The sequence below is a fragment of the Lygodium microphyllum genome, chromosome 18 (assembly GCF_053477565.2).
Source record: "Lygodium microphyllum isolate KBCC chromosome 18, Lygodium_microphyllum_v1.1.10, whole genome shotgun sequence".
In the NCBI taxonomy this organism is placed as follows: domain Eukaryota; kingdom Viridiplantae; phylum Streptophyta; class Polypodiopsida; order Schizaeales; family Lygodiaceae; genus Lygodium; species Lygodium microphyllum.
The window spans coordinates 117,914,285-118,058,463 of record NC_141152.1 but is presented as its reverse complement, the minus strand read 5'-3'; the positions used below and the strand labels follow the sequence as shown (position 1 = coordinate 118,058,463).

At 41.1% G+C, this 144,179-nt stretch overlaps 2 protein-coding genes across 4 annotated transcripts in view; both read left to right on the top strand.

The window, feature by feature from the left end:
• Positions 1-10,167, top strand: part of LOC148021296 (uncharacterized) — a 12,875-nt gene extending 2,708 nt beyond the window's left edge. Inside the window, exons 1-15 of one of the 3 annotated variants that reach the window (XM_087699164.1) lie at positions 1-256; positions 531-691; positions 780-894; positions 983-1,094; positions 1,177-1,228; positions 1,393-2,092; positions 2,217-2,546; positions 2,642-2,845; positions 7,045-7,203; positions 7,277-7,349; positions 7,480-7,565; positions 8,279-8,398; positions 8,616-8,681; positions 8,784-9,327; positions 9,522-10,167. The exon at positions 1-256 is cut by the window's left edge and continues 2,708 nt beyond it. In XM_087699164.1, the coding sequence (XP_087555290.1) occupies positions 1-256; positions 531-691; positions 780-894; positions 983-1,094; positions 1,177-1,228; positions 1,393-2,092; positions 2,217-2,546; positions 2,642-2,845; positions 7,045-7,203; positions 7,277-7,349; positions 7,480-7,565; positions 8,279-8,398; positions 8,616-8,681; positions 8,784-8,786 (2,437 nt within the window). In that variant the 3' untranslated portion in view covers positions 8,787-9,327; positions 9,522-10,167. Of the gene's footprint in view, positions 257-530; positions 692-779; positions 895-982; positions 1,095-1,176; positions 1,229-1,392; positions 2,093-2,216; positions 2,547-2,641; positions 2,846-7,044; positions 7,204-7,276; positions 7,350-7,479; positions 7,566-8,278; positions 8,399-8,615 lie in introns of all 3 variants that reach the window. The other 2 variants (XM_087699161.1, XM_087699163.1) reach the window with 2 other exon arrangements.
• A 52,688-nt stretch (positions 10,168-62,855) lies between these two features.
• On the top strand, positions 62,856-121,841 carry LOC148021295 (uncharacterized). Its single transcript, XM_087699160.1, has 4 exons — positions 62,856-63,133; positions 120,716-120,835; positions 120,992-121,094; positions 121,356-121,841. Exons 1-4 carry the CDS (start codon positions 63,036-63,038, stop codon positions 121,605-121,607), a joined length of 573 nt encoding a protein of 190 aa, XP_087555286.1. The 5' UTR covers positions 62,856-63,035; the 3' UTR covers positions 121,608-121,841.
• The last annotated feature ends 22,338 nt before the right edge of the window (positions 121,842-144,179 follow it).

Sequence of the window (144,179 nt, the reverse complement as noted above, 5' to 3'; positions counted from 1 at the left end):
CGAACAGGGAAAAGGAGTTGTCCAAACTAACGAGACACAGAAAATGAGGGGACCAGCTGAGCTTTTGGGCAAAATTTCTAGGAGGTCACCCAAGTTGTCACATGCTACTCTTTCTGTCCGGAGCGATGATGAGCTCCCTACCACTCCAGGCAAGAACTACACAGAACTTAGAGATGCCACGGGGAGTGGGAATCCAGTTAGAGATGATGATTGTGATCTCGGTACACCGGAGACTCCAGGCAGGGGTTTCTTAGAGGTGCTTGTTTTCTAATTTTAAGTTCAGAAAAGAGCACTTCATGTACTGCAAATGTCTGGTCTTTGCGTGCAGAGGATTATGCCCTAAGTAGCACCTGGCCATGGCATGTGTATGTGGTTGCATTAAGTTTTCACCACAGATAGTAGTACTTTTTTCATGATGACAAAAGGCTCCAAATGTTACTTGTCTCCTGCATGAAACTTTCAATTGCGTTTTGTAGGAGATTTCAAGTGCAGTGTTTCTTTTAGAGGCTTGAAAGAATGTTATCTTGCAGGATGAGGTGGTGGAACCCACAATTGCACGAATTGAGCCCAGAGTGGCACAAAAACAAATGGAAATTAAATGCCATCATTGTAGAAATGTTTTTAGGCCAGAAATTATTGGTTGTGGAAAGTGCAGGCAAAAGTGGTTTTGTACAGCTTGCATCTACAGATGGTAAACATACTCAGGCTGCTGCACCATGGCTTTCTGTTAACTTCTTGGGGGGCTGCACTGGTCATGGACAAATTTCACAAATTTGCAGGTATGCTGAGATGGACACTGAAGATTTTGTTGCAGCCTGTGCTTACTGCCGAGAAAAGTGCAACTGCAATACTTGCATGTGGGTGGAGCTACCTATGCACAGTAATACTGTGGAGGTATTTGTTTCAAATTATCCACTTTAGCCATAATAGGAGCTTTGAGAATTTGGTAGCTGACCGCTGTAAAAATTTCATCGCTTTACAGCATCGTAGAAAGATTCAGCTTCTCCAGTACATGCTCATCTTTATCCAGCCTTGTTTACGAATGCTGTTTGAAGAGCAGCACGAAGAACTTGAATTAAATGCAAATATGGAAGGTTGGCTTTTCAGCTACTTTACTTTGAACTGTTGGGATTGTCCATTATTCTTATCTGTTGTTTATTTGAAATCTCGTCCTAGATGTAAAGCTGCCCAAGGAAGCCAGCCTCGATAAGGAGGAACGCTTATTCTGGTTAGCTGCACTATGCTTTTCAATTTTGAAGGCTTTTTTCATTGAGAGGTTGAATTACAATTATTGCAGTTCAGAGCTGAGCTTTCAGGCAGTAACAATCTGTAATTCACCCTAACAAAATCTTTTTGGTTGTGCCTGTTTGCTTATTTTTGGCATGCCTTCAGTAACAATTGCAAGACCTCAATTTTCAATCTTCACAGAAACTGTCCTTCCTGCGGTTATGATTTGTGCCTAAAATGTTGTCGGGCAGTTCGGTGTTGTCACAAATCTGAAGTAAGAAATCGAGTAGCACCAGTGAGAATGAAGAATATAAACATAGGGTCCCATGATGAAAGCCTCCAAGCTGCATCATCCTGGGTTGCAAATGCAGATGAGAGTGTTCCTTGTCCACCATCAGAGCTGGGTGGATGTGGTCACAACAGGCTGGTTTTGAAGAGGCTCTTAAAGCCTAAATGCATAGAGAGACTCTTAACGGACATTGATCACATTCTGACAAATAGCAAGAAGTTGCCTGAGTTGTCAGATCAGTCTCATTGCTCCATCTGCTCTGGTAGGCGATGCCACAGTTCCAATGAGATTAATACTTGTGCACGTCAGGCTGCTTTTAGACATGCTAGCAATGACAACTATATCTATTGCCCAACTGTTCAAATGGTAAAAGAAGAAGGCTTAAGCCATTTTCAATGGCATTGGCGCAAAGGGGAGCCCATTGTTGTCAGAGGTGTTTTTACACCAAGTAGATGGTCCTGCTGGAAACCCAACAATCTGTGCCAAACTATTCAGGAAAGTATGAGGCAGGCAATTCTTGATAGAAAGGGCAGCACAGAAAAGCTGAAGGTTTTGGACTGTTTGGATCGTCAAGAGGTAGTCTTAAGTGCAATTTCAGTTTTTGCTTAGTGACATATTAGTCTCAGTTAGTACACATAATGATCTGCTAACTGGCTTTTGGTTACTTTAACATCATTTTGTTCAAATTTTCTTATTTTAGGTGGAAATATCTATATCTTCATTTTTCGAGGGGTATCAACAAGGTAGAAGGCACAAGGATGGTTGGCCTCAGATGTTGAAGCTGAAAGACTGGCCTCCTTTTGAGGATTTGGAGAGCAAACTTCCAGAGCTTTGGAACGATTTTATAAGTTGTTTGCCTATTCCAGAATATACACATCCAAAATCTGGAGTTATGAATTTGGTTTCCAAAGTTCCAGCAGATGTCAAGAAACCAGACCTTGGTCCTAAGTTTTACATTGCATATGGCATGAAAGAAGAGATTGGATGGGGAGATTCTGTGACCAACTTGCACTGTGATATGGCAGATGCTGTATGTCACATGTTTTTAAAATATTCAAGTTTCAGATGCTTCCCACTTAAAAGCTTTCCATGTGTCCTGAACTTCTTCTTGTAACATATGCCAAGGTGAATGTGCTTGTGGATGCAAGGGAGTGCAAACTTGACGCAGATCAGGCAAACAAAATTGCCAGATTTCAAGAGTTGTACAAGACATTGTGTGCTTCCCAAAAAGACCCAGTAGATCAGGACGTGCATAGTATTGGGGCAAGAGCATATGAAATGGTTCACCAAGAAGATGGTTCAGTTGGTCCTGCCTCACGAGGAGACCATGTAGGTTGTTCTTACACCTGTTTATTTGATGTATTCATGCCTGCACGCTTGACTGTGGATATATGCATACGTTGTATGAAGCAAAAGTCGTTGGACATCTTCATCCTTAGAATTTGGGGTCCTTTGTCTTTTAATATAATATAGAATTTAAAGAACCTTTGGAGATGCGGCTTTTTAAGAGAGACTTGCATCCAAGTAACAAACTGTCAACATTTCTATACAGTATGCATAATTTACATATTCATCATTCTTCTTGAGGCTTATTGCATAGAGCTTTTAAATGCTCATCTGAGCAAAACACAAATATCCATATCTTTCCCATGAACTGGTAGATGCATTTTGTACCATAATCCACACCTGGTAAGGAGTTGGAGTTGGTGGGGAGGATGGCCTTCTTTAGATCTTAGTTTGTAGAACGTGTGCCTTGTAGTTGTACAGCAAAGATGCCTGATGCAAAGAGTTAGGTTACTTGTTAAAGTGAAACGGTTAAGCCACATATGCTTGGATGAGTCTCAGTTTAACCTAAAGGCTTTGCCACTTACCAAGAGGCTATAAAGCTGAGGACAGCTGCAGTTGTAGTGGGAAACAGTGTGACCCAACCTGGATGCGCAGGCATCTTGCAGAGATAAAGATCACCAAGGTATATGCTAAAGCGAAGGTGGCACTACTTATCAGTTTGACTCAACTTATCAGTGATACCAGTGAGGGTGGCATGCCAGCTGGCACATGCAGGTCAGACCAGCAAGTCAGGTCAGGCAATTGAATTTACCCAGTTGGACCAGCTGTAGGCCCGCTGCCCTATTAACGGGCTCTTGTTCTGTGACCAGAATATGAGCATTCCCTCTCTAGACCCAGAACAGGACAACCACCAAGCTCTGAAGAGATCCCATAAAATATAGGTATAACACCTCATATCACATCCATAGGAGGCAACCTCTCGGCTGACCCATATTATTATTTTTAGCATTTCGCATTTGCTGCTTGGCCACATTTAGCTTCCTGATATGTATACCGACAAGTCAGATTGTAAAGAGAGAAAAAAAAACTGTTCAGGTTTATTCCCACATTCTCTCAGCTGCTGTGTACATATACGACCAATCAGTGAGCACCTCCATTACAACCGATGTGGCTGGTAGCTCAGCTCTGATGATCTCCTTTGCATCTGATCATTCTGGAAATCATGGATACAAGTGGCCTCTCCATTGATCTCCATCCATTATATGTGCGACCCAATCGGCTCCAATGATCCAAACTGGGGCCCCATACCTATACTCCATAAAACAGTGTGCACATGACTAGTGTATCAAAGAGCCACATCTTGTTGCGAGGTTCCTAAAATTGCACCTGTGAACACATCCTCTCCAAGCCGCCTAGTCCTGCATATCCTCGGTTCAGTCTAGTATTTGCTGCCTGTAGAGTTGAAGCGGAAGCAGATAGAGAAAGAGAGCTGAGAGCAGGCACATTAATCGAGGAGCTCAATGACCCAAAACTGAACAGTATTGAACAGTGAGATAGAGTGAGAGTGAGTCGACGGATAGGTGTGTACCAGTGTGGTACACACAAAGAATAAAAGAATGTATTTATACTTACGGTATGGTACACTTACACCCGCTAGGGTGAGTTTACATGTGTGAAGTAATATATACACGGGAGAGCGCATAAAGGGCCTTTACACCCAACACTGCCTCCTCCATAGCAAAAGTGGGACCTAAGAATAACACTCTTAAATATGTATATGAATTCACATACTGCAACTCCTATCCATATGTGAGTTTCGGTGTTGATCTGTTAACCCACTATGGAGTGTAGTGCATCAAGATGTCTCTATAGTTTGTGTGGTGAATCAGCTATATCAGTACAATACCATCTGCATATAGTAGCTGAGGTATCCTGGTGCTAGCTAGTGGAGCTTCTCTATCCCCTCCCTAGGATATGTAGTCGGTAACTCCATCAATGTATAGACCAAATAATGTCAAAGAGAGGGGGCCTTCTTGCTTCACCCCAATCGTGGAATGTATAGGAGCTGAAAGGCTCTCTAGATTTATACTCTACCAATGACCCTCTCATACAGTGTAAGAATCCCCCAACTAAGCTCCATAGGCACTCCCATAGCATATAACCTGTGTGTCAATGTGTCTCTTAGTACTGTGTCAAAGGCTTTGTAGAAATTCACGAAGCAACAATAGATCCCTCGGTCGTGAGGCTTGGCCCCAATGATCGCTTAGTGTGAGGATGTAATCCAATGGAGAGTAGCCTCTCCTAAAACCAGCTTATCCCTATGCTTTGAGCCCCCATATCTCCGCCCATCTACTCAACTCTTGCTCAAGGATGGAGGCATATAACTTAGCTAATGTGTGTCCAACCCTAATATTCTAGTAGTTACTAAGTAGGGTGGGATCTCTTGATTTGAAGATAGGTACAATGGTGTTAGTGTTGTAGGTCTGTTGCAAGCCTTCACACATGGCTTTGTTAAACATGTAAGCTAGGAACTTTGCCACCAAATCCCTAGCATGGATTGAGTGCTCGGCTACTCATCATGGTCCTGTGCCTCACTTGTGTTGAGTTTGTCAATAGTCTCACAAACTTTGCTCTTTGGAAAGAAGGTGGTGGTTTGTGGGCAAGGCTTTGGTGGATCAGAGAGAGGAGGCTGGCCTGCTACTGTGTAGAGACTAGTTGCATAGTGTTCCCATGTGCAGGGTGACATGATGGGTGTGGTTGGTCAATGCTCTTTGAAGAGCCGCCAAGCCTCTCTTGGATCTTGACTGAGGAATAGCTGGTATAGGTCTCTCTCCAATTGGGCTGGGAATGCTCTCTTTTTCTGTCGTATGAGGCGTATGGTGATCAGTTATGCCTGCTTGTGGGTAGTGGATCCCAATGCTCTTCTCTCTGTAGGCGAGGTCTAGTCTAGCGGCACTCATATCATACCAGCAGTTCTGGGATATTGCCTTAGTGGAGGCTTTCTATGTAGGACTGAAGTGTGGAAAGGCTGCCCCTGTTGCTATGTGTAGAGCTTCACTAAATTGCTGGGTGAGCTCTCGTAATGGGTTGGGAGAGAGAGAGAGAGAGAGAGAAGGAAAAGGGACAAACTGATTTGATAAAGGCCTGCATGCAAAGGAGAAGCTTTGTATGTGTGGACAATCCAAGTCAGTGAGAGCATTGAACTATGATAGGATGAGGAGACAATAAGGGATGATGATGATGACAAAGAATGATGGCAAAACTATGAGAATGCAATGTTGGCGGACTGCCTTAATAGGCATGCAATCCAACAACTGGCCACAGGCCTCTTGCCTGCATTGGCTATAGAGTGAAGGCAACAGCTGTTTAGGATGGTTCACTAGATGCTGGGCGGCCTGAATCAGCAGCAAGGTGTCTAATGACAAACAGCAGCTGAGTGAATCCAGAGCGCTGGCAGCAGTGAAGGATGCTGAAAATGCAGAGGATTGATCCAGAATAGTGAAGGATGTTGCAAATGCAGCAATGAAGGATGCTGAAAACGTAGTTGACTGATCAAAACAGGTTGCCTAGCTGGAAGTAGGTATAAAACAGCACAAGTAACGTATTTCTAGCAATCAAGATGCGATGGAAGCATTCCAGATCAGGTTGCCTGGCTGGTGGACTGCCCAACCAGCTGGGACAGCACGAACTGAGGTATCAGTTAGTGGAGAGATGTAGACAGCAGTGTGAGCTGAAGTCTAATAATAGCTGGCTGGAATAATAGAAGTGGGATGGGGATGCACTCATATAAACTCCTATTTATAGAGGATTGAGGTGCATTTGACATATTGCCAAAAAAAGGCATTTAATTTGAGTAATTGAGCATTAGTGTGCTTTTGGAGCTGGTTTAAAGAGACTCAATTGTGGGTCAATAAAAACCCTACATTTAATGGCTAAACGTGGGACCATGATTTATTTTTCTCCTATATCTCTGAGGAAATGTTATGTCTTGGTGTTCCCCTACTTTGTTTGGAACCACATTCTTGTTCAATATTTTCCATCTGCAATAACAAACACTAACATATGCATTTGGCCCGACACAAAAAGGCAGAATATGAACCTTCTTAATATTACTTGTCGATTACTATAGAAATTTCTACCTAGGCTCAAAATCATGTGCAATTTCCTTGTAAAAATATTTGGGTGTTTGGATAATTGTTATTAATAAATCATTTGATGGAATTTGCTTTCATGATAATTAGACTTATTCAACTACTACAAATAGCCTGAGAGCAAAGAATATGGAAATTGGAGCAGCACTATGGGACATTTACCGTCGAGAAGATGTTCCTAAGTTACGGCAATATTTACAAACTCATGTACATGAGTTTCCTGGTTTTGGAGGGAAAAACCTTGAGGCGGTAAGGATATTATTGATTCAGTAGCCAATTTTCGTTGGCATTGTGTCTCAAAGCTTTCAATTTGATTGTGCAGGTTATTGACCCTATACATGATCAGTATATTTATCTTAACAAGGAGCATAAAAGAAAGCTGAAAGATGAATTTGGTGAGTTGAATTCGATTTTGCAGAATCTATTAGCTTTATTTTTCTGGGTTTCTTTAGGGCCATGAAGGCTTTGTTTGAGAGTCTTTTGAGGCTGTTCTAGGTAAGCGCAGAAGTTCATTTGCATTTGCAGGGGTTGAAGCTTGGACATTTCACCAATCTGTTGGAGAAGCTGTGTTGGTTCCAGCAGGTTGTCCCCATCAAGTGAGAAATTTGAAGGCATGTTGCCTCACCTATATATAATTATCAACAATCAAGTTAGAAATGTGCCCTTTAGAATAAAGGGATGCTTGTGACTCCTGAGCCAAATTAAAACCAGAAATATAAATCTTGTACATATATACTCTTTTTCAACCAGTTATATAACCCAAAGTAAGTTTCTCATACTACAGCCAAATCAAGTTTGTGGTATAGATAAAATTGACAATTAGCAGCATTGATGAGGCTAATTAAGAGTAATTCTTGAAAGTCCACAGAGGGCATTTTTTAGTTGTCAGGAACAATTTGTATGTGTTCAATCTGTAGCTACCCTTTTTGTGCATCAAAATCTTATGCCAGATGAAATTGAGAGATTGTAGCATGTAGCCTATTGACTTGGTAGTACCTTGCTAATAACCTTGAAAACAGCATATTAGTTGCATTTTTGTTTAGGTGAAAGTTACAAGAGCATGTCCATGACCTGGAGTCAGGTGAAAGAATATCTTATTATTTTCTGCATTCAAGATCTTGTGAGAAGAGAGTTTACATTAAAATCTGTTTTCCATTGGCAAGCATATTCTATCAGGATGCCTTTACTTCTAAGGGCCGGTGATTGAAACTCTTGTGCCTCCAGCTTTAAGAGACTGGCTAAATGAACTTATGTCATTTTTATTGGTAATGGATGCTTCTCTAGAGGAGATTCAACTAGTACTAACGCCAGTTTGCTTTTGCAGTCTTGTACCAAGGTAGCATTGGACTTTGTATCACCTGAGAGTCTGCGGCAGTGTATAGGGTTGACTGAGGAGTTCCGTTCACTTCCACGAGAACACTTCTCAAGCGAGGATAAGCTTGAGGTACATCATGCACATCCTCTTCAGAGCACCTTCTTAAGATATACTAGTTTTCATGGCCTGCCATCAGTCTTTTAAGTGCTCAAGTATGTATTGAAATCACAACGGATCTAGAATTTGAGAGATTTATATAAATGTCCCTATTCTTTTCCTGACTTCTAAAATTCCAGAAGAACTATTGCAGAGAACTGATGCATCAAGCATTCTTTTCACTTTTCAGGTGAAAAAGATGATTATTTGTGCTGTAAGGGAAGTGGTATCCGAGTTGAAGGGATATCTGCAACCAGTAGGACAACTCACTTGGAAGTGACAACATTGAACTGTTTTTGTTGATCTACATACAAGCTTATGGGTGCTCATTAATCTGGCTCTCTGGTTTTGTGGACAGTGAAGATGCTGACTAAACTGTAAGATACTAAACATGTTGTATAATTGAGTCATGGCTCTCTGCAAAAACCATGCACTATAATACCCAGGGTTCCTCAGCAAGGAAGGTACTCATTCTGTAGTTGCAGATACGATTTGAAATGGCTTCACAACTTGCAGTGGACGATAAACATCAGGGAGTAAAAGGATGTTTTCTTTCTCCTGCCTCCTGTAGCTCAAGAGTTCTAACCTTTTTTTAAAGCTAACTGGAAAGAAAACCATTCCATCTCTTAACTCTCTTCTTTTTGTAGCTAAGTGAAATGAAATCCATTTTATTTACTTGATTGTCTCTGCTTAAGACAATAAAAAGAAAATAACTGTTACGCTAGTCATTTCCTTGATCTGCAAGATCATGAAGTTATGTTGGCATGTCAAACAAAAAGGCACCCATTTCTATTGTGTGTTTTGTGTACTGATATTTTGTGTGTGAGAATGAAGACAGAGATTGGTGTCACTGATCACTATGATACCTTAACCACCCTGATGCTGGAGAATTCAGATACAAGGTGTATGAAATCTTTCTTTTTTGGTTATCAAAACCTCTGTTTTCAGTTCTCAAAGATCTACCACTTATTATCCAGTTCTGTAGCTACTGATTTTCTTCTTCATATAAAGTTTTCATTCCAAAGTGTTTGCAAGGGTTCATGGATGAAAACCAGGACAAAGCAATACTGATATTAGCTTGTATTGTTCCACTCAGGTATTATGTGCTTCTATGCAGCTGGAAATCAGCAATATATGCAATATACTCTCATTTTCTTCTGATGAATAAGCACATGCTGCAGCTGGAAATTACTGATATATGCAATATCCTTCTGAAGAATAAGCACATAGTCTTCTGGTTCAATGCAAAATTTCCTGACCTTTAGGCATTTTGTCTAAGATCATCTGCAAACTGCAATAAAATTAGAAAAGTTGCAACCTTCATTTACAGCAGCTCCACGTAAGTTAGTAGACTCGTTATCATGATGAACCTTGTGCTGAATGTTGTGCTATTGTAGTTTAAAGGAGAAGCTCTAGGCATCGATTGTTTATTGTTTACGGTTGAGAATATAAAATGTAAACTATGCTATTTATTACTGTCTCGTGCCCCTCCAAGATTTGTAAAAAAGACATCTGCATGCATGCATTTGCACACACACACATGCACACACACATTGCTCACCCAAATGGTAGGAGAGCCAGGAGCAATTACACATTGATGACATTGTCTTTGTTTCTACAGTACTTATTTTTCTGTGTTTACCCATGAAAAACATATCATGGATCAGTTGCACTCACTACTTTGGTCTCATAGGCCTCTACTAGACACCTCAGAGAGATCTTGTAATCATGTACTTTTTTTCATAATTAATACAATTACCTGTTATGAAAAAAAAGAGTATTTTTACACATGGAGCTCTGCTGATATGTATGCTGTATAACAAGTCTGTGAGCTGCTTCTGAGAAACCAGGTGTGCGTTTTCTCTGTGGCCTTTGATCCTCAACAAGAGCTATGTCCTTGTTTTGAAGGACCCGTGATTCTAAGAACAGCCTGTAATGTGATGAACCAAGAACCCAGGTGACCATAAGAGGACTTCTGGAATGGGTAATGTGCACATGCACTGGAAACAATACCAGAAGATACATAGGTGTCCCTAACCATGACGCTGTAGCCCTATTCATTGGGCACGTATTCTTGAATAATTTTGTTTATTTAATTTAATGGTGTTCCAATTCTTGAGGATTTGTCAGGTTTTGCCTGTTATCCACTGTTTTCAAGGGGTGATATGCAACTGATTTACTGTCCGGCAGCAACTACATTTACAGACAAGAAAGATTAAAAGAAGGCATATAAGATTAGAACTTGCTAAAAGACAAGGAACAATGTTGGGAGAGAAGAACTAAAACCATCTATGAAAATGGTAGTATTTCTTTGTTGCCAAATTGACCAGCAGGAGTAGGTTATGACCAACTGCAGAAAAATCATTCTATTTGAGAAGGATTAATGATTCCCATTATGAAAGTAGGAAGTTATACCTGTATAAAGCCATACTCAAAACAAAGTGTCCATGATTGGAGTGTTCATAAAGAAAGTTATCCCCTCATCTGCTGCTTTGTTGATGCAATAATTTTAACAATGAGCAGCGATGGCTCAAGACAATGAGCCTTCAGTGGCTCATGATCCTTAGGATCTTTTTAAGGCCAGCCAATCTCATCTTCTTGCAGAAGAGGCCACAGAGGGCCTGTGTTGGAATCCATGAACTGTCAATTGTGTCTTTTAGGAGCCCCCATGCAAAGAAAAGACACAAACGGGCTTTGAAAGGGGCAAAAAGGAAGAAAACATGGCAGCATGGCACATGCAGAAGCAATAGTGCAATTGTGAGAGGAAAGGACAAAGAGAGAACACAATGCTTAAGACGATAGACTGGGCCCCTGCACGAGTGTTGACTCAGGCAGGATGTGTTGATTAATCCTCTAATACCAAGCTCTAGGAGCTTGCTTCAGGTCATAGAGGGCCCTTCGCAATTTGTAGACATGGTCCTGCTTCCTCTGCACAAGAAAACCTGGAGGTTGTGAAACATAAATCTCCTCCTCCAAGATGCTATTCAAAAAGGTAGATTTGGTGTCCATGTGATAAATAGGCCAGCGGTGGTGGGCTGTAAGAGCCAAGATACTTCAAATAGTAAACATCTGAGCTGTAGGTGCAAAGTCTCAAAATAGTCCAAACCTGCCCTTTGTGCAAAACCCTTGGCAACAAGCCTAGCTTTGTGCTCATCCAAGGAACCATTTACAAGGTACCTGGTCTTATAGATACACTTCACACCTATCACCTTCCACTTTCATGGATGCAGAACCAACTCCCAAGTTTGATTTCACTCCATAGAATCGAGCTTCTCTTGCATAGCCCGACGCCAAATATGCTATGCAAGAGCCTTCTCAACTATAGTAGGCTCTCGATCCTGAAGAATTTGTGACATAAGAGCATACACACACTAAACTATCTTGTTAGGCCTATAAGTGAGAGCTGATTTGCATGGACCTGTAGGAGAAGCAAGAAAGTGAAAAACACTTGAGTCTTGCATGAGTCACCTATACCAAAGAGGAATCCGAATAGGCTCATCCTAAACAAGAGAGACTGAGTAGCCTTCGAGACTTGCAATGCACCTGTCTATGGAAGAAACTTCCCCTCACTAAGGGAAGGTAAATCCTCCTCATTTGAAAAAGGCCCCTCCCCTTGACAGTTGAGCATCCATAGAAGACTCTAGAGGGGAGGCCGAAGGGGTGGAAGTACAAGTGATGACGAAGGAGTTGCATCTGTCAAAGGTGGTAGAGAAGCCGGTGTAGAAGGTAAAGGAGGAGATGGAGCTAAAGACAAAGAAGAGGTGCTAAGAGACAATTGAGAAGGGAGGAGAGGAACTCAAGGTGGGGAAGGGTCAATCCATGACAAAGAATCACGTGTAATAAAACCATCAACAAGATCCTTGGAGGTTGCAAACTTATCAAAGATCACATCCTTGCTCACCTTAATCTACTGTGTCGTCAAGTCATAGAGCCGATAGTCCTTCGTGGTAGTGTTGTAGCCCACAAAGATGAGCTTCATGGACTTCGAGTCAAGCTTCGTCTTCCTCTTATCTTATCCACATGGACAAATGCATCACATCCAAAGTGCGAAAAGTGAGACATAAAAGACTTCTTGCCAAAGAAAGCCTCGTATGGAGTCATGTCCTATAATGCATAAGTCGGGGAGTAGTTGCAGATGTGAAAACATCCATTAGCGGGCCATCTCTAGCATGATCCGATTTGCATGCTCCACCACATCATTCTTCGATGGTGTATTCATATGGAAATACTCCACTCGATCCATCAAACTCTTAACAAAAGCTTACAACCAAGAGATGACAAACCAACATGACTAGCATAGGCAAGCTAATAGAGGATGGGGCTTGAGACACATGAGTAGGATATCTATATGTATAGGTTCCAATGAATGGGTGAGTTGGAGGGATAAACCCCTGCTGCCAATGCACCTCCACCTTGTTAGCAGATATTAGTCAGCTCATGGTGTGAGTCTGTGTGCAGAGGCTGGGCATTTTATGTAGCATTTTATGCAGTATTTTATGGCACATTTTTGTGGCCATTTATGATGTACTTTTAGCATTTATTGCTGGCCGACCAGCATTAAATGCTGGCCGACCTGCATTTTATGCTCCCCACTTTTGTGGCTATTTATAGGGCTCCTCCTCCACAATCTTTGGTACTTCAGCCATCAGTGGAGATCCTTCTGGGAGAGAGGAGCCAGTGCTGAGGAGCCCACGCAGCCAGTGACTCACCGTTGTATGCTGCTGTCTCGTGTTCGATATGGATTCCATTTCCCGAGCATACATCTGAGTTCTCATCTGTCTACTGTGTTCATTCTTTCTTTCTTTCTTCTGTCTTGTGTTTCAGCATTTATTTCAGCATATTCTTTACGCTTCCATTGCTGCACCACTTCTGACATGGTATCAGATTTCAGGCTGCAACCTATTTGTGCTGTGTTTTCTTGCTGTTTTCAGGATTTACACCCTTCTTGCTGATCAGGCGGCTGTCCTTCCTGCTGGCGACTGCTGATTTGCTGCTGGCGACAGTGTTTCAGCATTTGCGTTTTGCGTTTTTCTGGACAGATTTGCGTTTACTGCTGTTCCACTCTTTGCTGCCCGTGTTTTCTTCATCAACCTGCTGGCAACAGTCTTTAGCCCCTGTTTATTCAGTTTGCAGCCTGCGTTTTGCTGTTTACAGCATTATTTTTGCCTGTTTTTCTGATTATTCAGGCCGTTTTTGCTGTTTTTGGCAGTTTTTGACTGATTTTTTTTCACTTTGTGCAGCAGCTTTTGGCTTATTTTGGTCAGCCTTTGGGTTATATTGCATGTGAACTCACTATTTTTGGTGTTTTTGGTTGCGTTTTGGCTGTGCTCACTCTCCAAACGACCTTCTTTTCTTCTACTTCTCTTCTTATCCTCTCCATATGGCTCCTCCGTGCACTTCCTACACGCTCCCCCCGGAGTTTGATGGAGTGGCCAATGCTTTGCGGGCGAAGACATCATCGTCTCCTGTCAGTTTTACACATATGACCTCGATGCTTCTTGAGCATGAGGCATCCTTGCGATTACAGGGGCGGCTTCCGGCACATTATGGAGGTGAGGCTTATGTAGCTTTAGAGAGGGGTGACGGGAAGAAGAAGTCGAAGGCCCAGTGTTACCACTGTGGCAAGAAGGGACATTTGCGGAAGGACTGCAAGAAGTTAGCGGCTTCCAGGAAGAAGGAGCAGAAGACGAAGCGGGATGCTGACTCTACCGATGAGTCCTCTCCTTCATCAGACTCCGACTCCGATCCTCCGCCAAAGGAGAACTCCAAGGCGCGGAAGGGATCCTCTTCTTCGGATCGCGGGAAGGGCTTGGTGGCCCCTTCCTCGGCTGCTTTCTAGTGGTGGTGATGCGGTCATCCCTCACGACTCCTCGGTGCCAGAGAGGGAGTGTGAGCGGGTGTTGGTGGGGCTGCAGTGCCTCATCTATATTTTGATATAGATGCACAGGATCCAGAGAGGGATGTCCCTGACGCATCGACGGTATCTGGCAGTGAAATCCTAGAGACTGGAGTTGATTTCTGGGTTCATGATGAGCTGTTCTTCTTGACAGAGAGCGAGAGGCTTTCGTCTGGAGCTCACATGAGGGGACACTTTGGTGGTATGGCCAAAGGCGGGGAATCCATGGTCACATGTTCAGAGGCATGTTTGGCAGCTTGGCTTTGTATGTCCTGAGTGACATAGGTGACATTACACAGAGAGCTGCTATGAGTCTTCTCTATTTTCAGGTGTTGTTGGTATGATCGACATCGACATCAGATACTCTCCGAGGCTTCTTGGTGGTGGGCTGGCCACTCACCGCTTGGACATCCATGGTCCTTCTGGTGTTTCTTTGTTGTGTAGTTTATGATTCTCCATCATTGTACTATTTTATTGTATCAGATCACACATGATCTGAGAGAGGGTGTTAGCAGATATTAGTCAGCTCATGGTGTGAGTCTGTGTGCAGAGGCTGGGCATTTTATGTAGCATTTTATGCAGTATTTTATGGCACATTTTTGTGGCCATTTATGATGTACTTTTAGCATTTATTGCTGGCCGACCAGCATTAAATGCTGGCCGACCTGCATTTTATGCTCCCCACTTTTGTGGCTATTTATAGGGCTCCTCCTCCACAGTCTTTGGTACTTCAGCCATCAGTGGAGATCCTTCTGGGAGAGAGGAGCCAGTGCTGAGGAGCCCACGCAGCCAGTGACTCACCGTTGTATGCTGCTGTCTCGTGTTCGATATGGATTCCATTTCCCGAGCATACATCTGAGTTCTCATCTGTCTACTGTGTTCATTCTTTCTTTCTTTCTTCTGTCTTGTGTTTCAGCATTTATTTCAGCATATTCTTTACGCTTCCATTGCTGCACCACTTCTGACATGGTATCAGATTTCAGGCTGCAACCTATTTGTGCTGTGTTTTCTTGCTGTTTTCAGGATTTACACCCTTCTTGCTGATCAGGCGGCTGTCCTTCCTGCTGGCGACTGCTGATTTGCTGCTGGCGACAGTGTTTCAGCATTTGCGTTTTGCGTTTTTCTGGACAGATTTGCGTTTACTGCTGTTCCACTCTTTGCTGCCCGTGTTTTCTTCATCAACCTGCTGGCAACAGTCTTTAGCCCCTGTTTATTCAGTTTGCAGCCTGCGTTTTGCTGTTTACAGCATTATTTTTGCCTGTTTTTCTGATTATTCAGGCCGTTTTTGCTGTTTTTGGCAGTTTTTGACTGATTTTTTTTCACTTTGTGCAGCAGCTTTTGGCTTATTTTGGTCAGCCTTTGGGTTATATTGCATGTGAACTCACTATTTTTGGTGTTTTTGGTTGCGTTTTGGCTGTGCTCACTCTCCAAACGACCTTCTTTTCTTCTACTTCTCTTCTTATCCTCTCCATATGGCTCCTCCGTGCACTTCCTACACGCTCCCCCCGGAGTTTGATGGAGTGGCCAATGCTTTGCGGGCGAAGACATCATCGTCTCCTGTCAGTTTTACACATATGACCTCGATGCTTCTTGAGCATGAGGCATCCTTGCGATTACAGGGGCGGCTTCCGGCACATTATGGAGGTGAGGCTTATGTAGCTTTAGAGAGGGGTGACGGGAAGAAGAAGTCGAAGGCCCAGTGTTACCACTGTGGCAAGAAGGGACATTTGCGGAAGGACTGCAAGAAGTTAGCGGCTTCCAGGAAGAAGGAGCAGAAGACGAAGCGGGATGCTGACTCTACCGATGAGTCCTCTCCTTCATCAGACTCCGACTCCGATCCTCCGCCAAAGGAGAACTCCAAGGCGCGGAAGGGATCCTCTTCTTCGGATCGCGGGAAGGGCTTGGTGGCCCCTTCCTCGGCTGCTTTCTAGTGGTGGTGATGCGGTCATCCCTCACGACTCCTCGGTGCCAGAGAGGGAGTGTGAGCGGGTGTTGGTGGGGCTGCAGTGCCTCATCTATATTTTGATATAGATGCACAGGATCCAGAGAGGGATGTCCCTGACGCATCGACGGTATCTGGCAGTGAAATCCTAGAGACTGGAGTTGATTTCTGGGTTCATGATGAGCTGTTCTTCTTGACAGAGAGCGAGAGGCTTTCGTCTGGAGCTCACATGAGGGGACACTTTGGTGGTATGGCCAAAGGCGGGGAATCCATGGTCACATGTTCAGAGGCATGTTTGGCAGCTTGGCTTTGTATGTCCTGAGTGACATAGGTGACATTACACAGAGAGCTGCTATGAGTCTTCTCTATTTTCAGGTGTTGTTGGTATGATCGACATCGACATCAGATACTCTCCGAGGCTTCTTGGTGGTGGGCTGGCCACTCACCGCTTGGACATCCATGGTCCTTCTGGTGTTTCTTTGTTGTGTAGTTTATGATTCTCCATCATTGTACTATTTTATTGTATCAGATCACACATGATCTGAGAGAGGGTGTTAGCAGATATTAGTCAGCTCATGGTGTGAGTCTGTGTGCAGAGGCTGGGCATTTTATGTAGCATTTTATGCAGTATTTTATGGCACATTTTTGTGGCCATTTATGATGTACTTTTAGCATTTATTGCTGGCCGACCAGCATTAAATGCTGGCCGACCTGCATTTTATGCTCCCCACTTTTGTGGCTATTTATAGGGCTCCTCCTCCACAGTCTTTGGTACTTCAGCCATCAGTGGAGATCCTTCTGGGAGAGAGGAGCCAGTGCTGAGGAGCCCACGCAGCCAGTGACTCACCGTTGTATGCTGCTGTCTCGTGTTCGATATGGATTCCATTTCCCGAGCATACATCTGAGTTCTCATCTGTCTACTGTGTTCATTCTTTCTTTCTTTCTTCTGTCTTGTGTTTCAGCATTTATTTCAGCATATTCTTTACGCTTCCATTGCTGCACCACTTCTGACATGGTATCAGATTTCAGGCTGCAACCTATTTGTGCTGTGTTTTCTTGCTGTTTTCAGGATTTACACCCTTCTTGCTGATCAGGCGGCTGTCCTTCCTGCTGGCGACTGCTGATTTGCTGCTGGCGACAGTGTTTCAGCATTTGCGTTTTGCGTTTTTCTGGACAGATTTGCGTTTACTGCTGTTCCACTCTTTGCTGCCCGTGTTTTCTTCATCAACCTGCTGGCAACAGTCTTTAGCCCCTGTTTATTCAGTTTGCAGCCTGCGTTTTGCTGTTTACAGCATTATTTTTGCCTGTTTTTCTGATTATTCAGGCCGTTTTTGCTGTTTTTGGCAGTTTTTGACTGATTTTTTTTCACTTTGTGCAGCAGCTTTTGGCTTATTTTGGTCAGCCTTTGGGTTATATTGCATGTGAACTCACTATTTTTGGTGTTTTTGGTTGCGTTTTGGCTGTGCTCACTCTCCAAACGACCTTCTTTTCTTCTACTTCTCTTCTTATCCTCTCCATATGGCTCCTCCGTGCACTTCCTACACGCTCCCCCCGGAGTTTGATGGAGTGGCCAATGCTTTGCGGGCGAAGACATCATCGTCTCCTGTCAGTTTTACACATATGACCTCGATGCTTCTTGAGCATGAGGCATCCTTGCGATTACAGGGGCGGCTTCCGGCACATTATGGAGGTGAGGCTTATGTAGCTTTAGAGAGGGGTGACGGGAAGAAGAAGTCGAAGGCCCAGTGTTACCACTGTGGCAAGAAGGGACATTTGCGGAAGGACTGCAAGAAGTTAGCGGCTTCCAGGAAGAAGGAGCAGAAGACGAAGCGGGATGCTGACTCTACCGATGAGTCCTCTCCTTCATCAGACTCCGACTCCGATCCTCCGCCAAAGGAGAACTCCAAGGCGCGGAAGGGATCCTCTTCTTCGGATCGCGGGAAGGGCTTGGTGGCCCCTTCCTCGGCTGCTTTCTAGTGGTGGTGATGCGGTCATCCCTCACGACTCCTCGGTGCCAGAGAGGGAGTGTGAGCGGGTGTTGGTGGGGCTGCAGTGCCTCATCTATATTTTGATATAGATGCACAGGATCCAGAGAGGGATGTCCCTGACGCATCGACGGTATCTGGCAGTGAAATCCTAGAGACTGGAGTTGATTTCTGGGTTCATGATGAGCTGTTCTTCTTGACAGAGAGCGAGAGGCTTTCGTCTGGAGCTCACATGAGGGGACACTTTGGTGGTATGGCCAAAGGCGGGGAATCCATGGTCACATGTTCAGAGGCATGTTTGGCAGCTTGGCTTTGTATGTCCTGAGTGACATAGGTGACATTACACAGAGAGCTGCTATGAGTCTTCTCTATTTTCAGGTGTTGTTGGTATGATCGACATCGACATCAGATACTCTCCGAGGCTTCTTGGTGGTGGGCTGGCCACTCACCGCTTGGACATCCATGGTCCTTCTGGTGTTTCTTTGTTGTGTAGTTTATGATTCTCCATCATTGTACTATTTTATTGTATCAGATCACACATGATCTGAGAGAGGGTGTTAGCAGATATTAGTCAGCTCATGGTGTGAGTCTGTGTGCAGAGGCTGGGCATTTTATGTAGCATTTTATGCAGTATTTTATGGCACATTTTTGTGGCCATTTATGATGTACTTTTAGCATTTATTGCTGGCCGACCAGCATTAAATGCTGGCCGACCTGCATTTTATGCTCCCCACTTTTGTGGCTATTTATAGGGCTCCTCCTCCACAGTCTTTGGTACTTCAGCCATCAGTGGAGATCCTTCTGGGAGAGAGGAGCCAGTGCTGAGGAGCCCACGCAGCCAGTGACTCACCGTTGTATGCTGCTGTCTCGTGTTCGATATGGATTCCATTTCCCGAGCATACATCTGAGTTCTCATCTGTCTACTGTGTTCATTCTTTCTTTCTTTCTTCTGTCTTGTGTTTCAGCATTTATTTCAGCATATTCTTTACGCTTCCATTGCTGCACCACTTCTGACACACCTAGCTATGCAAAAGCAAAGAACCGAAAGGGATAGGATGTAAGCTATCTTTGAAGATCCCTCCTAGTGTGGTGTGGTTAGACAGGTGGAGTTTGAAAGGGAAAAGTGAAACCAGCTTTCCTCCTCGAATACTGTGGTAAATAACCTGATTAAGCACTGATTACAGCAAGCATAAAATTCACGTAAATTGAAAATGCATATTTTACCACTTTAGTCTTGGACATTAGCACCCTGGTTAGCCCTAAAACTGGCAACCCTTGGGGAATTTACTTATCTTATAGTGCAATGGAAGGAGTACAACTAAGATCCTTTAATCTCCTCCGCTAATCCAAGTGCCTCTTGCTGTTAAAATTGACCAGTAAGCCTTCAAACCAATTTGCCCCTCAATTTGCTTGGGGATTGGCCTTCACTCTGCTCCTTGAAAAACAAATTCAACCCGAGATGAGAGAGTGTACTCTAGTTGTACTTGAGCAACTTACTAAGTAAGATCTTTTTCTTGTACTTCAGCTCTCTTCTCCCTCTTATGCACACATTTCCATGTTGCTACTCTAATATTTCAACATGGTATCAAAGCTTCCTCTAACTCCATCTTGACCTAAGTGCACATGAGTGTGTGGTTTCTCACTTTAACCTCTCAACCTCCATAGCCAAAACTAGACCAACAGTTAGTGGAGGACTTGGTGAGGGCAAAGGAGGCCATTTCAACCTACAAGTCCTTTTAGAGCTCTCTTTCTCAGCTCAAGGTGCAGCACCTTGGCACTTTAGAGCTCGACATTGGGCAGCTAGGAGCGCGTTTCGTCAATTGCTACGACTTGTGGTCAGCGCAATTTCAGGCAGGAGCGCATTTCGTTAGCTGCCATGACCTGTGGGAGGCGCAATGTTAGCAACCTCCATGGGGCATTGGAAGCTCCCCAAGTGGCTTTCTAACCCTAAAAGGGTTTATCTAATTCTCTCTACTGCTCACACAGAGCAAAACCCTAATTGTGGGTCCTAGCAACCATGAAAGCTTCATTGCAAGCTTTAGAGTTTTCTTAAATCCAATCATCATTTCAACTCTATCAATGATTCTAATCATTGTTAAACAATCTTATGTTCCCATTGTAAGTCTGAAGACTCATCCTTGGAAGGTCCTTCTTAAGTGACAAGGAGCACAAACGGTTTTACTTAAGCTTCCATCACCGAGTATCTCATAAGCTTAGTTGAGTGGTGCTTCTAAGCATCACGAATGTGATTACACATTAAGTCACCACCAGTTGAACAACTATTCAAATCAGTGCTTTTTAGCACTTGGATATGCTCTTAAAGCAACACAAGTGAACAAACGTTTGTTTCAAATCTATAGTCAACACCTAAACCTACATCTTGTCATTTCTTCTACACCATTGTAAAAGCTATACAAAAGTATAAGCATAGGGTAATCCAAAGCTATTGGGAATAAAGGCCCTTGTGCCTTCTAATGTGCTCAGGTGTGAACACACCCTTAGCACTTGTACTTACACATATATATCTAAAAAACCTAACGAGGTACACTCGTCATTGTACCCACTAATCGTGCACACTCTCTACTCTGCTCTCTCTCTCTCTCTTTGTCTCGCTGTGCGTAACGAACACTGACTGCCTCGATCTTCGTGTCTCCCGATCACTACAAACTGGTATCAGAGTCATCAGGTTTTGCACGCTTCCCGAGATCTGACGAGACCAGCTAACAGTGCTGGAGACTAGCAAACAACTGGAGTTCTTGACGACCTGTGTGTGTCAGGTTGAGGCAAAAGACCACGTGCGCAGAGGGTGACCAATGTGGTGACAAGACAGCTCACAGGCGAGCAAGAGTTGTCACAAGCAAGCAAGTCGTGAGTTCATGGGCTGTAGAAGGCGGTCTGTTGGAGAGTGCACGACAGGGCAGTTGACTAGGCGGCATGAGACAAGCCGCAAGCATCGTGGACAGTCGACACGCGCTACGTGAGGCTCCAGGGAGGAGAGAGACCAACAGGGCATCGGTCGAAAAACGGGCTGGTGGTGGATAGGCAGAGGGTGACCAATGTGGTGACAAGACAGCTCACAGGCGAGCAAGAGTTGTCACAAGCAAGCAAGTCGTGAGTTCATGGGCTGTAGAAGGCGGTCTGTTGGAGAGTGCACGACAGGGCAGTTGACTAGGCGGCATGAGACAAGCCGCAAGCATCGTGGACAGTCGACACGCGCTACGTGAGGCTCCAGGGAGGAGAGAGACCAACAGGGCATCGGTCGCATAACGGGCTGGTGGTGGATAGGCGGAGATAACGACCTCCACGGGCGCGTGGCAACTGTACGGTAGGGTCAACGAAACCCCCGTCACACCTTTCAAAATCAGTTTTTTTTTCTTTTTTAAAAAAAATCTATTTATCCCCTTTTCCCTCTAACGGGGTTTCACGCATGGAGGCACAGCTTTCAGATCTGTGCAATCTTGATCCGAAAATTTGGGGCTTTTCCCAGATTTGGAGATTGTGATGTAGGACAAGACAATTTGTCTCAGAAATTGCAAGAATTTTGTGATATCTTACCTTCGACATTTGGGTTTTTTCACGTACATGCAAAATTGGGCTGAAATTTATCCAATTTCTTAACATTGATGCACATTGGACCCCGTGCAATTTGGGGCTTTTGCAGTTTGGGAAAATTTTGTGCGCCATTTGGTCATTTTATGTACATGCAGGTTCAATTCCATGCAATTTGGACATCCAACACTTGAAAATTTTGGGGGTTTTGCTAAAATTGCTCTATTTTGGCAAAATTGACATGTTCTATGCATGACAAAGAAAATGCAAATGTGTGGTTGATGCTTTGAGCACAAAAATTTTGGGGCTTTTGACCGTGCGTGTCAAATTTTATGCCCGTGGGTACATGTACGACAGAAATCGCAGCTAAAATTTGGGATTTCTCATGTAATGTGATGTATATGCCCTTGGAACAACTGTAATTACTTGTGAAATTCTGTATTCCACAACTGTAATCAATTGTGGAATTCTATAGCACATGGTTTCGTGCTTCTGAAAATTTAATTACAAATCTGAAATCTTTGCTTCTACGTGGTCATTTATTGCTGGTTGGTACTTGTTTGTACCTTGGTCACTTGTGTGACAGCTTGGGCTTGCATTTTGCTGAATTTTTTGGTCACATTTGGGCTGAAAATCATGGCTGGCAGCAATGACAGTAGTAATTGCATGCACATAAAGAAGCGAAGGAGCACATAGCTTTGCAGTTTGGCAAAAACAGTGTTACGATATCCTATTGTAAAAGAAGCAAGCAAAGCCCGCAGACATGGAATAGGACGATTGGGATGAGTTAAATGAGCTTGCACGCTCAACCATCGAGCTATCGATCTCTGATGCCTTGTTGTTCCAACATTGAAGGTTTGGATTCTGCATATGCTATATGGACTTGACTGGAAGAATTGTATGCACAAAAGAGTGCCGCAAGCAAAGTGTATTGGCTGAAAAAGCTTATGGATTTGCGTATGAAAGAGGATGCAGCAATATCTACTCACTTGAGTGAGTTTAACTTCATTTTCAGCCAGCTAGTTGCCTTGAAATTCTCGATTGATGAAGAATTTAAGGCTACGTTTTTGCTTTGCACTCTTCCAGAGAGTTGGGATACATTCAGGACTACTATGAGCAATTCTAATGCAATTCTTTTGTATGCTAATGTAGAGAGTGCTCTACTCATGGAAAAAATGAATCGGCAGAACAATGCATCCAGTAAGTCTTCTAGTGATTTGCATACTAGGGACAAATCACAGCAGAAAGGCAACTCTGATAGCAAGGGACACAGTAAATCACGTGGCAAAGATGTTGAATGCCACCATTGTGGTAAGAAGGGTCACTTTAAACGTGATTGCTACAAATGGAAGAAAGAGAAAGGAAAGGGCAAGAAGACATATGATAGCAAGGAAGAGAAGAAAGAGGGTCAACCCAAGAAAAGCAGCGTCAAAATTGAAGAGATGAATGTAGTCACTCATGACAGTGACAGTGGGAATGACGTCCTTTTGGTCTCTTCATACTTTAGTACACATGCTTTACTTGCAGATACAGATGATGGGATGCATACCTAGATTCTCGATTCAAGCCCTTCCTTTCATATCACCCCTCATCATGAGTGGTTCTCTGCCTATACATAGGGTTGACATGGTGTTGTCCATCTTGGAGACAACTATGCATGTGACATTGCAGGTATTGGCAATGTGCAATTGCAGTTTCAACATGGCTCTATCTTCACACTTCAGCATGTACGGCATGTACCTCAGCTCAAGAAAAACTTGATTAGCACAGGATAGCTAGATGATGATGGTTTCCATACCACCTTTAGTGATGGAAAATGGAAGTTTTGTAAGGAATCTAGAGTGATTGCCATAGGTTGTAAAAGTGATACTTTGTATCCTCTCCATGTATCTAGTGTGAGTGATCATGTTGTTGTTGCGACCAAGCAGCCAAGTGTTTCTTTGTGGCATGGACGATTGGGACACACGAGTCAAACATGAATGAAAGTGCTTTTTCGTTTGGGTTACTTGCCTTGTCTTCATTATGCTGATTTTGAGCATTGTGATCGTTGTGATCGTTGTGTTTATGTATGGTGTCACAATTATCTTTAAGGGGAAAGAAATATTTTGTCACCTTTGTCGAGCCACATGAAATGTATGGGTTTATCCTATTCGTAGCAAGGATGAAGTGCTTGATAAGTTTAAAAAATTCTTGGCATCGGTTGAAAATCAAACTGATAAGACACTCAAGTGTCTTCGTTCTGATAATGGTGGGGAATATGTGTCCAAGGCCTTTTAGGCATTTTGTGACAACAAAGGGATAAAGAGGGAGCTCAATGCCCATCATAATTCACCCCAAAATGGAGTTGCAGAGCGTATGAATCAGACCATACAAGATAAGGTTTGTACAATGTTATCTCATGCTGCATTACCCCACGGCCCATGTTTTTTGGGCAAAGACTGTTATGACAGCCATACACTTAATTAATCGGTCACCAAACATGTCTTTGGAAGGGGGGGTTCCCCAAGAAGCATGATCGGGCAAGCCACCTTCATATGCTCACCTGAAAGTGTTTGGCTGCGAGGCTTTTGTGCACATTTGTAAAGAAAAATGCAGCAAACTTGAGCCAAAGTCTTGTAAATGCATTTTCCTAGGATATGGTGACGAGGGTGAAATGGAATATAGATTATGGGATCCTGAGAAAAGGAAAGTAGTACGCAACAATGATGTTATTATCTTCCAGGAAGATAGCATGCATGAACAGCCCAAAAAGACTGAGGAGGTCCGTAGGGTTGTATTCCGAGAAGAAATACCTTTCGGATAGCAAAATGTGCCCGCTGTACAGCAGCAAATACTTGCTGTAAATGAACTTGTAAATGCAGAAAATAATGTTGGAAATGATCAGCCAGCTATTACCCATGATAATGAGCCACTACATGTGCAGGAACAACCAGCACAGCAAGTTGTTAATGCTAATTTGCAAGCTGAAATACCAGGACAGCATGCTGAAAATGGACAAAGCAAGATTGGTTGCAAAGGGGTACAAGCACGAACATGGAATTGAATTTGATGAGATTTTCTCTCTTGTAGTCAAGATTACTACATTGAGAACCATTTTGGGCTTGGTTGCAGCTAAAGATATGGAGCTCATACAGATGGATATAAAGACTGCGTTCTTACATGGTGATCTACATGAAGACATATATATGCAATAGCCTGAAGGGTTTGTTGAAAAAGGGAAAGAAAAGATGGTATGTAAACTCAAAAGGAGTTTGTATGGGCTGAAACAAGCACCAAGAAAATGGTATCATAAATTTGATACATATATGCAATCTCAAGGTTTCCATAGAAGTCAAGTGGATCACTGCTTGTACACTAAGAAGGTAGCGGATGGCAGCTTGATTATCTTGGTTCTGTATGTTGATGATATGCTAATTGCTAGCAGGGATACTCATGCCTTGGACACACTAAAGCAAAGTCTTCATGGCAGCTTTGACATGAAGGATCTTGGTGATGCAAATCACATTCTTGGTATACGAATACTCAAAGATAGGTCCAAAGGATTGCTCTATCTATCTCAACAGGAGTATATCTCCAAGATTTTGTAGCGTTTAAATATGGAGGGGAGGGAAACAATTGGGGTTCCATTGCCTCCATATGTGAAACTCAATGCACAGGACAGCCCTATATCTGATAATGAGAAGACTGAAATGGCCAAGATACCATATGCTTCAGCTGTTGGCAGTTTGATATATGCTATGGTTGCTACACGTCCTGACATTGCCTTTGCAGTGAGAGTGGTTAGCAAATACATGGTAAACCTAGGCAAAAAGCATTGGGAAGCAGTGAAAGATATTATGAGATATCTCAAAGGCACAAAGGAGTTGTGCATCTGCTTTGGAAAGCAAAAGGCATCTGTTGTTGGCTTTACGGGTGCACACTATGTTGGTCATGCGGATTGCAAAAAGTCCACTTCTGGGTATGTGTTTACTTTCACAAGAGGAGCAGTCTCTTGGATCTCCAGGCTACAAAAGTGTGTTGCATTGTCTACTACAGAGGCAGAGTATATGGCTCTCAATGAGGCATGCAAGGAGGCTTTATGGCTTTCACATCTGGTAGGAGAGCTTGGCATCACAAAGTTACCTATTCTCCATTGTGATAGTCAGAGTGCTATTATGTTAGCATGGAATCTTGTCTTTCATGCAAAGACGAAGCACATACAGGTAAAGTACTACTTCATTAGAGATGTACTTGACACCAAGAGCATTGAGCTTGTCAAAGTGCATACAAATAATAATCCTGCAGACCTTCTCACAAAGGGTCTTCCAGCAGAGGGGTTTACTCATTCCCGACACATGATGAAAGTTGGATAGATATATCTATTTCAACTTTGTACATACCTAGACTTAGCTTATTCTTTTCTCCTCTTAAGATACATTGCCTTTAGGTGAAAGGTTGTTAGGAATAAAGACCCTCGTGCCTTTTAATATGCTCGGGTGTGAACACACCCTTAGCACTTGTACTCTCTCTCACTCTCTGTCTCGCTGCGCGTAGCGAACACTGACTGCCTCGATCTTCGTGCCTCTTGGTCACTACAAAAGCATCATTTGCTTGCTAGTTATTTAAAAATCTAAAGGTCCTTTTAGCCCTCAAGTACATTCACTAAGTGCTTGACTAAAGCATTATCTTTCTTGGTGTAAGGTTGTGTAGGCCACTTCATCATTTTCGACCTAATATTTGTTGGCTTAAGCATCAATTTGCTTTCGATTTTCTTACCTACCTTGCCATTGCCCTGTGAAATCGATAAGACATTCCTATCATGGCCTATGTTGAAATAAAACCTCAAATTCGCAAGTTTGATGGCAACCTTCATCAAAGGGACCAAGGCCATTGACCATCCAACCCTATAGATGTAGAAGATCATGAAATAGCCCAAGCCATAATAATGTTGCACCTAGATGAATCCTTAATCCACCATATTGATCAACTTGCAACTACAAGGAGAAGTGGAATGAGCTTGAGAAATTGTATGGTGCAAGAGAAAAGAACTCCAAAACCTTCCTCAAAGTAGAGTGTTTCAACTTGGAATACAAACAAGGAGAAGACTCCGAAAATTTCATTTCCCACATGAAGGGATTGATGACCCAATTAGCTTCAATCCAAGCTCCAATTGGTGAAGAAGATGCCATTGCATTACTTTTAAAAGCTGTAAGGAAAGTCTTTTCAACTCTTGTAACTACCCTAACAAATGTACCAAATCCTACACTTGGAGGTGTCATTCAGTCTTGTCTGGATGAGGAGAAAATATTAAGAGTCATTCCTTGGACTAGCAAGCACAGCCATGCATGCAGGTGCCACGTGGCTGGCAGTCAGCCAGCTGCCACGTGGCAGCACTCGGACTGCATCCATCGGCTACAATTGAACTGATCATTTTCAGGCATTATTTTCAGCACGACACAAGGCTGTGTTTTCAGCGTTCAAGTGTGAGCAGGTGGGCTGCGCATTAGAACAAGGCTGAGGCGATCGTGGGCATGTGAGAAAAGATAAGATTTGCTGAAGCTGCTGCTGTTTTTTGCTGTTAGAGAAGGAAGAAGGCTGCATTTTGGGCCTTCAAGCGCAGATTTTACCTTTTCATCGCCTCCAACAGGTGAAGAAGGAGCGGGATGAGCAAGCCAAAGCCCTAGCAGGCACATTGGGATAAACTCAATGCTCTCATTCGCTCGTTTTTATTTCTCTCATGTACTACAATTTTTCTCTCTCATATAGGGCATTTGATGGTGGCTAGAGAGATATGACCGGAGTTGGATCAAATGTATAGTCAGATGACCATCATGAAGCGAGTCTCTTTAGAAATGCAAACGCAAACCATGAGTGTCAACAAGTCATCATCTATGCGGGAGCATATCAACAAGCTAAGGCAGCTTCAAATGCAAGTTAAAACCACAAGGAAGGTGATCACTTCTGAAGACATGGCGATAACTCTCCTTTCACAATTACCGCCTCGCTTTAGCGGGTTTTATTCTACCTTGATTGCTTCAAGGCGGTATGAGACTCTTCAATGGAAAGAGTTGATTCCTATGGTCTTGGACCAAGAGGAATAACTGAAAGGAACCAATGCTTTGAAATATGAGGCTTTGGTTGGTCAATCCTCTCAAAAGAAGGGGAAGGACCAAAAGGAGGAGGACAAATCTAAGAAGGACAAAGACAAGGAGTCTACTTGTCACATTTGTGGCAAAACAGGTCACTGGAAGAAGGATTGCCCCGACAAGGAGAAGAAAGAAAAATCTTCAAAGGATTCCGGAGCGGTGGCTGCTCCCTCATCAGCTGCTTTCCTCCATTCGAAGGTGGTTGAGGATTCGACCCTGCCACTTTTGATGCTACATTGACGGCCCCATTTACTCGGGAGTGGATTATTGACAATAGTATCTCTCAGCACATGACTCCTTCCGCCAGTGTTACTCATTTGCGGCCTTCTCATGGTCAAATTCTCACTGGAGATAGTTCAACTGTTCCTATTCAGGGACGGGGCAACATGCATCTTATTCCAGATGGGCGTGGTGGTGCCTATACATCCAAGGTACTTTATGTGCCGTCTTTGGGGTATCAACTTCTCTTGGTGCACAAGATTTGTGCCTTGGGTTAAAATTCAGTAGAGTTGTTACTTACATGTAGCACCCACTCTTTGAGAGTAGTTGGACTAATTCACCAGTTCATCCCAGCTCTGCAAATGAGCTTCAAAACTGGTGAAGGTTTCATTAATTAAGAAAACTAGAGGCCAGAGAGACTGATTCAAAAGCTCCATAGCTGTATCCACATGCCTTAGAGTCATCAAGAAGGCAGTGACTGCCATATACAATTTTTGAACTCCATAGAAAACCAGACATATATCACACGTGGTATCCCAGGACTAAATCCTAACCTTTGTATAACCTCATTGATAGAATCCAATTTTGGAAGAAAGCTTTTGCCAGATCTCATTGCACAAGCACAGTACTTTGATTGATGTTGGCAGCAATTTCAACTTACCATCCCAACATAAAGAACAGCATTGCATATCGATCTTCATCTAAAGATACAGTCAAAATGTATCATACTAAACATCTTGATAGTCATAGATCCCCATACAGAGGAGTCTATGTAACCTCCCTGAACTCCATTGCATGAAGCAGATAGTTAATTTACTGAAAGAATAGACTATTCAAGATTTCAATAACATTCATCAAAAGAAAGAGCCTAGTTTCTCATGGTAGAACCAGTCCTGTAATCCTCACCTCTGTTGATCCACTTTAAGTTCATAGTATGTTTCTGATCAGTCGTGACTCTGAAACTCCATTCAGCTGTAATCACCTCCTATGCATTATCGTAAGTGTCTTTTAGAAATCAGAATCACAGCAACTATTCACCAACTACTTCTAGCGAGTTACCCCTCTCAAAATGCCGTCTTGACTCAACTCCATAAACTAGGTCTGGTGATGGTTCTTCCTTTTACATTGGAGAATCTCGATCCCAAGACAAATACATGAGAAGCTCTCCACTTGGCTTTATTCTCACACCAACTGCCTATTAGCAACTAAAGAAGTTCCCTATTACAGAGATATGAGGAACTATTTATGGACTAAATCCACGAGAGAGAGGCAGAGCTGATTGTTGTAAAACTATCTTAGCCAAAACTTTTATCTAGTAACTATTGTGACCATTGATTGTGCTCTGCATTTCAAAACCTGTACAGCCCAAGCTTCTTCTTGTAGGCAGGTTCCAGTTTGTGAAACATGAATGCACAGAACTTTTGCCTGTCGAATACATGCATTTCGACCAAATGAATGGTATCAAGTAGAGCTGACATTACCAACACAAGTTGAATCTCAATGTTTCGTTGCGTTACATTCTGAGGGTCAAGACTGAACTGTAAGCACTTCGCTTCGCGTCTAGGGCGTCCTTGTGTGTCCGCGCACGCTCCTCAGTGCCCAGTGCTAAGGATGTGGCCGCGTTGGACGGAAAACGTGTCCATGTGCGTGGGTGCGTGTATGTATCTTATGTTTTTGCAGGGGATTTTGAATATGCCTCCTTTAAATTTTGAAGGTTCCATAAAATATTTTGCAATATGCCTCAAGGTTATATCCAAGATTTATAACTCGCCTCGGTTTTTCGAGAAGACTAAAATGTATTGTGCCTCCCAAGAGAGGTAGAACGTCTTATGCTTGCCAAAAGAGGAACTTCATCCTGGTTCAGCATGTTGTCACCAATCATCAATGTGACCTCTTCATTGTCCAATGATCTTGCAGATGTGAAAAGTTGTGTAATTCACACTTGTTAGTACATAAGCACATCCCATCTCTTGCACCACATTTTAGTTTCAACCCTTATGAATGAACTTGTTCCCACCAAGGTGTGAATCACAAGCAAGGTGGGTGTTAGTAATATCTTGCGCTCATGAGGTGGTCCAATGTATTTGTTAATAATAACACCAAACAATGTCTCGAATGGCGTCTTTGGAATATCTTTTTGGAGCAATTCGAATATGGTGATAACTGGACTTCAAATTTAGCTTGATGAAATTTGTAGAGCTTGCTAGCTGACTTGATAACTCATCTATCTATAAGCAAGGGAAACTTGTTTTTTATGGTGAGCTTATTGAGTATATCTTGTAATCCACACCTATTAATGTGTTGAGGAAAAATTGTATTTACATGCACACAACTTATTGAAAAATACGTCTTGTTTTTTACTTCAAGATTTTTACCTCACAAAACTTGTTACAGATAGACACGCATGTAACCACCTCCAAAGAACATGTTGCGTATGATTAGAGTTTTAGGTTTTCATGGCTTTTGGGTTCACAATCAATTTCAAACTTTGTGCAACTATAATGGGTCATGGGAGATGCATGGCCTAGACAAGTTGGTCAAACCAATACATTGAATGGTAAAAGTCATTGCTTTTGAAGATATGGCTATTGTTGGCTAGTGATAATGATACATTGAGTCTCATTAATCATTTTGTCTCTTAAAAAATGAATATGTTTAAAAAAGAAAACTCCAAGTTGTATTAAAAAAGAAAAAAGAAGATATGGTTACATCCACTTTGTCTTGTTTTCCAATCCCAGCTAGTTCAATTGAGTGAAGAAGATGTTTTATATATCGTTTATATCATTTTCTTTTACACAAGGTACAAAAATTTCTCAAGCTTTAAGTGCCCAGACCTTGTCATAGAGTTGAGGGGTATCTTAGATTTGTTCTTTGAGGGAGTAGAATGATTGCCACTTCATGCCTAGATACTATCATAGAGTTGGGCGGTTTTTTAGATTTGTTCTTTGAGCGAGAGTAGAATGGCTTTCACTTCATGCTCTTTTACTTTTACAATTGCTTATTTTTCTGTTTTTTAGAGAGATTTAAGGGGTTATGCCAATTTGTTTGCTTCCTCCTTTATGCTCTTGTGCTTGTGCTTCAACACTTGCAAAAGAAAACCATGAATCAACATGACTCTATCATTGGGTTTTTTGCCTAGGAAAACCATGTTATTCTTGGGCACCCATCCCATTTATGGATAGACACTTGTAATGTTATTCCATAGTATGCGAGGACGTTTATGAGCTTCTCCTAGCAATGGTTCCTTCCATGAGAATTTTGGGCGGCAGATTAGAAACAAAATTCTATAATGTGCTTAGTGGATTTTCCTACTGAGATATGCATTCTATGGGTTTTCGGCAAAAGTTTTGGATTCTTTAGGAATCCTATGTTTTATTTATGTCAGGTAGAAGCTTTTAGCAAGTATTTGGTATTAATATGGTTAAGTAACATTAGTCAATATTATTTTTACTATAATATATTTTAGAAAATTCCAGTGTAGCATATTTTGATTTGCCACATTACTGTGCTACTGAAGTTAATTACAAGGATTTTAAGGGTGATATGTATTACAAGGATGTGAAATTTTAATACTTTGCTTAGCATTTTCTTAAAGAGTTAATCAAATGTACAAATATGACTTATGAGATGCAAGTTAGTTATTCCACAATTTGGAACCTAGGACCACAAGATATTAATTGATATCAAAGGTAAAAGCTATAATAAGGTATGCATGATAGTTACTAGGTGGTATATGGTGTCAAATTTTAGCTGACTACATTAATTAATTAATTAATAAAAGGTAGAGCTCAACTGGAAGCGCACAAGCGGAAGTGAATAAAGTAAGAATATGGTGAATAGAGCAAGAGAGCACAAATGAGAAAGACACCATCTATGGAAACCCTTAACAATCATAATGTGTGACTAGCCTTCCTTTATTCAATAGTCATTGAAAGAATAAAGAATAAAGAATAAAGTGACATTGATGGGTATCCATCACTTGCAAAGTACAAGTGTATAGTCACGATGTGTGAAGTAAATACATGGCGGTGTAGGCACAAGTGCCTTTATCCATAACAACCTTCCACTTAAAGGTGAATGTGTCTTTAGTGAAGGGAGAAACAATAAAAATACACAAATTACAAATATGCATCCATAACAACCTTCCAACTAAAGGCAAATGTGTCTTTAGTGAAGAGAGAAACAAGAAAAAGTGACAAAGTATAAATATACATAAATTACAATAGGATGAGAAATAGATGTCATCTCATCCTGCGCCCAATAGATGTCTACTAAGAGATTTTTAGTGAGCAGATATGCAAGACTCATCAATTGAGATTTTGACAAGCTCAATAAACTTATCCTCTACCATCTCCCTAAGTGCATCTCAATGTGCTTTGTCTTCACATGGAAGACCAAATTCTTGGCCAATTGAATAACACTCGTAGAATTTGAATGCAGTGTGGGAGTAACAGTAAAACCAAAGTCTACCACCAAATAGCCTAATCATAGGCCCTCCTTGCAAGCTTAAGTGGTTGTAACATGCTTTGCCTTAGTAGTAGATAGGGCCGCATATTTTTGCACGTTGGACATCTAAGAAACACCTCCAACAAGAGTGAAGATATATCTAGAGGTGGATTTCCTACTATTTGCATATCCTGCATAGTCAAAGTTAGTATAATCCACAACTTTAGCATCTTGTGATCACCATAGTAAATGCTCATATATGTAATGTCTTTTAGGCACCTCATGATATTATTCATAGGGTCCCAACGTTGCCGACCGGGTGTAGCTATATAGCATGCTACCACAACTCTCGTTACAAATGTTATGTCAAGGCAAATGGCTATCATGGCATATATCAAACTGCCCATTTCCAGATGCATAAGAGATCTTGGCCATCTTGACCTTCTATTTATGTGATCTGGAACAACCTTCTTAATTGACCTTCACATGGGAAGGTAAAGGATAGCCAATAATCTTAATATCTTGTATATGGAACCGCTCAATGAGCTTTTGTATGTACTTCTTTTGTCATAAGTAAAGAAGCCCCTCAAAGAGATCGTGTGTGATGCACATCCCAAGAATATGTGAGGCTTGTCCCATGTCCTTTGTCTCAAAGCTATTCTTGAGCTAAGTTTTCAAAGCATCTAGCTCATTATAAGCTCTCCTAGTAATCAACATATTATCCACATAAAGTATCAAGTTAATAAGGCTACCATCACAAGCCTTCTTCGTGTAGAGACACGGATCCGTATCATTGCAAAAGTAAGACTACGACCACCTAAATGCATCAAACTTATGATACCATTTCTTGGGTGTTTGCTTAAGATTATAAAGGCTCTTTATCAACTTATACGTTAGGTGTTCTTTACTCTCTTTTTGAAAGCCCTTAGACTACTGCATATAAATCTCATCATGCAAGTCCCTATGTAAGAAAGTCGTCTTAATATCCATCTAATAGATATCCAAATCTAAGTGAGCAACCAAGGCCAACATCAATTGTAGGATAATCATCTTGAATACATGAAAAAAAATCTCATCAAAGCTAACACCATGCTCTTGCCTAAAATTCTCAATAACCAATTTGGCCTTATATGCTAGCTTGGGGTGTCTAGGGGTACTCTTCAACTTGTACACCCACTTGTACAACAATGCATGTTTCCCGTTGGGCATAGGAACCAAATTTCATGTATGGTTTTTCTACAATTAGTTATACTTTGACTGTATGGCCCGCTTCCAAGAGTAACTATCACCTTTGCATATGGCCTTCTCATAAGGAACTCACCAAAATTTGTCACCATAACATAGTTCACGTAGGGCTCAAATCAATCAGCCTGATGTCTATCTTTTGTAGACTATCTCAAATGGGTTGTGAAGCCTATACATCTCGTCCAATATTATGATCATAGGCCACTTGAGCATCAACATAGGCTATCTAGTTGGCAGTACAACAATAGGAGGCTCCTCCTGAAAGATCACCCTACACACCTCAACTACCTACTCAGGCTCCTTATGCATCTTCTCCTCGTGTAAAATAACATAATGGGCTATGGATAACCTTTCAAGCTTGCGGATCCTATAGGCGATAGCCTAACTCACCAACATTCTTGTAACCAAGAATGATGCATTTCATTGACTTGGGATCCAACTTATTGCATTTGTCATTGGGCACATGGTAGAAAGCGTCACATCTAAAGACTTTAAGATGCGTATATAAGGGAGTTTTTAAGATCATACCTTCTCTACAACCTGGCAATCAATAGTAGTGCATGAAATCAGTTTATGAAATGTACAACAGTAGTAATTGTCTCAGCCCAAAAATGCTATGATAAGCTTGCTTGGCTAAGCAATGAGCATACTACAAACTCTTCGTTGAATCATTATATTCATGCGCTTTGTAACAAGGGGATTTGGTTCCTATGCCCAATGGGATGAAAGATACTGCAAAATGAGAAAGCATTTTCATTCCCTTTAAGGATGTTCCCAAGGCGACGATGCCATAAAGATACATGTGATATATTAGCCATAGCCAAAATATAGTTAAGAGACCTATATGAATAAATAATAGAAATTGCTAGCCTTTGCACTTTGACCAAAGACAATATTCCCATGGGTAATCATCCATATAAAATCACTAAAAGATACATAATAGCTTGTATTATCCACTTGTCCAGCAAATAGAAGGCTTTTGATTAAAGTTGGAATATAATACATATCATATAAAACAAAAGTGATGCTTAAAGCAAATTGTAGTCTAACATCACCAATGCCAATAATATCCAATGCTAAGTCATGTCCTAGTCTTAGAGAACTTGTTATGCTATGATAGGAATGAAATCAATCCCTATGTTGTGGGTAACTTGGAAAGAAGCCCTCAAATCAAGCAACCAACACTGAGAAAAAATAGACAAGGCATCAACCAACTAACTAGCATTAGGAGAAGAAACTACCAAGATGTAATCATAATCTAAGTCAAGCCTCACTACATTTATTTTTTCAATCTATATACACTTTTCCTAGGGACGATGGTGCGATCATTAGACTTTTCCTACACTTTGCACTTACCTTTCTCTTTACACTTATCATTGTGCATCTTATGGCATTGCAGTCAAATATGACCCTACTTTGCACAGTAATGGCATTTAACAGAGGCCTAATGACCATGAGACTTACTACAAGATTCTCCACGAGACTCAGACCTTTGTGAGTCTCTATCATGGTGGTCATTATCACTCTTACCATCATGTCTATCCCTAAAAATCAATACATAAGAAGTATGGGTTGTATCCACATTCTTTCTGTTTGTCTGCTCTACGAATGAGGCACCCTCAACATCTTAGAGTTTCAAACCATCCTTAGAAATATTAGCACACATGGAAGTACAAAAAGTCTCCCATGACTTAAGAAGTGCCATGCAAGAACAAGGAAGGGAGATTATCCTTGAACTTTATAGAGCCTGAATGGAAGCATATAAGTAGAAGTAAGAGTGAAGCAAGAGCTATGGTGGATGGAGCAAGAGAGCAAGAGAGACACCATATGTGGAAACTCCAATGGTCACAATGTGTTACTAGCCTTCCCTTATTCAATAGTCACACTGAAATAAATAAAGAATAGTGACATTGATGGGAACTTGCCAGCTACACTATACATGCGTGTGGTCATTGTGTAAAGTAAAGATAAAACTCTAAAATCTCTCTCTACAACATTCTCTCTCATCCTCTAGCAATTTCTTAAGTTTCCTCAGAAAATTCAACCATTTGAACCATTACAAATAGAGATTTAAACTAATCTCTATTGTAAACCCTAATTTACAACAAAAAGTATGGTTTGATATAGCTGCCTTGAGACACATGCGTAGAATTAAAGGCCTAGTATTTGAATTCGAGCAATTGAAATAGAAGGATTTTAGGGAGATTCAAGAAGCTAGTGAGTCAATATTGAATTTGGGATTGAATTTATTTCTTAAGGAGTAGGATGAAGGCCAATCCTCAAGCAAACCAAGGGGTAAATTGATTTGAAGGCTTGTTGGTCATTTGTGATAGCAAGTGGAAATTGGAGAGTAAAGGAGATTCAAGGAATCTCATTGTATTTCATCCAAATTGTAATAAAAGATAAATAGTACGATAAGGGGCATCAATTTTGGGGCTAATAGACTATCCATTATTTGATTAAAGTGATAAAATGTGCATTTTAATTTATGTGATTTAATTAATTATAATTATTAATTAATTAGGTTATTTTCACCCTTTTCATGAAGGAAGGCTAGTTCCATTGCCAAGATACTATCAATTTCCTTGACTTGCTAGACCCAAGGCACATGATTGAAGGTCACGCTTTGCTCTCGTGTTGAAATTGTGTTTAAGAGTACATTGTAGCTATTGAGGCTTGTAAGGAGGCCCTATGGTTAGGTCGTTTGTTGGTAGACCTTGGTATTATGGTTATTCTTGCATCGCGTTCAAATTCTATGAGTGCTATTCACTTAGCCAAGGAATCTGGACTTCCATGTGAAGACAATTGCACTATCAGTTTATCAAGGAGGTATTAGAGAACAAGTTTGTTGAGCTTGTCAACACTAATGAGAATTCTATAGATCTACTCACTAAAAGTGTCTCAATGAAACATTTTTCTTCCTTAGGAAGATGATGTCTATTCCTTATTCTATTGTACTTTATGTATATTTGTAATTTCTCACATTTTTTATTGTTTCCTTCTCACTAGTGGCAAATTCATCTTTAAGTGAGAGGTAATTGGGGGTAATGGAATGTTGTATGCTTGTGATCGTAGAATGAGTGGTAGAAGAATAGCTAGCATTATTACTATAGATGTTGACTAGTGGACAATGAGATATTCATGTGATAATGTGTTTTATCTATCACTAGTCCTCATTACTCATGCTAGTAGAGCATGGGGTTATAAAGTACTCCCCATGCATTTGGTGGTGCTTTCCAAGGAAAGTGACCTTTTGAAATGCCATAATGCCTCGAGCTAAAATCTTGGATTGACCTGTATTTGTCATGCTCAAATTAGAAGGCCATGTGTGTGATTCCACACAAGAAGATCTAGCTTTAGCATGTGTGCTATGGTGGCTAGCTACTAGTTCTCAACCAAGAGGATAATGGCAAAGCAATTTGGGATAGGGGACTCAATAAAAAGGAAATATGTTGAAATAGTTGTGAACATATTATGCACTCCACATATGTTTGCTAGAACCTTAATCACATCTCCAATGTGCAAACATTTGCCGACCATCATGGTTCAGTTTGAGGAGCTAACATAACTCCCGAACATGTCTCAAGCAATCAATGGCACACACATATGCCTATAGAAAAAACTAGAGTAAAGACACTTTCTAGCATAGTATGTATGCAAGCATGGGTTCCACTCCTTACTATTAGAAGGAGTGATTTTCTCTAGAAAGTGTTTTTGGAATGTAGTATGTGCTACTACTAATAGGACACATGACTCCACGGACTTCAAGGGCTTGAAAGTGTTTCAGCAAATGAAGTAATATGTGTTGCTCCTAATGGGACACATGACTCCACAAACTTCAAGCCTTAGGGCTTGAAAGTGTTTTAGTAAATGAAGTCTTGTGAGGTTCTCAGTGAACCAATTATACAAGCGTAGAACCAAGAAATTAGGGTGTATCTTGTTGGTGGAGACTTAGCATGTAAGCCCACAAGTTTTTTACTTAAGGCATTTAAGTGGGCAAGACCTTAGACAAAAAAACATGTTTGACAAGAAAATAGCTAAGGGACGAGTGAAGGTAGAAAATGTGTTTTGGATTTTAAAGAATAGATGAAGAATTTCAAGGGAACTAAATATATCCATGCCATTTGAATTGAAGGTTATGCTACATGTTGTATTTTGCATAATTACAGTAGTTGGAGCCTTTAGAACAAGAAGATCTGCATTTGAATGGAAACATATGACTTAGGTGGAGAACAATGAGTAGCAAGAGAGCAATGGGGCTTTGCATGAGAATGGCATTATGTGAAATCTTTGTTCAAAAAGTTAGTAAGGGAACAATTCTCTTTGTATGTTGGTTTTTTGGGCATGCTAGAAGTGTTTGTTTTAGTTTGGAAAATCTTGATAAGCACACACATGTTGACACTTTATCAATTGTTTACATGTAGGATGATTGATGCGAAGGACAGTTTGTTTGCGAGTATGCGTTTTCAGTTTTGTAGAGTTTTATTATGCTTGTAATTTTGTTGTTTTGCATTGCATGTACTTAGATAACTACATGTATGGTGATATGCATTGGACCAAGGGTCATTTGAGGGTTTGGGAATGGGGGAAGGGGTATGGGGGTGTGGGGGGAGTGGGTAAGAGGCAAAAGGGGAGCGCATACTCATTTTCTTCCTAGGATGCATACATATTTTCTTTGTCTACAAAAAGGAGTGAGAAATTGGGTGAGAGGGGGGGGGGGGGGAGCTTCTTAGATGATAGTAGCAAGTGTTTGCTATTGCGCAAGGCTCAAGTCCTTGAGAGCTTGGATGTCAATGTAAGTTGCAACTTCAATTTTATTTAGAGCGTGTTGTGCCCTTGAGGAAGCAAATAATCACAACTTGAGTGTCATTCACTGTCGTAATTATTATGTAGCTACTCAATCAACACTTTCTTAAATATATATTTTTACTTTGAAATAGTGGCAAGTATCAGGTCACAAGATTTGAGTTGAAGAAGTAGGTCAATGTGTTTAAGCCTAAGAAAGCATGATATGTTTGGGTTTAAATAACTAGATGGAAAGTGAGGGATTTATGCATGCATGATTAGTTGTTCTATAAGTATGTAGTTGAAGTGGGAGCTCACGCTCGACCACTAAGACCCATGGACCACTTATTGCTTTAAGTGTTTCAAGCGAGCAACTAGTGGCTATCTCTCACCTAGTCGTGGGCGCTCTCGATCCTACGAATGTAGTGAGCTTACCTTGATGCCCTATAGAATAGCCTCCTTCCTCAAGCTCTCTGGTAGCTCCATGATTCGAGATGCGAGCTCAAGCAAGCTCAACCCTCTACCTTCAAGCTCCATCCTCCATAGCCGTGTGCACAAGAGAAGAGAAGAGAAAAGAGAGGAGAAGATGGAGAGCTTCTCCACCATGGTCCCTCACCCTCATTCACTCCCTCATACTCTCACACTCCCTCTCTCATACACAAGCATAAGCACAAGCAAGGAGAAGAGAAGAAGAGAACCACTTTAGCCACACACCAAGAATGAGCTTCTCCATTCAATTTTTGACTTTTATACATGCTCTCATCCCTTTGGGCACCTATCCCTTTTTTTACATGACTGGCCATCTTAGCCAAGGTCTTCTTTCCCATGTCTTTCCTCTTTTCACAGTTCTTTTTCTCTTGCACTTCTTTGCATAGGAGGGAGCTTGGCACTATTTTATAAAATGAATTACATTGCGCCTTGTGCTTTCCTTGCTAGAATATTCGGTGCACTCCTACAACTATTAGTTAGCTAGTGATGTGAAAAAATGCTATCACTTGGGTTGATGGCAATGTATAAACTCCCATAATTACATTTTTGTGTGTGCAAGTAGAGGAATTCATCCACTACTTGCATTTGAAGTTCACACATTAATACACTTGCCTTGATCTAAAGATCTATGGAGAGAGCACATTCGATTGAAGGCACCCTTCAAATAGTGCATTTGCAAGTGATAGATATATAATCATGCATTATATGTTGAGATATTGGCAATCACACTCAGCTTAGCCTCTTTGTATGGAGTAGTCTCACTGGGCTCGGGATGCAGAATCCCATATGCATAGTGGTGGAAAGTGCAGCCTAGTCTATTCCTATAAAGCATTGTACTTGCTCTATTTGTGAATGCAATGGCATAGTACTTTTGTACTTCCAGCAAAGTGTCTGTGTCATTGTCAGTCCACTACACAAGATTGTGTTTATGAGTCCAAGCTTCTATCTTGGAACCTAATTCACTTGTATTACATTTGGTCTCGATGCCTGTTACCTCATGAGCTCACTCTTCCTCTTTCAACCTCCATAGCCATGCTCTAGATCCGACATTTTCTACATGATATCAGAGCCCAGCCAAGCATGGCTCAGCTCTACAATCACTCCTTCAGCTCCTCTCAATATTTGGTTAGCTCAGCTTGACATAGACCGTTCATCTTCCACCTCCATCTTCACCATAGACAGCACCTACCTACCTCTGTTGGAGCAGCCATATCTCTTCAATCATGCCATATCTCTTCAAGATTTCTTCTCAAGTTTTTTTCCTTAGGTCAGGGCGCATCTTTCCAACCCAAAATTTTCATGACATTATGCAAGATACAACCTAACATTGTTGGAAAACACATATCTAGCGTAAAATTCATTGTTGTAAATTGGACCTATTCTCTCTCCCTATTGTGAGAATTATTCCATAAGTTATCATAGGGAATTTTTTGTTCATATAGGTGACTTACTTCAACTAAGAGGACTTGAGAAAATTCCACTACAACAGAGAGTTATTAGCAAATTACTCAGAGGTGGTATTGCAGGAAGCCATAGCCAGCCTGTTGCTATTCAACTGATGGCACCATCATCACACCTCACAACCTCAAGGACTACCATAGGGTTTTTGAATTTTATCATATGGGCTACCTCTTGAGAAAATTTCAACTCAAATGGTCCATTGGGTGAGCTGGTATAGCCAAAATATCAGGTTGTTGTCCTAAAACCGTAACTGGCAATATAGCCACTTACCTTCAAGCTCATTTTCCTTCATTTTCTCTCTCTTGCCACTTGAACCAAACCTTTGCCACTCTGATCCATTGAGAATTTAAGTTTTCAGCAAGATTTCAGTATCCAACAAGCAAGCCTTGGAAATCTTTCGAAGATTTGAAGCTTTCATCACTAAAGTACAAGCATCAAGCATAGTGAATTTTTATGCTACCATTGCTTGTATTTTTCAACACACTACAAGTCAACTTGGTTATTGATCAACCTCAATCAAGTGAAGCCATTTTGAAGCTGTTTCAACAAGCATTTCCCATCAAATCAGCAAGGAGGGGAGAAATCCAAGCATCAAAGCATCAAACTCAAGTGCCTAAAACCATAGTATCTATTGATACTTATCACAAGTGTTATTTGACACTACCTTCATTGTGTCTCTTGACACAATTAAATCTTTTGCTGCTCAAATCTAAGTATTTTGGTTCTGATTTTCTACTCCAGCATGTGCAAAGACTCTCCAACTGTTTGGTTCAAAGGGGTTGGGTTTCACATCTGGCAAACCCGCATTAAGCTTATTTTGATGAAGAAGGGTCTTTGGGCCATTACCAATGGCAAGGAGAAGAAGCCTCGGGATGTGAACCTTGCAGTTACTTGGCAAAAGAATGGTGACAAAGCACAACCCATCATTAAGCTAGAATTAGATGATAGCTACATCCACCATGTGGATACCTGTGAAACCTCTAATGATACATGGAAGAGATTAGATACTTTGTCATCTAAGTATGGATTACTAATTGAAATTTTTAGGCTAGATATGATATCAAACGCATCTCTTGCAACTCACTTAAACTACATGGAAAGTCTCTTAACTCAACTTGCAGGAATTGATCCCAAGATAGATGAAGATATTTGTATTGGTGTGTTGTTAAAAAGCCTACCTCTCTTGACTATAATAATGTGTCAACTACATTGATCAACATGCCTAGTCCTAAACTGGTTGACATTAAGGCCTCCTTGCTAGAAGAAAAAAAGAAGGTAAAATCCAAAGAAGAACCAAGCACATCTAAAGATGAACAAACGTGATATGTAGGTACTAGGTACAAGGGCAAGAAAGATCAATTGGTATGTGACTTCTGCAAAAGGATCAGGCACACAAAGAAATTCTGTCATGCCAGAAAGAGGTCCCAAAAGGCCTATCTAGTTTCTATTAAAGAAGAAGAAGACCATGGAGCAAAAGAAGAAGAAGAAGAAGAAGAAGAAGACAACCAAGAGAAGGGCAAACCTCATCAGTCCTTCTATTCTGATAGACTTTTTTAGCCTTGTATTGCCTAGCCCTAATGCTTCTGACATAAGCTTGTAAACTCCTCATGTAACCTTGTACTACAGCTTCTATATACTTTGTGAGGCCCTTCTTACAGCCTCTGAATGTCCACCACATTTTTGGTACCCACACTTAGCCTTTTCTACGACAGTTTTTGGTGTTTACCATGTTTGTGGTGTGCCCACACTTTCCAGGTGGTTTCTCACTAAAGACTCTACACACTTTGTACTTCTCTGGTTGTGATTGAGGAGGAGTGTTGAGATATTAGCAATCACACTTAGCTTAGCCTCTTTGTATGGAGTAGTGTGAGCTCATGATGCAGAATTCCATATGCACAGTGGTGGAAAGTGCAGCCTAGTCTATTCCTATAAAGCATTGTACTTGCTCTCTTTTTGAATGCAATGCCATAGTACTTTTGTACTTCCAGCAAAATGTCTGTGTCATTGTCAATCCACTACACAAGATTGTGCTTATGAGTCCAAGCTTCCATCTTGGAACCTAATTCACTTGTGTGACATTTGGTTTTGATGCTTGTTACCTCATAATCTCACTCTTCCTCTTTCAACCTCCATAGCCATGCTCTAGATCCGACATTTTCTACATTATAATCCTTCAATTGCCTCACAACAATGGCTTCAAGGACTTGAAACATCAAACTCATATTTTTCAATCTATATCATTAGGGGGAATATGGGCACTAGGCTAAATTCAACTTTCAATTCCACTTCGTTATTGCTCACTTTTGTTGGGGATGGTGAAAAATATCTATTAGATTATTGCAAACACTTAGGTAGAAATATTCATATGCATTAACATTATCAATCAATAATGTATAACACTCATCAATCTTTGTCACAATCCCGAGGTTCTTTAAATGTGTTGCAAGCCCTACAAGATCAAGAAATCAAAATCCAAAAGCTTGAAGAAGAATTGTAGTTCAAAGATTAGGAACAGGAGATGATAGAGGACACATAAAGAAATTCAACCTTGGAGGAGGAGAATACTTCATTAAAATCACTTTTAGAGAAAACGGAGGAGGATAAGAACATTATAGAAGAAAAGTTGCAAAGGTGCAAGCAAACTCCCATGGGTTATAAGAAAAGGAAATGTCGAATACTACCAATTCTATCACTATTCTTGAATGGTGCAACATGAAAAATATGTGTCAAGATTAAGTTCGTCATTTCATATTGAAAGAATCTAATATTACTACATTCCCTGAAAATGTCTCTTTTTTAAAGAAACTTTTTCGATCATGCTAAAGGCCAAGGTGGGGGTTAGAAAATGGAGCTTTTAAAGGCATTCTTAATATCCAAGCATCTCGTTGAAATTATGAGAGACCCTCAACATTGAGCACTCTACATTGTTGCTTTAAATTACATTTTTATATATGTTCCTAATAGTTTATCAATGGAAGAAGTTCAAATAGCATGTATACAAGCGAGGTTAGTCAATAAGGCTACAAGGCCATATATAGTATGATAAAAAAATGTATCGACTTGTAGCAAAATAATGCACATGATTTTGTATCATCTATTTCAACTTAGAGCTATAAGACAAGGGAGAAACACATACATTGTTGATTCTATATGAGAATATTTTTTTTATCAACACTAACAAAATGGAAGTGAAGGAAACCAAAGCTAAAAATATAACTTCTTATGACTATGGTAACTTCAATAATATTCTTATTGACTTGGTTAAGTTGCAATGCACCATGGCTCATGTCTATAAGATGTAATACTCAAAAGATATTGACTTGTTGTAATATAGCATTAAGGATTCAATATAGTACACTTGATTCACAAGTTTATGCAAACTATAATTGCTAGATTTTGTTTCAACCTTAGAGTTTTTTTAATCAAGCTTGACAAATGCCAATTTGTAAAGAGATGCAAGTTGGAGAGAATGGGTCTTACATTGATGAATTATGCCATGGCCTATGCAAAAAAAAAAACATACTTTTCCAACAATTCAGTATGTAGTCGAAAAAGGAAGTTTGATAGCTAGCAATAGGTGGTGTCCAAGGAGACTCATAATATTGTCTCTTGGATACTCCAATGTACTCCATATCCATATATAATTTCCAGGCAAACAAGTGGTGAGAAGCTCTATATGGAAGAAGCCAGAGATTTCTTTATTACTTGGCACTTGGGCGGTGATCTCAAGACATTGAAGTATATGTTCAATTGTCATAGTAAGTCATCACTATCATTGCCTTGTCCATTTTTCATGAAAACAAACAACTATTTTGTGGCCGTGTGGATAATGTTACATGGAACAAAGGAGCACTAAGTGGTGAGAAGCTCTATGTGGAAGAAGCCAGAGATTTCTTTATTACTTGGCACTTGGGCGGTGATCTCAAGACATTGAAGTATATGTTCAATTGTCATAGTAAGGCATCACTATCATTGCCTTGTCCATTTTTCATGAAAACAAACAACTATTGTGTGGCCGTGTGGATAATGTTACATGGAACAAAGGAGCACTAGCCTGCAATAGAAAGGCCCCATTGAACATGTCACATTTTTACAAGAATTGGAAAGCCATATTTTCCATTAACATTGGCAATGTTCGTTTCTACACTTTGCATTGCCTCATGTACATATTTGACAAGTTGTTGAAGTTGCACGTCAAGTATCCATACACAATGAAGCATTCCTTCAAACATGAAGTAGGTACTCAGAAAGTCGAGGATCTATTAAGTTCATTAGGTGTATATGGAGGCAAGATAAAGGTTTAAAAGGACCAAAAAACATAATTCCTAACTTATAACATAGCATAGAAAATATTAATGAGTGAGACAAAAGCAAAGAGATTCCTGAGTAATATGGTTGGCAAGGCATCAAAGTTAAACTTGCAACTATGGAAATATTTGTGCAAATGTAGTATAGATTTGGAAAGAGACACTGATCTTAAGAATGTTTGGGCCAAATTTTGGCATTCCTTTCATAAGCTAGTGTGTATAGTGCTAAAATCATTCAAAGATTATTCCACTCAAGCTCAATTTCATAAAGTAGTCAATGATTTTACAAAGCTAGTTGTCAATGCATGGGGAGAAACCAACATCACCCACCACATGGTACATCTTCAACTTTACTACTTACATATTCTTTTATATTTGTATAATTTGACATTCCAAATCTAATGTCAATGTTCCATAACTTTGAAGCACATATTATATGCTCATGGAACTTATTTTTTGGAGAAATATGGGTCTTTGGAAATGTGGAGTATCCAAGGTATCAAGAAGTCTTATTACTGGGCTCATGGTTCATATCTCAAGAACACTTGCCATGGAGGTGGTTGTGTCAAGAAAATCTACATTGTAGAAGTGTTCAATTGGTTTTATACATGTATATTTGATCGCTTCATCACATTAGGGAATGCTAAGGCTACTACATTGGCCAAATCTAAGGTAAAGAATTCAAGCACCTAACAAAAAAAGGTGGCCAAACACATCTATAGTACATAGACATATAGCATGGTGCATGACATGGTGAAGGGAAGGGTCAAAAAGGACACATATGTAAAATCGTATGTGAACCCCCCCTTAAACCCTAATACTAGGTTTCATATAAATAAGATCTTTTAGCTTTTTATTTTATACTTCTATTTTTTGTCTTTTCTTCTTCTCTTCTAATCCATCTCATGGCTATACCAAGCAAACCATGCAACAACATCCACTACCATGCAAAGTCTAAGGACGAGTATTCACTTGTCCACCATAGCAAGGGAAAGAGATCTCCAACTTTAACTAGCAGGATGACTCTGATAACATAACCTCATCATCTTGTAATCCCCCTCCCCCCAATCCATCCAAAGGCTTGAAGACCTTTCCTAGATTGGCCTTGGAGACATTGAAAAGAGCTTGTGAGCAAGAAGACCATTTGGAAAATAAAGAAGCAAGCAGGAGAACAACTAGCTAGAGGATAATGAGAGTAACACTTTTAAAAATGAAGAAGGTGGCAACCAATGATGCTAAGGGCAACATTGACAATGACATCAATAGGTCCTAAAGCAAGATGGCTCAAGCCTATTGTAGATGCAACTGAGGGGCACTCAAGAGGGGACAAGGGTCCCATACAACACCCCAAGCTACCAACCAAGTGGCCATTCCCCTTGATAGAATCTTCGTAGCCAATGCTGAACTCTTGAAGGTATATATTCATATACTCAATAGGGTTTTGAAGTCTTGGACCATGCCACAATAACATATCATAATATTTGATATTGGCATGAAGCTAGCAAAACTATAATCCATCAATGGAGAAGGGGTGTAGGAGCCAAGTGCAAGGATGCTTAGGAGAGGAGAAGTAGCTGGAGAGTTAGAAAATGAAAATGAGGCCTAGTTAATTGTCTTTATAGGTAATTGACTTAAAAATTTAGTTTTAAAGAATCCATTAAGTTTTTCAAGATTTTTGAAAAGCATAAAAATAAAATTACAAAACAACCCAAAATATACATAGTTAGTAAATTAAAATAAAAAATAAAATCTCTCAATCTATTGATCATGAATTTTTTTTATATAGTATGTCTCCACACAAATTTTGACTTCATAATTCTTCTCCATTATTTTGTTGATCTAAAAGAAAAACATTTAATAAATTTCAAAATATAAGTGTCCCAACTAGGATAAAATAATTCATACAAATGCCTCCTATCAATACAAGATGCTCCCAAAGATTTAGAAAACTCCAATAATCACTCACTATGGCTAACTCAATCATTCTACTTGGCATATGAATTTGACTATCAAATGCTTGTCCCGCATCTTTAGTGGATTGCAAGGGAATCCATTGGCCTGCTTTCTTCATCCAACGTCAATAATAGAAGCACATGTACAATGATAAACATGCAATCAAGTAACAAAAGGTAACAGTAGGGACTACCACTCTACATGAAAAGATGTCATCTTTGTACACCTCACCTATCTCATTCCATCCTTCTTCAAAATTGGAATTAAGAAATTTCTCACTTATGTTCTTGCAAATAAACATGGAGGAACAATGATCCATATTATTGGTTTTGAATATATAAGCAAAAACATGAATTGACACAAACCATAAAAGACCCATTGATCTTGAAACTCTCTTGAATTTCAACAAGCTATGAATGTCATGTGTGATCTTCAAATTTTAATGTCTAAAGCATCCACTCATCCAAAATGGGCCATTTCAAAGAATTTGAGGGATGGACAAGAAAGTAATTTAAAAGAACCATATGAATTAGATAACATAGACACTACATGAACTTATAGAAGAAAATTTACAATTTAGAAGATAGTGTGATGACTTTTTGATCATCATTGTCTCACCAACATCCACATATAGAGCATTTGGAGTTTCAAACAAGCTTCTCAAAGGCTAATCCTCAACAAGATTCAAAGGGAAAATGTTTGATAGAAAATAAAAAGTAAAAACCTCAATATGAAAAGTTAATAAGATAAAAGTAGTGACATACAATTCAAGGGCAAGAATTGTTGAGTAGTGCCATGAGGTAGTGTCAAGTCCTTCACATTGTACACATGTTGAATTAATGCAACAAGTCGATCATCGCAAGCCTCCCAAAACCCAAGCACTCTACCCTCCAATAATTTTTTAGTCTTGAGCAAGATTAGAAAGTTAAAGCTAAAACTAGTTATGCCTCTTGTGCCTCTCCAATATTGATTACAACATTTTATGTGCCTAAGGTCATGCCCTTAATTTTTTACCTACTCAAAAGTCTTCACCCTTGCTTGTTTTCTTGTGTAGATGGTAGCCGAAGCACCTCCTCAAGGATTTAAAGGCATCAACGATGCCAAGAATGAACAAGAACAATGTCTTCACCCTCAAGCAAAAACAATAATTTGACCTTCCTCCACAACATGGAAGGTTGGGGATCCAAATTTCTACCTCTTGGTAACTCAGAGAAGATAATAGAAAGCAGTAGCATGGCCAAGAAACTCATCTTGGATTGCAAACTTGCTACTTATGTCAAGGCCATGTGTGAACCAATGCAAATATTTGGATGTGTGACCTTCATCCAAACATTTGGGGCACATGCCAAAACTGGCACTATCATCGTGGAGAAGAAGCTAGAAGAAGATTCTATTGGGTTGCCCTTACACTTGAGTTAGTTGGACTTAGCTTGGCTTTGAAAGTAAGAGAAGAAAAATATGAATCAAAAAAGAAATCAACAATGGTAGCAGCCAAGTGGAATGAACAAACAATGTTAAACAATGATGGGGTATTGTTCAATGAGATTCAAGATGAAAAACTAAAGTTATGGCCCAAGTGTTCCACACTATCTTCAGTTATAATAAGCTAGGTTCATCATCTAATAAAATATCGAGGGGCCTTATGGATGACATCTTGATCAAAAACATCACCCAACATCTAAACAAAATTTTGATTGATATAATCATGGGTGATAGACCAAGGGAGTACTACAAAAGGCCCCATGAACATTGTCGAGCAAAGAAGCAACACAAGTATGGGTTTGCACACACTCGAGTGGTATGTACTAGCTTGGGAGCATCAATTGCAAGAATTTCATAGTTGGATTAAGAATAAGTGTAAAACATAACCCTCTCAAAAGAAGTGCTACATTACTACTACAATAGACAATGTTGTGCATAGTAGGGAACATGACATAAGAGGGCAAAGCTCAGGAGGGCAATGTGCACTAAAATGAAGGATAAGATGCAAGGAAGTAAAAGCTGAGGCTCATGTAGGAATAGAGGACATGATAGAAGAAGAAAGAAGGGAGAAGGGGCCAATGCATGATGGTCTAAGTGACAAGATCTTGACCTCACATAGACCATAAAGGAGGCTTTGTAATAGCTATATGCAAGAATTAGTGGCATGCTTGAAAGAACATGAATATGTTCTCATAAGGATGCATCTATCTTACTATGAAGACCTGCATTAGGGGAGATTTGTCTTGAAAATGCCCTATAAGCGATCCTAGAGAGAAAAAATATTTTAGGAAATAAAATTATTTTAAATTTTTAAAACTTTTATACTTTGGTAAATAAATATATAAAAATTTATTAATAAGTCATTATCATGATATTCTCGTGTTCAGATCAAACCTAGAAATCTAGGCCGCCATAAAGGTGACAAAGATTGTCATAATGAAGATCTTACTTATACTCATTAAAGTGAAAACTAATATTCAATTTGAATTTTTTTGGACGTTTGATTACTTCCCTCCATTCTCACTCTCTTCTTTCTTTCCCATCCTTACTAGTTTTTTCTTCATTTTCCTTCTTGTTTCTAATTCTCATAGTTTTTCAAACCAATCTTCTAATCACATTCTTAGCTATGGATCAATCATCCAATGATATCTATGGCTCTAGTAAAATGCCTCTCTATCATCTTCATATTGAGTTTGATAGTGAGTATGAACTAATAAGGAAGAGAACATAACCCATTACTATTACAGAGTCTACAAAACATATACTCAGATTTGAAGGAAAGAAGAATCCTGATCTTTGGTTAGATGGCAGGCTTTATCCCAAAGATCCTAGCAAAAATAGCACTCCGCCTTTCTATAATAGCTTTTCATTGTTGAGGTTCATTAGTGATAGTTATAATGGGTTTCTAGGTTATATACTTAACTTGGTTTTGCAGAAAAGTATGTCCACATATTGGAGAACCATCTTTTATTAAAACATAACAATGAGTTGCTACAGAAGCTAGAGGGTTGTATCAAAACTTATCAACAAAAGTAAACTATTTTAGGCCTTTGAAATAATCGACAAAAGGCTCTTAAAAATATTAAGAGTCTCAGACAAGGAGGAGGTAATAAAAGAATCCAAGCATGAAGATATAATTTTTTTCACTTTAAAAATATTAAATATGGCTATGTTTATAATTAATCATATTGATTTGTGATGTTGATTTTATTTAGGTCTCTTTTTCAATCGAATGTAAGTAAAAGAGATTCTTTAAAGCATCTCAGATCTTCTTCTTTTAGTAGTTTCAAAAGATATTTTGGAGAATAAGAAATTTAAAAAGACAAAGAAATAATGCTTAGAGTCATGTATAAAGGATCATTCTTTGGATATTGAGTTAGTGTAAAAGACACTAATTAATATTGGTATTAGTCGAGATGCTTATATACAAATTTTTCAGTTTTTACAATCAAATATGAAGCAAGGACAAGTACATAATTGCATACTTCCACGGCCATTTGTGGTTAGAACTATCAGATAGAGAGTGAATAACAACGTGATGGAGATTCTGGGTGAGTCTTTTCATATCAAGGCTAGCTTCAAGGGCAAGAAAAAAGAAGTTATATTCAATGAATTTAACAATATTTTCCTTGACTTGCCCACCCTATAATGTTTAATGATTAGATTCTATGACTTGTCACTAAAAGAGGCACAAGGAGTGGCTATATTTGTGGTTAAACTTGATGAAAGTGAGATTTTGAAATGCACAAAACTAGAGAGGGTCTCTATTACCTTGATGAATAGAGAACTTTCATCAAATCATTGCAATCACTCAATGTCATTTAGTGTTTAATAAGAACACATCTAGTGGCTAGGAGCATTTGAAGTAGATACAAAGGATTTTGATATATTGTATTGGGTTTTTCATCAAACACCAATACTTGATGTTATTAAGAGACAACAAGTAGGAGAAGAGCTATTTGTTAAAGGATTTGGAAATTATAAGACTGAGTGGAACATAGTTGGTGACTTAAAGACGCTTAAATGTATGTACAATGTATTAAAGGGAGCCAACTCCAGATCTCCTTGCCTATATTACATGTCCCTAGCCATAGAGTTGAACTCAAGCAATTGGAATAGAGCTCTCTCTACGTACAACAAGGATCCTTCATTTAAGCCAATCCTAGATATTCCTTTAGTGAATGCCCATATCTGTACACTTCATGCACTTTGCAAGATAATTAAAAAGCTTGTTCATCTTTATATAAGATTTGCATGGAAGTTGAAACCAGTATCAGCTAGAACAAATGCTATAACAAATATTGAAAAAGTCTTATCTGCAATTGGTTTGCATGGTGGTAATGTTGTTATTGAACCAAATCTTTAAAAGTATAAGGATAGCAATTGTGTCCCCAAAAAGCCATCTATTGGTGGAGTGAAGGCTAGAAGGTTCCTAGGCTTCCATGGGAGACTTGGTAAGATAAACTCTAGGAATGGTGGCTCAACTATTAGATACAATTAGTAGAAGTCCCTACATAATGTAGTTAAGGATCATGTTGATAATGGACAAGCTCAAAATAGAAAAGCCAATGTTTGGGAAACACTAGACAAAGTATTCTTTTATTGTGATAAAATTGAGTGGAATGATAATGATCTCAAAGACTTCAAAGACCAAATAAACCTTTTTAAAAAGGCAATGACAAAAGCTTGGGGTAATCAACACTTCACTCACTATATGGCAGGAAAAATAACAAATTTAATCATCTTTAATGCCTCGAAATTCAGGATTGCAGAGAAAAAGTGACAAGAAAAAGTTTGATACTTGAGAAGTGGATTTTCTGCTAAGAATAAATGGGTTTTTGTAAAAATACACCTAGCTTAGCCTTGTAATATACACGAGATAAATGGTTTGTGGAAGACAAAACAAAATGCGTGGAAGAAAAATTAACATAAACCCGACCTTGAGTTGTTGTATATATATGCCAACGGTCATCGCGCATTTGTTCGAGAAGTATTGTGCACTCATTAGGAAGAGTTGTGTTTAAAATGAAAAAGAAGATTATCTTTTACCTTTAAAAAGTGAAGCTATAAAGGTACTATCATGTCAAAAATGTGAGTGACATGTGGCACAAGTTTCGAGGCAAAAATAGTCTACTCATGGCACGTGTCAAGTTAACTACGTATTACATCAACCACACATATAAAGAAGCATCATTTTAAACCCGATTTCTGAACCGTAAAAGAGTTTTTCGAAGACAAAGCTCTTTCTATGGTTCACCCAATATATGTGCTAAGGCCCCAAAAATGTAAGTTTTTTGACAAATCTAAGCTAGCTCTGTATCAGTGTAATGAATCACGCTATATGTTTGCAAAAAATAGCATGATGTATAAAACGCAATTAGTCATGGCTCTCCCCATGGATAGTAGTCATTTCACCTTTCATATGTTATCACACATAAGGATAATTTTGCTTACATTGATGTTGATAATAATTATGAGTGCATCAACTATATGAGTAATTGATTATTTTGCTTGAGGTTTAGATATTAATGTTGGCATTCAATTTGAAATTTTCACAAGGTTTGTTTTCATTGTGAATAAGATTGAAATATTATTGATGTGAACATTTTGATAGGTTTTTTCTCAAGGGTTGCACTCATTGAGAATAAGATTTGAGATTTACTAAATGACTGTTGTTATATCGTGAGACTTGTAAAACTTCATAGCATAAATGGTCTTCGATGAAATATGTATATAAAAAAAAGGTGTCATGTGAAACGCGAGAAGGTATAGGCTTCTCTTGTCCAGAAGACCCAGTTCGCATTTCATATGTCTTGGGCCTGCATTGTTTGATTGAAATTTGAGGTAGACTATGCAAGTAGTGTTTTTTTACTATTAAGTAATCGTAGATGACATTATTTTAGAGATTTGGAGATCTGTCCTAATTTTGAGGTATTTTTAATTTTGTCTAGATGCTTCAGATGGCTAAAACTAAGGCTACTACAAGGAAGCAAAAAGTTGATCCTAGAGGTTTTGCTTCAAAGATTTATCAGTCCTCCAAGCCTTCCAAACTTACGAGGAAATTAAAGCCAAGGAGAAGGTTTTCACAACATGTTAGATGCCTACAGGAGATTAGAGTGCAATAAAGACTCTGGATAATGCGATTTCAAAACTCCATTTTCAAAGGCTTGTTAGAGAAATTTGTGGCAAGCATAGTCTTGATAGTTTTAGATGGAGTAGGGCAGCTCTCAATTGTTTTCAGGAGGTTGCATAAGATGTTTTGATTGAGTTTTTCCAAGATTCTTATATCTATGCTGCTCATGCACATAGGCTTACACTTATGGATAAAGACATAATAATTCTCAGGAGGCTAAAATACATGTTTCAAAGGTCCTTGAGCCAGTCTCCCTTTTTTATGTGAAGGCTTTCAATATTCTAAATGTGCATTCATATAGAAAAAAGAAAGGTGATCTAGGTCCTAAGGTTGAAGATGTCACCCATGAAAAGGACACAAGACTACATGAGAAAGAGCAAAAGGCTGCAGAAAAGCAAGCAAATAAATGGAGGGAGTATAAAAGAAAGGAAGAAGAAAAGGAAGCAGAGCAACTCCCATCGTTTGAGATATGGTATTTTTTGACTTTGACTGTGTTCAAATTCTCAAGAATAAAATGAGAGAAGTAAATGACTCTATTCTTCTTGTTGGGATGAGGTATAGTATACCAAAATTTGTTTTTACTCACTATATTTTTCTAGCAAAGACTTTCATGTTGATGCTTACTATCTTCATTCCTTTGCTAGGAGTGTAAGTATGAGTTTTCCTTTGATATACAGTAAAAATTTGAGGTTCTTGATCCATCTATCTCATACTATATGAGGAGTGAGCTTGATGCAAGTGCATTTGATCATTGGTTCAATTCAATTGACTTTGAAACTTTGGAGGTTCTTCTAATTTCATATAATGAAAACTAAGTAATTTGATATTTTGTTAGATTTTATGAGATATTGGTTTGCTAGATTATTGAAATATGATTGTTTTTAGTTCTCATTGGAAGCTAATTGGAATAGTGGAGAGGCAATGTTTCCTCATCAATTCTATGAAAGGAAGCCATGAAAATACTAAGTTGTAAGCTATATAATCTAGGGTCTCCTTGATATTTTGATATTTTTTTTGCAATTACACTAAATTTTATTGCCTTTTTGATATAGAGTTGTAAAAAGATTGATTGAAGTGGCAGAGAAAAAGCCGCACATGCCTTCTGATTTACTTGCAATAATGCAATATAAACAAGTTGTGGTAAGTTCTTGACTAATATGGTTGGAACATAATGAGAAAATTTATTCTATAAACTACCTTAAACAAGTTTCATAGTTTTACTTTATATTGTTGATTGTAATGTCCTCATCAGGATGATAATACTCTTGTGGCTGGAGAGTAATTGCAAATGCCAAAAGATTGGTTAAGTTTATCCACTAGCATCAGTGACTACTAGGAAGAATGATCTATTAAAGTCAGGTAGTTGCAATACAGGGGCATGTGTTAAGGCATGTTTTAGTAAATCAAAGGACTTTTGTTGATTTTCAGACCAATGATACAGAATACCTTTCTTTAATAATTTTGTCAAAGGCAATGCAAGCAATGAAAATTTTTTGACAAATTTTCTGTAAAAGCTAGCAAGACTTAAGAAAGAATGTAATTCATGCACACTTTTAGGTATCAGCCAATTCAAAATTGCTTCTATCTTTTTAGGATCAACTTTAATACCATCAGATGAAACAATATGTCCTAAGTATTCAATGCGGGTTTGAAAAAAATCACTCTTTTCAGGATTAGCATATAATTGATTTTCTTTCAATAATTTGAAAAACAAAGATCATTTGTACATAATGCTCGTTCTCATTCTTGCTGAAAACCAATATGTCATCAAAGAAAACAATTACACAATGCTGATGCTTCAAAAATATGCCATTCATCATACAACTGAATGTGGTTGGTACATTAGTTAAACCAAATGGCATAACAAGGAATTCATAATGTCCAAATTGAGTCCTAAATGCAATTTTGAAAATATTAGATGTGTCCAGTCGTACTTGATGGTATCCAGATTTAAGATCTATCTTGCTAAATATTGTGGCCCCTTCTTGTAGCTTATCCATAAGATCGTCTATCCTAGGGATCAGATATCTATTCTTGACAGTAATCTTGTTTAAGGCATGATAATCAATGCACATCCTATAGGTGTTATTTTTCTTTTTAACTAATAGGACAGGTGCACCAAAAGGAGAACTATTGGGTCTAATGAGTCCTTGGGTTAACAATTCTTCAACTTGGGTTTGAATTTCTTTATGTTCAATTTGATTATGTCGATAAGGTGCTTTATGTGGTGGTTGAGAACCTGGAATTAAGTCTATTTTATGATCTTCAAGACATGTAGGTGGTAAGCCAGGTGGTAAGTCTGCAAACAAAACAATCTTTAAATTGTGAAAGAAATTGTGTGTGCCTAGGATGCATCTAATTTTCCTTAGCTTCAATTTCATTCACACATATTAAATAGGATTCGCTACCTTTTCTTAATGTATGTTTAGCCTGTGTGTGACTAAGCAATGGAAAAGTATCTAAGGTATGCGTACCATGTAATGTGATTGGTTTTCTATTAGAATGAATCTTCATTGAATGCATAGAATAATCTATATCGGGATTATATTAATGACACCAATGCATTCCTAAAATAATGTCACTAGATTGCAAAGGCACAACTAAGAAATTTATGCGCTCAACATAATCACCAATTTTAATTTCTAAATCATGAACTTCTTGTGTTCTATTGTATCTAATATCTAAGGATGCAGCCTTGATGCGATAATGAGTTGAAACAGTATGTAAATTTAATTCTTTGACCAATTTTATAGAAATAAAATCGTGTGTGCTCTCGTCATCATGTAAAACAATCTTTTCTCTACCATGCACAAGACATTTCATGTCAATAAAGAATGAGGATTTGGCATACTTGGTAAAGTATTTGAAGTAGTACCGATATTGTCATCGTCTTCCATGAAATCTGGCGTTTATTCATGGTCTTCATCTTCAATTGCTCCCAAGTAGTTGATGTGAATGATTGGCTTTTTAGATTGGCAATTCACCGCTAGATATCCAGGTTGCTAGCACTTGTAGCAGACTATAGGTTTGGCTTTGGAAACATTATTGGTAATAGCTGGGAGTTTAGGTATGTTGGGATTTGGCTAGAAAGATGGCTTAGGATTTGGATTTATGTTTGATGGTAAAGTAGGGGGTTGTGTCCAAGATTTACGGAAAGAAGATGGAACAAAGCGATTTTGATTGAATATTCAAAAGTTAGAATTGAATTGCTTTGTACTGAAGTTACCATTAGTTGGGAATTGTTATGGTCACTTCTCTCGTCCTCGAATTTTGTCTTCAGCATCATGGGCCAAAGAAATGGCATCCTTGAGGGTCATTGGCTTGAACATGTTCACCTCCGCATAAAAGTGACCAAGCAAACTAGATATAAACTTGCACTTACGGATCGCCTCAGGTACATCTTCGAGCATTCGAAGTTGCAATAAGGCATTCAAGAAATGCTTGGTATATTGTGAAATAGGCTCAGATCTCTTTGTTACAGAAGATCCCACTGTTTGATTGCTTTTCCATGGAATTGAGGTGGAAGAAAATTCTGCAAACATTTGTTTTGAAAAGCCTCCCAAGTAGTAGGACAATCATTTTTTCACTAAACATAGAGCTATCAACAACCCCTTCCCAACTAAAGAAATTCAATAAGTCCCCTTAGAGATAAAGGCAACTTGTGAATTTTTTTCGCTAAGAAGGGATTGCTGGCAACCCCTGTCTGGTGACAAAAAATTTCATGTCCCCTTAGAGAGATGATGGAGGGGAGTTGTGATTTAAAGCTTGCTTGCTCTCTCTCTCTCTCTCTCTCTCTCTCTCTCTCTCTCTCTCTCTCTCTCTCTCTCTCTCTCTCGTTTTTAATGAGGAAACTACTACAATATTCAATTAGACAAAGATTTGTTCTTCTCATTCACATAGAAGATAAATAGAATTTCAAACTAGATCATGATATTGAGTCTCAAAAGTCATGCAAGTTAGCAGCATGGAGACTTCTCTACAAACATAACTTGGTATCCTTCTATAGAAGTATATTTGCAATGGTATCTCGTCAATGTATTCTCTATATGTAATATAACTATGAATGATAGGTTCATGTGTGGGTAATTAGAGAATGCGATATTGCAAACTTTGCCAAGAAATGCACAAATTATGTGCATTTGAAGGAGGAGTAGCTCATATATAAGGATCACTAGATTGAGCAATGGCGGAATGAGGAGGTGTACCGGAGATGTCCTATCTTCCTTGACCACCTAAAGGTGAATTCCCCTCCAACAAGAAGGCATTATACCAAGCATACTTGAAGGAAAAAATATGCAAGAGACATAAGGATCCAGATTTTGGTAAGTAATTTCACATGTATTCTTTATAATATGTCACACTTTTATGTCTTCTTCTAAAGAGAATATGGTTGATTGTAGGAAAGTGATACCTCCAGTGCATTTCTTTTCATAACTCATTCTTCGGTAAGGAGTTAGGGTGAAGCCACAATTTCTAAAATGTTTTGACGATATTGATTGGCCGCACTTTAGCCCTACAATAATACTATTTGTGGATGATACCATAAAGAAGATACATCGTAACCCACCTAACTCCTTTACATATCCATTTACATTTCAAGAATATCCCATGGATACCATTCTCGTCAAACACATGCTTCCATACTTGACCGAGGAAAATTCCTTCAATAGTATTGTCTTGAAATTCATGTTTATACACATGGAAGTGGTTTATACATCTAAAAAAGTACAAGCAAGGAGTATTTGACATCTGAGAACTAAAATAAAGCTGTTGCTTCTTGAGCTAGGTGTTACTCCTAACCCATCAAGATTGAAGCAATGAGAGTCACACTATTTCTTTCTATTACTTTTGTCAAGTAGCTACTTAATTAGGAGTTCTAAGCTTGTGAGATCTACATTTGGCAGTCCAATATGCTATGCTTCCACCTCATGTTTAGGTCCAAGATTCATTGGATTTTCTCTATCTTTGTCTCCTTTCTAAGTGCATTGAATCTTTGTGCTTGTGTGGACATATTCAATTGTTACAAGAGATCCCTAGCTAATCTTCATTTTGTTGCCATGTTTGCCATTGTGTCTTTCTTTGGGCTCTCTACATGCTTCATTCTACCCTATTGTTCATCTTGCATGAGGAGTTGTTGTATATCTAGTGAAAATCCTAAAAGGTTAAACCCTAGATTTCCAACATTTGAGCTTGTCATAGGCATTGTGTTCAACTCTTTTTTAGCTATTAAGGCCTCAATCAAACTTATTAGGTCAGACAAGGGATGTAAGTCATGATTCTCTCTCTTAGGAAGATGCTCATATTTAAATATGGTTGTGATAGTGAGGCCTTTAGTAGTCATAGTGCTAGGGTGTGTGTGTGTTGCTTTCACAAGCCACACAAACAACTCAGACTTAATGGATGTTTATTATTTCAAGCATTTCGAGCAACATAGCTACAGTTACCTCTCACATAACCATTGCAAACTCACCAAATGAATATAGTGAACTCACTGATTTATCTTCTCGTTGTAGTCTATTTGAAAAAGGATTGTTGATGGCTCCATGATCCTTGCAATACACCTCAAGCAAGCTCCACCTGTGTTGCCTCAATTGCCACTCAAGCTCCAAGAAGAAGAGGAGGAGGACGAGGAGGACGAGGACGAGGACGACAACGACTATGACCGAGGAAGAAGAAGAAGAAGCAGCAGCAGAAGCAACAAGAGCTTCTCCACATTGATGGTCCTTTCAGGGAATAGTAATCCTCAGTGGCTTTGAACACTTCATTCGCCAAGGTAATCACATGTACTAACCTACATTCTCTTGATAAAAGTATGAGAGTATATGTTATTGAAATGCTTCAAACTCCATTATTGGGGCTATGTTAGAATAAGTACCACTTACATGAGTCCAGTTGTGTTAACCCTAGTTCTCATTACCTCTACTTGATAGTCATTTCTTGTAGGGTGTACAAGGTTTCTCCTATTTAGTTTGATCTATACATAATTATAGAAACCATGTTTGATTTATGTGCACTTTACAATTTATGAATCTGTGTCACTCCGAGATGCTAAAAGCCAATTGTGGAACTCATCATTATGCTCTAGTGTAGCATAAGCATCAAGGAGTAGTGGGAAATTTACTAGGAACAATAAGTATTGTGTGATGCTGAGTAGGACCATTCTTGTCCTAGTTTGCTAGCAACATGCAACTCCTCTTCTATTAGAATTTTGTCAAGCAAGGGATAGTATAGGGTGGGTCTTGCTAAGGCCATACCATTGATAGTATCAAGTACACAAAAGGTAGTAGGGGCTATATAGGTTGGGTCTCTTTGAGACTACTAAATGGTCTGTCACTCCTCCATGATAGTCATGAGTTGGCCTCTCAGTTTAGCCCCATCGAAGCTCAATGATTGAACCAATGTTTCTTGAATTGGCTTCGCCCCTCATCTTGTTGTTCTAACTCCTCTATCCCAAAAAAATCATGATAACAAAGTGCTTCATTAAATGTAATTGTTAAGCAACGCTCTTTAGCTTCCTCATATTAGATGTGGCATAGAAGTTAGTCTAGAAGCTTAGTGTAGTGCATGCCAAGATCTTCTTGCTCGTCCCATGTTAACAAATATTCTAGGTATTCCTCATGTTCTTTAGTTAAGGTATCCATGTTTGTGTGGATGTAGGTGCATGCAAGCAACTTCAACCTAGCATCCAATTATGCGAGACACTTGATGGCATTCCTATTTTCTAAGTGATATTTCTAGGGTTCTAAGGATTGATTTGGGCTTTAGCATGGTAGGAAGTTCATGATAAGGCATGCAATATTGAAGGAGCATAGAATTGCTTATGCTTTCAAGGTTCATATGGTTATCTTGAGGCTCCATGGCTACCATATCATGCTCCTTGTCAAATGTGACAAGTATAATCACAACTCTTGATTGGAAGTCATGCACCATGTTATTGGTGGATTGAGTTTTATTTGCAACTATTGGTAGCACTTGTTGCTTGGAATCCTTGGAACTTTTGAAAGCATTCATGGGTTTAGTGCTTTTGGGAGAAGTGGGAATGAAGATGTCTATGGATCAATTGTGTATTGAGGCTAGCGGCTTCTCACTCTTCTCCTTAGACTCCATTTTGTGGCTTTTGTAGAGCTACTTGCTATTGTTGTTGTTTTCTTTGTTTCATTTTCTTTCTCTTGGATAATGAAGGTGTGGCCTTAGGATATTTTGCACTTCAATTAGTTTGGCAAATACGTCATTAGGCTGCACATCAGGAATCTCTTTTCCTTTAGAGTTGAGCCTTTCAACTATCTTTTTTTCACTAGGCATATTAACCATGGATCTTTGCAATTGTTCTTACATAATTACTATTTTTGGGGCTTTATCTAGTCCCATCATGAACGGCTTGTCCTTGAGCATCTCGATTAGTATTGCTTCCCTTGACTACTCATTTTCAAGCTTTATTTTATATTTACATTTGTTTTTCTTCCATTGAGGAGGCATTTGAGTGCCATACAATGTAGCATAGTTTGTTTTCCTTTCCCCTTGTTTCTTTTTGAGCTATTGCTTGAATGTGTTTTCTTGTTAGATAAGTAGTGCATATGCTTCTCTTTTCAAAAGATTGAGATAAGTGTATATGCAAAATTGTAGTCACCTATTTCAACCCCAAACCTATTCCGAATGTATAGTAGGACTGAATTGCCTCATACAGGATAGAGTAAACTACATTAGGTAGTGTAGAAAATACCTAATACCTCATCAAGCAACCAATAAAAAACTTGGAAATAATTACATACAGACATAGAGCTACACTCTACAACACTCATAATGGCAAATTAGAGATAGAAATTAGAGTATAGGCTGAAAATAAGACAAAAATACATATATGAATCATGGCACCCACTATCATATTGCCTTGATTCAAGAAAATCCATCATACAACTAGCCGTGATCAAGAATGATGATCGATACATGAGAAAGATACACAATACCTCTTCAGGTCACATTTTTCAACTACCTACAAACTACACTTCACGAGACATACAACTTCATGAGGCATTTAAAGACCGCTTTACACAGGAAATAGTAAAGGCTAAGGCTCTAAACTATGCGAATGAAAACATAGTGTGTCAGGCCAATGGCTAACATCACCTTCTTTACACAATGTGTTCAATTACAATTTATATGACTTCTATGCTTCTTGTGCTCCTTCATGCTTTAGACTCTCGAATTAGCAATTATGTTAATGTCACATGACTTCCCCTATGCTAGTGATGTTCAAATAAATTGTTTGCTTTCTAACCCCTTTGTGACATATTTCTCAGCTTGTTTTCTTCAATCACCATTCCCACCCTTGCTTAGTGGGCTTTCTCTTGTTAATGACAATGTAGGTTCTCTTTTTCTTTTAGTTTGGCCCTTCTCAAGAGTTATGTTGGGTCAATTTGTGTGGGCTTTAGCATTGCAAAGCTTAAAGAGGTTCTTCAACATGACCCTATGTGCAACCAAGGTAATTGATCTAGTGACATCATGGAGTCTCGATAGTGTACTATCCTAATTATGGATGTGGCACTCAAAGAGGCTACATAGGGTGCTTCAAGGGATACCACATATGAATGTGCAAGCAAATATCCTTGGAATGCTCACAATATAAAGCAAATGGGAAGTCCCAAATCTTTATTCCAATTTTCACCTTGGTGCTCAATAAGAGTTTTCAAGTATTTTTGGGTTTCTTTCTATTGACACGTAGACTAAAAGGTTTATATTTTTTTATTTTTAAAAAACATTTGAACCTTAACCTTCACGCTTTTACCTTGCTAAAAATCAAATCTTCATTCAATTCAAAAATCCAAATAGACAAGCAACGAATCGGCTGATTCTCAACTTGCTTATCTTAGGCTAATCCCTGCAACGTTTCAGAGTGCAAGCTCCTATCTTGCTACTTGGCATAGAGAGTATGCGCCTAGTTGCTCGATTCGATGGCTCCATGATCCTTGCAATAATTCTCAAGCAAACTCCACCTCCATTCCCTCAAATTGCCTTGCAAGCTCTAAGAAGAAGAAGAAGAAGAATAAGCAAGAGCTTCTCCACATCAGTCTCTCACTTTGCCTCACACACACTCCCTCTCACAAGCAAGAAGCCAGAAGAGAGCTTATAATATTACACACTACAAGAATGAGATTATCCATTCACTTTTTAGTATTTATACATGGGATTTTGAGTTTGGGCTTTCACTGAAGTTGGGTGCTTGTCTCTCCTATTTGGCTCTTTGCCAATCCTTTCTAGTTTATACATACATATTTAGACTACATTGACCATCACAAAAGTGAATGAAAGCTAGTGCTTGCACCTATGGGTCTTTTTGTCTAGTAGAAAATATTACAATGTATATGGGTGTTATGCCCGGGACACTCAAATTAATATTACAATTAATTGTATGACTGTGGATATTGACAAAAAAATATACATTGTGTCTTTTTCTTGATTTACACTTCTCTTCGCTTTTGCTGCCTTTGTCCATCTTTGCCGATTTGCTCTATCATTTTGCTATTAATAGTGTGTTGCCTTTTGCCGTCAATGTCAGTTAGGCATGTGTAGTTGTGAGACTTTTTCTCCTCTACCTATGTGATGGAATCTGTTTGTGATCCTAGCTCTCGGTGTTTCTTTCCTATTTTGCTCCTCCTTGGCTAGTGTATCTAAAGTCGCTCTATTGTAGCAACTTGTGTGTTAAGTTCTTTTAGTGCTCCATCATTGGTAGTCTTTTAAGTGGTCGATTTTCTGATTACCCTTGGTTAATGTGCAAACATGTTGCTTATTTGATAACTCGGACCAAAGTTTTATTGATGTAAAGCAACAATGCTTTGAAAAGCTTGAGAATATCACTTAGCAACTATTGATCAATGAGGTGAAATATAAATCACTTGTGTTACAAGGTGAAATGTTCTTTTTCTCGATTGTCGATTGTGGTAGCCAGGATGATTGCCATTGCAAGGGTGGGGCAGGTTACAAAAATTAACCACTAATCCCTAATTTGGCGAGTTTTACTTCTGTTTCTGACAAGGACGAGAAGGATGACGCGTGCGAGTTACAAGATCCCTTCGTAACTGACGCGCGAGCTACAGACATGGCCAGCAGAAGGGTGAAGCTGGTTTATCTGACAGACAAGCTCCTCAAGGCAAAGCTGCTGAGTAAGAAACCAGTGTGGTTCGAACCAATCATCAAGTAACGCTCGCAATCTTTCGCTTTCCAACTCGTCTTGCCCTTGTTAATCTATCATGGTTGTGCTTGCATGAGAGGTTAACATTTTGAGTCTTTTATGGTTGTGCTTGCATGAAAGGTTAACATTTTGAGTCTTTTATGTTAGAAATGCTGAATTCATAGGTCCCTTGTACCTTATCCTTTTGGAACTCTCTGGGTGTACCATCTGGGCCTGAATTCAGGTCTTTGTAGATCTGATGCACGATGCATTTGTCTGAAAATCCTGTAGCCAGGGTACTTGGCGTCTAAAGGACCGTGATTAGATGTATGTAGTCATCTGTAGAAAGTAATAGTAACAAGAGTGCTTATGGTACGAACGATGTACAGAGGAAGGAAGTGAAGCCAGGCAAGACTGTTTGCATCTACTGGCTGGCTGACCTGATTTAATCATTGAATTATCAGATGGTGGCTTACGAGATTGCCATCTACTTGCTTTCTTTCATAGCCAAAATTTCAACAGACACGAGCTTTTCACTGAGCAGGAAATCTTACAAATAGCCCAACATTCTTGCTAAAGAAGCATTAGGAAAAGTCCCTTTGCATTGTGTAGGGATGAAACTACCAACAATGCTGTGTACAATTGTACGATGGGTGTGTGGGAGATGACATCGGAAGAGGAACACTCCAGCAAGAAGAAATGATGAAGGCTATGAAGAGAGAACTCAGCTGAATAGTAGATGAAAGCTGAATACAATGATCAGCCCCTCCACATGCTACAATGTGTAGCTGCAGTGAGGAAAGTGTGAAGGCATGTGCCATGAAGTGATGCTGACCAACTAACAAGTGTGCCTATAAATAGGCAAAAAATCCTGAAAATACTATTGTGTGGTGTAACCGTGAAGAAACCCTCAAAATATTTGTGGGTGGCCGTCAGGGCCAAAAAGATGGACGAGGCCCAAAAATATGAACAACAAATAACAAATCACAAGTGAACAAAATAAGTGGATTGAGATAGAGCTTAATATGCCCCTTGTTGACTCAATGTAGGACCCACAAGCAAGGGACACCGTCTTGATTATTTCCAAAATGCTACATAGAAGTAGGAGCAATAGAAGTGGAAACAAAAGTATGGACTTGTGTACTTTGCGCCGAAGTAGAACGAGGGGTTGTGAAGGATGGTATGTACATTGGTGGGCCTATGCAAATCAGCTAGGCTATAGGCCAAGCACGGTCATTCACTTTGTGTAAACTATGTCCTATGCCATAGATTTTAGAGGATCGAGAGCCTACTGCAATTGAGGAGGTTTTGACATAGGATGTTGGACAGCACGCTATGTAAGAGAAGCTCAAGGCCATCAAGGGTAATGGGACTTGGAAGTTGGTTTTGCTTCCAGGCAAGCATAAGGTGATATGTGGTCTATAGGACCAAATACTTGGCTGATGGCACGTTGGACAAGCATAAAGCTAGGCTTGTTACTAGGGCATTTGCACTACAAGCAAGATTGCATTATTCAATACGAGGAGCTTTGACATTCAGTCTGTCATGTGTTTTGATAGAGGAGATAGCTCTAGTTAGAGCATGCATATTTTTTTCAGTTGGATTTGGGAGTGTTTACACTAGTTAGTTATTTTCTAGCTTAGTACGTCTCTTTTTTAGTGGGTATAGATTGCGTTTGCACTCGCTGACATGGTACAAACAACATTTATGATGATGATCAACATTTTCTTGATTGCAGCTCATCAACATATTTATAGTAGGAGCAGGTCGGCGAGATTTGGTTGTTTTTGGCCATCTATAGCTAGCCTCCACACTTGACTAGTCATTCACAGGTTCTTCCTTTGCAGGTTTTAATACATTATGATGTACAAGAACTCTTCTACATCTTTTAGTGCTGCGTTCTGTCATCAACTTGATCCGGTCCCCTCATTGATATCTTGGGCTGCGTGCACGGACTTATTAGTCCTCTTTTGTATTCAACTTTCATTCAATTCAATGCAGATTTTCTCCTTCAATTCTCTTCCTTTGTTGCAATCTTTCTCTTCCCTCATCTCTCCATGTTCGTGTTTCCTCTTCGATTGTGCACTCTCATATACTATTCGGGCTATCTTGGCTCTTGCAGTTTATTGTCATTGCCGTGTTTACTTGATGGACGTGAAGTTTGCATTCTTTAATGGTGTCCTGGAGGAGGAGAGATATGGATCAGCCTTCGCGCTTTTGTACGCTTGGAAAGAAGGACCACGTTTGTGAAAGACTCTTAGTATCTTCCTTGAGAGTGGGATAATACTATGAAGTGGCATTTTGGGCCCCTTGAAACGAGATGGGAAAACAACGTTTTGGCATTCTCTGAGTGGATGGCTAGTTTCACGCTTGTCTTCTTTGCAATCATTTTCTCCTTTTGCTCAAGTCTCAGTACCTTCTCCAGCATCCCTCCCCTCCTGCATCCCTCCCCTCCCGCATCCCTACGCTCCCCCCTCTCCTCTCCTCCTCCTCCTCCTTTCTTCTTCTCCTTTCTTCTTTCCTTCTTTTTTTCTTCCCTCCTACTTTCCTTCTAAGTTCTTCTATCCATCCTTCTCCTCCTCCTCCTCCTAAGTTCTTAATTTCTTTCCCATTACCTAAGCTCTTAACCTTAAGACTTAGCCTTAAAGCTCTTTCAACTTTCATTCTTTTTCTTCTTCCACATTTAAAGTTCCGACCTTGGAGTTTCTAAGTTTTAATCATTGTGCCAAATCCATTTTGGAGGCACCTCACTTCAATTAAGGGATATAAGGGCTACGTGTGAAGAAAGTACCCTAACACAAAAACACAAATAACGCCGTACGACAAAGTATAGATCGATAGAAGAACACAGTTAGGGTTAGGGTAAATCAGAGACAATGAACATAGAGAATGGATGAAATGATATCACTATTGAATATACAATGCTCATGTAGTAAACATACTATGCAGTGAATGAATACTGTACCTCAAACTCCTGTATCTCAAGGATCAAGGCATGGGTAATGAGTTGGGGAGTGTATTGTACTCCGAACGGATCCCGAATCGTAGTAAGGCGGCTTCCGTGTGTCAAATACTGGCAAACACAGCAAAGGAAGGTTGGGTATGATGCAAACGGTAGTGTAGGAGAGAGAAAGACTAAAAACGTTGGCTGCAAGAGAGAGAAAACAGCAAACGTAGACTGTAGGAGAGAGAGAGAGACTAAAAACTGCAGGAAAAACCAGCAGCAATAGTCAGCATGCTGAATCAGCTTCGAATAGTGTGTGCTAGGTTGGAAACAAGCACTGTGAAGAAAACTGCTAGGGTTTGCTTTGAGAATACACAAAGTGTATGACCACGACAGAAACACAAAGAGACAGATACAGACACAGAGGGCAAAACTCAAACCCTAAACGCAAAACTCAAAACTCAAACACAGAAACTCAAACACAAATAGAAAAAGTGAGAGAGAGAGAACACAACTCTGAAGTGAATGAATGCTGTAAATGAATGTAAGAGTGTACAGTGTGCTCAAGGGCAGAGCAATGTCCGAGTGTGAGGTCCACCGGAGACGGATCCCAAATTTGTGACTACCAGTCGGAGTGCAGGAGTGCTGAATAGTGAATGGCAGTAGGTTGGTCGCTAAAACGTAGCTGTCTCGAGGCTGGAAACTGGTAAACGTAGCAATGTACCACCGATCGGAGGCTGAAAACTGTGCAAAGGCGGTTGTAAAAGCAGGCTAAAATAGTGTTTGATGTGACTGGCGATGACTGGATGATTAGATCGCAGCAGATGATGATGTCGCCAACAGCTGACGTCAACATGGATGAAAGCGCCAGTAGCAAGAGCAAACATGGATGGAGTGCCATCAATCTCGAGGACTGGACAACCACATGGGAGGAGGTTGATGGCTGAAATGTACACGTGGAGTGAGAAAACTTGCACAAACAGAATTAGGCTGAATGGGATAGCTTGTCTATTTATAGATGTGTAAGGGTGCCCCAAAAATTAGGGTTTTCACTAAACTCTCTCGAACCGCTCTCCGTTTTAGGGTTTCAATTGAACTCTCTTGAACCACTCTCCGTTTTAGGGTTTTACTCTAAAAAGCATTTTTTAAGTGTATTTTGGGGCTGTTTAAGAGGCTAATCAGCAAGTAATGCATGTTTTAGCTCAACATCCTCTCTCAGGCCTAAAATTGAGCCGAAAGGTTAGGCCAACCACTATGATGTTTATTGATCGCAAGGCGTCTCATCCCAAAGCAGCCAGGGCATCGGACAAAGGGTACATGTTGGCTGCCCAATGGCCTACCAAGACTACAGAGGCGATGGCTATCTTACCAAGGGAATCCAAGTAGTCACCCCAGAGAGGACAGGGCATTGGACAAAGGATGCACGTCGGCTGCCCAGTGGCCTACCAAGCTCTACAAAGGCAGATGGAACTACATGGAACTTTTTTAAAATTATAAGTGAAGTGAAATTTTATGGGATGCAGCCGATTGAGTAATAGTGACCTAGAAGACGGGAGTAGGGAGGGTACACCCAACACATGACAAAACAGTACAAGCTTACCCATCCACTTAGGGTGTCAATGACGAGGAAAAAATAGGGGATGAGGTATCCATGTGATGAAGGAGTATGGTGGTGTGGTGACAACAGTCGTCGGTGGAAACAACTTAGGATCCGCTCAAGTGGTGCTTTGCACAATGAGATGCAAAGTATGCTACATGCTGAAGAATGCTCATGCAGCAGGTGCCACTTTGACAGTGTCCCTCGTGGGGAAATTGTTAACTTGCCCAAGCGCCCTAGTACAAAGATAATGAAATCATGCAATGCAAAGGGTAAGGTACAACAGGGGGAAGAAGTTGATGTCGAAGACAAAGTGCTGAAGCCTGTAGAATACCAAGAAGGGTAGGAACCCCCTCTCAACCTGGATGTAGATGCCAAAGAAGGAAGAGGAGTTTGATGTCGGTCTTCATATGGTGCCGAGAACCATAAGAAATGAAAGAAGATGAAGTGGATGAAGCACCTTGCTAGAAGAGCAAGGTAGAAGTCATTGCCAGGATAGCATCGAGAGAGTTGCTGCATGGTCCGCCTTGGGAGGGGAAACCGCCATGCTGGAAGAAGAGCAAGTACTCCTAGGATGATGAAACCATGAAAGGAACAATGCGCATCCCCATGTCTCTAGCTCAGGTAGGACCAAAGCAATTTGCAAGTTAGCCCTGTTAGCCAGTCATTTCCTGGATAGTGAGTACGACAGTGCCATGTCAGCAGGCGCCACATCAGCACCTACAGTCGGACAGTTTTTACTGCAATCGGCTGCATTAAATGTAGCCGACCTGGTGTAGTTATTTTCTATTTTTTGGCTATTTATAGCCAGTTCGTGGCACACTCGAGCATTCATTATTTCAGATTCTGATCTTGAGATTTGTTGGCTGAGACAGACTGTGCTCGGGCTGACGGAGATTGAGGTCATTAAGTCGGAGACATACGCATATATTTTCTATGCCCCCTTGTGTATTTCTGCACTCTTATACAGCATACTACACCGCAGATTTTCTGCGTTTACACTGTCTCCTTTTCTCTCTCTTCTCTTTGTGTTCACTCTCTCTCAGTCTTTGTCCTACTCTTCCGTATCATTGCACTCTGACATGGTATCAGAGCGGTGAAGATGGACTGAGTGAGGGCTGAACCTATTTGAAGAGGAGATTTCAGCGCGACACAAGGCTGCGTTTCCAAGATTCGAGGGCGAGTGGGAGGGCTGCGCATTGGATCAAGGCTGAAGCGAGCGTGGGCGTGCTTGAAAGGAGTCTAATCAGTGAATTTGCTGCAGGTTATTGCTGTTCGAAGGGGAGGAAGGCTGTGTTTGAGGCCTTCCATTGCAGATTTTACCTTTTCATCGTCTCCGGCGGGTAAAGCAAATTTGGGCAGCGGAGGAATCAACCCTAGAAGGCTGCGTTTTCATAGTCAGAGGGGGCTGATTTTGCGTTATGCAGGTATTGCAGGTTAACATGTCTACAGAGACTAATTTGGAGTTCCAGGCGATCATGGACAGGAAGGTGCTTGTCCTACCAGCTCTTCCATCGGATCAAAAGTTTGATGGTGACAATTACCGCATCTGGCGGGTGATGATGTTGGCCATTTTGGAGTCTTATGATTTGGCGGAACTGGTGATGGAGGAGATTAACAAGCCCTCGGTGAGGGATGAGTCCAAACTCTCTTCTAATGCTCGTGGGGAGTTGACCAAGGCCCAGTCTCATTGGGACAAATTGAATGCCAGGATTCGATCTTTTTTGTTTCTATCTTGCACCACAGCCGTGATCGCTCACATTGAGCACTTGATGGTGGCTCGAGAGATATGGTTGGAGTTCGATTAGATGTACAACCGGATGACCTTGATGAAGAGGGTTTCTTTGGAGGTGCAGATGTGGACTTTGTCCGTGACTAAGTTTTCTTCTCTTCGGAAAGACATCAACAAGTTTCGGCAGCTTCAGATGCAGGTTCAAAATGCGGGAAAGCCTATTTCCTTTGAAGACATGGCGATCACTTTACTATCCTAGTTGCCGCCACGATTCGGTACTTTTTATTCTGCTCTTATTGCATCAGGGCGGGAGTCGACTCTTCGGTGGGAAGAGTTGGCTCCTATGCTCTTGGACCAGGAGGAACAATTGAAGGGATAGAATGCTTTCAAATCCGAGGCATTGGTTGGTCAAGCCTCTCAGAAGAAGGGGAAGGACCAAAAGAAGGAGGAGGAGGACAACAAATCCAAGAAGGACAAGGAGAAGGAACCGACTTGCCATTTTTGTGGAAAGACCGGTCACTGGAAGAAGGATTGCCCCGACAAAGACAAGAAGGATACCAAGAAGAAGGACACGAAGGATTCTGGAGCGGTGGTTGCACCCTCATCAGCTGCTTTTCTACACTTAGCAGTCATTGAGGACTCTATGTCAAAGACTTCTGATGTTGCGATGACAGCTCCCCAGGCTCAAGAGTGGATTGTGGATAGTGGTGCCTTACGGCACATGACTCCTTCTTCCATTGGTGTTGTCCATTTGCGACCTTCGCGTGGGCAGATTCTCATTGGAGACAGCTCTTCTGTGTCTATTGTTGCGCGGGGTGAGATGCAGCTTATTCCAAATGGACATGGTGGTACCCACACCTCTGAGGTGTTGCATGTGCCAGGTTTGGGGTATCATTTCCTTTCGGTCCATAAGATTTGTGCTCTTGGCCTCTTGGTGGAGTTTGACAGTGATACTGTTCGAGTCCTTGATCGTGGATCGAGGAAGGTTCTCTCTGTAGGGTATAAGGAGAATGGCGTCTACAAATTGAAGTCTTCTTCAGCTCTTACTTCTCTTCTTCTTACTTCTCAGACACAGTCCGAGTTATAGCATGCTTGGTTTGGCCACCTGAACTACGAGTACCTTCGGAAGGTGTCGCGAGGGTTGTTTGTCCGAGGATTGCCGGACATTGTGGTGAGCCATCAGCCATGTGTCTCTTGCATTCGTGGGAAACTGCATTGGGATGCGATTCCCAACAAAGCTTCTAGGTGGTCTACTTTACCCATGGAGCTTGTATCTACAGATCTTTGTGGCTCGATGAGAGTCAAGTCCCTGAAGGGGAGCTTGTACTTCGTGTTGATCTTAGATGACTACATTAGAATGACTTGGGCCTATTTCTTGACTTTGAAGTCGGAGGCGTTCTCTTACTTCAAGGATTGGTTTCTCTTTAAAGAGAACCGTTCTGGCTGGCGGACTGAAGACCTTGTCTTCAGACAAGGGAGATGAATTTATGTCTAATAAGTTTGCTCATTTTTGTGTAGATAGGGGCATTCACCAGGAGTTTGCTAACACCAACACTCCCCAAGAGAATGGCATTTTGGAGCGGAAGAACCGAAGTGTGATCAAGATGGCACGCACCATGATGGAGCATTGACAGACACCTCAGTATCTGTGGGCCGAGGCAGTGGCTACCGCAGTTTACATCCTCAATCGATCTCCCACTTCGGTTGTTGACAAGATGACACCTTTTGAGGCTTAGTTCGGGACTAAGCCTGATGTCTCTTATTTCAGGATCTTTGGGTGTGACGCTTATGTGCACATTCCGAAGACGCAGCGTGATAAGTTCGAGGTAGCTTCCCGACGATAGGTTTTTGTTGGCTACAGCTCTCAGTCCCAAGGTTATCGTTTGTTTGATCCCGTCAAGCGGGATGTCTACACAAGCCGAGATGTGCAGTTCGTGGAAGTACCGGCCACAGAAGGGAGTGAGGAGCACCCCGTCGTTGGAGATCCAGGGGAGAATTGGGCTCCCGAGACAGTTCCTTTGAAGCTAGAGCCTCTTGATGGAGATTCTTTTTCTGATTCAGAGTCTTCTCTTCCACCGGTAACCCCCGAGGAGCTTCCGCCGGTGGATGTTTCTAAGTCTTCAGTAGATGGAGAGCGATGGGGAGAGGTTTGTCCTCCTTGTTGGGCCGGTGACACACTCCGAGATTCAGGGATCGAGGGGGTCCCCGAGGAGTGGGAACCGCAGGATGGACCGTAGAGGTCACGGAGGAGCCAGACACATTCTTCGGAGTTTGTTTGCTCCAACTATTGTTTGCTGACTCGTGTTATGCAGGATCGAGAGCCCACTTCAGTGAAGGAGGCTTTGCAGTTTGATCATTGGCGGAAGGCCATGGAAGCCGAGTTGGAGGCTATTGAGAGGAATGGCACTTGGTCTCTTGTGCCTTGTCTCTCTCACAAGAAGGTGATTGGTGTCAAGTGGGTCTTCAAGACCAAGCACCTTAGGGATGGTTCTTTGGACAAGCACAAGGCTCGCCTTGTTACTAAAGGTTTTGCTCAATGCCTAGGCATTGATTTCCATGATACTTTTGCCCCCCACTACTCGTATGGCGACTATTCGAGCTGTTCTTGCCTTGGCTGGCCATAGGAGATGGCCTATTTATCAGTTGGATGTGAAGTCGGCCTTTCTTAATGGTGACTTACAGAAGGAGATCTATGTTGAGCAGCCTCTGGCTTTGGATCCTCGGATGGGAAAGTTTACAGGTTGAAGAAGGCCTTGTATGGCCTCAAGCAAGCTCCGCGTGTATGGAACGAGAAGATTGACTCCTTTCTTCAGTCGAAGTTGGGATATCGGCGCTCCAAGGCCGATCCGCAGCTTTATGTACACACTTTCGAGGTTGGTCGTGTGTTGTTTATGTTATATGTTGATGATTTGATTCTGATAGGGGATTATGTACAGAAGGTCCGAGAGACCAAGATAGCTTTACATCAGGCATTCGAGATGACAGATTTGGGGCTTCTTCATTTCTTCTTGGGTCACGAGATTTATCAGTCTCAGAGGGGGATTTTCATCTCTCAGCAGAGGTACATTGAGGAGCTCTTGCTGACTTTTGATATGGAGACTTGTCGGCCCATTACTACTCCTATGGATCCGAATTGGAAGGCCACTTCACACTCAGATTCTCCCGTGATGGATGCTTCACGCTACCGTCAGTTGATTGGATCCTTGATTTGGCTTCTCAACACTCGCGTTGATCTTTGTTTTGTTGTGGGTCTTTTGGCAGGGTTCATGACTGAACCCAACAGGTGCATTGGCAGGCTGCCCTGAGAATTCTTTGGTATTTGAGGGAGACCTCTGACTTAGGGATTTCTTATCCCGCAGGTATAGATGCTTCTTTGATCTTGTTCTTGCAGGTTGGAGTGACTCGGATTGGGCTGGCGATGTGGACCACCAACGGTCTACTACAAGCTACTGTTTTACCTTGGGTACATGTGTTATCTCTTGGAGTAGCAAGAAGCAGCCCATGGTAGCCCTTTCTTCTACTGAGGCGGAGTATCGAGCTGGGTCTTCCACCACATGTGAGGTTGTGTGGCTTCGGAGATTGTTGGAGGAGCTTGGCTTCCCCTAGATTCGTCCTACTCTTCTACGGTGCGACAATGAGAGTTGCATTGTCTTGGTACAGAATCCTGTATTCCATGCCCGGACGAAGCACATTGAGATCCAGTATCACTTCATTCGGGAGAAGCTTCTAGATGGGACCATTGATGTGAAGTATTGCAAGACGGAGGATAATCTTGCAGATTTGTTTACGAAGGCGCTTCCCCAGGCTCTTCTTTGGCAGCATTCCAGATCCCTCAGTCTTTTGACCTGTCTAGTATCTGAGAGGCATGTTAGCCAGTCATTTTTTAGACAGTGAGTACGGCAGTGCCATGTTAGTAGGTGCCATGTCAGCACCTGCAGTCGGAGAGTTTTTTTACTGCAGTCGACTGCATTTAATGCAGCCGACATGATGCAGTTATTTCCTATTTTTTGGCTATTTATAGCCAGTTCGTGGCACACTCCAGCATTCATTATTTCAGATTCTGATCTTGAGATCTGTTGGCTGAGATAGACTGTGCTCGGGCTGACGGAGATCGAGGACATCAAGTCGGAGACATACGTAGATATTTCCTCTGCCCCCTTGTGTATTTCTACACTCTTATACAGCATACTACACCGCAGATTTTCTGCGTTTACACTATCTCCTTCTCTCTCTCTTTCTCTTCTCTCTGTGTTCACTCTCTCTCAGTCTTTGTCCTACGCTTCCGCATCGCTGCACTTTGACAAGCCCTACATTGAAAGACAAAACCTTGCAAAAGAGATGAGAATATGCAAACATAGAGGTTAGTGGTGAGATGCTCCAAAGCAAAATAGAACAGAAAGAAAATCTAACTCAAAATAAATGCAATGAATGTGTATGTGTGAGTAAATGCAGCGGAAGACAAAATAATGGAAAAGCTAAGAACAATGAATCCTATGGGCCCGACTCTAAGAGTGAAAAATGAATGCTAGACGGACCTAGGGTATTCGAAAGGACGTAGAGACATGCTACTCTAAGAAGGTGGTTACCATCGCGTACGTCCAGTAGCAAGGCTTCGCCAAGGGAACGCCTGATGAGGTGGGGAGGAATGTGAGATAGATGCATGAAGTGCAACAGGATCGAAACCTGCAGACCGATCAGCCAGTCCCTTAGGGGTAGTGAAAGAGATGGGCTGTTGAGGCTGTACTTGAGCCACATGTCCAGCAGCAACGGTGGGTGTTGAAGGAGCAGATGAAGCAGGAGCGGAAGGTGTAGCCCCACTGGATTGTGCAGTCGCAACGGTCTGCTGAGGCTTTTTAGGTGAAAGACCTTGGGCCTTGGAGCGACACTCCTCGTCCACATGGCCTGCTCTCTGGCAGTGTGTGCAAAACCGGTTTCTCTTAGGGAGTTGTTGCCAGATAAGTCTAGATTCTTTGGTTCCATTTGAGGAAGAGGAGTCACCCTTTGATTGGCTTACCTTCGCATCTTGCGAGTTCTTGCCATTGGTGGTTTTCCCTCTCGAAGAAGAGGCAACCAACCCCCTCTGCTTTGAATAAGGCTTTGATGAGGATTTCTTGTGGACTTGATCATGCGGCCCTGCGTAACGCAAGAATTGGCACTCAAACTTGTAGAAAGTTGGCAAATGAGGTTGAGAGATGATGTGTTGAATGAAATTAAAGTATTTTTCGGGCAACTTTTTCAAGAAGAATGCAACCTGATTGTCATCTGACTTTGGAGAGCCAGTAGTGGCGAACTCGGCAAGTAACCGCCTATATTCAGCCAGCTTGACTTTCAGATTATCCCCTTCCTTAATAGAGAACTCTTGAAGCTCAAAGTTGAGATTGATGTGCCGAGTATGATCATCTGCAGCATAGTGGTCGAGAAGGTGACTCCAACACTCTGATGCGAGTGGGAAGAGCTGCAGCTGAGAGTGAAACTTAGGAAGCAATCCTTGCATCAGCTCAACATTGGCTGTGGTATTGCGGGCTCTCCATTGACAAATGTAATCAGGGTGAGCTAGTCGAGGGTCCGACATAGGCTCTAGACCAATGACAAGGTCCCAAAGACCTTGAGACTCAAGCACTTATTGCATGAAATTAGACCAAGTGGTGAAATTTGACCCGTTAAAATGTGTCTTGTTCGTGAAGGCATTCTTGGCCATTGAAACAGGAGTGGTAGTGCTCGAAGATGGATAGTGTGAAAAAGTGTAGTGGGGGTAGGATGGGGGAGTGTAGTACACTTGGGAATGGGCCCCAGAGTGCCCACCAGACATGTGGGTAGTGTGCAAGGTGGATACATAGGTAGGGATGGGCTGACTAGGTATGGGCATGGTAGCCATATGAGAAACCCAAGGAGATGGGATGGGAACATGGGGAGCAGAAGATGGAAATCCCTGCATAGGTGTAACCCAAGGAGAGTGTGAAGTGCACCATAAGCTGAGGATGGAAACCCCTACGTATGAGTGGTCATGTGAGATGTGAAGTTGGGGATAGTGAGAGGGATGTCCATCACAGTCGACCCAGGAGTTATGGGTGTTCTCCTTTGCTGAAAGGTGAGAGACATTGTGTTATAGGGTGGCATTCCCCCTAACAAAGTACCATGGTGTAAAGAGGTAGAGAAGGGGTAAGAGAAGGAGGTGGTAGGAGTGGAGATGGAAGGTCCAACACCTAGGGTGTGTGAGGCAGATGTGGAGTGTAATCTAACGTTTTGGAAAGATGATGAGAGGTGATCAAGGTGTGATATAGAAGAGAGTGGGATGGGAGGGAAGTGAGAAGTGTGTGTGATATGCTCAAATGAAACAGAAGCTGTAGATGTACCTGAATTTCGTTTGCTTCATGAGCCCCCTCTATTGAAGTTCACATGCGCAAAGCCATCTGGATCCTGTATCTCAAAAGAAAAAATAGGCGAGGGTTTTGATTTATGCAACACAAAAGAATTGTACAAACTTGACATTGGACCTGGCTGGGATGATGAAGATGGATCGCTAGACGTTCCGAATGCCATATGTTCTCCATGATCGGAGAGGTGGCCAGCCTCAGCAACCGGTCCGGATGTGGTAGCAAAACTGGTAGGAGGGATGTAAACATCATCGTACTTATTGCGATAGTACTTCTCAAAGTCCTTCTTTGTCATGTTAGTGAAATCTAGTGAAGTTGGAGTGTTGTCCTTCTCACTGAGTCCCTTAGTACCTCGAAATGGCGTTTTCAGACTGCCGAAACAGACCGGCCGTTTCGGACTGAAACGGAAATGGTAGACCGGCGTTTCGGCATCCTGCGGTCCGTTTCGGGACACTCCAGCTCCTGCCACCGCTGCCGCCGCCGCCTCCTCCTCCTCCTCGTCTTCTTCTTCCTCTTCCTCTTCCTCTTCCTCTCTTTTCTTCTTCTTCCTCTTCCTCTTCTTCTTCTTCCTCTTCCTCTTCCTCTTCCTCTTCTTCTTCTTCTTCTTACTCTTCTTCTTCTTCCTCTTCCTCTTCCTCTCTCTTCCTCCTCTTCTTCTCCTTCTTCTTCTTTCCCCCATTAGTCTTTATTGCTTCCTCTTCTTCCTCTTCCTCCTCTTCTTCGTCTTCGTCTTTGTCTTTCTCTTCCGCATCCTTATCCTCATCCTCCTCTTCTTCTTCTTCTTCTTCCTCTTCCTCTTCTTCCCCCCATTAGCCTTTACTTCTTCCTCTTCCTACTCTTCTTCGTTTCCTTCCTCTTTCTCTTCCTCTTCTTCTTTTTCTTCCCCCCACGTTGGATTCATATTGGAGACACGTCACTCCATTAAAGGGATATGAGGGCTCCGGCGGTGCAACTATTGTGGATTGGAGAATTCAGGGAGTGTAACACGCGTGAAAGACCACTTGGCATGCATTCCCAACAAAGACATTAGGCCTTGTTATCCAGACTACAGTTGCCAGTTGTTCATTGATGTTTTTACTTATTACTCAGTAGTTACTAGAGTCTAGAGACTAGTACAGAGTGCTCAGTGCTCACTGGACGCTGGAGTTTTAACTAATTATTCACATGACATAGTTACATGTATCATTGTATCTTGATTTCACTTATTATGCATCTTGATTCTTGTTCCATTGTTCTTGATGTCAGTCTCCATTGTTCTTGATGCCAGTCTTCACTGCTCTATAGATCATAGATGATTTAGGAGTCATAAATTATAATTTATTTGTTGCCTTCAGTTTTGAAAATTGAGTCTTAATTGTGTTAAGCTGTCTTAAGTTTCAATCATTAAGTCTTAACCCTTCAATCTTCACTCGTGAGTCGTGATATGTGTAATGAATCATGATTTCAATCATATAACATGGACTCAAAAGTTTTATAAAATTTGGGTACATATTATTGTAGGCATTGATATATTTACATATCCACATAATACTATATTTATTTTAGTGTACAATCCGAAATGCCGTTTCCCCGTTTCCAAAATTTGGCCGAAACTCCGAAACTCTGGTTTTTCCCGTTTCCGTTTCCCCCGTTTCCGAAACTCCCCCGTACTATGCTGAGTCCATAATGCCATCTCAGGGCCTCCAATGATGGAGAAGCCTGATAAGACATCATAGGAATTGGAGAAGAAGGTGTCTTGGACATTGTGATTCGGGTACGAGTCATATTGTGTGCCTCGCACAAAGACTAGCTCTCCACAATATCCGCAGGATACTCTTTACAAGAGCACCGGCTCTGATACCATGTGAAGAAAACTGCTAGGGTTTGCACTGAGGACATGCAGAGTGTACGACCACGACAGAAACACAAAGAGATAGGCACAGACATAGAGGGCAAAACTCAAAATTAAATGCAAAACTCAAAACTCAAACCCTAAACGCAAAACTCAAAAACTCAAATTCTAAATGCTAAACTCGCAAATCAAACACAGAAACTCAAACACAAACAGAAGAAGGGAGAGAGAGAACACAACTCTGAAGTGAATGAATGCTGTAAATGAATGTAAGAGTGTACAGCGTGCTCAAGTGTAAACGCCCCGAACAACGTAGTATGCTTAACAATTATGATATTCGCTTGTTTTCGAGATTTAATATAAAAGAGAATGAACACTTAAAGCTGAAAATGAAAATTACTCACAAAATTACAGCCATGAAAATGTAAAAGTAATGGAGACAAGATTGAGGGTTGAAGATGGGCAAAACCCCCCCCCCTCCCCCCCCCCGAAGGAATGTATTTTTGCTCAACCCAAGTCCCTTAGGGAAGAGCTCAGTTACAATCAACCTGAGAGTGAGGGAAGTAATTCTCACTCTCACAAGATCATGCAAAGATGTACAAACACACATGCATTATCTATTATGCAATGATAAGAACTGATTTCTTTATAGTATGAGAGAAGAAAGAGGGGAAATCAGCCTTTCTCCATCGTTGAACAGTAGTACATGGATAGGGCTTGCTTCTTGTTGCTAAAATGGAAGAAAGAGCTTGAGAAGGAGGTACTGTAATGAATTTACAGGCTTGCTGTCCTGTAAAACAGCAGTGATAGAAGAGGGAATATGGAGGAATTTGATAATGGAGAAGTGCGGGATGATGATGGGGATGGATGGGGCCAGTTTTTGGCTATCTGTGGGTGCTGTACATGAGTTTACAGCAAAGAAAAATGATGCTGAATGAAGAAAAACGAGCTCTTATTTATACGAGAGGGAAGAGCTAGTACAAAAGGGGAAAGTGGAGTAGCACAAGACAAGTGTCCAGCCACATGTCATGAGATGTGACAAGTGGTGGGACACTTGGAAACTTGTGTGACAAGTGTCTTGACACTTGTCTCTTCTCTATGGCCTTCCTTTTTGGGCTGAATACTGTCAAGAATAGAAACAACCAAATTTAGTAAGCACAGTCAGAGTACAGAGCTTACTATTTTTCAGAATGACATCTCTATTTGTTAGGACTAGCATTTTTAGGCTAATTCGAGGCTCCTAAAATTTAGGGATCTCCTAAAATTTAGGGACCCCCCCAATATGAGTGTCATATGAAAGCTTTTTCCGTGTACATCGCAAAAACGGTATCAGAATCTTCATGTGACTTTCCTATGCAAAGAAATGTGCATTTCAAGCTTTCAGCCCACACATGCACATTATACAAGCATTTCATGATCATGCCATCTTGTTGATTGTAACTGTCTGTTCTGGTGAATCTAGCCCACACTTCAAGGCATCAACCTTTTCTGTGTGCAAGTCTAACCCTGATATGCGTGAGTTCTGGTCACAGGCGCCCAATCGGGCCATATAGGTGGAAGTGTGAACTATCTTTTCTCTAACCCACCACGTGGGTCCACCATAACCTGTGACCACTCATCAGTGGCCAGCTCCAATGCACTTTTCTTTATATCTAATTAGTGCAAAGGAAATAAATTTAATAAATCATTATATAGACAAATTAATGAAAAAGGATACAAATTCTGTTTCTATAGAGTTGTGACAGCCCTCTGGCTTTTATTCAGCTGTCCTCAGCTGAAAAGCTTCTTGATATGGCTGAAGAATGTTTGGGTAATCCTTCATGAATTTTTCATCTACCCACTGTGCATCTGTTGTGGGTAGATTCTTGAATTTTAGTAAGAATTTTCGTGTCACAAGGCCACTTCTCGTGGTTCGATCCTTGTGAAACAAAATCTGTTCAGGTTCCAAGAGTTGCTCTGTTTCTTCAACTTCTGGGGGATCTTCAGTAATGGGTTCCTTTGGTTCTGGTCCTATGTAAGGTTTTAGCAAACTTATATGAAAAGCATTGTGTATTTTCCAATGAGCAGGAAGCTCCAGTCGATAAGAAACTTCATTTATTTTCTCAATCACTTTGAAGGGTCCAAAGTATCTACTGGAGAGCTTTGGAAAAGATGAATTTTGACCGGAACCTTGTTTGAGCTTGCTTTTATCAAACTTTAGCAAGACATATTGACCTTTTTCAAAAGCCAAAGGTCTTCTTCGTTTATCTGCTTGCTTCTTTTGTCGCTCTTGGGCAACTTTGATAGTGGCTCGAACTTGATCCATTGCGGTTTTTAAATCTGAAGCAAACTCATCAGCAGCAAAAATCTTATCTTTAGTGCGAATAATTGGAGGAGGAATCACTTTACCCTGTACTATTTTATTTGGAGCTTTCCCTGTGGATGAGTGCACTGTATTGTTGTAAGCAAACTCCAATAATGGAATATATTTCTCCCATTGTGACTTATGTTCACTAACATAAGCTTTCAACATATCCAAAAGAGTGAGATTCATCACCTCTGTTTGGCCGTCAGTTTGAGGATGAAAAGTTGAGGAGAACTTTAAAGTGGTTCCCAAATTCTCAAATAAAGCACACCAAAAGTTACTTGTGAATTTGGAGTCTCTATCTGAAATGATCTCAGAAGGCATACCATGTAATCTGAAGATTTGTTGAATGAAAAGTCTTGCATCTTGTGCGGATTTCAATGTTTTATGACATGGAATAAAATGTGATTGTTTGCTGAATCTATCAATTATGACCCAAATCATATCATGACCTTGAGGTGTTCTTGGAATACCTGAGATGAAATCCATTGTGATAGATTCCGATGGATCTTTGGGCACTGGAAGAGGTTGCAACAATCCTGGAATCTTCTGCCTATCATATTTGGATTTTTGGCATACCAGACAAGCCTCAATGAAGTTATGTGTATCTCTTCGTAATGTTGGCCAATAAAAGTAGCTCTCAATTGCACTTAGAGTGGCTGCCCTCCCTCTATGCCCTGCATAAGGGGGTTCATGACTTTCTTTAAGCACCTTTTGTCGAACAGGAAGAGTGACACAAAGGCGATTGTTCATGAAAAGGTAACCGTCTTTGATGGAATAATCTGGATGAGAACCTCCTTGCTGTAAATTTGACCAAATTGCTGGAAAATCAGTATCTTCATCATAAGTATTCTTCATCGTTTGAAAATCTTCATGATGAGTCACTGTAATAGTTGCAATGCGAGGCACTCTAGAAAGTGCATCAGCAACTTTCCCTGGAGTGTACATAATTTGAAAATGAAACATAGACAAGAAATTTTCCCATCTTGCATGTTTCTCCTGCAAATGCTTTTGAGTCTTGAAACACTTCAAGCTTTGATGATCAGTTTTAATAAGGAATTCATTGCCTAAAAGATAATGTTTCCATATCTTTAAAGCATGAACCACTGCTAAGAGCTCCTTTTCATAAATGTCATACCTTTTCTCCACATCATTTAGACGGCGGCTTTCAAAGGCTACGGCATGGCCTTCTTGATTTAGCACTGCACCAATACAATCACCGCAAGCATCTGCTTCCATCACAAATGGTTTTACCAGATCTGGAATGATAAGAACAGGTCTAGAAGTAAGAGCTGTTTTCAGCCTTGTGAAGGCTGCCTTCTCTTTTTCCTTCCATTGGAAAGAGATCTTCTTCTTTGTAAGGTCATGAAGTGGAGAAGCCATATGTGCAAAATGCTTGATGAAGCGGCGGTAATAAGAGCATAAGCTAACAAACGATCGCACCTCATGTACATCATGAAGATGAGGCCATTCTTGGATTATCCTGATCTTTTTAGGATCCATCTGAATCCCTTCAGAAGAGATGACATGCCCAAGGTAATTTATTTTATGCATGAAAAATTCACTCTTTTTACCATTTACCAAGAGTTGATTTTGTTGAAGTAATTGTAGAACAATTTCCAAGTGTTGATGATGCTCCTCTTCATTCTTGCTAAAGACAAGAATATCATCAAAGAAAGTACCGACATATTGTCGATGCTCTCTAAAGATGCGCTCCATCATTTGATTAAAGGTGGCTGGTGCATTGGTTAATCCGAAAGGAACCACCAAGAATTCATAAAGATCGTATGAAGTGCGGAAAGCAGTTTTGTGTACATCTTGTGGTATTACCCTAATTTGATGATAACCACTCTTTAGATCAATGCGGCTGAAAACCTTTGAGCCTCCTAGACGATCCAAAATGTCGTCAATTCTAGGAATAGGAAACCGATTCTTCACAGTGATTTTGTTGAGGGCTCGATAATCAATGCACATCCCGAATGTGCCATCTTTCTTTTGAACAAGAAGAACCGGTGAACAAAATGGTGAGCTACTTGGCCTAATTAGCCTACGGTTGAGTAGGTCTTTGACTTGCTTTCTGATTTCTTCTTGTTGAGGACGGCTCACATGGTATGGTGCTATATTAGGAGGAGAACTGCCCGGGATAATATCAATATGATGGTCTTCTGGCCTTTCTGGGGGAAGCTGATAAGGAAGATTTTCCGAAAAACAATCTTTATACTTTTCCAAGAGCTGAAGTCGCTCTTGGTTTTTAGCATTCATATTATCTTTTACATCAGTGACATAAAGCAAACAACATTGAACACAATCCTTAATTGCTCTAGAGACTTGCATATGGCTTACCATAGGTATGGTGTCTCCAGAAACTCCAGCTTGGATCTCGTACTTCTTGCCTTTGTTGGTGAGTTCTACCTTCTTTTTCTGAGAGAAGATGGTTGAATCTACTCTATGATTCCAGGGCATGCCAAGAATCACATCGGAACCATCAAGGTCTCCGATACAGAAGGTATCTTCGTCACTGTAGCCTTGAATTTGAAACTTGAGCTTGCCAATGTAGGGTGTCACAGTCTTCACTGTGTCACCTTCATCAGCATTTAAAGCTTGGCGAACTTCTGCCGGAGTGTCCATCTCTTCATTCTTTAATCCAAGCTCTTTAGCTAATTGCAAGGAAATGATATTTTCATTCGCCCCAAGATCTATCAAGAATAGTGCTTGCTTACCTTGCAACTGTCCCCAAGCTTTTAATAATTTGCGCGTCTCTGGAGTGTGAGTTGTGTTTGCAACTATATCACTGATAGCATTGATTTTCACTGGCGACTTAGGCTTGTTGTCAGAAACCTTGCTTTGTCCCTTGTTTGGACATTGCTTCGCTATGTGGCCTGTTTGTCCACATTTAAAGCACTTCCCTTCTTTCATGAAGCATTGCTTTTCTTCTTCGGAAAGTTGCTTTGCTTGTGGGTATAGATTGGAGCGAAATTGAGAAGCATTAGGAGGTGCATAGGGCTTCATCTTCTTTTGATTTGATGGCTACTTTTGCCGCTGTTTTTGTCCTTTATTTGGGGCTGAATACTCCTCATCATCAACTACTCTCTTCTTATCATTCTTTTGGAATGATTTGTTGCCATTGTGCTCCATTTCCCATGTCTCAGCATGGTCAATGAGTTCCCCGAGACTAGAACAATGATAATGATTAAGAGCAGTACGAAGTTTAAAATGCAAACCTCCTTGAAACTTCCTAAGCTTTTCCGAACTGTTGATCTTCTTGAAATGTTGGACCTTCAAAAGTAGCTCCCAAAATCTCTTGGTATAGTCACCAAGTGACTCATTTTTCCTTTGCCAAAGCCGATTCCATTCCATTTTTACATCTCTTTTGAAATGAACAGGAAGAAATTGGCTTTGTATCATGCGAACAAAGGACCGCCATGATTTTGGGGCAGCATGATCATATTCCAACCCCGTCCACCAAGTATGGGCTAAGTCGGTTAAATGTAAAGCTGCAAACTTAATCTTTTCTTTTTCTTTATAGTTGTCACGACCATACAAAATTTGAAATCGACGAATAAACTTCAGAAGAAGATCGGGATTTCGGGAACCATCATACATACTGAACTTGATCTTCTTTTCAAGTTGAGATAGTGACTTAGTCTTCTTCTTCTTCTTATGCCTTCGTCCATGCCCGGATCTTGAGGTTGAAGATGATGAAGTACTTGATGGGGATGAAGATGGAGACGAGGGTGAAGAATGTCGACGCCTTTGACGATGATGAGGTCTTCCACGAGAAGGGTGTGACTCTTCGTCACTAGAAGAGGGTCCATCAGAGTAGGCGCCAGATTGTCAGAGTGCAGCGGTGCGGAAGCGTAGGACTGAGAGAGAAAGAACGCAGAGAGAGAAGGGAGAGAAAGAGACAGTGTACACTGAAGATCTGCTGTATAAAGAATGCTGAATACAAAGATATACACGGGCGCAGTGCGCTGGACTGCGTGTCTCCACCTCGACGATGCGACCTGCTGTCCACCTCGAAGTCTGCTGCAGTCTGCACTGTCTGCTGTCAGAAATCTGCGAACAGAGACAGAGATCTGCACGGCACCGGTCTGTAATCTGCGACAGAGAATGAATGCCAGACTGCTGAAAACGTCAGCAATAAATAGGCGAAAATCTGCCTAGGATGGGGCGCCAAAATAAGACGCAGCCTGATAAAAATCAGCTGCAGGCAGTCGGACTGCCACGTGGCAGTCCGACTGCACAGTCCGACTGTGCAGCTGGACTGTGCAGCTGCTGCCTGCTGCTGCCTGCCTGAAACAGGCTATGATCTCTGACACCCCCTCTCAGAGCCTGGACAGGGCAGAAGCCTGAGGGATCTGGAATGTTGCCGAAGTAGAGCCTGAGAAAGCGCCTTCGTAAACAAATCCGCAAGATTATCCTCCGTCTTGCAATACTCCACAGTGATGGTCTCATCCAAAAGCTTTTCTCGGATGAAGTGGTACTGGATCTCAATGTGCTTCGTCCGGGCATGAAAAACAGGATTCCTCGCCAAGGCAATGCAACTCTCATTGTCACATCGCAGCAATGTAGGACGAGTCTGGGGGCACCCAAGCTCCTCCAACAGTCTCCGAAGCCACACAACCTCGCATGTGGTGGAAGACGCGGCCCGATACTCCGCCTCAGTAGACGAAAGGGCTACCGTGGGCTGCTTCTTGCTACTCCAAGAAATAACACCTGCACCCAAAGTAAAGCAGTAACCTGTTGTAGACCGCCTGTGGTCCACGTCACCGGCCCAATCCGAGTCGCTGCAACCTGCAAGTACAAGATCTGACCCATCTGTCCCTGCGGGGTAATGAATCCCCAAATCAGACGTCCCCCTCAGATACCGAAGTATCCTCTGAGCAGGCTGCCAATGCACCGTCTTAGGTTCACTCATGAACCCTGCCAAGAGCCCAACAGCAAAACATAGATCAACCCTGGTGTTGAGAAGCCAAATCAAAGACCCTATCAACTGTCGATAGCGGGAAGCATCCGCCAAAGGAGAAGCTGAGTGGGAAGTGGCCTTCCAGTTCGGATCCATAGGAGTAGAGAGGGCCCGACAATCATCCATCTCAAAAGACACCAAGAGCTCCTGTACATATCTCTGTTGGGAGAGAAAGATCCCCCTCTGAGACTGAAAAATCTCATGTCCTAAAAAGAAATGGAGTAGCCCCAAATCCGTCATCTCGAACGTCCGATGTAAAGCTGACTTTGTCTCCTGGACCTGCTGTGCATCATCACCTGTGACAATCAAATCATCAACATATAATACAAACAGCACACAACCATCCTCGGAAGTGTGAACATACAGCTGCGGATCGGCCTTGGACCGCCGATATCCCAACTGAGTCTGGAGGAACGAATCAATCTTCTCGTTCCAAGCTCGCGGGGCCTGCTTGAGACCATACAGGGCCTTCTTCAACCTGTAGACTTTCCCATCGGAAGAACCAAAGCCAGGAGGCTGCTCAACGTAGATCTCCTCCTTCAAATCACCATTCAGGAAGGCCGACTTCACATCCAACTGATAAACAGGCCATCTCCTATGGCCAGCCAAAGCAAGAACAGCTCTAATGGTTGCCATACGAGCTGTAGGGGCAAAGGTGTCATGACAGTCAATCCTTGGGCGCTGGGCAAAACCCTTAGCAACAAGGCGAGCCTTGTGCTTATCCAAAGTACCATCACTGAGATATTTGGTCTTGAAGACCCACTTGACTCCAATCACCTTCTTCTTCGGGGGGCGTGGCACAAGTGACCAAGTGCCATTCCTCTCAATAGCCTCCAACTCAGCTTCCATAGCTTTCTTCCATGGGGCGGACTGTAAAGCCTCCTTCACGGAGGTGGGCTCTCGATCGTGCATAACTCGGGACATCAAACAATAATTGGAGCAAACAAGCTCCGAAGAATGCGCCTGGTGCCTCCGTGACCGCCGCGGACCATCCTGCGGTCCCCACTCCTCAGGAACCCCCTCGATCCCTGAATCACGGAGTGTGTCACGGGCCCAGCGAGGAGGAGGCCGAACCTCCCCTCGTCGTTCTCCATCAGTAGAAGACTCTGGAATGTCCACCGGTGGTAACTCCTCAGAAGGATCCGGTGGAACAGTAGACTCTGTGTCAGAAACAGAATCATAATCAAACGGCACAGGCTCCAGTGGAACTGTAGAAGGAGCCAAACTCTCCCCTGGATCTCCAAGAACGGGATGCTCCTCCCCCGTTGAAGAAGCCGGAACCTCCACAAACCGCACATCACGGCTAGTATATACATCCCGCTTGACGGGATCATAGAGTCGGTAGCCTTGGGACTGGGAGCTGTAGCCAACAAATACCTGTTTGCGGGAAGCCGCTTCGAATTTGTCACGGTGACCTTTGGGAATGTGAACATAGGCATCACACCCAAAGACCCGAAAGTAAGAAACATCTGGCTTCGATCCAAAATACGCCTCAAATGGAGTCATCCCTTCCACGGCCGAAGTAGGAGATCGGTTAAGGATGTGGACTGCAGTAGCCACAGCCTCGGCCCACAGAACCTGGGGGGTCTGTCGGTGCTCCATCATGGTGCGCGCCATCTCGATCACACTGCGGTTCTTCCGTTCGAGAATACCATTTTCTTGTGGAGTATTCGTATTGGCAAACTCCTGGTGAATTCCTCTATCTGCACAAAACCGAGCAAATTCATTAGAGACAAATTCACCTCCCTTGTCGGATCGCAAGGTCTTCAACTTCCGGCCTGATCGGTTCTCCTCAAAGAGAAGCCAATCCTTGAAGTGCGAGAAAGCTTCTGATTTTAGTGCCAAAAAATAGGCCCACGTCATCCTGCTATAGTCATCCACGATCAGCATGAAGTACGAGCTCCCACGCAGGGACTCAGTCCTCATAGGGCCACAGAGATCCGTAGATACTAACTCCATCGGTGAAGTAGACCGCCGCGAAGCGGTGTGGGGAATGGCATCCCTATGCTGCTTCCCCCTTATGCAGGAGACACATGGCTGCTGGCTCACCACTATATCCGGCAACCCTCGAACAAGCTGTCCCCGTGACGCCTTCCGAAGATAGTCATAGTTCAGGTGACCAAACCTAGCATGCCATAATTCAGACTGTGACTGTGAGGTAAGAAGAAGAGTAGAGAGGGCAGTGGAAGACTTCAGTTTGTAAATGCCGTTCTCCTCATATCCACATGATAGAACCTTCCTCGACTCACGATCAAGGACTCGCACTGTAGAACTGTCAAACTCCACCAGAAGACTAAGGGAACAAATCTTATGGACTGAAAGGAGATGGTACCCCAATCCTGGTACATGCAAAACCTCTGAGGTATGGGTGCCACCTCGTCCATCCGGAATAAGCTGCATCTTACCCCGACCTGCAATAGAAACTGAAGAGCTGTCTCCACTGAGAACCTGCCCACGTGAAGGGCGCAGCTGGGCGACACCATCTGATGAAGGAGTCATGTGCCGTGAGGCACCACTATCAATAATCCACTCTCGAGATTGGGAAGCCGCCATCGCAGCATCAGAAGCATTCGGAGAAGCGTCCTCAATGACAACTAAATGTAGAAATGCAGCTGATGAGGGTGCAGCCACCGCTCCAGAATCCTTGGTGTCCTTCTTCTTGGTGTCCTTCGAGTCTTTGTCAGGGCAATCCTTCTTCCAATGGCCAGTCTTTCCACAAATATGGCATGTGGAGTCTTTGTCCTTGTCCTTCTCCTTGTCCTTCTTGGACTTGTTATCCCCCTTCTTCTTCTTTTGGTCCTTCCCCTTCTTCTGAGAGGCTTGACCTGTCAACGCCTCCGTCTTGGAAGCATTCTGTCCCTTTAACTGTTCCTCTTGGTCCAAGACCATAGGAACCAACTCCTCCCATCGAAGAGTAGCCTCGCGCCCTGAAGCAATAAGGGCAGAGTAAAATGTACCGAATCGTGGCGGCAACTGGGACAAGAGTGTAATCGCCATGTCTTCGGAGGAGATCGGCTTCCCCGCATTCTGAACCTGCATCTGTAGCTGCCTTAGCTTGTTAATGTGTTCCCTTAGCGAAGAAGACTTATTGACGGACAAGGTCCGCATCTGAACCTCCAAAGAAACCCTCTTCATCAGGGTCATCCGATTGTACATTTGATCAAGCTCCAGCCATATCTCACGAGCCACTGTCAAGTGCTCGATGTGAGCGATCACGGCTGTAGTGCATGATAGAAAAAGAAAGGATCGAATCCTGGCATTCAGTTTGTCCCAATGAGACTGGGCCCTGGCCAACTCCGTACGAGCATCGGAAGAGAGTTTGGACTCATCTCTTACCGAGGGCCGGTCAATATCTTCCTGTACCAACTCCGCCAAATCATAGGACTCCAGAATGGCCAACATCATAACGCGCCAAATGCGGTAGTTGTCGCCGTCGAGCTTCTGATCTGTAGGAAGAGCCGGTAGGACAGGCACCTTCCGGTCCATAATCGCCTGGAACTCCAAGTCCATCTCTGTAGACATCTTTACCTGCAATGCCTTCTCAAACGCAAAAGCAGCCCCCTCTGACTGAGTAGACTCAGCCTGCTAAGGCTCTTCAGCGTCCCGAAGCTCCTTCACCCGCCGGAGGCGATGAAAAAGCAAAACCTGCACTTTTAGGTTGAAAACTCAAACTTTCTCCGCGACAAACAGCAGTAAACAGCAGCAAATCCACCACCTGTACTCCTTTCCTGTGCGCCCACACTCGTTTCAGCCTTGTTCCAAGGCGCAGTCCTCCTGTCTGCCCTTAAACGCAAAAAACGCAAATTTGTGTCGCGATGGAAACTCCTCTTCAGGTTGATTCTGCGCTCAGTCAGCCCTCAAACACTGCTCTGATACCATGTCAGAGTGCAGCGGTGCGGAAGCGTAGGACTGAGAGAGAAAGAACGCAGAGAGAGAAGGGAGAGAAAGAGACAGTGTACACTGAAGATCTGCTGTATAAAGAATGCTGAATACAAAGATATACACGGGCGCAGTGCGCTGGACTGCGTGTCTCCACCTCGACGATGCGACCTGCTGTCCACCTCGAAGTCTGCTGCAGTCTGCACTGTCTACTGTCAGAAATCTGCGAACAGAGACAGAGATCTGCACGGCACCGGTCTGTAATTTGCGACAGAGAATGAATGCCAGACTGCTGAAAACGTCAGCAATAAATAGGCGAAAATCTGCCTAGGATGGGGCGCCAAAATAAGGCGCAGCCTGATAAAAATCAGCTGCAGGCAGTCGGACTGCCACGTGGCAGTCCGACTGCACAGTCCGACTGTGCAGCTGGACTGTGCAGCTGCTGCCTGCCTGAAACAGGCTATGATCTCTGACACAGATAACTTTGAAGAAGAGGATGAGCTTCGACACGATCTCTTTCTTTGACTTGAAGTAGAATGGGACTGCCTCTTAGAAGTAGTTGGACTTCTTGATCGGCTCCTTTCATTGGTACGGCTTTGTCTCCTTGAAGTAGATGGGCTTCTTTCCTTGAATTCTTTGGGATTCTCAACTTTTTCTAGTTTGAGAAGTTGGTCACGAATTTGCTGATTCTCCTCTCTAAGACTTTGAATGGCTTGAAGGATAGCACTCGACTGGTCCATTGAGACTCTTAAGAAAAAAAATATGCTCAAGCACTCAATGCAAGGGCTGAAAACAAACAAACTTATAATTATAAGCACTACCAGTGTTGGGGTGAGGACCGAGCCAAAGCTCTGATACCACTGTAAACGCCCCGAACAACGTAGTATGCTTAACAATTATGATATTCGCTTGTTTTCGAGATTTAATATAAAAGAGAATGAACACTTAAAGCTGAAAATGAAAATTACTTACAAAATTACAGCCATGAAAATGTAAAAGTAATGGAGACAAGATTGAGGGTTGAAGATGGGCAACCCCCCCCAAAGGAATGTATTTCTGCTCAACCCAAGTCCCTTAGGGAAGAGCTCAGTTACAATCAACCTGAGAGTGAGGAAAGTAATTCTCACTCTCACAAGATCATGCAAAGATATACAAACACACATGCATTATCTATTATGCAATGATAAGAACTGATTTCTTTACAGTATGAGAGAAGAAAGAGGGGAAATTAGCCTTTCTCCATCGTTGAACAGTAGTACATGGATAGGGCTTGCTTCTTGTTGCTAAAATGGAAGAAAGAGCTTGAGAAGGAGGTACTGTAATGAATTTACAGGCTTGCTGTCCTGTAAAACAGCAGTGATAGAAGAGGGAATATGGAGGAATTTGATAATGGAGAAGTGGGGGATGATAATGGGGATGGATGGGGCCAGTTTCTGGCTATTTGTGGGTGCTCTACATGAGTTTACAGCAAAGAAAAATGATGCCGAATGAAGAAAAACGAGCTCTTATTTATAGGAGAGGGAAGAGCTAGTACAAAAGGGGAAAGTGGAGTAGCACAAGACAAGTGTCCAGCCACATGTCATGAGATGTGACAAGTGGTGGGACACTTGGAAACTTGTGTGTCAAGTGACAAGTGTCTTGACACTTGTCTCTTCTCTATGGCCTTCCTTTTTGGGCTGAATACTGTCAAGAATAGAAACAACCAAATTTAGTAAGCACAGTCAGAGTATAGAACTTACTATTTTTAGAATGACATCTCTATTTTTTAGGACTAGCATTTTTAGGCTAATTCGAGGCTCCTAAAATTTAGGGACCTCCTAAAATTTAGGGATCTCCTAAAATTTAGGGACTCCCCTAATATGGGTGTCATATGAAAGCTTTTTCCGTGTACATCGCAAAAACGGTATCAGAATCTTCATGTGACTTTCCTATGCAAAGAAATGTGCATTTCAAGCTTTCAGCCCACACATGCACATTATACAAGCATTTCATGATCATGCCATCTTGTTGATTATAACTGTTTATTCTGGTGGATCTAGCCCACACTTCAAGGCATCAATTTTTCCTGTGTGCGAGTCTAACCCTGATATGCGTGAGTTCTGGTCACAGGCGCCCAATCGGGCCATATAGGTGGAAGTGTGAACTATCTTTTCTCTAACCCACCACGTGGGTCCACCATAACCTGTGACCACTCATCAGTGGCCAGCTCCAATGCACTTTTCTTTATATCTAATTAGTGCAAAGGAAATAAATTTAATAAATCATTATATAGACAAATTAATGAAAAAGGATACAAATTCTGTTTCTATAGAGTTGTGACATCAAGGGCAGAGCAATGTCGGAGTGTGACGTCCACTGGAGACGGATCCCAAATTTGTGACCACTAGTCGGAGTATAGGAGTGCTGAATAGTGAATGGCAGCATGCTGGTCACCAAAACGCAGCAATCTTGAGGCTGGAAACTTGTAAACGCAGCAGTGTACCACTGATCGGAGGTTGGAAACTGTGCACAGTTTGCTGTGAACAACAAGTTGAAACAATGTCTGATGTGGTTGGCGATGACTGGATGATTAGATTGTAGCAGATGATGATATCGCTAGCAGTTGACGTCAACATGGATGAAGGTGCCAGCAGCAGGAGCAAACATGGATGGAGTGACATCAGTCTCGAGGGTTGGATAGCCACATGGGAGGAGGTTGATGGCTGAAATCTGCACGTGGAGTGAGAAACTTACACAGACGGAATTAGGCTGAATGGGGGCAGCCTGTCTATTTATAGATGTGGAAGGGTGCCCCAAAAATTAGGGTTTCCACTAAACTCTCTCGAACTGCTCTTCGTTTTAGGGTTTCCACTGAACTCTCTCGAACCGCTCCCCGTTTTAGGGTTTTACTCTAAAAGAGCATTTTTTAGTACATTTTAGGGCTGTTTAAGAGGCTAATCAGCAAGTAATGCATGTTTTAGCTTGTAATGTGTCCGTCTATCGGTTGTCCAAGCACGTTTTAGCGGTCCATTGAGAAACGATTCTAGGCGTCGCCGCCCGGCACTCCCATGGAATGTTTCGGGGTTTATCGTCTAGGTTTTCCCAAGTCCGCCTCACAACGGAACGTCCATGGCCGAACCCACTAGGATCGACCTGAAATTTGGGTTCTTAGTAGATAAAGTCTCCTGACACCATCCTAGCGTCGGGTTTTGGACATCCTACTTTACGCAGAGAGACCTAATCTGAAGCAGATCCATACCGCACTTGGTTCAAAGAGAATGGGAAACGAGAGGGATGCGCCACTAACCTCTCTGCCCGTAGGGCATAGTCCCATTCTGGTCCCCTAAAACGGCATGAATCGGGTTCTAACCTAACAATACCTAAAGTCATCGTTGGTAAAACCTTGTGAGAAGCCTCCCAGTTCTTTGGGATCACCCAGCCGTAGGGCGGACCCGTCGGGGATTCCGCCCACCCGCTTCCCTTGATAGCTTTAGTTTTCTAATTAGGTCCTACCACATTCATGTGTGACATTTAAAATCAGCTTCATTAATTAAGCCTTTTAGGGAATAGAGTTCATTCGCGTAATTTACAGCACATACACGAAAACAGAGCAAGCAAACCTTTTGACAAACAAGTTCCTTAATTTATCTTTAAGTTAATCTTTGTCTCTTGCCCATACAGGAGAATTATGTATCCCTTCTGTCCAACAAAAGTACCTGGTCCAAATCACATGGCACAAAAATTTCCATCCTTTATCTAGAATAGGATATTCCAACGTTCCAGACGTTGGGCTCATGGGATCTCCAACTCCATCCTGGACAAGCAAGGGATGTCCAGAGCTCCACCTAACCCACAAGCGGTCTAGGAGTAAGATGCCATTTCTGTGGTTGGCCTTTTCACCACTCGACCATCAGCCTGTGAATCGAGCAGTGCTCTCTCGGGGTAATTTGCGGTGCGATCTTGGAGATGATCCATGCGTGCAAAATATCCTTCCTTAATTAATTCAATTAAGAATCAAGCATAATCAAGGTAATCAACCCTAATATCATCTTCTAGGAAAACATTCCTTTTTTTCCCATAGCAACTTGTCATTACTACAGACCCGTGCCATGCATTTGCCATCAACACAAGCCTTGGAATTTTTATCTAAATCACAATGCAACAATCAGTTATAGACGCAATAATAATTCCATCACATATTTGCTCTCCCCCTTGGGATCAAAGAGCGATTCTAAAGAGCAGTATGTTGATGGCAAAGATTTCTCTGAAATCTATGAACAATTGATCAATGGCCAACACCATGATCATTATGTGTTCAAAGAAGGATTTATCATGATGCATGGAATACTATGTGTTACAAAATAGCTAAGGCCAAAAGTTTTATTAGAAAGTCATGCTCCACCATATGCAGGACATCGTGGTATTGATGCCATAGTCAAAGCGGTAGAGACTTTCTTCTATTGGCCAGCCTTGAGATCTAATGTTGATGCATATGTTAGATCTTGCCTTGTATGCCAAAAGGTCAAATTTGATAGATAGAAGGCACCAGGGTTATTGTAACCACTGCCTATTCGAGAAAGGCCATGGGAAAGTATTGCCATGGATTTCATTTTTGATATTCCAAGAACTTCTTCAGGGAATGATGGAATCTGGACTATCATTTGCAGATTTAGCAAACAAAGGAAAAAGGTTAAGTGAGAACACATGGTAAATATATTTATGCATAATATCTTCAAGTAACATGGAATGCCACGGTCAATATTGTTAGTGATAGAGACCCAAGAATGACTAGCTTGTTTTGGAAAACATTGTTTGAAAACATGGGCACTACGCTGAAATTTTCATCTTCTTTCCATCCACAAACTGCTGGATAGTCTGAAGAAGCAAATTCGACTATTTTAGATCTACTGAAGTGTTATGTTTCAAATCATAAGACTTCTTGGGAACACTACTTGCCATTGGTTGAGTATGCATACAATAATACAGTGCACTCATCTACTAGCAGAGCACCTTTTAAGATTGTGGAAGGTGGAAAGAAACTGCCTTCCATTTTGCAGACAAAAGATAACATTTTTGAAGCAGATCATTATGTAAAAGATTGGGAAGAAGCATATAAAAAGGTCAAGTATGCCTTAGAAAAGTCACAAGCTAAACAGAAAAAAGTTGCTAATAGTCATTGTCGGGAACTCTTGTTCAAAAAGGATGATTGGGTCTTATTGCGTTTTGAAAAGGGACGTTTGAGAAAATAGAAGGGCAAGGAACGTTTGTTTCCAAAGCTGAGTATGCGTTACTATGGCCCATTTCAAGTCTCAGAGAAGATCAATGACGTGGCAGATAGGCTGAAATTGCCAGAGAATTGGAAAATTCATAATGCATTCCATGTGAGCCTATTGAGGCCTTTTATTGGTGAAGTGCCAGAAGATATGGTTCAAGAGGAACAGCCTGAAGTAGAGGAATTAGATGAGATTCTAGTTCCTGAGCAGATCCTGGCACATAAGGATAGGAAAGTGAAAGGTAGAGTTATAAGAAGGTTTTTGGTGAAGTTCAAGAACTATTTACCTATGTGAGACTTGAACTTGCAATGACACAAATGGTAGTGGGGAAACTCCTATGCTGGTCAACTCTCTCTCTATTCTCATAGGAAATGCTTTGTATGATGGGCTGATTCCATCGAAGGAACAGGGTTTTTCAGCTTTGATTTAATGCTGTTTGTGGGACTGTTGTACTGCTAGAATGCTTTCTTAGAAGGAATATTGTTCTGGATATGTTAGACAATAAGAATAGTAAATACAAAGTTCTGCAAACTGCAATTCTGCACATGAATCATTGAGTTATGGTCACAGAAAATGCTTTGCTAAAAGGGATGTTGTTCTGGATATGCTGGACAATAAGAACAGTAAATACAGAGTTCTACAGATTGCAATTCTGCACATGAATCATTGAGTTATGGTCAGAGAAAATGCTTTCCTAAAAGGGTTGTTGTTCTGGTCATGGCGTACTGTCCTTATGCACCTGGGATTTACTCAGAAAAGATGAAAACCAACTGCTCACAGGTTATGTATTTTGGAACATTTCATTTTTGTAACTTTCCATCTTTTAATTGATAAAGAAATACCGAGAGGGGCGCCGGTCTTCGGGGCCAATCTGGTGTTGAGCAAGGGAGTGAGGTCTCTGTTTGTGTTTGTGTGTGAAAAGACTAGGTGTTAATTGAAGGAACTACTGCCTTATGTGAGTCATAGACCGGTTTCAAACGCTGCCCTCTGTCTCTTTTAATGCGCACGCCCAAAATGTGTTCAACTGTCCCCAAATCTTTCATGGCGAAGGCTGAACTCAGCTGCCTTTTAAGAGCATTCAAAGTACTCTTATGCTGTCCTGCAATCAGCATGTCATCCACATATAAAACCAGCACAATAAGGCTTTCATCATCAGCCTTTTTAGTGTATAAGCAGTGATTTGCATGATTGCGTTTAAATCCATGGTTGAGCATAAAGGTATCAAATTTTTTTTACCATTGTCTAGGGGCTTGTTTCAGCCCATATAAGCTGCGTTTCAGCTTACAAACCAAATGCTCTTTACCTGGAATAGCAAATCCTTCTGGTTGCTTCATGTACAACTCTTCATCCAAGTCACCAGGAAGAAAAGCGGTCTTCACATCCATTTGATCCAACTCTAAATCCAAGGATGTTGTGAGAGCAAACAAAACACGAAGTGTAGTCATCTTTACCACTGGTGAAAAGACCTCCTGGAAGTCTATGCCTTCCTTTTGTGTATAGCCCTTAGCAACCGGCCGTGCCTTGAACTTGGGCTTTCCATCAATACATTTCACTTTGTAAACCCATTTATTAGGAATAGCTTTCCTATCCTTGGGCAAAGGTACAAGCTCCCATGTGTTATTTGCATATAGAGACTTCATCTCTTCTTGCGTAGCAAGTTCCCACTTTCTTTTGTTTTCACATGACTGTGCCTCTTTAAACGTTTGAGGTTCACCCTCATCAGTCAACAAAATGCAATCCAAAGATGGCTAAAACCTCTGTGGCTGCCTTCTGACACGTGTAGACCTTTTTACCCAATGATTTGTATTATCAGGCAATGGGCCTACATCCTGAGAAATGTGCACACCATCACCTGGTGATTGATTTTCAGCATTTTCTTGCTGCTGTAATCTGTTTTTAGCATGTTCTTCTTGCTATCCTATTTCATCCTGTGCATCAACTTGCTATCCATGATCTTTTGGTTGTAGCACAATAGGTTGCTACTCATTTTCAGCATCAAAAGGTACTGTACTTTCAACTAATGGCTGTTGAATGGCTGCTATTCATGCTGAAATTTGACATTCTTTTTGTCAAGATCACCATGTGTAGCATTTTTAAGCAACTTTGCCTCATTAAATACTACGTCTAGGCTACGTACTATATTCCTACCTTGAGGAAGCCAAACTCTATAACCCATGTCTCCCTCATCTTCATATCTCATGAAGATACTCTTCATGGATTTCATGTCTAGTTTGGTCCTTTGTTCTACAGGTACATGCACAAAGGCATCACAACTGAAGACACGCAAATGGTCATATGAAGCAGGTTTGCTAGACCAAACCTCTTCAGGAATGCCATTTTCCAATGCACGATTGGGAGAGCGATTGCATACATGAACTGCAGTTTTAAGAGCCTCTTCCCAAAACTGCTGTGGGAGATTAGCTGTGGATAGCATGCATCTGACTCTCTCATAAAGTGCGCGGTTAAATCTTTTAGCCATGCCATTTGATGCAGGATTATAAGGGGTTGACAACTCCCTCTTAATGCCATGCATCTCATAGAACTTGTTAAATTCATTTGAGACATACTCACCCTCATTATCTGTTCTTATGGCTTTCAACTTAAGCCCTTTCTGTGTGGTAACAAAAGCATGAAACTTTTTAAAAGCATCCAACACTTCCTTTTTGCTCTTAAGTACATACACCCATGACTTTCTACTGAAATCATCAATGAAAATAACAAAGTAGCGTGCATCCCCATACGAATTAACATGCATAGTGCACACATCAGAGTGTACTAAGTCAAGAGCATTAGACTTCTTAACGACACCAGAGTAATAAAGAGACTTCACATGTTTTCCATATAAGCAATCATTACAAAATTCGAGACGAGAGCCTTTTATATCAAATCTCCCTAAAGAGGAGAGAACTTGAAGGCCTTTCTGGCTCATATGACCAAGTCTTTTGTGCCAAAGATCCATCTGTGAATAGACTTCAGCCACAGCCAAGAACTTGCCAGGTAATGCTTTACAATGCAAGTAATATAAAGTCCCCCTTTTGTTGCCTTTAACAATCAGCATAGAACCCTTATGAACCTTCCAAGATCCACCACCAAAGGTAGTAAAATACCCTTTAGCATCAAGCTGCCCAACTGATAGTAGACTTTTCTTTATGCCAAGTACAAATTTGACATCCTGCAAAATCAGCTCTTGGCCATTTTCAAGGGCCAAGTGAATGATGCCAACACCCTCTATCTCATATGCATAGTTATTACCTAAGTTGCCCATGCAACCTGTAGTGTATTCAGAAAATGACTCCAAAGAGGGGGTAACATGAAAAGAGGCACCGCTGTCCACTATCCATGATTGTGACAGCCCATAATGAGCTGAAAGTAAGGCATCAATTACCTCCTTTTTGGTGATGTGCATATCACCTGTTGCTGCCATAATATCTGTATCATTACATGAGGCTACAACAAGTATCTCTTCACTGTTAGGAAGCTCTTCAATGACCACACTAGATGCAACATTTGCCTTTGCAACTTCTTTTGAGGAAGAGTTGTCATCATCTTTGTTATCATCCTTCTTTTTCTTACCCTGCTGTTTCTTTCTTTCTTGCTCTTCTTGAAGTACTGACAATCGGGGTTTTTATGCCCTTTACGCCCACATTGATAGCATGTGACGTCTTGCTGTTTGCCCTTGCTTTTGCTTTTGCTTTTTCCTTTACTAGTTACATTACCCCTCTTTTTAGACCTGCCTCCTACATGGTAAGCTGAGCCACTTGTTGGGGAAAAAGGCCTTGTGTCTTTTAAATGTGCTCGGGTGTGAACACACCCTTAGCACTTATACTTACACATATATATCTATCTAAAAATCTAAAGGTACACACTCGTCATTGTACTTAAAAACGGGGTCACTCTCTACTCTGCTCTTACGTACTCTCTCTGGCTCTCACTGCGCACGACATTCTGTCTTGATCTCTGTGCCTAACTGGTCCCTACAAACTGGTATCAGAGCGTAAGGTGCTGCAGACGATCGTCAGGCTGAGGCAGAAGATCGGCGTAGTGACGAGACAACTCAAAGGCGAGCTCTCGGTGGGCAACAGACTGACTGTCGACGGATGGGTTGACTGTCAGACGTAGGACCAGGTAGCGTGCGACAGGATACACTTCTTGTAGGCGACGAGTTGGTGCTCGATGGACGGGACCAGCTGGACGTGCCAAGGACAGGATGGGGCAATGAATGTGTAGACGTGACCAACGTGACCAGGCGCTAGCGTGACCATCGAGCAGCAGCTGGCGCGTGGTCAGTAGTAGCAGCTGACGGGCATGCTGCACAGGACTGGAGGCGCACTGCGTGGTGGGACATGTCGTGCGTGGTGGGATAGTCGAACGGGGTCAACGGACCCTGTCAGACCCCATCACATCTTTGAAACAAAAAAAAGGGGGGGAGATATTCTATTTCTATAAAATCTCTTTGAATTTGTCTTCTCTCCTTCGGGTGTTCGACGCGCAAGCACAGTGTGCAAATCTGTGCAAGTTTAGAGCCAGAAATCTAGGGCTTCTTCAGACTAAGTATTGTTCATGCAAGATTGAGGCATTTGCGTTAAAAATTGTAGACATTGTGCGCATTTGAATTGGCAATTTCGCCACAATTATTGAAATTTTGCTCATCTAAGTGAAGTTTCTCAACATTGGACCCATAAAATTTGGGGCTTTTCCTAGATTTGGGGATTGTGATGCAGGACAAGCAAATTTGTCTCAGAATTTGCAGGAATTTGTGACATTTTGTCCCCAACATTTGGGGCTTTTCATGTACATGCACAAATTGGGCTGAAATTTATCCAATTTCTCGACATTGATGCACATTGGACCCCGTGCAATTTGGAGCTTTTGCAGTTTGGGCAAAATCTGATCAGCATTTGGGCATTTTATGTACATGCAGGTTGAATTCCGTGCAATTTGGACATCAACACTTGGTAAAGGTCAAGAGAGGACCCCATTTGGGCTCCAGATGAGCACTAGACCCATTCCCCAATGGAGCCATAACACTGTAGAGAGTGCTTTACTTATGGAAGAGATGAATCGGCAGAACAATGCATCCAGTAAGTCTTCCAGTGCTTTGGATACTAGGGGCAGATCACAGCAAAAGGGAAAGTATGATGGCAAGGGACGCAATAAATGTAAATGCCCCGAACAACGTAGTATGCTTAACAATTATGAAATTCGCTTGTTTTCGAGATTTAATATAAAAGAGAATGAACACTTAAAGCTGAAAATGAAAATTACTCACAAAATTACAGCCATGAAAATGTAAAAGTAATGGAGACAAGATTGAGGGTTGAAGGTGAGCAACCCCCCTCTCCATTTTTTATGAGACAGAAAGGAAATGAAGTAGATCCTTTACAAGTTCTATCGACACGGATGATTAATCTATTGCAATAACAAAGAGGAGATAAAATAATAAGGGATTGATTGCTCAATCCAAGTCCCTTAGGGAAGAGCTCAGTTACAATCAACCTGAGAGTGAGGAGAAGTAATTCTCACTCTCACAAGATCATGCAAAGATGTACAAACACACATGCATTATCTATTATGCAATGATAAGAACAGATTTCTTTACAGTATGAGAGAAGAAAGAGGGGAAATTAGCCTTTCTTCATCGTTGATCAGCAGTACATGGATAGGGCTTGCTTCTTGTTGCTAAAATGGAAGAAAAAGCTCGAGAAGGAGGTGCTGTAATGAATTTACAGGCTTGCTGTCCTGTAAAACAACAGTGACAGAAGAGGGAATATGGAGGAATTTGATAATGGAGAAGTGGGGGATGATGATGGGGATGGATGGGGCCAGTTTCTGGCTATTTGTGGGTGCTGTACATGAGTTTACAGCAAAGAAAAATAATGCTGAATGAAGAAAAACGAGCTCTTATTTATAGGAGAGGGAAGAGCTAGTACAAAAGGGGAAAGTGAAGTAGCACAAGACAAGTGTCTAGCCACATGTCATGAGATGTGACAAGTGGTGGGCTTGACACTTGTCTCTTCTCTATGGCCTTCCTTTTTGGGCTGAATACTGTCAAGAATAGAAACAACCAAATTTAGTAAGCACAGTCAGAGTACAGAATTTACTATTTTTAGAATGACATCCCTATTTTTTAGGACTAGCATTTTTAGGCTAATTCGAGGCTCCTAAAATTTAGGGACCTCCTAAAATTTAGGGACCCCCCAATATGGATGTCATATGAAAGCTTTTTCCGTGTACATCGCAAAAACGGTATCAGAATCTTCATGTGACTTTTCTATGCAAAGAAATGTGCATTTCAAGCTTTCAGCCCACACATACACATTATACAAGCATTTCATGATCATGCCATCTTGTTGATTGTAACTGTCTGTTCTGGCGGATCTAGCCCATACTTCAAGGCATCAATCCTTCTGTGTGCGAGTCTAACCCTGATATGTGTGAATTCTGGTCACAGGCACCCAATCGGGCCATATAGGTGGAAGTGTGAACTATCTTTTCTCTAACCCACCGTGTGGGTCCACCATAACCTGTGACCACTCATCAGTGGCCAGCTCCAATGCACTTTTCTTTATATCTAATTAGTGCAAAGGAAACAAATTTAATAAATCATTATATAGACAAATTAATGAAAAAGGATACAAATTCTGTTTCTATAGAGTTGTGACAATAAATCACGTGGCAAAGATGTTGAATGCCATCATTGTGGCAAGAAGGGTCACTTTAAACGTGACTGCTATAAATGGAAGAAAGAGAAAGGAAAAGGCAAGAAGACAAATGATAGCAAGGAAGAGAAGGACAGTCAGCCTAAGAAGAGTAGTGTTAAAATTGAAGAGGTGAATGTAGTCACTCATGACAGTGACAATGGGAGTGACGTACTCTTTGTCTCTTCACACTTTAGTGCACATGCTTTACTTGCAGATACAGATGATGACATGCATACTTGGATTCTTGATTCAGGTGCTTCCTTTCATATCACCCCTAATCGTGAGTGGTTTTCCGCCTATACAGGGGGTCGACATGGTGTTGTCCATCTTGGGGACAACTATGCATGTGAGATTGCAGGTATTGACAGTGTGCATTTACAGTGTCAGCATGGCTCTGTCTTCACACTTCAGCATGTACGGCATTTACCTTAGCTTAAGAAGAGCTTGATTAGCATAGGGCAGCTAGATAATGATGGTTTTCATACCACCTTTGGTGATGGAAAATGGAAGATCTGTAAGGGATCTAGGGTTATTGCCAGAGGTTGCAAGAGTGATACTTTGTATCCACTTCATGTATCTAGTGTGCGTGACCATGTTGTTGCCGTGACTGAGCAACCAAGCGTTTCTTTGTGGCATGGCCGGTTAGACACATGAGTCAAACATGAATGAAAGTGCTTTCTCGTTTGGATTACTTGCCTTGTCTTTGTTATGCTGATTTTGAGCATTGTGATCATTGCATTTATGGCAAATATGCACAGACGTCTCACAAAAAGTCTATTTTTTTGAAATCTTCTTCTCTAGAGTTAGTACATTCGCATGTATGTCAAATGCTAGGATTATCTTTAGGGGGAAAGAAATATTTTGTCACCTTTGTCGATGATGCTACATGGAAAGTATGGGTTTACTCTATTCGTAGCAAGGATGAAGTGCTTGACAAGTTTAAAAAATTCTTGGCATTGGCTGAAAATTAGACAGATAAGACACTTAAGTGTCTTCGCTTTGACAATGGTGGGGAATATGTGTCTAAGGCCTTTTAGGCATTTTGTGATAGCAAAGGGATAAAGAGGGAGCTCATTGCCCCTCGTAATCCGCCCCAAAATGGAGTTGCAGAGCGTATGAATCGGACCATACAGGATAAGGTCCGTACGATGCTGTCTCATGTTGCATTACCCTATGGTTTTTGGGCAGAGGCTCTTATGACAGCCATTCACTTGATTAATCGGTCACCACACAGGTATTTGGGGGGGAGGAGTTTCCCAAGAAGCGTGGTCAGGCAAGCCACCTTCATATGCTCATCTGAAAGTGTTTGACTGCGAGGCTTTTGTGCACATTCGTAAAGAAATACGCAGCAAACTTAAGCCAAAGTCTTTTAAATGCATTTTCCTAGGATATGGTGACGAGGGTGAAATGGGTTATAGGTTGTGGAATCCCGAGAAAAGGAAAGTAGTACGCAGCAATAATTTGGGAAGATTGCATGCACAAATAGTCCGAAAAGACTAAGGAGGTCCGTAGGGTTGTATTCTAGGAAGAAATACCTTTTGGACAGCAAAATGTGCCCGCTGTACAGTAGCAAATACCTGCTGTAAATAAACTTGTAAATGCAGGAAATGATGCTGGAAATGATCAACCAGCTATTGCCCATGAAAATGAGCCATTACATGTGCAGGAACAGCCAATACAACAAGCTGTTAATGCTGATTTGCAGGCTGAAATGCTAGGACAGCATGCTGAAAATTGAAATTTGCAGGAACAGCCAGCAAACAATGACCATTGGGTTAGGAGATCATCGAGGGCTACTAGACAACCTGACAGGTTTGTTCCTGGTGCAATTAATGTGGTTGATTATGTCATGTTGATAGACTGCGGTGAACCGTCTTGCTTCAAGGAAGCAATGGATAGACAGGACAACAAGAAATGGTATAAAGCCATGTTGTCAGAGATGGAATCTCTTGAAAAAAATGGCACTTGGGACTTGATGCAGTTGCCTAAAGGGTAAAAAAACCCTTCCATGCAAATGGGTTTACAAGATGAAGGTCACTTTTGGTTCCTCACCAAAAGTACAAAGCAAGATTGGTTGCAAAGGGATACAAGCGGGGGCATGGAATTGACTTTGATGAGATTTTCTCTCCTGTAGTTAAGATGACTACATTGAGAACCATTTTGGACTTGGTTGCAATTGAGGATATGGAGCTCATACAGATGGATATAAAGATTGTGTTTTTGTGAGAGTGCGCAACGGAAGAAGAACACGAACACAGAGGAGAGGAGAAAGAAAGCAGAGAGTGAAGGAAGAAAGTCTGCACTGACTGAGATGAATGCTGAATACACTGGAATGGACAGAACAGTCCCTGCACGCAGCCCGGAGCGTCAGTGAGGGAACCAGGACAGACTGGACGCAGTGGCAGCACCAATGCCGGAGACGGAGGCGACGGGAGCAGTGCTGTACCTGCAGAGCATAATACTGGACTGACTGGGGGGGCTGCTATAAATAGCCCCCAGGCCAGCAAACTGGCCGACCAGCCAAACTGGCCGACCTGGCCAGATTTGGCCGACCAGCCAGATCTGGCCGACTTTGGCCAGATCTGGCTGACTGCCCAGAAAATGGGCAGTTTGGACAAAAACAGCCCAGATTGGGCTGTAAAACACCCAAGGCTGTTGGCTGACTAGGGCAGCCACCAAAATGACCTGACAGAGCTCCTCTGTCTCCTGTCAGACTCTGACAGGAGCTCACAACCAGGAGATGACAGACTGAGACTGATAAAGAGCAGGCTAACACCCCCTCTCAACTCCTGGGAGAGTCTGAAGACCCAAGAACCGCATGTGATGAAGCAAAGAAGCCTGAGGCAACGGCTTCGTAAAGAGATCAGCTGCATTGGCCGCCGTAGGACAATAGACCACCACCAGCTCCGAATCCACGATCCGCTCTCGAACATAGTGATACTGAACCTCAATGTGCTTCGTGCGAGCATGAAACACCGGGTTCTTAGCCAGAGCAAGAGCACTCTGGTTATCCACACGCAGCTCCGTAGGTCCGGTCTGGGAAAAGCCAATCTCCGCGAGTAAGCGACGGAGCCAAACTGCCTCCGTAGCGGTCGAACATAGGGCCCGATACTCAGCCTCTGTAGAAGAAAGTGCCACAGTAGGCTGCTTCTTGCTGCTCCAAGAGACAGCACCAGATCCAAGGGTGAAAGCATAACCTGTAGTGGATCGTCGCGAATCCACATCACCTGCCCAATCAGAATCACTCCATCCAGAAAGGGTAATCCCATCTCCATACATGATCCCGAAGGATCGAGTCCCCTGTAAATAGCGAAGAACCCGCAAGGCAGCCTGCCAGTGATCCTGGGTAGGAGTCTGCATAAAGGGAGACAATAAAGCCACCACAAAAGAGATATCCGGCCGAGTGTGAAGCAGCCAGATAAGAGAGCCGACAAGGCACCTGTAACGGGTGGGATCGGTAAGAGGAACTCCAGCTGTCAAAAGCTTGGACTCGGGGTCCATGGGGCACGAGATAGGCCGACACTCAGCCATATCAAACTCCGAAAGAAGCTCGGAGATGTACCTGTGCTGCGAGATAAAAATGCCCTGTGCCATCTGATAGATCTCCAGACCTAGAAAGAAGTGAAGGATCCCTAGGTCCGTCATGTCAAACTCCTGCTGAAGAATGGACCGTGTATGCTCCACCTGCTGAGTGTCGCTCCCTGTAATGATAAGATCATCCACATATAGGATAAGGAACACCGAAAGGGAATCCACAACCCGTAAGTAGAGGTTGGGATCATAAGCGGAGCGCGCAAAGCCACTCTATAGAAAGAAGCGGTCAATCCGCTGGTACCAAGCACGAGGAGCCTGCTTTAGGCCATAAAGAGCCTTCCGCAGCCTGTAGACATGATCCTTCTTCCCCTGCACAAGAAAACCAGGAGGCTGTGAAACATAAATCTCCTCCTCAAGAACGCCATTCAGAAAAGCAGACTTGACGTCCATCTGGTAGACAGGCCAACGGTGGTGAGCAGCAAGAGCCAAAAGAACTCGGATGGTAGACATCCTGGCTGTAGGAGCAAAAGTCTCAAAGTAGTCCAACCCTGCACGCTGTGCAAAACCCTTGGCAACAAGCCTAGCCTTATGCTTGTCCAAGGAGCCATCTGCAAGATATTTGGTCTTAAAGACCCATTTCACACCAATCACCTTCCGTTTCGCGGGACGCGGTACAAGCTCCCACGTACGGTTTCGCTCGATGGAATCGAGCTCGGCCTGCATAGCCTGTCTCCAAATATCCTGTGCAAGAGCCTCCTCCACGGTGGAAGGTTCGGAATCCTGAAGAATCTGTGACATAAGAGCATAGTTCACACATAGTGAACTGTCCCGCTGGGCCTGTAAACGTGCTGAGCGACGTGGACTTGTAGAAGAAGCAGGAAAGTGAGTAACACCTGAATCCTGCATGAGCCGGCGATACCATAAAGGAATCCTGAGAGACTCCTGTGGCTGTGAGGGAGACCGGGGGGTCTCCGGAACCTGTAAAGCACCCAAATCGGAGAGGGACTCCCCCTCACCGAGTGAAGGTAGATCCTCTGCATCTGAAGAAGGCTGTATATCCCGTGAAGATCCCGAAGTGGCGGTAGAAGAGCTCGTAGTAGACGAAGGCACATCCACCAAAGGGGAAAGGGAAGCCGAAGGAGGAGGAATAGGGGGGGTGCTAAGGGGCATCCTGGAAGGAAGTGAAGGGAGAGAAGGTTTTGGGGGGGGGGGGGGTCCGTCGATGATGAAGAAACATCTGTAATAGAGCCATCAATCGGATCCTCAGAGGCCGAAGCCTCATCAAAGATCACATCCCTGCTCACCTCAACCGTCCGCGTCGTCGGGTCATAGAGCCGATATCCCTTCGTGGTCGTGCTATAACCAACGAAGATAAGCTTTCTCGACTTAGAGTCAAACTTCGTCTTCCTCTTCTTCTTGTCCACATGGACAAAAGCATCGCACCCAAAGATGCGAAAATGGGACACGGAAGGCTTCTTCCCAAAGAAAGCCTCATACGGAGTCATGTCCTGTAATGCCGAAGTCGGAGAGCGGTTGCGAATATGCACCGCTGTAGCCACCGCCTCACCCCAAAGGAAATGAGGAAGACTCCTATGCTCCAGCATAGATCGGGCCATCTCAATCATGGTCCGATTCGCACGCTCCACCACACCATTCTCTGATGGTGTGTTCGGATGAGAATACTCCACCCGAATACCATGATCCCTGCAAAACTGAGAGAAAAGGTGAGAAGTGAACTCTCCACCGTGATCAGCTCGAACACCACGAACCTTGGAAGTTGATTGGGTCTCCACAAACACCTGCCACTCACAAAAACGGGAGTACGCCTCGCTCTTGTACTCCAAGAAATAAGGCCACACATAACGACTAAAGTCGTCCACAATCAGCATCAAATACTTGGCCTTCCCAAGGGAGGCCGTGCCCATAGGTCCGCAAAGGTCGGTATGAACCAACTCAAGCGGAGAAGTAGCCCGCCTAGAAGCAACCTGCGGGTGAGGCTGCCTGTGCTGCTTGCCCCTCAAGCAGCTAGGGCACAAAGTGTGAAGAGGAGGGAAATCAGGAAGTCGCTCCACCATCTGCCTCCTAGAAGCCCGGCGAAGAGAATCGAGGTTCAAATGACCATACCGAGCATGCCAAAGCAGCCCAAGCTCATGGGAAGTCCGCGCAGCCAAGGCTGTGAGCGTATAAAGCCCACCCTCCTGTGTACCTGTCCAAATAGCATCACCTGTAGAAGCATCCTCCACTGTGACTGCATCCTGAGTAAAAATGACTCGGGTACCTAACTGAGTAAGACCATGCACAGATAATAGGTTAAAACCCAAATCAGGGACATAGAGAACTTTGGCGGAGGAAGACCGCCTGTCAGAAAACATAGGTAAAGTCCCCACGCCTCGAACAGGAACTGTAGAATTGTCACCAATGGTGACTGTACCCCCTCTGGAACGAATATCCTGAAGCCAATCCTGACGGAAGGTCATATGTGAAGATGCTCCATTGTCGACGAGCCAAGGCTTCTCCTGTGTGGTAGAAGCTAGGGCAGTGTCTTCCTCAACAAAGACATGCACAAACGCAGATTCTGTTGTGGCTGGGGCCGCCTTCGAGTCCTTCTCCTTAGGCTTCAAATGGGGATACTTCTGCCAACACTTCTCCTTGGGATGAGTGCCCTTCCCACAATGGTAACACTTAGGCGGCTTCTCCTTCGCATCCTTCTTGTCCTCCTCCTTCTTGTCCTTGGCCTTCTCCTTCTTTTGTTTCTTCTTCTTGCTGCCACCTGTGCCGGCCGTAAATGCCTTGGTGGAGCCACTGGCTCCCACCTCTTTGAGTCGCTCGTCATGCTCCAAGACAAGCGGGGAAAGCTCCTCCCATAGGAGTGTCTCACGGGTCCTCAAAGTGATGAGGCTGGTGTAGAATACATCATAACGGGGTGATGGCAGCTGAGTCAACAGAATCATTGCCATATCCTCAGACGATATCAGACGACCAAGAGAGGCTAGCTCGCCTCGCATATCCTCCATCTTCGTGATGTGCTCCTTCATGGAAGAAGAACCATCAAGACTGAGCATCCGCAACTTCTTCTCCAGGGAAATCTTGTGAGCAAATGTCTTGTGCTGATACAAAGACGCAAGCTTTGTCGATACTTCCGCCGCGGTCTGTAACCTGTGAACATGTACAAGAACAGAATCATGTAGACTCATAAAAAGAAAGGAACGGGCTTGAGAGTTGAGCCTATCCCATAAGGTTGCACGGTCCATAGAGGTGCCATCGGACGAATCCACTGGGGGTCGGTTGATGGGCGAAGAAACAAGCTCCCAAAGGTCAAAGGTATCAAGGATGCAAGCCACCTTGCACGACCATAGGGAGTAGTTGGAACCATCCAACTTATCTTCCTTCGGAAAGGAAGGCAGAATCGGCACCTGAATAGAGGGAATCAAGGAAGGCATCCGCACATCTGAAGCAGTCTTCACTGAAGAAACCTTCGCAGTAGATGGAACCCTCTGAGATGCATGGACTGAAGAAGGACGAGTGCGAGGAGGTTCTTCCCGATGTCGAACTTCACGATAATCCCGCCTCCGCTCAGAGGAATGATGAGAGAGAAGCTCATCCTCTGAGTCTTCAAAACCTGAAAACTGGTAAGACATCTTCCAATCTGCAAAATACCAAAGAAAGTTGTGCTGCTGTCGAAATAGGACCAGCAATGTGGTCACCAACCACCAAGACGCAGGCAGAGAGTGCCTACTAACACCTGGATCTGCAAAACGCAAAGAGAACTGATGTCGAACACCAGAGAAGAGACCACCAGCACCAGGAAACAGCCCGGACAGAGGTCTCCAGCAGGAAAAGGGCCGCCTGAGGTGGAAGCGACCTACAGAACAGCAAAACGCAGCCTGTAGGGAGGTCGCCCAGCATCAGGAGAGGCAACCTGGTGGAAAACGCAGGGTTGCTGCGTCGCTGGATGACGTGGCAGCCTCTGCAGTCAGCGTGGGCAGCAAACGCAGGCTGAACAGCCTCCTGTAGCAGTCGCCTGGCTGTGGTTGATCTGTTGGCAGCAGCAGTAGGGTATCTCACTCCTGAGGGTATGTCCTCCGTGCTCTCAATCAGGCGATGATACCATGTGAGAGTGCGCAACGGAAGAAGAACACGAACATAGAGGAGAGGAGAGAGAAAGCAGAGAGTGAAGGAAGAAAGTCTGCACTGACTGAGATGAATGCTGAATACACTGGAATGGACAGAACAGTCCCTGCACGCAGCCCGGAGCGTCAGTGAGGGAACCAGGACAGACTGGACGCAGTGGCAGCACCAATGCCGGAGACGGAGGCAACGGGAGCAGTGCTGTACCTGCAGAGCATAATACTGGACTGACTGTGGGGGCTGCTATAAATAGCCCCCAGGCCAGCAAACTGGCCGACCAGCCAAACTGGCCGACCTGGCCAGATTTGGCCGACCAGCCAGATCTGGCCGACTTTGGCCAGATCTGGCCGACTGCCCAGAAAATGGGCAGTCTGGACAAAAACAGCCCAGATTGGGCTGTAAAACACCCAAGGCTGCTGGCTGACTAGGGCAGCCACCAAAATGACTTCACAGAGCTCCTCTGTCTCCTGTTAGACTCTGACAGGAGCTCACAACCAGGAGATGACAAACTGAGACTGATAAAGAGCAGGCTAACAGTTTTTACATGGTGATCTGCATGAAGACATATATATGTAGCAACCTGAAGGGTTTGTTGAACAAGGGAAAGAAAAGATGGCATGTAAACTCAAAAGGAGTTTGTATGGGCTGGAACAAGCACCAAGAGAATGATATCATAAGTTTGATACATTCATGCAATCCCAAGGCTTTCATAGAAGTCAAGTGGATCATTGCTTGTACACCAAGAAGGCAGCAGATGACAGCTTGATTATCTTGGTTTTGTATGTTGATGACATGTTGATTACTGGCAGGGATACTTATGCTTTGGATTCATTGAAGCAAAGTCTTCATGGCAGCTTTGACATGAAGGATCTTGGTGATGCAAATCACATTCTTGGCATGCGAATACTCAGAGATAGATCAAAAGGCTTACTCTATCTATCTCAGCAGGAGTATATCTCCAAAGTTTTGCAGTGTTTCAATATGGAGGGGGGGAAAAACAATTGAGGTTCCATTGTCTCCATATGTGAAACTTAGTGCAGAGGACAGCCCTACATCTGATGATGAGAAGGCTGAAATGGCCAAGATACCATATGCTTTAGCTGTTGGCAGTTTGATGTATGCTATGGTTGCTACACGTCTTGACATTGCCTTTGCAGTGGGAGTGGTTAGCAGATATATGGCAACCCCTGGCAAGAAGCATTGGGATGCAATGAAAGGTATTATGAGATACCTCAAAGGCACAAAGAAGTTGTGCATCTGCTTTGGAAAGCTGAAGGCATCTGTTGTTGGCTTTACAGATGCAGACTATGCTGGTCATGCGGATTGTAGGAAGCCACTTCTGGGTACGTGTTTACTTTCACAGGAGGAGCAGTCTCTTGGATCTCCAGGCTATAAAAGTGTGTTGCATTGTCCACTACAGAGGCAGAGTATGTGGCTGTCACTGAGGCATGTAAGGAGGCTTTATGGCTTTTACATTTGGTGGGAGAGCTTGGCATCTTAGAGTTACCTGTTCTCCATTGTGATAGTCAGAGTGCTATCATGCTAGCAAGGAATCCTGTCTTTCATGCAAAGACAAAGCACATACAGGTGAGTATCACTTTATTAGAGATGTACTCGACAACAAGAGCATTGAGCTTGTCAAAGTGCATATATATGATAACCCTGCAGACTTTCTCACGAAGGGTCTTCCCGCAGAGCGGTTTGCTCATTGCCGACAGATGATGGGAGTTGGATAGATATATGTATTTCAGCTTTGTACATACCTAGACTTAGCTGATTCCTTTCTCCTCTTAAGGCACATTGCCTTTAGGTGGGAGATTATTGGAAATAAAGGCCTCGTGGCTTTTAAATGTGCTTGGGTGTGAACGCACCCTTAGCACTTGTACTTACACATATATATCTATCTAAAAACCTGAAGGTATACACTCGTCATTGTACCTGAAAACGGGCTCACTCTCTACTCTGCTCTCATGCACTCTCTCTGGCTCTCATTGCGCACAGCAACATTCTGTCTCGATCTCCGTGCCTAACTAGTCTCCACACCACTGCTTTTACCACTAGACTTTCTTCAGATTTCTTCATTAAGGATTGAACCTCTAACACCATCAAAAGTCAAAGCGGGGTTGTTGCTAAGTGACACAACCAAAGATTCCCAGCTATCAAGCAAAGTCATCAATAAGAAAATAACGTTAAATTTATCATCGAAAGCCGCAACCAAAGTCCTGCAATTGACTCAAAACCCGTGTGAAAGCACTCAAATGCTTAGATGGTGGCTTAGACTCATCCAACTCCATGTTTACAAGTTTACACATAAGATTCACTTGATTCACGGGAGTTGTATTTTCATAAGTGTCCTTAAGCTTTTTCCAGACAGCATAACCTGTATCAAGACGTTTGATGTTTGTAAGTACATCATCAGACACTGCCATCTTAATGTATGCAATGGCCTTCTTGTTAAGTCTAGCCCAATCCACATCTGTCATAGCTGCAGGCTTAGTCTCCAAGAGAGCATCTTCACAGTCCTTGAGAAACAAAATGCCTTGTATCCTATCCTTCCACAAGTCAAAGCCAGTGCCATCAAACCTCTTGGTTTCAAAGAGAGATTTAGTGTCACTGCCGCTAGAAGCATTTGCAGCCATTTTTCAGCAATACACCAGAAATTCAATGCTGCAATTTATGACAGCAAAAAAAAGAGAGCTGAATATTCAGCTGATTTCAGCCCAAAACTTCAGCAAATAATAGCAAGATTCAGTCCAAGTACATGTACAGCAGTAGAACGAATGATTTCAGCAGTATGACTGCAATTTCAGCGTACATTAAATACATACATCACTGCCAGGTAACTCCCACTTCAGCAATATCACCAAAAATACATTTGCAACAATCCTAGATCTGCAAACGATCACTAAGACTGTTGCAACATGGATAATCAGCAATACATCAACTCAATGGGAGCTGCCCAACATGTGTACTGCATACATATGTGCTCGTGTCAACTTCTGATACACAAAACACCAAGAAATCTTTGCAATTTCTCCAAAATCGTTCAAGTAGGAGATTAAAATGCTCAAATCACTCTGCTTATGGCAACAAGATTGCTTCAGCAATATTCCCAAAGTGCATTTCACGCATCAACTTTGCCAAAATCCACAGATTTCAGCAAAAGCCCCAAAATTTCACTATCAAATCTGCCCTAATTGCATTAATACATGTTCTCGAGAGCATAAAATGGGCAAATTTTGCAAAATTCACAAAATTTTGCAAAAGCTCCAAAATTTCACCAATACAGCAAAAGCCCCAAAATTTATGGGTCCAATGTTGAGAAATTTCACTCAAATGAGCAAAATTTCACTAAATTTGGCGAAATTACCAATTTAAACGCGCACAATGTCTGCAATTTCTAATGCAGATGCCTCAATTATGCATGAATAACACTAGATTTGAAAAGCCCCAATTTTCTAGGCCTAAATCTGCACAAATCTATGCACTATGCTTGCGTGCGCGAACCCCCGTCAGAGCAAGAGGATAAGTGAGAATAAAGGAATTTCTGATTAAAAAAAAATGGGGCCGTTGGCTTGCCTGTCTGACGTGCAGTCATGCCGCATGACAGCCTATCACTCGTGTAGCCGCGTGACACGTACGCCTCCAGTCACCTGCGCGCTGACCTAGAGCGCCACAGTACCTGTCGCCCTGGTCTTTGTCATGTCTGATGATCGTCGCTTGGCACGTTAGGTCCGAATTGGTTGCCCGTTGACTGCTTGCCTCACGTCGCGAGCTGTTGTTGCCACACGCAGCCTGAGTCTCTTGTTACGGACTCCGTCGACTTGCTTGCTTCTCGCCTGTCTACTTGCTTGCTTCTCTCTTGTGGCTTGGTCACACTCCTGCGTGTTGACTGCAGGAGTCACGTTGGTCTCCTCTATCTACGTGTCACCTGGATCTAATAACTGTCGTTGTCCCATTGGGCTTGCAATTGGCGACTATTTCTTGTGGCCTGCGTGAACCATTTGGCTCTGATACCAATTTGAAGGGTAGAGAGTGCACAATGGAGTGCGAGATTGAAGCGTGAGTTGCAGAGCTAAGAGTTAGAGAGAGTGAACGCAGAGATAGGTGTACCAGATCGTGATGGTACACAAAGAATAAAAGAATGTATTTATATGTTAGGGTACAATAAGGGTGTGTTCACACCTGTATGACTATATACACGGAGACGAAGAAACTTTACACCCAACAAAAAAGACTATTTTTTGCCCATGAAGACTGGACCATATAATATCTTTGAACTTCCAAGCCTTATATTTATTATCATTAAGTCTCTTACACTTTCTCTCCCAACTTCCAAGATGAATACACAATTCCAAGCCTCTCTCTCTCTTTCTCTCTCTCTCAACACATGCACATAAGAATGAAGAGCCTCTCCGTCCATCCATCCCATACTTTGCTTTTTTGTATGACGTATCTGTCAGAGTGCAGCGGTGCGGAAGCGTAGGACTGAGAGAGAGAGAACGCAGAGAGAGAAGAGAGAGAAAGAGACAGTGGACGATGAAGATTTGCTGTATAAAGAATGCTGAATACAAAGATATGCAGATATATACACGGGCGCAGTGCGCTGGACTGCGTGTCTCCACCTCCACGATGCAACCTGCTGTCCACCTCGAAGTCCGCTGCAGTCTGCACTGTCTGCTGTCTGAAATCTGCGAACAGAGACAAAATCTGCGCGTCACCAGTCTGTAATCTGCGAGCAGAGAAGTGTATTCCAGACTGCTGAAAGTGCCAGGTATAAATAGCCAAAAATCGGGGGAAATAGGGCGCCAGAAATAGCCAGGTGGCTGCATTAAATGCAGCCGACTGGCTGCTACAGGTCGGACTGCCACGTGGCAGTCCGACTGTGTAGTCCGACTGCACCGTGCCACCTGCTGCCCTATGCTGATCTGATCTCTAACACCCCCTCTCAGAGCCTGGGCAGGGCAGAAGCCTGAGGGATCTGGAATGTCGCCGAAGTAGAGCCTGAGGAAGCGCCTTCGTAAACAAATCCGCAAGATTGTCCTCCGTCTTGCAATACTCCACAGTGATGGTCTCATCCAGAAGCTTTTCTCGGATGAAGTGGTACTGGATCTCTATGTGCTTCGTCCGGGCATGAAAAACAGGGTTCCTTGCCAAGGCAATGCAACTCTCATTGTCACATCGCAGCAATGTAGGACGAGTCTGGGGGCACCCAAGCTCCTCCAATAATCTCCGAAGCCACACAACGTCGCATGTGGTGGAAGACGCGGCCCGATACTCCGCCTCAGTAGACGAAAGGGCTACCGTGGGCTGCTTCTTGCTACTCCATGAAATAACACCTGCACCCAAAGTAAAACAGTAACCTGTAGTAGACCGCCTGTGGTCCACGTCACCGGCCCAATCCGAGTCGCTCCAACCTGCAAGTACAAGATCTGACCCAGCTGTCCCTGCGGGGTAATGAATCCCTAAATTAGACGTCCCCATACCGAAGTATCCTCTGAGCAGCCTGCCAATGCACCGTCTTAGGTTCACTCATGAACCCTGCCAAGAGCCCAACAGCAAAACATAGATCAACCTCGTGTTGAGAAGCCAAATCAAGGACCCAATCAACTGTCGATAGCGGGACGCATCCGCCAAAGGAGAAGCTGAATGGAAAGTGGCCTTCCAGTTCAGATCCATAGGAGTAGATAGGGCCCGACAATCCTCCATCTCAAAAGACACCAAGAGCTCCTGTATATATCTCTGTTGAGAGATAAAGATCCCCCTCTGAGACTGATAAATCTCATGGTCCAAAAAGAAACGGAGTAGACCCAAGTCCGTCATCTCGAACGTCCGATGTAAAGCTGACTTCGTCTCCTGGACCTGCTGTGCAGCATCACCTGTGACAATCAAATCATCAACATATAATACAAACAGCACACAACCATCCTCGGAAGTGTGTACATACAGCTGCGGATCGGCCTTGGACTGCCGATATCCCAACTGAGACTGAAGGAACGAATCAATCTTCTCGTTCCATGCACGCGGAGCCTGCTTGAGGCCATACAAGGCCTTCTTCAACCTGTAGACTTTCCCATTTGAAGAACCAAAGCCAGGAGGCTGCTCAACATAGATCTCCTCCTTCAAATCACCATTCAGGAAGGCCGACTTCACATCCAACTGATAAACAAGCCATCTCCTATGGCCAGCCAAAGCAAGAACAGCTCTAATGGTTTCCATACGAGCTGTGGGGGCAAAAGTGTCATGACAGTCAATCCCTGGGCGCTGTGCAAAACCTTTAGCAACAAGGCGAGCCTTGTGCTTATCCAAAGTACCATCGCTTAGGTATTTGGTCTTGAAGACCCACTTGACTCCAATCACCTTCTTCTTCGGGGGGCGAGGCATGAGTGACCAAGTGCCATTCCTCTCAATAGCCTCCAACTCGGCTTCCATAGCTTTCTTCCATGGTGCGGACTGTAAAGCCTCCTTCACGGAGGTGGGCTCTCGATCCTGCATAACACGGGTCATCAAACAATAGTTGGAGCAAACAAGCTCCGTAGAATGTGCCTGGTGCCTTCGTGACCGCCGCAGACCATCCTGCGGTCCCCACTCCTCAGGAACCCCCTCGATCCCTGAATCACGGAGTGTGTCACGGGCCCAGCGAGGAGGAGGCCGAACCTCCCCTCGACGTTCTCCATCAGCAGAAGACTCTGGAATATCCACCGGCGGTAACTCCTCAGAGGTGTCCGGTGGAACAGTAGACTCTGTGTCAGAAACAGAATCATAATCAAAAGGCACGGGCTCCAGTGGAACTGTAGAAGGAGCCCAAATTTCCCTTGGATCTCCAAGAACGGGATGCTCCTCACCCGTTGTAGCCGGAACCTCCACAAACCGCACATCACGGCTAGTGTACACATCCCGCTTCACGGGATCATACAGTCGGTAGCCTTGGGACTGGGAGCTGTAGCCAACAAATACCTGTTGTCGGGAAGCCGCTTCAAATTTATCACGGTGAGCCTTGGGAATGTGAACATAGGCATCACACCCAAAGACCCGAAAGTAAGAAACATCTGGCTTCGTCCCAAAATAAGCCTCAAATGGGGTTATCCCTTCCACGGCCGAAGTAGGGGATTGATTAAGGATGTGGACTGCAGTAGCCACAGCCTCGGCCCACAGAACCTGAGGGGTCTGTCGGTGCTCCATCATGGTACACGCCATCTCGATCACACTGCGGTTCTTCCGTTCAAGAATATCATTTTCTTGAGGAGTGTTGGTATTGGCAAACTCTTGGTGAATTCCTCTATCTGCACAAAACCGAGCAAACTCATTAGAAACAAATTCACCTTCCTTGTCGGATCGCAAGGTCTTCAGCTTCCGGCCCGATCGGTTCTTCTCAAAGAGAAGCCAATCCTTGAAGTGCGAGAAAGCTTCTGACTTTAGTGCCAAAAAGTAGACCCATGTCATCCTGCTGTAGTCATCCACGATCAGCATGAAGTAGAGCTCCCACGCAGGGACTCATTCCTCATAGGGCCACATAGATCCGTAGATACTAGCTCCATCGGTGAAGTAGACCGCCGCGAAGCTGTGTGGGGAATGGCATCCCTATGCTGCTTCCCCCGAATGCAGGAGACACATGGCTGCTGGCTCACCACTATATCCGGCAACCCTCGAACAAGCTGTCCACGTGACGCCCTCCGAAGATAGTCATAGTTCAGGTGACCAAACCGAGCATGCCATAACTCGGACTGTGACTGAGAGGTAAGAAAAATAGTAGAGAGGGCGGTGGAAGACTTCAGTTTGTAAATGCCATTCTCCTCATATCCAGATGAGAGAACCTTCCTCGATCTACGATCAAGGACACGCACTGTAGTACTGTCAAACTCCACCAGAAGACCAAGGGAGCAAAGCTTATGAACTGAAAGGAGATGGTACCCTAAGCCAGGTACATGCAAAACCTTTGAGGTATGGGTCCCACCTCGTCCATCCGGAATAAGCTGCATCTTACCCCGACCTGCCACAGAAACTGAAGAGCTGTCTCCAATGAGAATCTGCCCACGCGAGGGTTGCAGCTGGGCAACACCATCTGATGAAGGAGTCATGTGCCGTGAGGCACCACTATCAACAATCCACTCTCGAGCCTGGGGAGCCGCCATCGCAGCATTAGAAGCTTTCGGTGAAGCGTCCTCAATGACAGCTAGATGAAGAAATGCAGCTGATGAGGGTGCAGCCACCGCTCCAGAATCCTTGGTGTCCTTCTTCTTGGTGTCCTTCGTGTCTTTGTTAGGGCAATCCTTCTTCCAATGGCCAGTCTTTCCACAAATATGGCATGTGGAGTCTTTGTCCTTGTCCTTCTCCTTGTTCTTCTTGGACTTGTTATCCCCCTTCTTCTTCTTTTGGTCCTTCCCCTTCTTCTGAGAGGCTTGACCTGTCAGCGCCTCCGACTTGGAAGCATTCTGTCCCTTTAACTGTTCCTCTTGGTCCAAGACCATAGGAACCAACTCTTCCCACCGAAGAGTAGACTCTCGCCCCGAAGCAATAAGGGCAAAGTAAAATGTACCGAATCGTGGCGGTAACTGGGACAATAGTGTGATTGCCATGTCTTCGGAGGAAATCGGCTTCCCCGCATTCTGAACCTGCATCTGAAGCTGCCTTAGCTTGTTAATGTGCTCCCGGAGCGAAGAAGACTTATTTACAGACAAGGTCCGCATCTGTACCTCCAAAGAAACCCTCTTCATTAGGGTCATCCGATTGTACATCTGATCAAGCTCCAGCCATATCTCCCGAGCCACCGTCAAGTGCTCGATGTGAGCGATCACGGCTGTAGTGCATGATAGAAAGAGAAAGGATCGAATCTTGGCTTTCAGTTTGTCCCAATGAGACTGGGCCTTGGCCAACTCTGCGCGGGGGAAATAGGGCGCCAGAAATAGCCAGGCGGCTGCATTAAATGCAGCCGACTGGCTGCTGCAGGTCGGACTGCCACGTGGCAGTCTGACTGTGCAGTCCGACTGCACCGTGCCACCTGCTGCCCTGTGCTGATCTGATCTCTAACAGTATCATGTATCATGTATACACTCCTATCTATCTACTTGTAGTAGCGCATCAGGTTTTGCCTTCATACCCTCATGTATTCATCTTATTAACTTAAGTGCCATTGCTATTTTAGCTCTAAACATGTGCTCTATCACTTGTAGTCTAAAATAACCAAGGCAATTTTTTATTTCGTACTAATATCGTACCATACCTTACAAAATCTTAAGGTACCAATTAGTACAATATTTTATCGTATTGTACCGTATCGTACCTTTCATACTTGACAACCTTGCTCTCATGCATAACTTATTACAACTTTTGTCTTTGGCAACAACTGATATCTCAAGATCTTGGGTCCCACATTGTAAAATAATTAACTTGCACCTCACATGTGCAAGTCACATTTGCACTTTTGATTAATACTTAATCAAATGCTAAGCAAAGCAATAAAATTTCACGTGCTTGTGATTACAACATGGAGTCTATCATCAACAACACAAATCTGATGGTAACTTGTGCTAAATTATCATTCTTGTGCCTTGACTTTAACAAGAAGTCAAATAAAATGCTCTATTATAAAACCTAGTTTGCATTCAAGTTCCTTATATTGGGTCAATTGAGCACATGCAGTGGTGCTTTAAGAAACTCTTTATTAGTGATGACTCACCATTGGCTACCGTTGTTGCAAGGATAAAATGCATAGGATTGGCAGATAATCTTGTGTTTTGGAAGGAAATGCAGAGTAGAGGCCACGGTACAACCAATAATGCATTTGTTGAGGTTGGTGGTGCTAGAGATTTAGTCACCTCCAAGATTGGTACCAGACTTGGATAGGGTAGTTTAGGCAACATCATCATGTACAAGACAAGCAAAGATGCAGTTGTGAGGGCAACACAGCCAGTTTTGGGCAAGTTGGGCAGGCACCAAATGATCGTGGGCAGTAGTCGGTCAATGTGCAACAAGTGGACAGTGCCATGTGGCAATAGTTGGCTAGTTTTTACTGGCTAGTTTACATGTTTTAATTCATTGTTTTTTATTATTTATAGTAGACTTCTTGCCTGGTCCTTTTCACTCGTTTTCTCGAGAAGATTGAGTGAGACCTTCGTTGTATATGCTCTCAAAGCTTCTTGTACATATTGCCCTTTTGTATTCAATATTCATTCTTTGCAGTCTTTAGCATTCTACTCTCTCTCTCTCTCTCTCTCTCCCTCTTTCGTGTGTTCACTGTTTTCTTTTGGTCCAATCATATGCTTCTGTATCGCAACACTCTAATAGGTAGATGGTATGCAGCCATACATTGGCAAGGTCTATGAGGCCATAGATAGGATGATAGAGAAGCTAAATGATTAGAGCTTGATATAGACATATGTGAGACTATCCATGACTATTACATCAACAAATGGAATTCCTACTATTCTCCCTTGAATGCGGCAGTGTTTGTCTTGGATCCAAAGTTTTAGGGTGGCAATCAAATGGAAGATAAGGAGTATAGGCTGGTTGGGGAACTACTTGGATGGACTGGTGCATGATGTTGACACAAGGAGGAAAATCAGAATTAATTAACTGAGTATAGAGATCTCTATGGCTCATTTGGCTATCTTGATACAATTGTGGAACATTGTAAGATTGGGACATCATTATCGTGGGAGGATTTTGGTGCTGAGGGGCTTGAGGCACAAGATTTGGCTATTTCATTAGAGGAAATATGAACTCCAAAAGGGCCTCGTAAGGAGTTGATTAAGAACATGATTAATCTAACCAAATAGTCAAACCAATGGGTTTGAAACCAATCATGATGGCAACAGTGGTTTTCCTTGACATGTTAAGTGGTTTTGTACATGCTTGTGCACTTTTTGAATAAAATACACAAAAGAAGATATAATCATATACATAAATTTTGAACTTGTGATTGGTTCATGGCCTAGTGGTAAAGGCTTGTGGCTTCAACTTGCAGGTTGTGGGTTCTATTCCGATGTGTCATAGTTATGAAATTTACTTTTCAAATGGAAAAAGAAAAAGTTTGGTGGACCTTGTGCCATGTGGCGTGATTTGAGAGCCCTCAAAAAATGTGCCAAAAAATGCGCTGCGGGTCTCATCATTACATGCATACGAGATCAATTTTTAATTTCAAAATTTGAATTTCCCTCTTTTCACCTTTACACATGGTAGTCCTTGATTTGATATTTTAAAAGTACCTCACCTTAGAAGACCACTCATCTCTTTAAAAAAAACTGGATAAGAAGTTGATACTCCCCCTCTCCCATTGGTCCACCTCAAATCTCTCTTGATTTAAAGGGGGATGAAATCTTAAGCTAAAGGGCACTTTTTTAGCCCATATTTCCCTTAAATCAGGTAGGTAGTCCCTCTTGTCTAGAGCAGCTGTAGAGCTCCTATAGCCATATAACATTCAAGAAAAAGAGAAATCACCTTGGCACATAAAAGGCAAATGATTTGGTTTTTGGGATTGCCAACTTCAGCATGCTTGGTAGAAGTATGGTTGCCCGAATCCTTTTCAGGAGTGGGAAGAGTAGCAAGTGGAAGAGCAACATGAGCACCAACAAGATGAGGATGAGAAGGATCATAGTGATCAATCATCATTGTGATGCAGGGCCTCAAGTTTCAAAATGATGCTTGCGGCTTCGGCATGACTGATGACCCATTTTGATTTGTATTCGCTCCATGTATCTTGGGCCTTGGCATTTAAAAATTACAAAATGCCATTTGGTCATTTTGATTTGCTTTTGTCATTTGGACTTTGTGAGACTGTGTACTTCAGTCTGTAGACTTTACTACTTAGTATTTAGTGGTTAAGCAGCTGGTCACGTCTGGTTGGCCTTTTATTTATCTGTTTCAGTTTTGTACTCATTGATCGTGAATGATGAGTTACCACGTGAGTCATGACACGTACTTGGTAATGTCTACCAGCTTATTTGGACTTTGTTAATAATATCTACTCAGCTTGCCCTTGGGCTATTTGTATTGTGTGATTGGTATGTATTAGTGTCAAGTGACACCTCTGTCATGTGGGATCTTGGCATTCAATGTTGTACGGCAGTTTCATGCATTGTTGTTTGTTGTTATGATACTTTTTGATTATGCACATTCTGAATTTCACAGTTAAGGTAAAAAATTTATTAAATTTTAAAGTATTTTTTGAATGTTTTAATGCCTTTCTGGACTCTTGTAAGTTGTACCCCATCCCCTATTTTTGGCCATCCTGTCACATCTCCGTCCCCCTTCACTTGACTATGAGAGTGAGAGAGAGAGAGAGAGAGAGAGAGAGAGAGAGAGAGAGAGAGATTTTTCCAGTACTGCAGGAACCCACCTTTGGCAGATTACACCCCTTTGAAAGATCCCACTGACATTATACTACCAGAAGATCCATATATGCAAGATGTGCTCAAGCGGTATCCAGAGTTGGGATATGAGTCAGTTGAGTAAGTCTCGTGTCCCACACTGCATCTGGACTTCCTGTTATTATGTCATTGACCATATTGTACATCCATTCATTTCCAAACTCACAGGTAGCAGTACAGTGGGGATTTTATTATATATGGGCATAATGCTATGAGCTCTTGTTCTCTGTTGGGCAGGGTTGAAGGCTTTGAAAAATCTCCTGCACGCAAGCTGGCACACCGAGTGATGGAGCTTGTTGATATGGGGCTTCCCAAGCAAAGGGCAACTGAAATTGCAGATGTAAATAGAAAAAATCACAGAAACACCCGTGCACTGGCTTATATAACTACAAGAGTGATTGTGCGTATGGGTGTTAAACGCAGTGAGTTGAAATAGGACCATGTTGAGAGAGGCATTTTGCGATTATCAATGATGCATGCTGTTTCGGATATCTGATTTGTCTGGCTTGTACATATAGCTTTGTTAGTGTGTGGTGCTGAATCGTAGTTTCAAAGCAAGAGGAGTGAACAATCATCTTAATGGAAGTAAATACTTTTGCAGGCAGAGTTTTGGAATAACAGACGTATTCAGAATCGTGCTTATGATCTAGCAAGAGCGCAGGCCATTCATGAAGGGAGAGAGGCTCCTCCTCCTCGGAAGAAGTACAGGCAAATTCAGGAGATAGAAAGATACTACCTGAAGGAAGGATTAAAGAAGACGCTTATGGAGCAAAAGGAAGAAGCAGAAGCTGCTGAGATGGAGGCCTCAGAACCTCAATATGAGGAAGTTGACGAGGATGATGATGATGATTAACTGATCGTTCTATTGATGATTGATTGATCATTGTATCACTGCTGCAAGGCAGAAGAGGCTCACATTCCTTATGCCCCACTCTGTGTGTCGCATTCATAATCTGCTACTTTTGAGCTACAAATCAATTTATCATACTAATTTTGAGCCTGGTTGAAAAGGTATTAGAATGCAGTACATTGTGAGACAATTGAAGTATGGAGGGTTAATTGTCTTTGGATGGTTCTCACCTTACAGACACAAGGGTCTCACAAAGGCGTTTGATTTTCGACTTTTATACCCTACCCTATTGGAACACAGCAAGCTAATGAGCTTTTGATTATGATAGTTTAATCTTTTGGGGAATACAATGCATGTGGGTGCGGTTTAGTTTTAGTTTCAGTTCCTTTTTTATTTTTTATTATTTGGGAAAACGAATCTAATGATGTAGATCCTAAGATACCTTGATTTTGATGCAAATGTCGAGGTAGCACATATACAAGGTGATAGGAGTACCTTTGATGGAAACTTGAAAGTCCCCTTGGTTTGAGCCAGTCACTTAACCACTTTGAGTTGCCAATGCTCTAGTGCAATGGGAGCAATCTAGAAATTTGCATGAGTAACAACTGTGGACGATTCACAATCAGTTGCTCATGTGTATTTCCTATTTTGTCACACTTTATCATTAAGCTCAAGTTGTTTTTGTGTCTTGGAAGTAGACCGTTTCACCATAAAAGTTGTTGCAAAAATTGGTCAACATAACAACTTGTTTTCGATAACGTAGGCTGAGTAAAAAAGTATTTGTAGGATCTAAAAGATCAAGATGCATCATAGGTCCCTCCCTACCCAATTAAACACTCTTGTGAACTTTGTTGTAGATATGAACCTTCTTGCTTAAATCCTTAAAGACCATGAGGGTATTCTCTTGAGCTTTGAGATATTATTCACCACTTTGTCCTCTGGGAATCCCTCTAAATAGCACTAAATAACACTAAATTCCTCATCCTCCAAATGAACTTAATGAGTGAAGCCTTGATGACATGACAAGCTTCAAGGGAGTCTTCATTCATACTTGGCCTAGCATTTCTAGGGCCCAAATAATGTAGTTGGACACTTTTCATCCAATTGCTTATTGTCTTCCATTTGTCTTCCTCAAGTTTAACCTCAAAGCACTCCCAAATGGGATGTACTATTCTTCTACAAAGTAGACAAAGGAGCATAGTCACTCTTTCTTATTCTATCCTTAGTTTGAAAATTTACCATTGCAACCTTCTTGAAGGTTAAATTGAGCATGGTAGGAATATCCTTTGTAGCTCACCATTCTCTTCCAAGTTTTTAGTTTGGACGAGGAAAGAACTTCCTTTTCTTCCAAAGATTCAAAAAACACCAATTATATATCTTAAGACAACCCCTTTGCTCATTGGTGCAATGACACACTACTAAGATGATTCACCTTCCTCATTTGCAAAACACTAGCTAGTTAGTGCATCTCTTGGCCATTGAGCTTGTAATGCATTGTAATTTTGTCAAAGTTCCAACATCCTTGGTTGAGATCACACCATACATCTACCTCCCACTTTAATCCCTTTTTGTGAGTTGGTTTTTGATAGCTTGGGCCTCAATCAAATTGGATTGAGTGAGGGCACATATGATGACAACTGAATACTCTTTGCCATCCTGGGAATCCTTCCAGTTACTTGGCTTGATCTAATACTGCTTTCCATTCTTTGACTACTTCCTAGGCCACCTCAAGTCTTGGAATATGAACAAGAACATCTTAGGCAAACTTAGACACATTTCCATCCAATGTTAATCCATATACTTTGCGGTTTAGCCTTAGTGATCTAAAACCTCATGACTATATCCAAGGCTATGCTTTAGCAAGCCTTTTGAGAAGGGAAAAACATAGAAGCACAACCCTATCTTTTGAACACTCTATACTAAGATCACCATCTCTCTTTTTTGCAGTGACCAAATTACAATACATTGAATGTGCTTGCTACTTCTTACCAAATCCCAATGCATTGAATGTGCTTGCTACCTCCTACCAAATCTCCATAGGAAATGTTTGAGGCATCTCCTTAGAGAGTTGCACGTTGATTTACTAAAATTAAACCAACTATAAATCCTTATGAAACAACTCGTTTTGCCAAGTTAATTAGAAAGGTTTTCCCCCCTAGATTTTTACCTTGCTAATAAAGAGATCATTCCCTCTATTGCAACTCTTTAGTTGAAGGCATTTAGTAGTCATGGTTCGAGTTTAAACCCTCTCATTCAACTTAAGTGAAAGGCATTTGGTAGTCATGGTTCAAGCTCAACCCTCTCCTTCAACCTATCAATACAGTCCAACTTTGCCCTTCATTAGGTAGTCTCTTACAATTTATGGAGAAGTGTCACTATATTTGATGATATAATATCCTAGCCAACCAAATGTTTAAACAAATGCTTAACTCTTCGAAGGAGATTTGGGATAAGGAAAAGAAAGACTTGATCCTCACCTCTCTCTCAAGGGTTATACCTCTCCAATTAGTAGTTAGAGTTATTCAAGTTAGGAAATCCCATTGAATCACCCCTCATGCCTACCTAGATGACCTTGCTCATAACATTAGAAATTTCAAGTGGCCTATAGATGATCCTTGTAGCTTGTCCCCAATACCCCCAAACTAATACCTAGCTTCACAACTCCCTTAATAAAAGATGGAACATGGGCTTAACTAGTAAACAATGGAATTACAAATTCAATGGTGTCCGCTTCTTCATGATCCAACCAAAAGTTTCTTATGTCCTTTGGCTCATCATCTACAATGCTCTTTGGATTGGGGAAGGAGTAGCTAAGATTTGAATAAGTGATGGGTGTTAGAGATGTTGGAAAGAGGTGGAAACAATACCTCATCTATTCATTAATTCTACAGCTAACTAGTCAGCCCAAAATAAGCTAATAGTGTAGTGTGTTTAGCCATCCTTGCCATCTTACTTGGAAATAAATCTTGATTGGAAAAGTGATTTGGAAGTGTTGGGTAGGTTTCATTTATTTGTGGTGTATATGGCTTTGCAAAAGTGTGTAATGGTAAAAGAGCACAACTTACTAGTACTATACCCTAATAAGCTAATAGCCTCATCCTATTTAGCCACCCTTCCCATTTTACTTGACAATAACTCCTTATTGGAAAAGTGATTTGGAATTGTTGGCCAGGATTGATTTATTTGTGGTGCTTATAGCTTGCAAAAGTATTTTAAGGGCAAAAGATTTGATTTGTATGCAAACTCCTCAAATTTTGTGGTAAGCCTTGCCGAATAAGGAATATAAGGTTTTTGATACCTTATTAACCTTTTATTAATGTAATACACAATCAAACTAGTAAACTCATGAACATATAACTATGCTGCTTGCATGTGTGCATTGTTTAAATATGCTTAGACACATCCAAATTCCCAAATTATAAGTCTATGTTTATATGCATGCATACGTATACATACACATAGACAAAACTTTCACACATGAATACATATGCTTGCATGCATGCATGCATATCTATACAAATTTATATACTAGTAATTAGATAAATAAATACAAAATAACTAGGCATGTTTATTTTAATGGTTAGGTGTAAATTGCTAAACTAGATACTAAAAATATACTTGGCATTTCTATAAAGCATATAAAATTTGAAGTAGCTTAAGTAGTAGCATACCAATAACATACTAATGCTTTGTGTGCAGCTAACCAACAAATATTACTAATGACAAGAATGACCCCCAACATCCCAATGCTAAATGTGATGCTAAGAGTGTGGAAAATGCAACATTCAATTGCAAAAAAAGAAATTGTATATCACCTAAAAAGTACATTGGATTCTTGACAAATGTCACTCTCTCGATCCTGTTTCTTGGACTTTGACTATTTAATATAGTACTTGATTTGTGTTGTAAACATTAGCCACAATGGGTACTTTGACCTTAGCGTCCTCTCATGGTGCAGTGCCACAATCAATGGATATTGAACAATATAGTGTAGGAGATCATGAAAAAGTGAGGCGAGGTAGGAGGGAGGTAGAGAGAGACAAAGGGATGAGAGAGATCATTGATCATCTCCACGAGAGAGAGAGAGAGAGAGAGAGAGAGAGAGAGAGAGAGAGAGAGAGAGAGAGAGAGAGAGAGAGAGAGAGAGAGAGAGAGAGAGAGAGAGAGGTCCACATCATCCCATGTAACAACCCCAAAAATTTTTGAAAAACAAAGTCAAAAAGGTGAAAGAATATTAGAATGTGATATTATCTAGCAATGTCTATGGAGATACTATCATGTAATATGTTAACTTGCTTTCACCCATATTTACAACTATGATCTATGTATGGTGGATGGGTGACTACACATCACAAAAATAACTTAAAATAAATAAGATCAAAGAGTGATAACTTAAAAGTTGACCCAAGCTTGGAGATATACTACTTGATTGCACTTTCCCACACAATGGAATGGTCTAGCTATGGTGCATAGAAGGTGAAGTGCAATGTAGCTAACTTACAAGATGACCCAAAGTAAGATGTGTATTGATGTAAAATGAGAAAATCATCCTTGTATAGATGTTGGAATACTATCTCTTCCTTTCTTTAATTCAAAACAGATAAGAGGGGAGAGAGGTGAACCCAAGAGCACATACACAAAAGTAATGGAGACTTGGGAACATAGAGAGATAGGGCTGAAATTTTCTTCCCATCCTTTCTTCTTCTTCCACACAAAACTAAGTCTAAAACATGATAAAAGACTAATATGAAAGTACTAGAACGTATGTACATGCGATCACTAAGTGTGAACGTACTAAGGAAAGAAGAGGTGTGAACTAAATCTAAAACACAATAAAAGACTAATATGCAAGTACCAAAACATATGTGTATGCGGTCACTAATTGTGAACTTGCTAAGGAAAGAAGAGGCGACATAATTAATATGCCATAACCAAGGGTGGACTATGAGGGTGTAGTCCAGCTGTAGAATCAACGGTATATCCTCATGTCTGTCACCTAACATGCTAGTGAGTAATATCTTGCCATATCACCAAGGCACGTTGTGGATGCAAGCTCATGTATAGCTCGGCATCTCAACACTCCCCCTTGAGCTCAACATGAGCTTGTGAACTCCAAGCATAGTCGTGAAGTGTTGAAGCTTCTCAACTCTCCCAAGGCCTTGATGAAAATTTCAACAGCTTGATCCTCTATTCTAACACAAACCAAGTCAATATCACTTGTTAGAACCCGCTTCTGAATGAAATGGTAATGGACCTCTATGTGTTTGGTCCATGCATGATACATTGGGTTCCTAGCCAATTGAATGCTACTAAGATTCTCACAGTAGATGATAATCTTCTTGTCCACATGCATCCCCAAATCATTAAGTAGCTTGTGTAACCAAGCTACCTCACATGCTATAATTGCAACACCTTTGTACTTTGCCTCTGTGCTAGACAAGGCAACCATCGGTTGTTTCTTGCTACTCCAAGTAACATAAGCACTGCCAAAGGAAAATATAAAGCCAGTGATAGACCTCCTCTCTGAAAAACTACCAACCCAATTTGCATTTGTGTAACCATACAAGTCCAATGGTACACTTGCACCATAGAATAAGGCATAGTCTAATGTGGACTAGACATAACATAATGTCCACCACACTGCATCCAAATGTGGCTTTCGTGGAAGTTGCATAAAATGACTCTTCAAACCAATGGTGTAGTTTAGATCAAGTCTAGTGATCGGCAAATAGACAAGGTTGCCCATAATCTTTCAATACGTAGTGACATCCTCAATCAAGTCACCCTCATATACACTAAGATTAGCATTAGCATCCAAAGGTATAGAAATAGACTCGCAATCAACCATACTATACCATATGTCCTCTGGAGTTTTGATTATCTCTATGTTGAGAAAATAACACAACTCTCCTAAATCTTTCATCTCAAATTTAGTTTTGAGGAGACCCTTCACATTGTCAATCTTTGTCTCACTATCACTCACAATTATAAAACCATCCATATATATATATATATAGTAATGATCACAATATCTACATCACTCTCACATACATAGAGTGAGTTATTAGCCTATGCTCTCTATGAAATCCAATGCTAACAAGGTATTATGCAAACCTTTCATGCCATGACTTGGATGCTCACTTTAGCCCATACAAGGCCTTACAAAGCTTGCATACATAATCTGGATGACTCTCATCGACATAACCATGCCACATAAACTTCCTCTTGCAACTCCCTTTGCAAGAAGGCATTCTTTACATCCATTTGATGCAACTACTGCTATGACAGCTATTACAATGGCCATTTTAGCCAATGGAGTAAAGTCTCCTCATAATCAATACCATGAGTATGCGCATACCCTTTGGCAACCAGTTGTGACTTATATGGCTCAATAGATCCATTTGACTTATGCTTTTGCAAACCCATTTGTAGCCAATATCTTTCTTGCCATCAGATAAATGTGCCAACTCCCATGTGTCATTATCCTTAAGTTTAACAATTTCTTTATCCATAGCATGATCCCAATACTCATTGCCCACTACATCCTCAAACCAAGTGGGTTCCATATTCTCACAATCTTAGCCATGTATGCATAGTGATGAGCTACATCCTCAAAACAAGAGGGTTCCATATTCTCTTCAAGTATCAATATCTTGCACAGTAGCAGTGGGTGTCTTGTTCATAATGTATACAATAGTAGCAATTGCTTTAGCCAATAATAATGAGGCAAGTTTCTTTTTGACATCAATGCACAAGCTACCTTTGCAATATGCTTATTTATTTACTCAACAACCCCATTTTGCTATGGAGTATATCTACATGTTTGCTGTCTCTGTATACCATTTTTTTGTAAAAAAAAAATCATTGGAGAGATATCCTCACTTTCCATTTGACCTTAGGCATGTAATATGCAATTGTGTCTCATTCTCAACAAAAGCCTTAAAGCTTTTAAAGTGAGTGACACTTTTCTCACACATAAAGTAAAACCATACTTTGCGAAGTATGATTATCAATGAAGGAAACATAATACTTTCAAGCACTTAAAGTTGTAATCTTTGTAGGACCCCACACATTAGAATGTATCAATTCAAATGGCTTCTTGTATACATGCTTTTCATGTGGAAATGCATACCTTTCTTGCTTTCCAAATTGACATGCTTCACATACTTTATGCATTCCATTAACTCTAAATGTGGGCAAGCCATCCACAATTTGTTTTGATTGTATGTCTTTTGGTTGTTGCATATTCATATGACCAATTCTCTTATGCCAAATTTCAATATCAGCCACAATACTTGAGCCTTGTGCAAATATGACAACATCCATTTTAGGTAGACTTACATCAAGAGTAAACAATCTACCAACATGTTTCTCTTTTGAAATCAACATGCAATCATATTTAGGATATTCTATATAACAATTATTAGATATGAATCAAACTTGCAATCCTTGTTCTACTATTGAATCAATATAAATAAAAAAGTTTTAATATTTGGTACATGCAACACATAAGCCAAGTACTTATTTTTACCATCTTGCATACTCAAAGGAACATTTTTAACATGAGTAATGGAGTAAGTTGTATCATCCTATTTCTTTTGAAGACTTTCGATTGCATATTTTTCTAAACCACTCTCAATAAGAAGCCATGTGGTTAGAGGCACCTGAGTCTATATACGATACATCATTCTTTGATGAACCATTAGTAGTCATAGCATTCATAAAGACACAATAAACAACTGTTCACTTCTGTTATCATTGTTTCTGCTATAGGATATATAATTAGCTTGTTGTTGTTTTTAATTTTTTATTTCAACCTTCTTTTTAATAGTTTTTGGAAATGTGGTCTTTTTATGACCATAATGCCATCACTCCATCCTTGTTATCACTAGAATCTGTTGCCTATTAGAATTAGCAACTTGGTCTCTTTGACTCCCCCTTCATCGCGATTGTCTTTCTCTATTTTGCTATGCATTATAACTTTGACCATGACCACCACCTTAGTCTCTACCACAGCCTCTACCTTTGCTAGTAGAGCAAAACACTTGTTCAAACTTGTTTTTGCTTTCAGAAGAAGAGAAATCTAAGCTTATGTTCTTTTCCTCAAGTATCAATATAGAAATCAAGTTTACACAATCAAGGATATCATTCCTCATATTCATAGATAACTTGAAGCTCTTGTATTCATCTCCAAGTCCATCTAAGCTTGCACACAAAATATCGTCATCATCAACTACCATATTGATAGATCCAAGAGCTTCCACAATACTCTTGATCTTCAAGGCATAATCATTAATGGAAAAGTTCCCTCTTTTCACTTGGCTCAACTTTGACTTGAGTTGTAGCTTTTTTATCTTTGTGTTTATTTCAAATAGCCTTGCTAGATTCTTCCATGCATTAGTAGGGGTATTAGATTCCTATAAATAGCCCATCGTGCTATTTGTGATACTGAAAAACAACCAATACATGACTTTACTCCGTGTCTACTCCCAATCTTTCCTAACCTTTACTTGTTATGCAATGACATTTTGCATAGGAACTTCGGGTGCTACTACCATGTCTCATTCAATATAGTCCAAATACCTTTGTCTTTCAGGAAAAATTTCATCCTAAACTTCCATGCATGATAATTGTTCTTATCAAGTTTCTCGCTGACAATCTGGTTGAAGTTGTCAAACATTTTGACAAAATAGACAACCTTGCAAAAAATTGCAATGTGCAAGCAAGTTGATACCAAGTGTACCACAACTAAACAATAACATTTTTCATTAATTACACAACAACAATCACAATCTGCAATCTGTATGCAAATGCCTTTATGAAATCAAAATTTGTAACCTATGCATCTATAAATGACCAACACAGCCAAAATTACAATATACCCAAAAACTATTATTAGGACCACTTATAGGCCTAGAATGGAGGAAGAAATGACCTTAGATGTCAAAAATCACAGTGAAATAGCCATAAAGGGATTATCTATAGTATATACACTGTTTTTCTTGCTCACCAAGTTTCACTGTAATTAGAGATTGTAGTCTTGCTAGCTTTAGGAGTCCCTTGTGGCTATGATCCAAGACTAATTGAGCAAGGTAGAAAAGCTTCTTACTTGTTGCTTGCTTGCTTGCTTGATTTCTTGCTCCAATACCTTCACCTCAATCTTCAATTGAGCTCCTAGCTATGGAAGGGCTTTGATACTATGAAAATAGACAAGAGGGAAGAGAGGTGAAACTTAAGAGCACACATATAAAAGCAACAAAGACTTGAGAATATAGAGAGATAGGGCTGAAATCTTCTTCTTATTCCTTCTTCTCTTTCCACACAAAAGAAATAAGTCTACAATATGATAAAAAACTAGTATGAAAAGTACTAAAATGTATGTACATGTAGTCAATAAGTGTGAACTTGCTAAGGAAAGAATAGATAGCACAATAAATGTATAATAACCAAGGGTGGACTATATGGGTATAGTCTAGCTATAGAATCACTAGCATATCCTCATGTTAGTCACCTAATATATTAGCGAATAGTATTGTGCCACATCATCAAGGTGCGTAATGGATGGCCATGAAAACAAACAAGAGGGAAGAGAGGTGAAGAACCCAAGAGCATACACACAAAATCAATGGAGACTTGAGAACAGATAGTGTTGAAATCTTATTCTTTTTCTTTCACTCAAAACAACTAAGTCTACAACATGATAAAATACTAATATGAAAGTACCACAACGTGTGTATATAAGGTTACTAAGTGTGCACCCATTAAGGAAAGAAGAGGTGGCACAATAAATGTGCCATAACCAAGGGTGGACTATGTGGGTATAGTCCAGCTATAGAATCACTGGCATATCCTCATGTCGATCACCTAAAATGCCAATGACTAATATCCTACCACATCATCAAGGCATGTGGTGGATGCCAGCACAAGTAAAGCTCGACATCTTAACATTGGTTTGTGAGTTACATATCTCACTTGCTTGTATAAGAGCACTTTGACAACACTACTTTCTTAACATAATCTCCTCAAAAAGCTATTATATATAAGTCGAACATCACATGAATGTATGATTTATATCAAAAGATTAGCATGCAAAGAAAGTGCATATGAAAAATCAAGCTTTAGAGACTTACATGGAACGAAGACATTATTTGCATAGGCCAAATGCCCAAGCATACATAGACATATTGCAAGAAATGCGAGAAAGATGCACATTATCAATCCAACAAAACTCCCTACTTCTTACTAGTATTAACCACCTATCCACATCTACAAGATTTAAGCATTTATCCCTCCATTGAAATAACAATCATTTCACTAACTATGCGGACAAGTAGTTGTCTACACCTTAAGTCAAAAGTAAAGCTATGATGCAAAGGTATTGTGAAAGTGAAGGAATTAGATGACAAGAGAGGAAAGCAAATAACTAAAGGTAAAGTTCTTATAGCAATGCATTAAAGCTTTGGAATGGTTAGGACAAGACTTATACTCCATACATGCCAAGTAAAAAATTGAACTCCTTGGCCCACTTTAAGCATGATGAGAATTTTAGGTAAACAAATATTATTTTAAGATTTAGGATAAATTTTCAAAAATATCCCTTTCAAATTGAACAAAAAGGTATTCTAGCCACGTTTAAGTCCTCATTACAACAATCAATTGATAGTAATTAAGGCCCTTTGGATTTTTCTCATTAGCTTGTACATATTGCTACCTAGTTGTTATGGTATTAACATCACTACAATATAACTTGCACTATACATCAATGCTTGCATCATTATGTTAGTCTAGACTCTCGTATCATCACTAATGGCAAATACTACATGTAACACATACCACTATCAATAGACATTGCTAATAAGCAATGTTGGCAAGCATTGCTAACACACAATACTATCAATAAGTAGTGCTAGCACACACTACTAGTAGCACTTCTACACCAACATGCTAGCACACACCCACATTAGAAAAAAATTACAAGGCAACACTTCTGGCATACATTGCTAACTAGCAATGCTAGCTTATATGGTTATTACTTAGCGCTACACAGGTGCTACAACTACTAGCATTGTGCTAAGTATTGCTACCACTACTAATAGCAATGCCACTATAAGTGTGCATTGTGATAAGTATTGCTACCACTACTAGTAGCATTGCCACTATAAGTGTGCATTGTATAAGTAATGCTACCACTACTAAAAGCATTGCCACTACAAGTGATAAATAGTAGTATCAATAGAAATTGCTTCCTAGAACTATTAATCAAAACTACTAATATACTAAATAGAAAGTAACATAATTTGGGGGCGAGCTAAGAGAAATGGTCACTACTACTAAACATGCTTGCAACTTGTATTTGTCTCCCCCCCTTCCACCTCTTCTTATGTCATATATAGTCAAAGAAAGCATTTTGTGGTGTCTTTCTACAAGAAATGCTTCTTGTTTGGTCATTCTCTTACCTCCATTTCTTCTAAATCTTCTCATCTTTTTATGCTCACACAGCCATAGCCACACAATCTCTAGCTTCTCCCAACCATAACCTGACAACACTTGGCTTCTCCTCTTGTTCTTCCATGGTCATTCTCTTACCTCCATTCTGCAAATCTTCTCATCTTTCTCTACTCATATAGCCATAGCCACACAACACCAAGCCTCTCTCTTTCTTTCATGGTCATTCTCTTGCCTCTATTCCACAAATCTTCTCACCTTTCTATGCTTACATAGCTATAGCCACATAGCCCCCAGCTTCTCCCATTCTTTCATATTTTTATCTATTGCTATACTAAAGTATCATTACTTGCATTTCTTTGCTTCTAAGAAGTATTCTTTATAGATCCATTCCAATGGCTATATCTTAGCAAAGGTGACCCCATGATTCCATATATACTATCTATACACAATAATCATCAATGAATGCAACAACATACTTCATGCCACCCAAGACTAATTGGGCATGAAACTACATACATCAAAGTTATAAGAGCTAGAGGTTGACCCATTCACATAACACCATACTTCTTATGAGAATTGTGGATCAGTTTTCCATAAAGAAAATGGTCATAAGAATCAAAATATTTGTAATCAAGAGATGGAAGATACTACAAATAAGTAAGCATTTCCATTCCCTTTAAGGATATGTGCCCAAGGCGGCAATGCCATAAAGATACATGTGGTATGTCAACCATAGCAAAACATAGTCAAGACCTAGACACACATAAAGAATAGAGGATGCCAACCTTGGCATCTCGAGCAAAGGCAAGATTCTCATGGGTAATCTTCCATATAGAATCACCAAAGATACATAATAGCCTACATCATGCAACTATCCACAGTAGATAGACGGCTTTTGGTCAAAGTCAGTATATGACATACATTATGTAGACTAAAAGAGCTACCTGAAGGAAACCACATCCATGCATCCTCAATGCCAATAATATCTAATGCCGAGTCATTTCCCATTGTGATAGGATTGAAACCAATCCATATGTGGTGTAACATGAAAGGAAGTGTGAGAATCAAGCAATCAACATTGAGAATATGTAGATGAAGTATCAATCAATGAAAATCATCAAGAAATGAAGCTGCTAAGATGTAGTCACCATCTGAATAATTTGGTTGCACTACATTTATCTCTTCAATCTTTACATTTGACTTACTGTTGGGGACAATGTTGAAATCATCAAACCTTTCTTGCAGTGTGATATCTCTTAGGACTTTAGTATGTGATCAGTTCATCAAGTAGCAAGCAGTGTTGATTCCTTCAACCCAATAGCAATTGGCAAGTTGTTTGTCTTTTAGCATGCATCTAGCTACCTCAGACAAGGCCCTATTCTTCCTCTCTACAACATCATTCTATTGAGGTGTATAGCTACAAATAATTCATTCTTATCCCATGTTTATGAAGGTGGTTGAATTCTTTATATAAGAATTCTCCTCCATTATCTAATGTAAACAACTTGATTCTTCTAAATATCATGGTCTCAACCATAATATGAAATTTCTTGAAAATATCAAATACTTTAGCCTTGGATTTCATGTAGAATAACTAGGAGAGTTTAAGGGAAGTGTTTCATTGTTGAAGCAAAGAAGAAACTTCTATTTTCATCTGAAGGTGGCCCCTCCTCTACGCCTTTGAAAAAGCTAAGAAACAAATCAGAGTCCTTATCTCTCTACCATTGAAAAAACCAAGGAACAAATGAAATCCTATAGAGGAGTTCCATTACCTTGTCAAGGCCGAATAATAGTATTCATATATTTGTTTATGACCATAACACGCTTTACATGCAACAATGTATCATCAAACAGATCAATGAGAAATCTCTCTACATTCATTTGCAGGGCTTCCATGGCTGCAGCAGTCTACTTGTGTGGCATTGGGCAATCAGCCACTCATGTCCAATGCTTTTGCAACTTAGTCAACTTCAATTCCTACATAATTTCCAAAACTAGTTTTTGAAATGACGTTTATAAAATAAGAATCTTGTAGCCTCATTGGATATGCCTTATCTCTGACATGGCAACAATGCTCGATCTCCATCTCCTCTTCTTCTGTGGTGGTCTCTATGCACTAGGGGAGCACTTGCTACTACACCAAAGGAGGCTCCACCTTGTGCTCCACACGGGACTTGGCATGTGGTCTTCACCAAGAAATGGTGAGTGACTTTCTTGGTGCACATCATGCAAGCTCGAGGAGGGTAGGATGGAGGAGAAACAAAGGTTGGGGATGTGAGAATGGAGGAAACAATGAAAGAAATATGTGAGAATGAGAAGAAGGGTGAACTATTAAACTCCTAGATCAAGGTAATGCAACTTTATACACAAAGTCTATCGTGTGATCGTAAATCTACGACCTTTTATTAGATTTTGACAAAACTTCACACACCTACACCCGTTAGATAGTCGAGAGTCCAATATTTTTTTTAAACAAAAAAAAAGCTAGTACCTGCATGTTTTGAAGTCTTGCATCTAGAGCCACTATACTATAAAAAAAGTGGCTTTAAACACGAGACTTCAGACTAGGGGTCTACTAGCAATTTTTTCTCAAAAAAATGGTGGGCTCTTAACTACCTAGTGGATATATTCGTGAAGTTTCGTCACATTCATTAATAAATTATTACTTATCTCCATTATCAAGCACCATCTTTCGAAGTAAGGGAGATATTGAAGCTAATCCAAACTATGGATTTTGCTAACCTTGTTTTTCCTCCATTACTTCGATCAAGAACCATAGCATGTAACTTTTTCCACCCATCATAGTCTTGCTGCCTACAAATTGCAATATTGCCTTTTCGTTGATAGGTGTTGAAAGAAACTTTTTAGCCTTCACTCCTCCAAAGTAAGGATTTTTTGGCAAGTTTTTAGATTTTCTTGATCTCTTCTCATGCTTTTCAATTGTTACTTGATGCTTGTATAGCCCAATGTTTGATAGCGCTTGTTCCACGTTCTTTCACATTACAGTGGCTTCTTTTCTAGTTGCATCCTATAAGCAAAGCAAATACATTCATACAAAAAATTTTCCATAAGTCTAACAAAATCATGCAATGAATAAATGTGAACACAATCCAATGGAATATTGAAGATGGGCTTCCAAATAAGATATTCTTTATCATGTGTTGGTGCAGCACTCATCATGCTTTGCTAGTTCTTCTTCACGTCCTTTCCTTTCAACCCTCTTTGCCAAGCACTATAGGCAGCATGGAAATTTTGCATTTACATCATTGGAGATTCCATACATGCATTTTAAAATTTTCAAGTCTCCTACGAGGTGCCATTCAATCAGGTATTCATCATACCCTTCATCAAATTGAGAGCATTTTGCCATGTCTGTGATGACGATGGACGATGTTCGGAATGATTGTGTGCATAAAGAATAGCAACAAGTCAATATACATGGTGCTCTGATTGAACGCTAAAATTCTTTAGGTTGTTCTAGTAGAATTGTAAGGATATGTTCATCAAACTTACATTTAACTCTTTCAAGCTTTACTCCCTTGATGATCTCATGATCGTCCAATTTGATGATAAACTACAATTTACCACTATATTCCTCAACAAACATATTGTCACCATTGTTGACTACACCTTGTGTAGATCCAAATAGTAATTATTGAGTTTGGTAAATTTAGCATCATATGCATTTTTTGTCCCAACCAAGGACACATATGGAATCTCCTATTAGCCCCAAAACTCTTGTGTTAGTTGTCAGGTCTCTATTAACTTTGAAGGTCTAGGAAGAGACATGATTCTATGTCTCTTTAGCACACAATCAAACCCAAATTTTCACACCTTGAATATTTTTGAGTAAGTCCCTATGCTAATGGTGACCCTATCATCACAAATAGATTGTGCATCCACAGCTGAGAACTTGTTTGAGATACCCATTAGGGGAGGTTTGAGGTCTCGAAAATGCCCTGTAAGAGATCCTAGAGAGAGAAAATACTTGGGGGTTAAAATTTTATTTTGTGGTTATATATATATATATATATATATATATATATATATATATATATATAAAATCTTAAAACTGATTATCATAGCATTCTCATGGTCTACATCAAATTTAGAAATTTGGGCCTCCATAAAGATGATAGGAATTGGCCTAATAATGATCTAATCTTTTATCATAAAAGTACCAATGAATACTCAATTTGAATTTTTTCAACTTTTGATGGTCTCCCTCCATCTTTATTTCCTTACTCCTTTCTCCTTCTTCTTGCTAGTTTCTTCCCCATTCTTCTTCTTTTTTGAATTCACATAGTTTTCTATATTGATATTCAATCACATCATTAGCTATAAATTAATCATCCAATAATATTTACATTTTTTGTAAAAACTCTCTTTACTATCTTCATATTTAATTAGAATATGATTATGAATCGATTATAAAAAGAGCAAAACTCAACATTGTCTTAGAGTCCATGAATAATGTGCGGAGATTTAAAGGGAAAAAAATTTAACCTTGGCTCAGATGGAAGGTTATACACATCTTCTTTCTACAACAACTCTTCAATAATTAGTTGTATTAATGATGGTTATAATTGCTTTTTAGGATACAATTCAATCTTGTTGTAGAGAAATAAGTTTTGAGATTGAAGAATCGCTTATTAACAAAACATATAGATGAGTTGTTGCGCATGGTGAAAGCAAGTTAACCTAGTATGCTTTTTGTGCTTATCAACATTTACATATTAAGAAAATAGGTGTATGATAAACATTTTACAAATCAAATAATAACATTTTGCAAATTATATATCAAGCTTCATTATTCGAAGAGCTTTCCAATGATAAAACAATTTCACATTTTGGATAGTATTTAGATCTGGCTAATTCACATGCCAAATTTATGCTAGTTAGCATGTCCATGGGCATACTATTTGATAAAGGTTAACCTACTTTCAATGAGGTTCCACCTAATATAAGAGTTGTCTTGGAAGCATTGATTACTTAAATCAATGTAATGTACATAATTGTCAATCACAAGACTCTCTATATGCAATATATTATTTCCTACAAACTTGATTTAGCTTGTCAATAAGATCCTCTAGAATCTCTTTAAGGTGAAAAGGAACATTCAATCTTACCTTAATATACTTGAACTTAGATAAATTTCATACTTTGTCAAGAAAAGATTCATTCATTTGATTTTCAAGATGTTTTGAGATTAAACTTCTCATTAATAAGGTTCCACTTTGGTAATAAGACTATTGCAGGAGCATTAGTTGCTTGAATTAGTGTAATGTACATAACTATCAATTATAAGGCTCTATAAAGATACAATATAATATTTCATAAAACTTGAAGCTTGTCAATAAGATCCTCCACAAGCTGTTTAAGGTTGAAAGAAACATTCAACATTTCCTTGATATCCTTGAACTTAGATGAATTTATTCCTTTGTGAAGAAAGTCAAAAAGCATATAATTACTTATGTCCTCAATCAATTCATTTCTTCAAAGGATAGCCTCTTTTTTGTCAATTTTTATCATAAATACTAACATGTGCTTTGACTCTACCTAAAACAAAAACCCATATAGAAAGTAAGACTATTGTAAGAAACGCAAATTTCTTGGAGACATACTACAGAGTCATGAATTAAAGTCGCATTTCATAAGAAAAGAGAGAAGAAGTTAAACTATTGTAAGAAATACGAATTTCTTGGAGATAGACTACAAAGTCATGAACTAAAATCGTATTTCATAAGACAAGGGAGAAAAAGTTAGACAGTTGTAAGAAACATAATTTTTTTGGAGACAAACTATAGAGTCATGAACTAAAATCATATTTCATAAGACAAGGGAGAAAATTTAGATTTCAAGTATTAAACGAATCAAATCAAAGCATATTCAATATTGCATTGATATCCTTGAACTTAGATGAATTTATTTCTTTGTAAAAAAAGTCAAAAAGCATATAATTACTTGTCTCCTCAATCGATTCTTTCCTTCATAGAATAGACTCTTTTTTGTCAATTTTCATCACAAATACTTACATGTACTTTGTCTTTGCCCAAAACAAAGACCCACACAAAAAGTAAGAGTATTGTAAGAAATGCAAATTTCTTGGATATAGACCCTCATGAAATAAAATCGCATTTCATAAGACAATGGAGAAAAAGTTGGAGTGTTTTGTAAGAAATATGGATAGACTAGAGAGTCATGAACTAAAATTGCATTTCATAAGACAAGGGAGAAAAAATTAGAGTATTGTAAAACACGAATTTCTTGGGGACAAACTCCAATGTCATGAACTAAAATCGCATTTCATAAGACAAGGGAGAAAAACTAGATATGCACAATATATATTTACAACATTAGTTGGGGCAATTATATTTTGTATTTCAAGAAATATTTACATGAGAAGTTTATCATTATTAGTTTCAAAGACACATTGCAAAAAAACACCTCTTTTTGTAGTTCAGTATGTAAATATTTATCCTAATCTATCTAGAAAATAAGTAAAGTTTATTTCATAATATCTCAAAGGAGCAAATAGGCACATTTGAGATGATATCTTACTTGTAAATCTAAGGTCTTGAGTGTGTACACATAGTTATGTTGTTTGAGTGTCTGAAGAAATGAATTGAGAATGAAAAGAAAGGGTTTACAAAGGGACTCCAAAATAGGAAAAAAAGAGCCATTTTGGCCTTAAAAAGTGTTCACATTTTAGAAAAAATGGTTGTTTTTTTAATCTAGGACTATTGACAGCCTTTTGAAAAGTCCTATATAAAAGAGTTCTCTATTTCAAACAGGACATTTAGACATAGTTCATTGCATTCCAAACTTGTTTTTCATAAGAAGAAGTCTAGCTTTAACAAGTGCATACTTCTTGGAAGATATTAACCACTAGGACAAGCCAAAATCTCTAGGTCTAATCTCCATCTCCCAATATTGATTATTGCTAAATAAATTGCTACCTAGGGTTTCAATCCTTACAAGCCTTACTTTTTTAAAAAGTGGGTAGCTACTACTAAGATTGATAATTAGTCAACTAGTTGTCTTGAGAAACTCAATTTTTAAGGATCTATGCATGCTATGGGCTAAAAAAGCATACTTCTAAAGCTAAGGAGGGACTGAAGCATATAATCTTGTGTCCTTCTTTACCATTGTCTTATGAAATGCAAATATGATGGATTGTACTACTTTTCCTTGTTAGTACTTCCCTTTTCATAAGACACACTATCCTTCTTCACCACTATCTTACTAAATGCAAATATGGTAGCTTACACCACTTTTACTTCTTTAGTATTTCGTGTTCCATAAGACACATTGTCCTTCTTCAACATTCTCTTATGAAACGTAAATATGATAGCTTGCACCACTTTTGCTTCTTTATTATTTCTCTTTTCATAAAGATAGTGTAAAACTATAGCCTTGAAACTTTATGCAAAGCTCAAATAGGTCATATCTATAATCTTTTTAAAGGTTTTTTGGCCTTTTGAGCTCAAATTAGGCATCAAAATCACCAAATTTTCTCAAGCATTTTCTATATGGATCCAAATTTGTAAACTAGTAATGGGATACTATAGATCCAAATTATCTTTGCAATCATTAGCATTGGATTTTTTGCAAAGCAATCAATGAAAATGGATCTAGTAAGACCTTGTAGCTTTTTTAAATTGTTTAATTGACAAACCAAACTTTCTAGGCCATGCAATGTTATTTCATTAACTCTTTGAAGGAATCCCATGGAAATATCAAGGTGTAAGTGCAATGATTTAAGGCTTCTCTCATCATTTGAAGTTTTTTTACTTATAAAATAATTTATATTTTTTTCTTTTTACTATTGAAGCATATAGTTATCAATTGTATCCAACCACAATAAGAGAAATATAAATAACACAACAACAAGGTTTAAAAAGATATTAAAAAGGATGTTGACCAAAGAGACAACAAGAACATGGAGAGTGTGAAAATGGACAAGGAATAATATCTTCCCAAAACCATAACAAATTGAAGGCATATTCTCAACACCTGTGGCAACTAAAGTATCAAAGAATGCCTAAAGAACTCCTTAAAAGGATGTCTCTTCTAGAAAAAGTCCTCATAAAAAGCAATAGCTTTTCAATATTTCCTTGTAAATACTTTTGTATGTAATTATGATGAAAGTAAAGAGATTTGCTTCAATATCAATACTTGAAAATGTATTGAAAGTAAACAGAGATTTTCTTCAATATCTTTATATTGTATACTCTTCTTCTCCTCTTTGATACCTGCAAAACTTTTTAACATAAATGTTTTTCATTAAAGAAGTTGAACCAAATATGAATCTATTTTCCATCATTTTGAAATTAATTAAACACTAGTATGAATGTGGTCTAAGGGCTTGAACGCATTGTTGAACATTGAATTTCTCCATCCATGGTGTACACACACACACACACAGACCTTGTTGAACATTGAATTTCTGTGTCCATGGCTGTGTGTGTGTGTGTGTGTGTGTGTGTGTGTGTGTGTGTGTGTGTGTGTGTGTGTGTGTGTGTGTGTGTGTGTGTGTGTGTGTGTGTGTGTGTGTGTGTGTGTGTGTGTGTGTGTGTGTGTGTGTGTGTGTGTGTGAGAGGAGAACAAGCCAAATAAGGAGGGAAAAGGACAAGTGGGAAGTTTAAAGCACCCAACTTTTTATAATCTAAATATAGATTTAATGTGATTATCATGCAATCATGATTATGTCAATAATATGAAGTGGACGAGACCCACCGTGGGTCATTCATATAAAGGCTACCATAATTATAATAAAAGGGATAAAAATAAGATATTCAAAGCTAAAATTCATAATCATAAATCTTTATATATTTTTTAAAAATGTTTTTTTAAATAGAATTTTCGTTAGGGAGGCTTTACTCCTATTGGTCTAGAGCACTCTCTCTCTACATCTTAAAAGGCATTTTCAATATCTCAAAACTCCCCTAATGTCTTAATGTGCACTCAATCACCTTCTCCTTCAAACACAAGTTTGAACTTTGGATTTGTCAAAGTGTTTTCCAATGAACTTGCCTTCAACAATCTTCGAATGGATGATCCAAGGTCACCCTCATCTAGGTTTTCATTATGAGCTACTTTGCATACTTTGATATGTCACTTACACTAGCCATTGTTCCTAATTAACTTGTTAATTGACTTTTTCTTTCACTTACACTCTTTTATCAAGTTGTTGTCGATCTTTCTAAGATCATCCAATTGTAGGTTTGTCTCCTTGTACAAGATCCCGATATCATCATGAATAGTGGCATGCATTGTGATAATCTGATTATGTTTTTGAGTTATAATTCCATTTATTTGCTTCACTTTTCCTATGAGCTGTTGTATTTGAAGTCGATATGCAGTGATCATATCATGACGATTTTTTATGATTTCTTGGCAAGTTGTGAATACTTTGAATACCTAATCATTGAGCCACCTAGTGTAACCAAGTAACCCATTTTCACCCTCATACATATTTCAGCAAGTTTTTGATTCCTAAGAAAACTGGAGGTTTATTGGTTGAGGGATCAATTGGGTAGATTCTCCCATCCACCCATGAGTCCATGTGCTTCAATCCCATTTGTCTATAACTTTATAGAACTTGAGGGTTAACATTAATACACCATGTCCTTTTGAATAATGGGACATATTCCAACTCTATCTTAATATGTAACTCCTTTTTGCTTGTATTCATTTCTCTTATTGCTTATGCCCCAATTATATTGTATGAATTGATTATACAATTTAGTTGGATGTATGTTAAGTATGTGATGATACTTTACATCAACACACATACATACTTATGAGAACAAGGGGTTTCATATCTATGGAGTTAGATTGGAGAGAAATAGATCTACATGCATGTATATTAATACAAGTAGAGCTATTGAGTCTATGGACTAAAATTGGAGAGACACAAATAGACACACTAAGATAGGAACATAAAGAGGTTAATGAAAATAGTCACATTTGGTGTCTATAGAGATAGTTTGGAGGGGATACACAAAGATGTTAATGGAAATACGAAGTTAGATGTCTCAAGAGGTCGATTGAAGATGCATAGATAGATACATAGAGATATTAACGGAAAGCAAGTAGATTAATGTGTGAGGGAGGATGGACAAATATTACAAAGTACACAAACACAAATAGATTGCATGCACTAATTAGATGATTGATTATGAGCAAGAGAAGTCAAGGTAGTTTACTATGTAAGAAAGGTTGCATAAACACAAAGAAGAGGTCATAGAAGAGCTATGAGAGAGTAGTGAAAATGGAGGAAAATAGCTCAAACAGAAGGGATATCCAAGAGTTTTCAAATTTTAGAAAATTCAATGTTATCTCCCAAAAATATTTTCAAAAAATTAAAAAAATTTGATCATCAAGTTTGTTTTTTTATCAAAATACAAAATTTGAAAAATCCAAAATATTTTTTAAAAACTCTCAAATTTTTATTTTTCTCATTTTCAATTTAAAAATGAATTGCTTTGTATCTAATAATCATTTTGCATTTGAAAACCAAGCACCACACTCCTATAACTACTTTTTTAAAATAAAATTTGGTTTTTAAATTATTCTTAAGTGAGAATAGAAAAAAAATGTGAGCAAATCCTTTGTGGGTAATATAAAAATGGTAAAATGAGATTACAAAAGTGGAGTGGAAAGAGGATTATTTCACTATTATTCTCTCTACTTTTCCTTGTTTTAAGGAGAGAGAGAGAGAGAGAGAGAGAGGGGGGGCTAAAAGGCCTTTTTTTAGTTTTTTTTTTCCCCTAATGTTCCAATCATCCTACTCCTTTTTGCAATCTTTCTCAAAATGTTCATATTCTGAACAACTATGACATTGAATTGAGTAACAATAGCCTCTACCTCTTCCTCTTCCTCTATCTCTAGAGAGAAATGGCCTCCTCTTCCATAAGAAAACCAATTACCTTCTTGATAATCTTGATTATTGTTGTGGCTGGGCTAGTGTGATTGGGGTCTTCCTCTTCCTCTTTCAATGTTGAATATTCCTTTTTCTCTTACTAAAAAGAGGGCTTTATTAGTTGCACTTACTAAAGTACTTTTGGAACTACCATTATGAATATTCTTCATATCTTCCTACCTTTGATCTTCATCTCTAAG

What these genes read in the sequence shown, in the direction of transcription:
- LOC148021295 (XM_087699160.1), top strand. Translation starts at nt 63,036, where the DNA reads ATGGCCAGCAGAAGGGTGAAGCTGGTTTATCTGACAGACAAGCTCCTC. An exon ending in TGGTTCGAACCAATCATCAA is followed by an intron (nt 63,134 to 120,715) that starts GTAACGCTCGCA and finishes CCAGTACTGCAG; the next exon opens with GAACCCACCTTTGGCAGATT. An exon ending in TTGGGATATGAGTCAGTTGA is followed by an intron (nt 120,836 to 120,991) that starts GTAAGTCTCGTG and finishes TCTGTTGGGCAG; the next exon opens with GGTTGAAGGCTTTGAAAAAT.